Source organism: Caretta caretta, chromosome 13 (genome assembly GCF_965140235.1).
Source record: "Caretta caretta isolate rCarCar2 chromosome 13, rCarCar1.hap1, whole genome shotgun sequence".
Lineage (NCBI taxonomy): Eukaryota > Metazoa > Chordata > Testudines > Cheloniidae > Caretta > Caretta caretta.
In genome coordinates this window covers 1,886,963-2,029,169 of record NC_134218.1, presented here as the reverse complement: position 1 = coordinate 2,029,169, position 142,207 = coordinate 1,886,963, and the positions used below count along the sequence as shown (strand labels likewise).

At 47.3% G+C, this 142,207-nt stretch overlaps 3 protein-coding genes and 1 long non-coding RNA gene across 5 annotated transcripts; 3 read left to right on the top strand and 1 right to left on the bottom strand.

Annotated features, from left to right (window-relative positions):
* The first annotated feature begins 41,509 nt into the window (after positions 1 to 41,509).
* On the top strand, positions 41,510 to 54,864 carry LOC125622189 (BPI fold-containing family B member 4-like). The gene is made up of 13 exons (XM_075118996.1): positions 41,510 to 41,643; positions 43,165 to 43,272; positions 44,083 to 44,226; positions 44,707 to 44,770; positions 45,246 to 45,309; positions 46,610 to 46,701; positions 48,207 to 48,386; positions 48,822 to 48,875; positions 49,949 to 50,116; positions 50,743 to 50,785; positions 51,311 to 51,374; positions 52,279 to 52,352; positions 54,371 to 54,864. The coding sequence occupies exons 1-10, from the start codon at positions 41,510 to 41,512 to the stop codon at positions 50,782 to 50,784; spliced, it is 1,050 nt and encodes a 349-aa protein (XP_074975097.1). The 3' UTR covers position 50,785; positions 51,311 to 51,374; positions 52,279 to 52,352; positions 54,371 to 54,864.
* Positions 54,865 to 74,801: 19,937 nt separating this feature from the next.
* LOC142068784 (uncharacterized) lies at positions 74,802 to 77,356 on the bottom strand. The gene is made up of 2 exons (XR_012664662.1): positions 77,280 to 77,356; positions 74,802 to 76,026 (listed from the first exon to the last, which is right to left on the bottom strand). It is a non-coding gene; the product is annotated as an uncharacterized LOC142068784 (long non-coding RNA).
* A 119-nt stretch (positions 77,357 to 77,475) lies between these two features.
* LOC125622187 (BPI fold-containing family B member 3-like) lies at positions 77,476 to 99,809 on the top strand. Of its 2 annotated transcripts, XM_048819956.2 has the most exons (18): positions 77,476 to 77,580; positions 77,900 to 77,963; positions 78,659 to 78,735; positions 90,372 to 90,497; positions 90,848 to 90,950; positions 91,814 to 91,918; positions 92,275 to 92,415; positions 92,847 to 92,907; positions 93,295 to 93,355; positions 94,142 to 94,233; positions 94,934 to 95,116; positions 95,816 to 95,869; positions 95,968 to 96,132; positions 96,606 to 96,673; positions 97,237 to 97,279; positions 98,333 to 98,396; positions 98,528 to 98,604; positions 99,424 to 99,809. In XM_048819956.2, the coding sequence occupies exons 4-18, from the start codon at positions 90,386 to 90,388 to the stop codon at positions 99,451 to 99,453; spliced, it is 1,359 nt and encodes a 452-aa protein (XP_048675913.1). In that variant the 5' UTR covers positions 77,476 to 77,580; positions 77,900 to 77,963; positions 78,659 to 78,735; positions 90,372 to 90,385; the 3' UTR covers positions 99,454 to 99,809. The 2 variants fall into 2 exon arrangements, with proteins under 2 accessions (XP_048675913.1, XP_048675914.1); XM_048819957.2 differs by lacking the exons at positions 77,476 to 77,580; positions 77,900 to 77,963; positions 78,659 to 78,735 and adding an exon at positions 89,011 to 89,112.
* Positions 99,810 to 106,604: 6,795 nt separating this feature from the next.
* LOC125622456 (BPI fold-containing family B member 4-like) lies at positions 106,605 to 117,152 on the top strand. The gene is made up of 16 exons (XM_048820555.2): positions 106,605 to 106,734; positions 107,863 to 107,910; positions 107,989 to 108,082; positions 108,821 to 108,925; positions 109,569 to 109,712; positions 110,410 to 110,470; positions 111,675 to 111,735; positions 112,460 to 112,551; positions 113,026 to 113,220; positions 113,517 to 113,570; positions 114,206 to 114,376; positions 114,624 to 114,691; positions 114,869 to 114,911; positions 115,821 to 115,884; positions 116,357 to 116,433; positions 116,872 to 117,152. Exons 1-16 carry the CDS (start codon positions 106,605 to 106,607, stop codon positions 116,893 to 116,895), a joined length of 1,431 nt encoding a protein of 476 aa, XP_048676512.1. The 3' UTR covers positions 116,896 to 117,152.
* Positions 117,153 to 142,207: the final 25,055 nt, after the last annotated feature.

Sequence of the window (142,207 nt, the reverse complement as noted above, 5' to 3'; positions counted from 1 at the left end):
TGGGCTGCTGCTGGCCCCTTCCCCATGTCCTCTAGACCTGCTGAATTGGTCTCAGGCTGTTGGGATGCGCTAAACAAACAGCGATAAACAGACTAAAAAAGATTCAATATGGGTATAAAGTAGAGCTGTTCGACCATTTCCATTGATATACAGGCAGTGTTGTAGCTGCATCGGTCCCAGGAGGTTAGAGACAAGATGGGTGTGGGAATATCTTCCATAGGATCAACTTCTGTTGGTGAGAAAGACCAAGCTCCTGAAGAGACGAGCTCTGTGTAGCTCAAACCCGTGACTCTCTCGTGGACAGAAGTTGGCCCAGTAAAAGATATTGCCTCCCCCACCTTGTTGCTCTAATTTTCCATTGAAACACTTTTCCAGCAGTAAATGGTTTCCTGATGAAATGGAAACTTTCATTAAAAAAATCCACTTTCTTCAATAAAATTCAGGTTTTAGCTGAAAACTCCCAAACTGATTTTTGGAAAATGTCTCAGAAAAAGAAATGTTCATGGAGTGTGTGTGTGTGTGTATAATTCCTGAGCCGCTCTGGTATAAAACACAAGTCTGCAACCTTCCGGGGCACTAGTTCTTGTAATGTACATACTTCACTTCATGGGATCGAAGGCATATAATTGCATGGATCAGAACCTCTTCAGATGGTGATAAAGGGCTAAGGTAAAACCCAGCCTCCATGAGGGAAAATCCCGGCTTGTGTGCGCATGCTGTTGGTCACATATGGCAGCTACACTGCTGCCTTCCAAGGAGCCAGCGGTCGCCCTTCACCTCTGATGACGTGTCTGAGATATTGACAGTTCAACGTGCACACAGTTTAAATTGCACCGGTGGTGAAAATGCATCCTAACCCTAATCTCACCAGAGCTCTGTCAAGCGGGGCTGTGTGCGTCCCTACACCTGAGCTGGAAAATACTCTGGTTCTGTAGGGCTGGGGCAGTCTGCTGTTTGGGGTGGCTTGGAGGATCTAATAGGGCAGGAGCTGTGAACTATCCTGGACAGCAGCAATGTCATCAAATTTGGCAAAGAAAGAGCCAAGATTCCCACTTCTTCCACTATTCTGTGCGCCGGGTACGCTGTACGAACTCATAGCAGTTGTTTTATTTTCCAGTGCAGCCTGCTACAGAGGAAACCTGCGCCCCTGTGCTCGCTCAGGGAGAACCGTACCTTTGTTCGTTCTTGTTTTGGTCTCTTCTGTGTCGTTCAGATGGAAGCGTGGGGCTGCTTTTTGTGTATGACGTGAGATAGTGGTTGTGAGATGCAGCACGCCCAGGGTGCAGAGAGCACAGTAACAGGAGCGAATGGGAGTGTTCAGACGATGGGTAGCAGGTGTATCCGACAGCTGGGAGTGTGAGCATAAGGGAGACAAGCCCCACGTGGTCTCGAGCCCACCTGAAGGTGTAATACGGGAGGTGCTGGGGCTAAGCCAGGCGGTATTTGCAATGGAAGCTCTAGTAACGCAGTTAGGTCAGCTTGGGCCAGATGAGCCACTGCGTGACAGTAAATTGGCTGAACAGAATCCTATTGTGTGCTAAGGAACTTGGGTGTTGGACTCTAGAAAGCCGTGATACTCAGAGTCCCAGCCATCTGCATGTTAGGGAGCTGATTTGGACCTGGGTGTCTATCGCCTGAAGGCCTGGGTGTCTATCACCTGCATCTTGTAAAAGTGGCCACTGCATGCTTAGGGACAAGCAGGAGTCTTCATTAGGCTGCCATGGCACGTGTAGGTATCAGACTAGGAAGAGCCTGGGGCTTCTTTCCCTTTCCCTGTGCAGACTTTGTTGAGCTTCCCTGGGTTTCTCTTGCCATCTGAACTGGGCAAGATCTGGTGACAGGAACCTAGCTCAAACTGGCGTAGAACAGACCTATGTGGCAACTGAGTTTGCTGTTTCACAGGAGATTCTGCAATGTAAAAATCCTTCTTTAATTCCGAACCACACAGAAAGAAAAACCAGAAATTTGCAATGAAATGAAACCCCTCCTCCAACGTTTTGGGATTTAAATGTTACCTTTACATGAAAACACTTTTTGTTCTGATTTCACCCTTTTAAAACAGATCTTACTGTTTTTATACATAAAACAATGACTTTCATTTTGAAAGTTATTTTTAAATGAAAATGTTTGAAAAATGTTGACATGGGACATTTTGATATTATCAAAACACTCCATTTTGTTTTTTCTAAATGAAATTTTGGTCCAATTGACACTTTTAAAATACTTTTTGTGTCTTAAATTTGGCATTTTTGGCATCTTAAATGGGAAGAGCTGTAAGAGTCGCTGAGTTTCCCTGCCTCTCTGTGGAAAGCACGGTCGTTTTGGAAAGGCAGGGAGAAGATTTTCAGCAGTTGAAGTTACAGGGGGATTTGGGGCCAGGCAGAAGACACTAATTTACCCCAGTTAGAGAATTTGGACAGTGATTTACGATGCTGAGTTTAATAGCCTTGCTCCTAACTTGGTAACTGGAAAATATCCAGTGTGGATGCGCTGGCCGTCTATAGTGTAAAAGAGGTGCTTGGAGTATTGTAAAATGAAGCATCCGAGCGTATGTCATAAGAACCTTCTCCTCTTCCTCCAGGAGCAGAGTGGAGAATGTGGAGGTGAAGCTGAGCCTGCACAACGTGTGTTGGGCAACGATCTCGCTCTGGATCTATTCTGCCTTTAGATATGTGCGTGCAGCTTCCATTGACTTCTAGGACTTGCAGATGTCTGAGGTGAGACGTTGCTCTGGGGCTCTGCATTCCCTGATACCTGCTCATTAAGAGCCTGCTTTTCTTTGGCCAACAGAGGCTTGTGTAAGGTCCTTAGGAGGCATCCTACAGCCAGAAGGCAACTGCTCCTGTCCTCAGTCTGCTGAGCTGCAGAGCCTTGCACTGGAGACCCAAGCCTGTTGCATAACAGTCCCAACCCTATCCTCGTATGTAAACTTAAAACCTATTCTAGAAGTTCTTTAAGGTTTTAAGGGCTCCAATAATTATCCAGGGAGTGTGTAACCCCTTCCTCCCCCCGACTCATGGGATTTGTCCTTCTCAGGGGATATTTGGGTTTGTAGCACATGTTGTATTTTTCTCATTCTTAGGCAAGTTTCAGGTATAGAAGACCTGCCCGTTCCACGCTGGGGGAGACAGAGGGGAAGGAGAACACGGAAACAGTGGCCAGATACAGAGAACTCTCCCACTGAGCAAAAAAAACCCGACCCCGGTAAAACAAGGGGCCACATCCTTAGCTAGTGTGAATCAGGGAAGCTTCACAGAAGTCGGTGGAGCTATGGGCATTTCCATTGCGGTTCTGTCTCAATAGTCACTAAATCTTCCCGCAGAGCTCGCGGCTGATACCTTTCTACTGCCAGGGCAGGAAATGTAGCTTTGATGAGAGATGCACAGAGGTGCGGCAAGCCCTCCTCTGGCATAAGTTGTCATTGCTCAGTGGAGGACCTGTGGAGGCTCTGCCCTATGAGTGCGGGGGGAGGGAAGGCGTGTGAGCGTACACGTACGTAGTCTAGTTTTATAACATGATTTAAAAAACAATTCCGATACAAAGCTCTAATATGCACCCACCGCTTCTCCCTTGCTGTTGAGGTTCATTGCTGTAGCTTCGCTTTGCCGGGTCTGTTGCCCCTAGTTGATGCTCAGGTGGAGCTACACCGCATTCCCCCCACCCCACCGCTCTGGACAGTGTGGATTTCTCCACTTTCCATCTCTGCATTTCCTCAGACTTGCCGGTTGCGCTATGGGGGGGGGAGGTCTGGCTCCCCAGCTCCACACAGATGTTGACTGATTTCTTTCAGCAGCTATCAGACGGGAAGATGTTCAAGGTTCTGGGAATTGTCCTCTTCTGTGGCCTGCTAATCCCATCTCAGGGAATGGATGCAGGGGCCTTCTCTGCTGTCAGTCCTGGGGCATGTCCGAACGGTAAGTAGACTCCTTGGACTGCCTGCATGCTGCCGACTGAGTGTGAACGCAGGTCTCTTCCTTTGAACCTTGAAAGCCCTTTTGTGCTTTGTAGCATTCTTACAAGGTTCATGCACTTGGCAACATTCAGGGCACACCCGGAGTGTTGTGTAGGAGCAGTGCACACCCAGCTCCTCTCAAGGGCATGAACCTTGGAATCTCGCCCAGATGACATGAACCGTGGGAAGCCTCCCAGGACTGGGCTCAAGGCCCGAGAGCAAGGAATGTAGTAGATAGAAATTGGTAAATAAGAATGTTAAACAAAGCCAGTGTATTCCTTTTATCTGTTGGAGAATGTAATGCGCGGGGGGAGAGAAAGAATAAAGGAGAGGGTGGAAAGCTGACAGGAGCAGCCTGTCGGCAGACCAGCCTGCTTGCTTGCTTAAAGCTTTGTGCTGTCTTGTATTTGGACCGCAACAGTGCTTTAATTGTAACTACTTTTCATCACTCTGGCCTCTGCCCTGCAGTGATCCGTCTCAACGGAGACTCGCTTGGCTTGTTGGGTTCTGACAGACGGGTTTGCGGAAGTTTTCTTTCCCAGTTATCGCAAGGATGCTGGGCACAGGCTTTTCCAAAATCATGGGCCGACTATTCAACTCCCAAGCCTAGTGAAGAGAGAAGGTCCCTGTTTTAGCTCAGCAAGCGCTAGAGGGTTGTCCGTGTTCTCAGATTGCAGGAGTATCATGAAAAGACTGGTGTGTAGACTCTGGTGTGAACTGCAATAAGAGATGGGTCTAAATCCAGGCCAGAATGACCTGAAACACACCGCCCAGTTTGGGTGCCTGTATGGAAGGGTTCAATAGCAGTATGTGTAATTAACCCGGTGTGTAGTTTTAACACGTTTGTTTCTCCAGCTCATCCAACTTTGTATTGGGAGTGATTGACATCTCCGTGGAGATGAACACCCATGTCAGGGTCAGACTGGTTAGTTATTCAGTGGGTTCATCAAACGCTGTGTTGAAGAATGCTGGTGTTTGGTTGGTGCCATACACATCGAGTTCCAGTCAGGGTGTGTATCAGTGATTTCCCCCGGCAACCTGCCTTAATTAGTATGGCTCAGTGCACTGTTTAATCTTTACTGTAAATACCAAACTTTCTAACTCCTATCATTTTGTACCTAGAATTTCCATACGTGGCACTGCTGTGCCAACATAGTTTAGATGACTTATTTACTACTTGTACGTGGCCTTGGAGGCATACAGGATTTTCATCATGAAAGTTCTTAAAACCCAAATCATCTCTCACCTACACCAGTATAAATCCAAAATAACTGATTGCAGTAACTGGAGTTATTTTGGATTTACACCAGTGTGTAACTCAAAGCAGAGTTTGACCCAGTAACTATGGTAACTTAGTTTATTCCACAGATTCCATGAAATGGCCACAGTAGCAGATTTCCTCATGAACCAAAAAGACCTTGACAAATTAGAGAAATGGCTTGAAATCAGCAAGAAGAAAGTCAATAAAACCAAGTGTGAAGTACTTCACTTAGCAGGGAAAAATTGAATGCACAACTCCCAAATGGGGAGGAACTGGCTAGGTGATCGCGCTGCTGAAAACGATCTGGGGGTTACAGTGGTTCACAAACTGAATATGGGTCAACACTGTCATGTAGTTGTGGGAAAAGCTAGTGTCATTCTGGGATGTGTTAATGGGGGTCGTATGTAAGACGTAGGAGGTAATTGTCCCCCCCTACTTGGCACTGGGGAGGCCTCAGCTGGAGAACTGTGTCCGGTTCTGGGCACCGCACTTCAGGTAAGATGTGGATAAACTGGAGAGTGTCCAGGGGAGAGCAACAGAAATGATGAAATGGTTTAGAAAGCCTGACCTAAGAGGAAAAGTTTAAAAAACTGCACTTATTTAGCCTTGAGAAAAGATAACAGAAGGGGGATCTGATAAGTCTTCCAATCCGTTATGGGCCGTTCTAAAGAGGACAGCGACAAATTGTTCTCCACGTCCACTGAAGGCAGGACAAGAAGTAATGGGCTTAATCTGCAGCAAGGGAGATTTAGGTTAGATATTGGGAAAAATTTTCTAACTTGAAAGGTCGCGAAGCTCTGGAACAGGTTTCTGAGGGAGGGTGTGGAATCCCCACAGCTGGAGGCTAGGGTCTGATTAGTCAGGCCAGATCACTCCCTTCGCTGCCGGATCTCCGAACTCGATGAGTTTCAAGTTGCAGGGTTTATGATCTGTGGTCCCCTCAGCGAGGAGGGAGAGGTAGCAGCCATGGAGAAGAGGCAGGGTGTGAGGCTTTTTAGGCTCTGCATGGCTGGGGCTCTGAGGAAAATCTCAGGCCCCGTCTATGTGTCTGCTGACAGCTCGGGGCTGTGGGAAGCAAGCAGTTGCTGGCTCCACTCCCTCCATTGTCAGCATTGACCCCACTCTGCCAGTACTGCTGTTTGCCTTTGCTTCGTGCTGAGTAAGGGATGGGAGCGTGCAGCCCAGATTTCTGCTCTCTCTGATAAGCGGCAGGCGACAAGCCCAGGAGCCAACAACTAATTGTTGCTGCTGAAAGGTTAAATCAAACATTGGCACTAATGCGGCCTCTGGATTTTCCAGGCAATCAGCATCTCTGCAGCCTGCAGACTTCTCAGCGGATCAGCACTGCGTGCTGGGCCAGGGCATTTTTCCATATTCTGCACCATGGAAGGTTTCCTCCCTTGATCTACAAGCTATTCTAGAAAATCTGATCCTTTCACGATAACTCTCGTTTTAGCACGAGGAGGCCAAAGGCTGGATGCTGTATTGGAGGAGCTGTAAACAGACACAGAAGGTGAATCCTTCCTGGGTCAGAGTTGGATACCAGTACAACTTAGCTAGTCTGTTCTTTGGGCCCTGCCTGTAATTTTGTAACCTTTAGTCCACAAAAGGAATCTGAGCAGGAGCAAATGAGCACCATCACTGGTGTGTCTGAGCTGCTGCTTGTGCGCCCTGAAGTGGCCAGTGCTCCTCGGGCTGGGAATACCGAGGAACGTTTCAGAACCACAAGCAGGAGCGCGGGCTGTCAGGTGCAGTTGCGCTGCCTGCTGCTCAGCAATAGCTTTAGCTGCCTTGTTTTGGTCATCTTGCAGCACCCTCCTGGGAGCAATGCTGTCCTTGGTGGCCAGTGCGCTCACAACGATGCTGCTGAGTCTGCAGACAGCTCTGATCAGTTGCTTGCTTAGCAGGAGACAGATCCTGGGAAATGAGCTCCTCTTCCCTTGCATGCAGCCTGTCTGCCTCCAGAGATGTGACCGAGGAAAACCCTGGAACCAGTTGGTTTGTTGTGAAGTTGCAGCCCCACCTCCCAGCTCAGTCAGAAAAATCCAATTGTTTCATTGCATGATCTGGATTCCAAACCTGACGCACACGTTCTCTGATGTGATTATTCCCCGCTGCCAGGCAGCAATCGGTTATTTGGCTGAGGTTTTTATCTTGTGTGTATTGATTTGCAGATGTGTTCAGTGGTTAATAATGTCCTTAACCTTGCCGTTGTGCAGCTGATGGGAACTGCGAACGGTGAGTGCGGTGGATGGGGCTAGCTTTGATGTAGGAATCGCAACAGTGGGCTTGCTGGTTATTTTTATGGCACATTTTGTCACCTTAACATTGCGTGGACTTTGATTTTCTCTGCATTTGTGCTTTTAGATTATAGTAGATGGAGACCTGGTCCCTGGACGTAGTGCCTGGGAGTCTCTCCAAATACTCTGATTGGAGGAGCTACTACCCCATCTGAACGTGCTGTGCTGCTTTTAAAGCCTAGCTTTTTCTCTTACATAAACTGATCTGAATCTAGGCAACACCTTCCCTGTAGAAACCCCGCAAGGCCGCATTCAGCATTCATGCTCTCACCGGGATCCCTGCCTTGTGGGATGCTTTAGCTCCTGTAGGTTTCTCTGCTCTGCCCAGCTAGGATGTGTCCCCTTTCCAGACCCAGCTCTGGAAGTCCCATAACCACCAGCAGGAAGATCTCTCAGCGCTCCTACAGCTTTGTGAAGTAGATTTCAGTGTGGTGAGAAGGGGAAGGCAGAATTGCAGCATGAGGCTGTGTCTGTTTCAGCTGCTATCGCCTTACTGTACCCATTTGATCAATCCCCCATCTCACTCTACACCCACATCTACATCCATTTGGTCAATGCCGTAATGATCTCTTTCTATTCCTGCGCAGCACTGGTCCCTTGGAACGATCCAATACCGGCTGGGAAGCCTTCCCATCATTTCTCCCTAGTCCACTGGGCTGAATTTAAAAGTAAGTCTTGTCTTGGGTGACAGGTTTCAGAAGCTGTGATACTTAATAAGCCTGATTAGAGCTAGGCACACTATTCATCAGAAACAAGTGAATTCATCAGAATCTCGGTGAATCTGGGTATTTTTTCCCCTGTTCACAAAACTATCCATGAACTCATGAGGATTTTCCCCAACTTGTTCACTAATTTCAACTGTCTGTCAAGCCATTTGTCTGAACAAAATTGCCCATGTGGATTATCTGCGGTCTGAAGGCTGTGGTTATTTGGTATGAGTGATTGGACATCTACATTGTGTGGGTTTACGTCCGGTTCTCGGTTGGGTAATTGAAACTTTGTAAATAGGAAAATAAGGAACGACAGGTAGGGTGGGATTTTCCAAAGCACCCAAGTGACTTAGAAACATAGTTGCTTAGGTGTTTTTGAGCATACCACAGACGGTGAATAATGAGTGATTGCTCTTGCTCGGGAATACAGGTTATTTGTGCAAATAAAATCTTCCACAAATACGAATAGAAACTGAGAGTCTAAGTGTCTTCAGAGCAATCTAACAGAAAGGTACATGAATACAGCTGAGCCAAATTGTGAGCTGGAATTTGCTAACATCTTCATGAACACATTTTCCCAATATTAGACTGGCTCTGGCTTGTTTCTTCGTGTAGTCTCTCTGCTGTCAGTGACATAGCTCAGAAATAGCCGGAAGAGCAATGTACTTGTAATACGTTTAATTTTACATGGATGTTGTTATGCAATGAAATCAACAGGGCAGGACAGAGCTGTGGGGCGACATTCAGAAGTTGGCTGGGGAAACCTTGATTAGTTAATCATTGTTTTATGTAGTGGGGCACCTGCAGGGGTTAAAAGCAGCCAAGCCGGGCTGATTGGGGAAGCAGCCACAGCTGTGGCCAGCTCAATCAGGGCCCAGCTGGCCCTTATAAGAGGGCTGGGGGCCAGGAGCTGAAGGAGTCTCACTCTAGCCCTGGAGTGGGAAGGGCTAGGTACCTCTGAGCAAGGTACCTCAAGCAGAGCAGTGCTGGGGAAAAGGGCGAAGGGAGCTCCAGCCTGGCAGCTCCCCAGACTGCAGGCCTTGTTGAAGGCCTATGGAGGTCCTGGGGCTGCAGAGTTACAGGCTGGGATTGGCAAAGGCAGCATGTCCTACCCCATTGCCAATGATGAGTGGCCATTACACTGCAGTCTGCCCCAGTGAGCGGGGGCTAGATGATGACTGGCAGTAGCCACTGAGGCAAGGTGGGTTAGAGGGTTGGGGGGAGGGGAGACCCAGAGTAAGTGGGTTACTGCTGGGGGCCGAACCCTGAGCTAAAGGGGCACCAGCGTCCGGGAGGGACATGGAGGCCTGAGGCAGGCAAGCCACCGGCAGAAGGAGGCGCTCCATACACTGGAGAGCTAATTCCCAGGATGACCAGCAGGAGGCGCTGTGCCGGTGAGTCTCGACCTCACTACATTTTATTAGAAATCAAACACAAAATTCCGGCGCCTTCCACAACATTAAAGATCATCTTTCCTATGAGCATCGCTCCTTCTCCTTTCAGGCTGTGGTCCGGAAGGCAGGCGGAAGCCCAGCCTGCATCCACTTGTATCTGGCCACGTTGCCCTGCCTCCCTTGCAGAACAGTATTTTCCACCTGGGGCTGAGCCAGGCTTTCCTGAAGGCCGTGCTGTCTGTCTTAGTCCAGAGCCAACCACAGACATGTATTTGCACACCTGCGCTGGTGAGTACTGCAGGGTCTGTAAGCTCAATGCCAGGGCGTTGCCGTACACGTTAGAGCACTGGGCTGGGACTCAGGGGAACTGTGTTCTATTCCCAGCTCTGCCACTGGCCTGGTGGGTGACCTGGGGCAAGTCATTTCCCTTCTCTCTGCCTCAGTTTGCCCATCTGTCAAAGGGGGATATTGACATTAACCTCCTTGAGAAAATACTGAGAGGCTTACTGAGGAAAAGAGCTAGATAAGAGCCAGGCAGTATTATTATCATCTTAATTTATTAATTAAACGAGAGAGCAAAAGTGATTGCTTACCTGGAGATGCCACGGTTGTGTCTATTGATGATGCACTAGTCCATTCTTAGCTCACCTAGAATAAATGTACAGCTCCAAAGTCTGGAGAGTGCCTAGAAATGTAGCCAGCTGGGGTGGGGATACCATGGTGATCAGTGCATTGAAACTTAAGATGGCTGGTGAGAGGGGAGTAGTGCTAAACCAGGGGAGCACGGGACCCCTTTGGCTGGAAAAGGGAAAGTGTGAAATGAGGCTGACGTAAGAGGGGGACGGAAATGCTGCATCTGTCACTTACTAGCTCACAAACCTTGGCTCTTGCGCTGGGCCGCCTCTTGGTTTGACAGTTTTCTGGCCCTGGTTCCGGCTGGAGCAAGTGACCTTTGTGTTGCAGATCACCACCTTCCTCTTGTCTGACTCTCAGCATTTCTCTTTCACTCTCAGGCATGTTGGTTCAGGGTCTCTGTGTGGGAGGAGCAGGCTGGGCCTGGGCTCTGTCAGGCCAGCGATAGCTGTGCCATGTGCTTATGTAAAGACAACAGGCTTCGTGTTAAGGAGCCGCAGCCTCCCGTTGCAATCGGAGCTCTCTCGCTGCAGGCCTGGGAGCTGGAGAGTTAAAGGAAAATATCTCTTCCCCCTGCTTTCTTCCCCACGAAGTTAGTGTAAGGTTTCCGGATGAAACCCCTCGCCCTGCTTCTCTTTCCAGTGGAAGGGAGGACTGGATGGGCCCACTCCTGCCTTGAGATGTAAGCCTGGGACTGCCACTGAATTAGCTCTGATGTCTTCAAGGCCACCCCAGGGTGAAGGAGGAAGATGGAAGGGTCGACCAGTGACTGGCCTCCTGCGTGGCACTGGGATGGGGGTTGGCAAAAATAGCCTGCCCTCCTCGTGCAACTCCTGGTCCCTGTAGAGACCCGATGCTTTGCACAGTCATATGGTTGCAGGTTCAGCCCCATCTTAGTGTGTTGGCTAGGGCTAGCTTTCAAAGGGAGCACAGGGGAGAACTTGGGGCCCTGAGCATGTGAGAGCATGGTGCACCCTCCTGGGGAGGGGGCAGCTGGCATCTCCCCTTACACACTGGAGCCACCTGGGAGGGATGGGGCATTCGCTCCTGCCCAGAACTCCCCTGCATCAAGGCAGCCTGGTGGCTAAAAGCTAAGCCCTGACTCTCAACAGAATAATTATCAAGTGGTTTGCGGAAATCTTGCTCCCTGGTCTGTGGGTGCCTGGGGCCCATAGGGCGGCTGAACAGGTGTGTAGGGGAAGGCTGCACAGGGCTTGTGCAAAGGGGGCCAGCAGTCGCTGCTCTTTTCATTCTGAATAAGACAAATCCTCAGGCAAAGCTCCCATTTGCCTCCATGAGAACGCACTAAAAAAGGGTTTTAAGGACTTAAGGGCTTGGCCTAATCTGCTCCATGTGCTGTGGGTGATTCTCTGCACTCTCCCAAAGAACTTGCCTGTAGCGGCTGGCGATCCTAATCCTTACTTACTTTCTCCACACCAGTCATGATTTTATAGACCTCTATCATATCCCACCCTGGTCGTCTCTTTTCCAAGCTGAAAAGTCTCAGTCTTATTAATCTCTCCTCATACGGAAGCCGTTCCATACCCCTAATAATTTTTGTTGCCCTTTTCTGAACCTTTTCCAATTCCAATATCTCTTTTTTGAGACGGGGTGACCACATCTGCACGCAGTATTCATGGTGTGGGCGTACCATGGATTTCTAGAGAGGCAATATGATATTTCTGTCCTATTATCTTTCTCTTTCTTAATGATTCCCAACATTCTGTTCGCTTTTTTGATTGGCGCTGCACTTTGAGTGGATGTTTTCAGAGAATTATCCACAATGACACCAAGATCTTTCTTGAGTGGTAACAGCTAATTTAGACCCCATCATTTTATATGTATAGTTGGGATTATTATTTTCCAGTGTGTATTACTTTGCATTTATCAACATTGAATTTCACCTGCCATTCTGTTGCCCAGTCACTCAGTTTTGAGAGATCCTTTTGTAGCTCTTTGCAGTCTGTCTGGGACTTAACTGTCTTGAGTAGTTTTGAATAGAATTTTGCCACCTCACTGTTTACCCCTTTTTCCAGATCATTTATGAATATGTTGAATAGGACTGGGCCCAGTGGAGACTCCTGGGGGACACCACTATTTACCTCTCTCCATTCTGAAAACTGACCATTTATTCCTACCCTTTGTTTCCTATCTTTTAACCAGTTACCAATCCATGAGAGGACCTTCCCTCTTATCCCATGACAGTTTACTTTGCTTAAGAGCCTTTGGTGAGGGACCTTGTCAAAGGCTTTCTGAAAATTTAAGTACACTATATCCACTGGATTCCCCTTGTTCACATGCTTGTTGACCCCCCTCAAAGAAATCTAGTAGATTGGTGAGGCATGATTTCCCTCTACTAAAACCATGTTGACCATTCCCCAACAAATTATGTTCATCTATGTGCCTGACAATTTTATTCTTTACTATAGTTTCAACCAGTTTGCCCGGTACTGAAGTCAGGTTTACCTGACTGTAATTGCCAGTGTCTCCTCTGGAGCCCTTTTAAAATTTTTTCGTCCCATTAGCTATCCTCTAGTAACTTGGTACAGAAGCTGATTTAAATGATAGGTTACAGACGACAGTAGTTCTGCAGTTTCACCTTTGAGTTCCTTCAGAACTCTTGTGTGAATACCATCTGGTCCTGGTGATTTATTACTGTTTAGTTTATCAGTTTGTTCCAAAACCTCTTCTAATGACACCTCAATCTGGGACAGTTCCTCAGATTTGTCACCTAAAAAGAATGGCTCAGGTTTGGGAATCTCCCTCACATCCTCAAGGGTGAAGACCGATGCAAAGAAGTCATTTTTGTTTCTCTGCAATGGCTTTGTCGTCTTTGAGGGCTCCTTTAGCACCTCGATTGTCCAGTGGCCCTGGTTGTTTAAACTGGTTGTTTAGCAGCTTCCTGCTTCTGATGTACTTAAAACATTTTTTGCTATTACTTTTTGAGTCTTTAGCTAGCTGTCCTTCAAATTCTCTTTTGGCCTTCTTAGTTATATTTTTACACTTCATTTGCCAGAGTTTATGCTCCTTTCTATTTTCCTCACTAGGATTTAACTTCCACTTTTTAAGGATGCCTTTTTGCCTCTTGTGCTGCTTTTTCTTCGTTGTTTAGCCATGGTGGCTCTTTTTTGGTTTTCGTACTATGTTTTTTAATTTGGGGTATACATTTAAGTTGAGCCTCTATTGTGGTGTCTTTAAAAAGTTTCCATGCAGCTTGCAGGAATTTTAATTTTGGCACTGTACCTTTTAATTTCTGTTTAACTAACTTCCTCATTTTTGTCTAGTTCCCCTTTCTGAAATTAAATGCTGCAGTGTGGGGCCACTGTGGTGTTTTCCCCGCCACGGGGATGTTAAATTGAATTATATTATGGTCACTATTACCAAGTGGTCCAGCTATAGTCACCTCTTGGATTTGATCCTGTGCTCCACTTAGGACTAAATCAAGAATTGCCTCTCCCCCTGTGGGTTCCAGGACTAGCTGCTCCAAGAAGCAGTCATTTAAGGTGTCAATAAACTTTATTGCTGCATCCCGTCCTGTGGTGACATGTACCCAGTCAGCATGGGGATAGTTGAAATCCCCCATTATTATTCTTGAGTTTTTTATTTTAATAGCCTCTCTGAGCTCCCTGAGCATTTCACAGTCACTATCACCATGCTGGTCAGGTGGTCGGTAATATAGGTGGAGTTAGGAACATCAGAATCCCTGGACTGGATCGGACCCCTGCTCCATCTTGCCCAGTATCCTGTCTGCGACAGTACTCAGTACGAGATGCTGCAGACAAAGGTGTGTAAAAACCCGTGGTACCAGATGTGGAATAATCTGCCCCCCAGTATAAGATCTCATCCTGGTCTCTAATAGTTGGAGATTGTCTTAAACGTTGGGGGGCTTCAAGGTTTAATATTCCTTCCAAAATGTATTTTAGTTAATTATGGATATTCTTGTTGTTCATATAAATGTCCACTAGTTGTTCTTGGTCTCAGTGACTCCCTGTGGCAGAGAGTTCCACAGGCTAATTACACTTTGTGTTGAAAAAATATTTCCTTTTATCAGTTTTGAATTTCCTGCCATCTTTTTATTTCATAGAACGTTCCCTTGTTCTCGTGTTACGAGGCGGGGAGAACAGTAGTTCCTGATCTGCCTTCTCTTTCTCATCCATTATTTTATAGACTTCTCCCCTCCCACCACTTTTACACTTCAGATGACTTCCTCTCGGACGAGTTGCATCCGAGAGTGCTGAAGGAATTGGCGGCTGTGATTGCAGAGCCATTGGCCATTACCTTTGAAAACTCGTGGCGAACCGGGGAAGTCCCGGATGACTGGAAAAAGGCTAATGTAATGCCAATCTTTAAAAAAGGGAAGAAGGAGGATCCTGGGAACTACAGGCCAGTCAGCCTCACCTCAGTCCCTGGAAAAATCATGGAGCAGGTCCTCAAAGAATCAATCCTGAAGCACTTGCATGAGAGGAAGGTGATCAGGAACAGCCAGCATGGATTCACCAAGGGAAGGTCATGCCTGACTAATCTAATCGCCTTTTATGATGAGATTACTGGTTCTGTGGATGAAGGGAAAGCAGTGGATGTATTGTTTCTTGACTTTAGCAAAGCTTTTGACACGGTCTCCCACAGTATTCTTGTCAGCAAGTTAAGGAAGTATGGGCTGGATGAATGCATTATAAGGTGGGTAGAAAGCTGGCTAGATTGTCGGGCTCAACGGGTAGTGATCAATGGCTCCATGTCTAGTTGGCAGCCGGTATCAAGTGGAGTGCCCCAAGGGTCGGTCCTGGGGGCGGTTTTGTTCAATATCTTCGTAAATGATCTGGAGGATGGTGTGGATTGCACTCTCAGCAAATTTGCAGATGATACTAAACTGGGAGGAGTGGTAGATACGCTGGAGGGGAGGGATAGGATACAGAAGGACCTAGACAAATTGGAGGATTGGGCCAAAAGAAATCTGATGAGGTTCAGTAAGGATAAGTGCAGGGTCCTGCACTTAGGACGGAAGAATCCAATGCACCGCTACAGACTAGGGACCGAATGGCTAGGCAGCAGTTCTGCGGAAAAGGACCTAGGGGTGACAGTGGACGAGAAGCTGGATATGAGTCAGCAGTGTGCCCTTGTTGCCAAGAAGGCCAATGGCATTTTGGGATGTATAAGTAGGGACATAGCGAGCAGATCGAGGGACGTGATCGTTCCCCTCTATTCGACATTGGTGAGGCCTCATCTGGAGTACTGTGTCCAGTTTTGGGCCCCACACTTCAAGAAGGATGTGGATAAATTGGAGAGAGTCCAGCGAAGGGCAACAAAAATGATTAGGGGTCTAGAACACATGACTTATGAGGAGAGGCTGAGGGAGCTGGGATTGTTTAGCCTGCAGAAGAGAAGAATGAGGGGGGATTTGATAGTTGCTTTCAACTACCTGAAAGGGGGTTCCAAAGAGGATGGCTCTAGACTGTTCTCAATGGTAGCAGATGACAGAACGAGGAGTAATGGTCTGAAGTTGCAGTGGGGAGGTTTAGATTGGATATTAGGAAAAACTTTTTCACTAAGAGGGTGGTGAAACACTGGAATGCGTTACCTAGGGAGGTGGTAGAATCTCCTTCCTTAGAGGTTTTTAAGGTCAGGCTTGACAAAGCCCTGGCTGGGATGATTTAACTGGGAATTGGTCTTGCTTCGAGCAGGGGGTTGGACTAGATGACCTTCAGGGGTCCCTTCCAAACCTGATATTCTATGATTCTATGATTCTCTCCCCAAAGCAGGAATCTGGCCATTAATTGCGTCTGACCATAGCGTGATTTCCGTCTCAGATATTCAGCTCCCTTCCCCCATTGCTAACATTCAATTAAACTTCATCCCAGGTGATGAGCCCACTTGAGCCTTAACTGCGCTGGGTATCCACTGCGGAAAGTGGGTACAGCTGAACCAGTGCAGAAATGGGTCTCAGGACAAACTCTGTTCTGCTTCATTTCACAAGGGACCTGCTGAATGCAAGGAAATGAACTGCACATTTTGATTTTCCCAGGGTTACCTTGTGGTATTTGTGTGAAGCCAGAAAAGCCCAAGCCAAAAGAGTTTTGTTCCATTTTACACTGGAAGGTGAGGAAGGCAGACTCGTGTGAATGAAGGATCCAAATCTAGGTTATTCCATTTTCTAACATTTTCCTTCAGGAATTTGACTCCACAAAAGCAAAATTATTCTGTACAATTCTCAACTTGTAAACAAATGCAATAGATTGGTTAGAATGAAAGCGTTGCTTTGCTGCTGAAAAACAAGTATTAATTGAATCCTTTGTAAGGCTCAGGTGAGTCGGGCACGTTGGGCACTGCTTTGTGGCTGGAGAATGGGATTTTCTCTCTTGTGCATTGATCTTCTAATAAGCATTTCTGTTTACTGAGTTCTTCCTTTGTGCCTTCCTTTTCTGTCTCTTGCCACTTCCATAAATCATTTCACTGTGTTCTGCTTCTCACTGTAGCGCTTGATAATTTGTGCACAATTATTTTATGTAATGAAAAGTCGCGATTCGCAATGCTGGGTGAGTTTAAGTACCTGACATGGTGGTATGATGCATGATGGATTATCCTCTCTGTATTGGGAGGGCTCCCTGTGATTCAAACTTCAGCATTAAAGCACCAAAGAACTGTTTCTTGCTCATAGTCTGAGATAACAAACAGTGCTGCGTGTTGCTTCGCGCTCTTGCAGCCATATACTTGGGTGCTATGTCATGGGCATCGTTCCCCGAGATCTATGCCAGACTTCTTAGACAAACGCAATTACCCAAATCGCTTGTTTGAGCTGCCAATTGCTGTACACAGTTCTGGAAGAAAAAGGTTAAATCTACACAAATTCATATGGGAATGCCCCAAATGGCAAACTTTGCAATCGTCTCCTGACCCAGGGGAAACCCCCTGTCGTGCTCTCTGTTGTTAAACTCTGATAATCTCTTGAAAGAAACAGTTAAGTAATGAACCCCATGTACACTAAGAAAAAGGCCCCAAAACATGCGCTTAGCTCTGAGCACCGGATCACGCTGTTCAACCTAAGGCCTTCACACAGGCCCAGAGCTTCAACTGGCATAAATTTGCATTGCTCCATTGACTTAGTGGGACAGAGATTTACACCATCTGAGAATCTGACTCCGGTCCTTGGCACTGGGCAGGGTTTTGTAGCTGGGGATCAGAGCAGGTGGGCAACTGGCCCTTCTTTACTGATAAAAGTAACTCCTAGAAGCTGCAGCTTTCCTGATCTGGGCCAGCAGGGATGGGTCGGGTCAGGGCAGTTTAGTTTGAATAAGTTAAATGCTGGTGCGTGCAGATATTGGGGGCTGGATTACACACACCCCCCCTCCCCCATGCTGGGTGCTTAGAGGCTGGACTCATCCCAAAGATCCCTTTCTCCCTGCCCGGAGGGGGGAAGTCTGGCTGAGCTGAAGCACGAATAAAGGAGCGGCCGGGGTACTCCAGGCAGAGCTAGCGGCCACCGTGTGTGGTAGCATGCGGGTGAGATGTGGCAGGGTCGTGACTTTGCACACCGGACAGCTGCACTGCTCGGAGCACTGGCTATCCCTGTGGTCGAGGTGTCGGAAGGACGTCTTGCTCTGTGTTCCACCCAGCGCTCAGGAGCGGTCAGATATGCCTTCCAAAGAGGGATGCTCCAGTGGTCTTTGGTGGCGAGTGGGCCTCCTCCACCTTTGCGTTACCAGGGGTGTGGTCATGCCCTGTATAATGCACGCCGCCTGTCACACATGCTTAGTTATAACCTCGCTGGGCTGCTTTTTTGCACAAACATTGTGTTTATGGGGCGGGGGGGAAAGGCTCATAAAATGGTCGATGCCAAAACTTGCAGCTATTCAGAATCTGACTCGATCTCCCACTTCTCTCTTCACTGGGTCATTGTGAAGATGAGGTTTTTCTGACTGGCTTCAGGCCCCGACTTCAGCTATTCAGAATGCGTCCATTCAGTAAATCCTGAGACCCTTGTGGGGACCAAGGTGCTTGAGCAGAAGTGAAATACTTTGGTGGAAAATGAAAAGGAGTACTTGTGGCACCTTAGAGACTAACCAATTTATTTGAGCATAAGCTTTCGTGAGCTACAGCTCCCTTCATTGGATGCATACCGTGGAAAGTGTAGAAGATCTTTTTATATACACACAAAGCATGAAAAAATACCTCCTCCCACCCCACTCTCCTGCTGGTAATAGCTTATCTAAAGTGACCACTCTCCTTACAGTGTGTATGACAATTAAGGTGGGCCATTTCCAGCACAAATCCAGGGTTTAACAAGAATGTCTGGGGGGGGGAGTAGGAAAAAACAAGGGGAAATAGGTTACCTTGCATAATGACTTAGCCATTCCCAGTCTCTATTCAAGCCTAAGTTAATTGTATCCAATTTGCAAATGAATTCCAATTCAACAGTTTCTCGCTGGAGTCTGAATTTGAAGTTTTTTTGTTGAAGAATTGCAACTTTCATGTCTGTAATCGCGTGAGCAGAGGCCAGTTTGAATCTCACCCCTGCGAATGCTGTTCCCACTGTGTCCTAGATATTTTACCCACTGATATGGGACCGAATGCTTTGGGATTGTGGCTTCCATTAGAAAAATAAACCTAACGAAGGGTGAGCAGCGCCCCAGAAGAGCTAGATAGTGTATAACTCTGCCTACATCGTATGCTCACGCATTCTGCCCTGGATCCTGCTGATCTCCTCAGGCCATTGTCCCAGCCTCCAAACCCCTTCCTCTTCCCCTTGACAAGATCTCTTAATTCAAACAAGTGAGACATGCCAGTGGATCTGGAGGCATTACTATGGGGCATGCAGCGACGTACCCGGTATGATTTGTTTTCTGTGTGATTCACCATTACGTCTTTGCTGGTCTGCTCGGAGGCAGCGGCCATTTGGTGTTCATTTGGGTTGCAGCATGCTCCAGAGGATGGAGACAGACACATGCCGCCACCCCGCCCCCTCATGGAGGCTTCACTTTTGTCCTTTGCTTCTTTTTGTTGTTCTCTTGACCTAAAAAAAAAAAAAAGGAAACTCTGGCTGACGCATCTGGCTGCTCTTTGTGCAAGACAAAACATACCAGTGATGTCAGCGCTGAAATGGAAGTGCCTGGATCACTTGGTGTTTGATCACTTGAGTGAATGGCGTTTTGAAAAACCTGTAGACTCTCCAAGAGGCAACAGAAGTTAGTGGAGGCAATGCATTGACTCTGAAGCTCTGGGTACATAATCACAAGCTTCTTAAATGCTGACTCTCAAGGGTACCGTGTTCGAGACGCACGGAAAAGTCAGTGCTAATGGACAAGATGTTCAAAGGTAAGGGGTAGCTGAAATGCAGCAAGAGGAGAGAATGATTTACAGTTGGTTGGTGTTTTGGAGTCCACACCTGGGTGGAATTAGTCTGTCTTCTGGCATCAGCCAAGTTCTTGTGTGGAGAACTCAGTAAACGTGGCCTCCGTACCCATCACACAGATCGTCCCTTCGTAGCCATGACTTCAGCAAGAAAATCACACAAGCTGTAACAGCAGCTCTAAACATGTACCTCAAAGATCTGAGAACATGGCTCTCTATTTCAGACTCTCAGGCTGGTAGAAATGCTCTTGATTTCCGTGTCTGAGAAGTCTTGAACCCTCTTGTTTTATAAGCATATTTATTCTGTGCTGTTGCACAGGCTTAGAGGAACCTCATGATCTTGTCCATGTCTAGGTAACTTTATATGGCTAGCAGAAAAGTGAGAACTTCTGAGAGAAATTCTGCTGGGATCCAAGTAATCTCCTGAGCAAATATCTCCCATGAATAAAAGTCTCAGAAAATACTAGTGATGGAACTGTTTAGTTCAGCTCTGTGTTCATGCAATAAGTAACTGCTAAACAGTAGCTCCCTGCAGACAGCTGTCTCTTTGATCCTAGGTAGTGACCCTAGGGACATTAAATATCTTGAACTCAGCTGCTAAAGTCTCACTAAAAACTCTACTGGGACTTTGATGTTGGGAAGATTCTACTCAAAGTACATAAACTCCCTGAAGCTCGGCTGGCTCTTATCATGGAGGCAGAGCAAATGGCTGCTGAAGGCAATCAAATATCGTGGCAGAAAAATGGGTAGTGATTCTTTATGGTCCAAGCGTCTGTCGCCGGGGGTGGTGGTGCTGAAAATAACACAAGCTTGGTGATGTCTTGAGGATTGAATTCTTTGTTTTGGAGACAGGATTAACTGTGGCATGGCATGATCCTGCAATTTCACCCAGCTGAAACCTCTCGTGCACACGATCACAGTTGTAAAACCTATGTGCACCCATGGGTGCTTATTTACATTTTCTTTATGCTTTCAAAAGGTACATTCTGTTAAACATCCTAGAAACAGGACAAAATATACTGAAACTCTGCTTATGTTCTGCTAAGGGCTTGTGCACAGGGGGAAATTGGCCCCTTGGGGCAATGTACCTATTATTAGCAGAATAATGTTGCTATAGCTTTGCTGGTATAACTCCCGTGTGTGGACACTCTATTCCAGAATAATTACTCCACTTCCAGTAACTATTCCACTATATCTATGCAAGTCAATTTCCCTGTATAGACAAGTCCTAAATGACTCTAATGGGACTTCTACAAGTTTTTATTAAACAATGACCCCAATCCTGCAAACACACGTGAGTAACACAGACGGTGTGAGCCATCTCATTGAGTTCAATGGGACCACTTGCTCCCATCTGTACACTTTTGTAGGATCAGGGTCTACACCTGTATTGTTTCTTTCTGTGGAAGGGACATTCTGTATGATACTGATTTAATCGCTGGTGGATTTAGTTCATGGGCCAATATTGCTCTGTCGTACCACTCACTGCCAATGCATTGTCTAAATCTGAGTGGCTGAGAACAGAATTTGTGCTTTGCCATTTCAGTTTGTTCTACATTTTAAATATTAGGACAGGTTGTGTAACTGTGTGTGGTTCTGGGTGTGCTGAATCATGGACATGTAGGGCTGGAAGGGAACTCAAGATGTCATCAAGTCCAACCCCTGAGCTGTGGCAGAACCAAGTAAACTAAGACCAGCCCTGACAGGGGTTTGTCCAACTGGTCTTAAAAACCTCCAGTGGGAAGGGGTTCCACACCCTCTGTAGGGAACCTGTTCAAGAGTTTAACTACCCCTAGAATTAGAAAGGCTTTCCTACTATCTAACCTCAATCTCCCTTGTTGCAGGTTAAGCCCATTGCTTCTTGTCCTGCCTTCAGTGAACCTGGAAAACAACTGATAGTCCTCTTTACAGCAGCTCTTTACATGTTTGAAGACCAGTCTCAGGTCCCCCCTTAGTCGTCTTGTCTCAAGACTAGACATGCCCCATTTTTTAACTTTTCCTCACAGGTCAGGATTTCTAAACCTTTTATCATTTTTGTTGCTCTCCTCTGAACTCTCTCCAATTTCCCCACATCTTAAAGTGCAGCGCCCAGACCTGGGCATAGGATTCCAGTTGGGGCCTCCCCAGTGCTGTGTAGAGCAGGACAATGACCTCCCATGTCCTACATACGACACGCCTGTTAATACATCCCAGAATTGGCCTTTTTTGCAACTCCATCATATTGACTTTCGTTCAATTTGTGATCCGCTATGACCCCAGATCAGCAGCACAGTACGACCACCTAGCCAGTGATTCCCCATTTTGTAGCTGTGTATTTGATTTTTCCTTCCTAAGTGTAGTACTTGGCATTTGTCTTTGTTGAATTTCATCTTGCTGGTTTCAGACCAATTCTCCAGTTTGTCAAGGTGATTTTGAATTCTAATGCTGCCCTCCAAAGTGCTCGCAATCCTCTCTGCTTGGTGTCCTCTGTAAATTTTAAAAGCATGCTCTCCACTCCATTAGTCAAGTCATTTAGTGAAAATATCTATTAGTACTGGACCCAGGACTGACCCCTGCAGGACCCCACTAGATGCACTCTCCAAGGTTGACAGCGAACCATTGATTAAAAGACCATATCAGTCCTACACTCACCTTGAAGCTATTCTGTATGGGTGAAATGCAGCCCTGTGCAGAATGTCAGCACAGAGCTTGTGCACCACTGAAGAGTTCCACTTAAGCCCCTCTGCACAGGGCTCAATTGGACCTTGAGTGCCAGGGTTTCAAAAAAGTGCTTTCCGATGTGGAGCTTTTGGAATGGATGCTCTGCATGCTCTCCCTCCCTGGTTTACATTCAGTTCTAATGCTAAAAATCTAACCCCTCCAACTCCTTCATCCAGGGATTAAACTGTACCAATGACTAGTAAAAATCTTTTGCCTTTCCCGCAGACTGATTCTGCACATCCCTGTCCGATACATAACTGGTGGTGTGTTCCTAGACTTTGCTCACTGCTGCATAACTACATTAAGGACTATATATACATTGATTTCAGTTATAACTGTCTGAATCCTCAGACTTCACAATACTCACTTCTCTGGATTTAATCGGTCCCATGCTGTACCAATGGTAATTCTCATCCAGCCACTCGATGCATCAGTTGTTCCAATTTTCACAAAGTAACACACCTGCAGCTATTTTGTTCTGTTTATTTAGCTGAAAGAATGAACAGGAGCCTCTATTAAGTCACTTGGTGTGCGACAGGCTGGGTTTGTTGTTTTACTTTCCATGTATCAGAAAGGTTAGACTTGAGTGTGACCCTCTGCAGAGTTGCGTGCCCGTCATACAAACCCCAAAGGGCCTGAGGAGGGCAGTGCTGCCAGACATGGGGTGATGGAATAAGTGCGGCAGTGAGCAGACTTATGATCAATAGGGCTGGCTTTGAGCAAGACAACTACTCTGTGTTCAGTGTGTGGGGTCCCTGCGCACAGTTCTGGTGCGGGGTGCAGGGCCTGGAGCATAAGGGGTGGCTTTCATCCTGTAGATTCTTAAAGCCCTGACAGGGAGTTGTTTGATGCATTAGATGAGATCCTGTGCTCTGGTCACAGTAGCATGAATAAATGGGAGCAGGAGGTTGCACTGGCTCTGGATGTCCTCGTTTTGTGGATGTAAATCAACCCCATGGCAGCAAAACATCTGTGTATGTCTTACTGGGGATCTCTGCTCAATGTCTAGCTGATCTTTGCTGCATTTTACCACCATCAGGGGGTGGTAGAGCCTAAGACAATATCTTGATTATTACTTCAAAAGGTTTTTCTCTCCCCCCCACACCACGCTCCTGCTGGTAATAGCTCATCTTAAGTGATCACTCTCCTTACAGTGTGTATGATAAACACCCATTTTTTCATGGTCTGTGTGTATATAAATCTCCCCACTGTATTTTCCACTTTGTGCATCCGATGAAGTGAGCTGTAGCTCATGAAAGCTTATGTTCAAATAAATCGGTTAGTCTCTAAGGTGCCACAAGTCCTCCTTTTCTTTTTGCGAATACAGACTAATGCGGCTGCTACTCTGAAATAAGACAATATCGTTTTCTTGCTGGGCTTTTGTTCATCAGGCTTGTTGCAGTGAGGTCGGCGTTCTGAGCCTGTGAGATCAGCTCTGGGGGCGGGGGACTTAGGGTGTAGCGTAGGAATGAGCAGCCTGGATGCAGGACTTGGATCTACTTCTCCCCCGCACCCCTTTTTGGGTGTGCTATACGCTATCGTGCTCCTCCGAGGTACCGTTGCTTATGCTGGTCTGACGTGGTTCAGTTTTCAGAGGTAGGTGGTCTGCTGGGGAGAATGACTAGGTTTAATTTGATTCAATCTTTAAATTAGCTTGTGAACTCTTTGGAGCAGGGACCGTGTCTCTGTCCGTTTGAGTTCAGCACCTGATCCCGGTTCAGGCACGAATGCGATAGAAATAAGTAACAACTGCCCCCACTGTTGGGTGATGGGTTCTCGTCGTTTGTGGATCAGGATATAGAGCGAATCCTGCAGCAGCGTCTACTCGTTTCTCTCTCCCGCACCATATGAACCCTTTCTCCCCCCTTTGAGCCTAAAAGTACCATGGCTCTGGGGAACAGCTGCAGTAGCGTGCCATGGGAACTGGGGCCCTGTGTAGAAGGAAAGAGACGGCCAGGTCCTGAGAAAAGGACTAAGTGTGTGTGGCTAGTCTGGGTCTCATCCCATCCTACCGGCTCTCCATTCCTTCCTGTAGGCTGCCAGTCACGACTGTTAAGCGCCCCACGGTCACCCTGATGCTCTTGCGTGGGATCTGGACTCGGCCAGCAATGAACACCAGCCCAGACACGGATGGTAAATGGTGAGCAGGGGCTTGGGCAGATGTTGCCTGTAGCTCTTTTCAGTGGCAAGGAGAATGGGGGAGACAAGTTTGGCTTCTCCTGCTCTGGCACTCACCCCTAATCTCTAGCCCCATGGAGCTGGGTGGTGGCTTTCCCTGGAGCAGAATGGGGTGCTGGCTCCATCCCCTGTTCTTGGGGCTTTCCAGGCTTCGTGTCTTTCGTTGGCTCCCTGCTGCGTGGTGCAGCGAAGAGGAAGGTAGGGCCATGGGCAGACTTGCTGGGGTTTGCATGAGCCAGTGTGCAGGGAGCTGTGACACGTGGTCGGTCCAGCACGAGTTTCTCTGCTCTCCTCATCAGCCTCTCTGGAGGGGTTGGTAGCTCCATAAATATCAGAGTGGCTGGTTAGACTGTGATTGCCTGGCTGGCTCACTAACCTCCAACTCCTTTCTGGGTGGGTGCCAGTGATTTCTACCTCCCATTAGCTAGCCAGCTGGTGCCTGTGTCCCATTGTGAGGGTGCGTGAATATTCATGATTTCCCCCCTCCCCCCTCCCGGTCCTCCCTACTCTGGAGTAAAGGACTTAGTACTGCTGGAATCAGTGTAAATGGTGAAGGATTAAATCACTCATCTGTTCATCCATCTGTCCATTCCTGGGGTGTTTAAGGACCTCAGCTACAGGATCTTTGTTTCTGGAAGGTTTAATACATTCTCCTTCTTATGTCAGTGGCTCCTTTAGGGCCTTAGCAGCTTTGAGAAACAGTGACCTAAAGTGAGGGTGCAGACAGCTCCTGCAGGCTGTTCGCTTAGCAGGAGAGCCTGCTGGAGGAAATGGCTGCAGCTGTTTCTGGTCTGGGATTAAAAGGATGCTGTCGAGGCAAATTTGGCTCAGTATTGAACATTTTTTTTTCGAAACAAGTTTTCACCCAGCCTGAGGCCAACAGAAACGTGCCCTTGACCTTGTTCTTGTTCATTCCGATGGACATTCCTCAAATTCCCCTGAAATACTCACAGCCCAACCACTGTGTCGGAATGTGAGGCTGGCCACCCTATTTCCCGAGGTGCACAAAGTCAACGGGGCACAGGAAGAGCGATGAGGAAATGGTTGAAAACTCATCTCATTTCACTGATCTGTGGTGGTGCTGGGAATGCAGGTCAGGGCTTTGGTGTGTTTAACACACAGGACCAGATTCATCACGTGGATGCAAATAGTATTCCCCAAGCCCAGAGAGCTAGCTGTGCTCCAGTGTGGTTCAAGGCAGCTTTCTAATCTGGGTGGCTCTCCCGTAGGAGCCCCACTCTCAGAGACAGCCTTTGGTAAAATTCATGGAAACCAAGGCACACCCAGAGCAGCTGGTGTTTTTACACCCTCTTCCCTAGATCTCGTTGTATCCACCTAGTGTCTCACCTTGTACTGTGATTGTAAACTCTTTGGGGAAGGGTCCCTCTTTTCAGGATGGCACGTTGGGGCCTGATCCCCAGCTGCGGCCTGTAGGCACCACTGCAAATCACATAATAATGCCATGTCTATCTGTCTGGGTTTTTACACTGGAGCCCATCCCTGTAGTGTTTGGCTAGTGTATTTCATCCCTCTTCCTCAGACTATTCCACTCACTGCACTTCATTTAACATCTCAGACACAGCTGTAAAATTCCCAAAGACATTTGCTCACTGTTAGCGCATTACCCTGGTTTTACTCTGAGTTTCATCTTTTGTATTCTGTGTGACAGAGGTGCCCCATCATTAATGTTCTCGCCCTTGACAGCGTTCAGCTGCTCAACCCCATGAGCTGTAATTTCACACACTCTGCTCTCCTGCCTTTTGCTTTCTTCCCTTCTCTCACCCATGACAAGTTGCTCTCTCGGTTCTTGTAGAGCTCAGCATAATGTTGCTGTCCCAAAAGTATGGCATGTTCAGGGGGTGACAGATATTGCAACCATATCCACTGTCTTTGGGGACTGTATTGTATTATGTGTATGAAAGGTTTATAGAATCATAGAATCTGAGGGTTGGAAGGGACCTCAAGAGGTCATCTAGTCCAACCCCCTGCTCAAAGCAGGACCAATCCCCAATTTTTGCCCCGTATCCCTAAATGGCTCCCTCAAGGATTGAACTCACAACCCTTGGTTTAGCAGGCCAATGCTCAAACCACTGAGCTATCCTTCCCCTCTCTGCATCACTCTGGGTCAGGGATTGTACGCAACTCCTCCAGGAACTCAGAACAATGTGGGGGATTAAGGGGAATCACCTCAGGTTGTAACACCCCTGGGGAGGTTTGCCTAACCTGGTTCAAACGGGGTTTCCAGAGACCAACAGACAAAGATGGGACTTTTGGATAAATAGCCTGAGTTTAAATGGACTCCAGCAGGCAGGGCCTTCTGTCCAAGGGGGCCTGCCACCACCCCTTGTGGGAGGGTTGGAAAGACTTTGGTCCATTAGACTGATGGGTGACCTCCGGTGAGCTTTTCTCATTCACCTAGGAACACTTATTGTTTTGATGTATTTTCTCTGTAATGCTTTTACCTTAACAATAAAGGTACTTGCTTAGCAAGAGCTGTGTGGTGACCTGTAACTGCTGGCAGTGCACTGTCTTTAGCCCTCGGAGACCGAAAGCAATGCATAGGGACTGGCCTTAGCCAGCCTGGCTTGCTAGGGATATCACAGTGCAAGGCAGCGGGCTGTGCCACCTTAAAGGAGAGACATGGGCCTCTGCCCAAGGGAGGTGATGGCTGGGAACCTGAAACCTTAAGTGGGTGCCCTTGAGAGACCACAGATGGGAAATACAGGTGCAGTTACCCTGAAACTGTGACTCGGGGATCTGTGTGTGTGTGTGTGTGATCAGATGCATGGTACCTACAAAGGGATGTGTTTTTGACTGCGTGCTCATGCACAATTTAAGATGCAGATCAGAGGCTGACACAACCAGGAGGTGTTGCTGGGTCCCCAGTCAATGTGAGCCTGGAATTAATGCACTAAGGCTCAGTAAGGATGTAAAGAGCTATAAGCTTTATTGAACTGGTCCACTCTTGTTGGATGTCTACAATGGAAGCTACCTTCCTTCCCCCCAGTAAGTGTATAGTGGGGTTTGTGGGATTACTCAGTGAAAATATAGAGAGCCACAAATCCAGTGGTAAAGTCCAATCCTGGGGCACGGGATTGTTGGTTCCTTAATGGTTCTCACTAAAATTCTCAAGCTCCTGTCCCAGCACGTGATCATTAGGATGGTGTTTTGAGGAAACTAAGTGCTGGAGGCTGGGGACTGGCTTGCCTGGCATTATGCAGGGTTCATTCATCTCAGTCCAAATGTGGATGCCGGAAACTTAACACATGCTGTGTTGTCATCTGCTCAGAGAGCAATCGGTTCCTGTAAGTCAGCTCTTTGCACTGGATCAGGGAATTTATGGAGGGGTTCACTCTTCTACTTCTCTGAACAACTTAATGGGCACAAGTGAGACAATGTCTCTGCTGTATTGGAGCAGTCGTGGGGCTGAGATAGCAAAGGAGATAAGACCAATTTCACATGCACTCACTCTGACTTTCCCATTACAGGACCTGTTTTCTGTTCCTGGAGGCAAATTGCAGATTACTGTATCCCTGACCAGGTATCAAGCCTTATTGCATTGTATCTTCTGTGCAAAAATACCACGTTCCCCAGCATAAGTAACAGGGAGAGGAGAAGATGCTGGCCTGAATTTGGGGGTTTGGACATTCTGGAGCCAGACTGAAATTCACAACCCTAATCTGGTCAGAGTGTTTAGATCACGTTTCATTTAGTTTTCTCTTCCCTTCCCTTCTCTGGGCTGGAGTTTGCATTGGCGGGATAACTTCATTTGGAATCTGCCAAGAAGCATTTTCTTACCTGGGTGGGTGGTGTTTTGTTTTTGTTTGTAGTGCTGCTCTCGACCTGGCTTCTTTATCTCTTGGCATCACTGAAATAAGTCCCTGAGCAATCTCACGATGTTTGTGATGCACTCTCAGAAGCAATCAGTTACTAGAAATTGTGTTACTGACAGAAGGGGTTGAACGTTTGTTTAAAACAACTCACTTCATCTCAAACTGGAGTCCTTGACACCAAATTTGTTCTCTTTCACCTCTAGTGATGGGATTTGGTTCATGGATATTCTTAATCAGTAGCTGCCATGCACTGTAGATTGGAAGTTATTTCTAGTCTCTCTCTCTCCTGTGTTCACCACATAACAGAAAACAACAAATTTGCCTCCCGTAGCTGCACTTCTTGTAAAACAAATATTGACATAAATTCAGACACGCTAAAATTGGAACCTTGAATATGGATGACTCAGCTCATTTGCCCATTTCTATAGCACCTTCTGTCTCAGGGCCTGAAGGGTCTTTACAGACATTACTCAATGACCCCTTCTGCAGTGGGCATTATCCCCAAATTACTGATGGGGAAACTCAAGGTACAAGAGTGTTCTTACAGTTAGGACATTTGTCCCAGAGCAGAGGGGCTGAACAAATCCTAATCACCACTTAAATCCAAATTAAAGATCTCAGAATAGGACTGAAATGGTGCACAGGCCAGGTGCTGACACATTGCACAGGGCGAACATCACTTGTGGTGAATGTTCTTGAGGGGTCAGCTAAAATCGAGTGTGTCTGCTCTGAAGCACAGAATTAACTACACACAAAACATCAGGGCTGGGAGATGATGCATAAGAATGTATCGGACCCAATGAGGGAATTTCAACAGGTGACAACAGTAAAATGTGTCTGTATCAGGAGCCAGTGGTGCGGGAGATGGAATCCTGGTGGCTGTGCATATGTTTTATACTGTGTATTTCACTGTGTGTCTTGTCATTGTTTTCCTGGAGTCACGCCTATGCACTTCAGGTCTTGCATCTTGGGACACTGATCTGTAATCTGGTGGAAAACTCTCTGCCACTCATCAATGGTGAGGCCAGTTGCATGCTTTTGTGTCATTAAATTCATATTAATTAAGAGCCAAGTACTTAGTGCAGATCTGTCTGCTTTATATTTGACCATAGTTTTATGATGTAGTTAGAATTTCTCTGCAGCATGAACATTCATCTTTCACTTTCAATCCTCAAATGTGACTGCGTGGTTAAAAATGAGTATCATCAAACCAAACTATGGTGTTTTTTCTCTAGGCGCTCAGCTGCAGCACATCTAGCATTTAGCACCAAAACCAAATGTTATAATGGAGACAGGTCTCTGCTGTAGGCTTGCATTAACAGAAAAGCCTGTATAAATTAATACACAGGCAAGAAAGAAACCTGGTAGAAGTTTTCATCTGCTGTGTGTGGATATGAGTTAAATATCCATGTAAAATTCCTGCAGGACTTTTATGTGGTGTATGTGTGAGAGAACAGGAATCAATGCAAGAAGAGATTATTGGTGCTACACCACAGAGAGCAGAAAGAGAGGAATAAAAACCAGCAAGAACAAACAAGGTTTGAGCTCTGCTTTTCTTCTAACTTGATCCAACAATTTGATTCTCTATAAAAACAAACACCAACCAGCCCTATGTGATTCTGAATTCTTGAGTGAGAATGTCAGCAGATTTAAACGTTTAATGGAACGGAAGGGGAAAACATTTCTTTCTTTAAAAATAAATATTACCCTCTTACTGGGTTTGCTGTTTTCTAAGTTAACACCTTCCTGGGTTGTAAATTCCAGGGGACTTTGCACCACTGCATTGTGAGGGGAAGTGGTATTTTCCATTCATGCATTAGTCTTTTAATAAACGTTAGTGCTTCTCAGCACTCAGATCATATTCTTTTCTAATATTTCTCATCATGCTTCATTTTTAAGTCTGTTCACTCCAGGGCTGGGTTCAGCGTTCTGATAATGAATACGCAAATTTTTATAAAAGGGGGAAATGAAATATTAGTGACTTAGAGTGGGGTGAGAAGCCGAAGAAATGACCAAACCAGAAAACCTGCCCAACAACAGAAGAGTCTGAAACCATGTATAAAACACACAGCTACATACAGGTTAGACTTGCAACTGTGACCATAATCTGTGTGTATAAGTCAGGTAAATACATACACAAATGCAACTAATTAGTCATTACCTGTGCAATTACTGGATGTTCAGTCATACTAGACAACCCATGTCTATGTTACATACACAATTGCCTGTCTGAGGGATCTGAAAATCGGCCCCTGAACATGCACCATGGCTGACTTTACCAGGCACGTAACAAAAAACCCTCTCTTGTACCATAGGTGAGGTCAGAGTTGAGCCCTACAGGTCCTGTGGTCCCCTGTGAAGAATTCTCCTTGGGCATTCATGGTAACCTCTTAGCCTTGTAAACTCAAAGCGGTTTCTTTACACTGAAAAAAAAAAAAAAGACAGAGTAAGTTTGTGTGAGAGAGCGAGCGTGCCAGGCAGGTTTTTCCAAGCGATCAAAGCAGATAGCGAACAGCAAAGTCAGCAATAAAGCCAGCTACTGTAAATCAATCCAAGAGACAGCCAGACCCAGTTTGAAGAAATCAGGAACACTGTGGCTGAGCTAATCATCAGATGTGAAAGTTATGGTGGATGAGGGAGTTTGGCTGCCTGGGTTCTTTGCTTTCGGAAGGGCCAGGCTCTCTGTACTATCTCTGTGTGAGGAAGCTCCCCGGCTTCGGGGCTGTGATACCTCACTTGTGGGGTGTTATCTTTGGTCCCTTGTTCCCGCTTCATCTTGGGGAGACCCTTGCTACTTCCTGACCCAGTTCTAAGCATGACTGCAGCCAGGTTCTTGGCAGCAATGTTTGGCTCCCCCTTAGACCTGAATAGGTTGACCAGACAGCAAATGTGAAAAATCGGGACAGAGGGTGGGGGGTAATAGGAGCCTATATAACAAAAAGACTCAAAAATTGGGACATCTGGTCACCCTAGACCTGAATGCTCTAAGTTAGGTACCTCCCTAACCCTTTTGTCTCTCCCCCAGGAACAAATGTTCCTTTTCTATGTCTCTGCGAACATGCCAGAATGAGAAGCCCAAGAACAGTCCAGGTCCAAACGTCCCTTAAATAAAGCAACTGCTTACACCAAGTGGAGCGAGAATCAAGTTAAACCACCCAGGCCTGTATCTGAGAGCGCACACAAACTCTGCTAAGCAGGCCATAGCCTTAGGTTCACCATGGAGTGAAGTAGGACTGCTTGGGATTAGCGCCTCAGCTGTGTGAATCAGCACATCCACATGGACCTTAGTGGAGTCATGCCAACGTACACTGCTGAGGCTTGACACTTACACCCAGCCCTGGGGTTCTCTCTCTTTCAGGGTGTTGGAGTTGTCGTCATCTTCACCTCTCCACCTGTGCTGTTAGGGTGAAATCCACCTACCCGGCAGATGGTCAGCTCCAGAGGCCTGCGTGCGACTTACAGCTAAAACCCCATGGAAAACATCTCAATAGGAAGAATGTTCTGAAGTCCTCACTCTGTACTCACTCTGTCTCTTAAATGGAGCCATTTTCCACAGCAATGCCCCATAACGGGTGCACATCCGTGCATAGATTGAACTACTTCTTAGCTATGCATGATGTGCATTGGGTGACCCATGTCCAGGATTCATCACTGAATTTGATCTGCTGGTTGGATCATTCACTTCCCTGGGCTGGGCCGGGTACTGACAGGGAGTGTGACGTAGCTGCTAATCCACGCTCCCCATAGATTGAACTGAAAACATTGATTCTTATGTTTGCTGTATGGCTGCGGAGGACGTGGTATTGGGTCCAATTCTTGAGGCTGTTGGAGCAAAGCTACCCTGTAGCTGACCTATCCCACCACACGTGGCTGCCTCCATGTAGGAGAATCTTCACGTGGGTAGAACTGTTCTAATGCTTCGACGCCAGCATTGCCCCCAGTCACAGGGGTGTGGCGAAAGGGGAGCAAAGGCTGTGATTCCCCTACACCCTGCTGTCAAAACACTGAGGATTGGACCATAAGAAAGCCATCTTGACATGTCCCCGTCCTGCACTGTGCTGAGCACTGGGCCATTGCCCAGATCGGACCCATGGTGACAAAATGGATAAACCCGTTGTGATCAGCATGGCCAGCAGGCAGCAGGAGAGTGACCCAGGAGAGAGATGTAAGTCCCCGGATGAGGAGAAGCCTCATTCCCTGTAGAGGGAAGAAAGGTTTCTATAGATTAATTAAAAGCACCTGAAGCCAATTAGAGCATCTGAAGCTAGTCACCTGATAAAACCCCCTTACTTCAATCAGCCAGGGGAAGGAGTGAGAGCAGAGAGCAGTTGGAAGGAGTGGGAGCAGAGTGCAGTTTGGAGAGTTTGGAGAAGTGCTGTGGCTGGCTAGAAGGCCAAGGGTATGTCTACACTACGAAATTAGGTCGAATTTATAGAAGTCGGTTTTGTAGAAATCCCCACACAAATGCTCTAAGTGTATGTAGTAGGCGGAGTGTGTCCACAGTACCAAGGCAACCGTCGACTTCCGGAGCGTTGCACTGTGGGTAGCTATCCCACAGTTCCTACAGTCTCCGTCACCCATTTGAATTCTGGGTAGAAATCCCAGGGCCTGATGGGGCTAAAACGTTGTCGCGGGTGGTTCTGGGTACATATCGTCAGGCCCCCGTTCCCTCCCTCCCTCCGTGAAAGCAAGGGCAGACAATTGTTTTGCGCCTTTTTTCTTGAGTTACCTGTGCAGACGCCATACCACAGCAAGCTTGGAGCCCGCTCAGCTAACCGTCACCGTACGTCTCCTGGGTGCTGGCAGACGTGGTACTGCATTGCTACACAGCAGCAGTTAATTACCTTTTGGCAGCAGACAGTGCAGTATGACTGGTAGCCGTCGTCGACGTAGTCCTAGGTGCTCTTTTAATCAGGCGCCTGGGCAAACATGGGAATGACTCAGCCAGGTCATTTCCCTGGTTTCGTCTCGTGGCGATTCAGTCCTACCGGGAGTGCACTGTCTTTTAACCTCCAGCCAGCAGAAGATGATGGCTAGTCGTCATACTGCACCGTCTTCTGCTGAGCACCCAAGAGATGATGACGGCTAGCAGTCGTACTGCACAGTCTGCTGCCAGCAAGATGTATAAAGATAGTTGAAGTGGCTCAAAACAAGAAATAGACCAGATTTGTTTTGTATTCATTTTCTCCTCTCTCCCTCCCTCTGTGAAATCAACGGCCTGCTAAACCCAGTTTAGAGTTCTATCCTTGAGGGGGCCATTCTGTTTCTCGCAAAGCCACCCCCTTTGTTGATTTTAATTCTCTGTAAGCCAACCCTGTAAGCCATGTCGTCAGTCGCCCCTTCCTCCGTCAGGGCAACGGCAGACAATCGTTCTGCGCCTTTTTTCTGTGCAGACGCCATACCACAGCAAGCATGGAGCCCGCTCAGATCACTTTGGCAATTAGGAGCACATTAAACACCACACGCCTTATCGAGCCGTATATGCAGCACCAGAACCTGGCAAAGCGATACCGGGCGAGTAGGCGACATCAGCACGGTGACGTGAGTGATGAGGACAAGGACACAGACTTCTCTGAAAGCATGGGCCCTGGCAATGTGGGCATCATGGTGCTAATGGGGCAGGTTCATGCGGTGGAATGCCAATTCTGGGCTTGGGAAACAAGCACAGATTGGTGGGACTGCATAGTGTTGCAGGTCTGGGACGATTCCCAGTGGTTGCAAAACTTTCGCCTGCGTAAGGGCACTTTCATGGAACTTTGTGACGTGCTTTCCCCTGCCCTGAGGCGCAAGAATACCAAGATGAGAGCAGCCCTCACAGTTGAGAAGCGAGTGGCAATAGCCCTCTGGAAGCTTGCAACGCCAGACAGCTACCAGTCAGTCGGGAATCAATTTGGAGTGGGCAAATCTACTGTGGGGGCTGCTGTGATGCAAGTGGCCAACACAATCAAAGATCTGCTGATATCAAGGGTAGTGACCCTGGGAAATGTGCAGGTCATAGTGGATGGCTTTGCTGTAATGGGATTCCCTAACTTTGGTGGGGCCATAAATGGAACCCATATCCCTATTTTGGCACCGGAGCACCAAGCCGGCGAGTACATAAACCGCAAGGGGTACTTTTCAATAGTGCTGCAAGCACTGGTGGATCACAAGGGACGTTTCACCAACATCAACGTGGGATGGCCGGGAAAGGTACATGACGCTCGCATCTTCAGGAACTCTGGTCTGTTTCAAAAGCTGCAAGAAGGGACTTTATTCCCAGACCAGAAAATAACCGTTGGGGACGTTGAAATGCCTATAGTAATCCTTGGGGACCCAGCCTACCCCTTAATACCATGGCTCATGAAGCCGTACACAGGCAGCCTGGACAGTAGTCAGGAGCTGTACAACTACAGGCTGAGCAATTGCAGAATGGTGGTAGAATGTGCATTTGGACATTTAAAAGCGCGCTGGTGCAGTTTACTGACTCGGTTAGACCTCAGCGAAACCAATATTCCCACTCTTATTACTGCTTGTTGTGCGCTCCACAATATCATAGAATCATAGAATATCAGGGTTGGAAGGGACCCCAGAAGGTCATCTAGTCCAACCCCCTGCTCGAAGCAGGACCAATTCCCAGTTAAATCATCCCAGCCAGGGTTTTGTCAAGCCTGACCTTAAAAACTTCGAAGGAAGGAGATTCTACCACCTCCCTAGGTAACGCATTCCAGTGTTTCACCACCCTCCTAGTGAAAAAGTTTTTCCTAATATCCAATCTAAACCTCCCCCACTGCAACTTGAGACCATTACTCCTCGTTCTGTCATCTGCTACCATTGAGAACAGTCTAGAGCCATCCTCTTTGGAACCCCCTTTCAGGTAGTTGAAAGCAGCTATCAAATCCCCCCTCATTCTTCTCTTCTGCAGACTAAACAATCCCAGCTCCCTCAGCCTCTCCTCATAAGTCATGTGTTCTAGACCCCTAATCATTTTTGTTGCCCTTCACTGGACTCTCTCCAATTTATCCACATCCTTCTTGTAGTGTGGGGCCCAAAACTGGACACAGTACTCCAGATGAGGCCTCACCAATGTCGAATAGAGGGGACGATCACGTCCCTCGATCTGCTCGCTATGCCCCTACTTATACATCCCAAAATGCCATTGGCCTTCTTGGCAACAAGGGCACACTGCTGACTTATATCCAGCTTCTCGTCCACTGTCACCCCTAGGTCCTTTTCCGCAGAACTGCTGCCTAGCCATTCGGCCCCTAGTCTGTAGCGGTGCATTAGATTCTTCCGTCCTAAGTGCAGGACCCTGCACTTATCCTTATTGAACCTCATCAGATTTCTTTTGGCCCAATCCTCCAATTTGTCTAGGTCCTTCTGTATCCTATCCCTCCCCTCCAGCGTATCTACCACTCCTCCCAGTTTAGTATCATCCACAAATTTGCTGAGAGTGCAATCTACACCATCCTCCAGATCATTTATGAAGATATTGAACAAAACCGCCCCCAGGACCGACCCCTGGGGCACTCCACTTGACACCGGCTGCCAACTAGACATGGAGCCATTGATCACTACCCGTTGAGCCCGACAATCTAGCCAACTTTCTACCCACCTTATAGTGCATTCATCCAGCCCATACTTCCTTAACTTGCTGACAAGAATACTGTGGGAGACCGTGTCAAAAGCTTTGCTAAAGTCAAGAAACAATACATCCACTGCTTTCCCTTCATCCACAGAACCAGTATATATATCTGTGAGAGTAAGGGGGAGATGTTTATGGTGAGGTGGGAGGTTGAGGCAAATCACACAGCCAGACACCAGGGTGGTTAGAAGAGCACAGGAGTGCGCGGTGCGCATCAGAGAAGCTTTGAAAAACAGTTTCATGACTGGACAGGCTACGGTGTGAAAGTTCTGTTTGTTTCTCCTTGATGAAACCCACCACCCCTTGGTTCACTCTACTTCCCTGTAAGCTAACCACCCTCCCCTCCTCCCTTCGATCACCACTTGCAGAGGCAATAAAGTCGTTGTTGCTTCACATTCATGCATTCTTTATTCATTCATCACACAAATAGGGGGATAACTACCAAGGTAGCCCAGGAGGGGTGGTGGAGGAGAGAAGCACCAGGAGGGGTGGTGGAGGAGGGAAGGACAAGGCCACACAGCACTTTAAAAGTTTAAAACTTATTGAATGCCAGCCTTCTGTTGCTTGGGCAATCCTCTGGGGTGGAGTGGCCAGGTGGCTGGAGGCCCCCCCACCGCGTTCTTGGGCATCTGGGTGAGGAGGCTATGGAACTTGGGGAGGAGGTGGTGGACGGAATAAGGCTGCTGTCCCCAGAAACCTTTTGCAAAGGCTTTGGGAGTATGTCCAGGAGAGCTGAGAATTCCAGGGCAAATTAATCATTAAACATGCTTGCTTTTAAACCATGTATAGTATTTTAAAAGGTACACTCACCAGAGGTCCCTTCTCCGCCTGGTGGGTCCAGGAGGCAGCCTTGGGTGGGTTCGGGGGGGACTGCCTCCAGGTCCAGGGTGAGAAACTGTTCCTGGCTGTTGGGAAAACTGGTTTCTCTGCTTGCTTGCTGAGAGCTAGCTACAACTTCATCATCATCATCTTCCTCGTCCCCAAAACCTGCTTCCGTGTTGCCTCCATCTCCATTGAAGGAGTCAAACAACACGGCTGGGGTAGTGGTGGCTGAACCCCCTAAAATGGCATGTAGCTCATCATAGAAGCGGCATGTTTTGGGCTCTGACCCGGAGCGGCTGTTTGCCTCTCTGGTTTTCTGGTAGGCTTGCCTCAGCTCCTTAAGTTTCACGCGGCACTGCTTCGGGTCCCTGTTATGGCCTCTGTCCTTCATGCCCTGGGAGATTTTGACAAATGTTTTGGAATTTCGAAAACTGGAACGGAGTTCTGATAGCACGGATTCCTCTCCCCATGCAGCGATCAGATCCTGTACCTCCAGTATGGTCCATGCTGGAGCTCTTTTGCAATTCTGGGACTCCATCATGGTCACCTCTGCTGATGAGCTCTGGCCAGCGTGGCAAGCTGCAGGTGACCATGCAAACAGGAAATTGAAATTCAAAAGTTTGCAGGCCTTTTCCTGTCTACCTGGCCAGTGCATCTGAGTTGAGAGTGCTGTCCAGAGCGGTCACAATGGAGCACTCTGGGATAGTTCCCGGAGGCCAATACCGTCTAATTGTGTCCACAGTACCCCAAATTCGACCCGGCAAGGTCGATTTAAGCGCTAATCCACTTTGTCAGAGGTGGATTAAGGAAATCGATTTTAAGAGCCCTTTAAGTAAAAAAAAAAGGGCTTCATCTTGTGGATTTAATGCTACTAAATTCGACGTAAACTCTTAGTGTAGACCAGGGCCAAGACCCTAGGTAAAGAGACACCCGGCTTTTGCAGAGAGAGAGGGCAGGAAGCCCCACAGGCTGAAGAGCAGGAGAGGGAAGTAGCCCAGAGGAAGGAAGCACTAGTTCAAGTGGTTTACCGCTATCCCTAGGCCCCTAGGCTGGGACCCGGAGTAGAGGACGGGCCCGGGTCCCTCCCTCTCCACTACTCTTCTCTGGTTACTAGTGGGACAGTAGATACCCTAGTTCAGGGGCAGGAAACTGCGCCCTGAAACCCCTCCCCCCAGAAGAGGAAGCGCAGGACCCATCATAATCGTACTGGCAATTTGCCACACTGTGTGTAGGTCTTAGGCTGTGCAAAAGTCCCCTGCATGTTGTTAGCTCCTTGTTAGCATTCCTCCTTGATCTGCCCTTGTTTTTATTAAATGCCTTTGAAATTTTGAACCAAAGGGATTGTTGACAGCTGCTGTAGATTCTCATTCCCACTTGCGCATTAGGGTCTTGATTGGGATCTCAGGGGGGCATGTGTGTGATGTTTATGTTGTAAAACTGGCATTCTGTTTGCATGTCTACACAATAACTTGTCTTACCGGATACGTGGCCGTGCGCATCCTTCTGCTGCAGCTGAGATCTGTGCAAATGGAGGCCACATATTTTCCTCTCTTGGAAAATTCTCCATTGACATTTATGGTGACTGCTTTGGCCTTATTAAATTGGAGAGGCTCCCTTCAAATGCAAACAAAGAGAGCTGCCCAGGCAGGGTTTCCAAACCATCAAGTCAAACAGAACCAGCAGCAATGTCAGCAATAAAACCATGCAGTATAAATCAACCCAAATGGCAGCTGGACACTGCAAGAGCAGGAATATAGTGGCAGAGCTAATTATTAGATATGAATGAAGGCATCTTATTGGCTGTAATTTAGGTGTAGCAAGGGCTATAGGGATTTATTCTGAGTTTCTATATTCTTATGGCCTTGTATAATAGTGTCCATGTTTGTACCTTTCATTTTAACATCTCTGGGCCAGACCCTCAGCTCACTTCAATGAAGCTCTGCCTGTTTACATCAAAGGGGGATCTGACCCATTGAGTTCACGAGAATTATGCCTGTTTATATCCGTTAAGGATCTGGCTCTTGGGTTCCAGGTCTTTCAGCATTGTGATGTATGGAGCTGGCCCCCACGACCAGACTTCCAGAGCAGAATGCGTCCAGCCCTCCATGACATTGTGCACGTTAATACTTGTTGCAGTGTTTGCACGTACAAGCACAATCGTTGGCTTTACAAGATAAGCAATAGGAGAATGCACCTCCCCATGCATCGGAAATCCCAACTGAGCCCCAGGAGATTAAAATGTTTCCTTGATGCAGTAGCTATGTTGTTTTCTCTTCTATGTGAAGAACCTGGTTCAAATATCTACTGTAAACTGATGCTCCGGGCAAATGCCTTAAAAATCGAGTTTACATCCATGCGTGTTCTCCAGGAACAGAGCTGGGACGATGAGTATGAAGACACTTGACAACTGACTCATGGGGACTCTACCTTCTTCAGTGCCTGCTTAGTAGTAATGTTCTTCTTTGACTTCCACAGCTTCATGTAAAGACCTTGCCACCTGTCCTACAGCCAGCAAGCAACCCTGGTGGACAGGAGTCCCTCCCAGTGCCATGTGGTTTGCAAGTCCTCAGCATTCCTGACTTCAGCCTAGCAAGACAGAGCACTATGTGTTGGAGCATGAGAATGCTGCTTGGTGGTGGTGGTGACCCTGAGCCTGCAGCTTCGTTTGAACAACCTGTTGTTCAAGAACAGGCTCAATTTTTAAATGTCTTCAGTTATGTTGGTAGACAGGAAAAAATTCCTCCCCCCATGGAATTCTTATACCCAAGAGGCTAGCTCATATTTCATCATTCATTTTATTTTCCTCATTCTTACAGAGGTTTTGATTATATATGGGGTCCCTGCTTTACTTCAGCTACCCAAGAACAGAGAAAGCAAGAAGGCTCTGGACAGCTACCAGGCATCAGCCGAGGAAGCCAGAACAGATTTAGGTAATTATAACAATGATAACACTACCTTACCAGCTCCTCTGCGCCTCGTGTGATGCGAATGAGTTTGAAGTGAGCGAGTGATCACGCGGTCATTACATTTCTAATCCTTGAACGACGTGGATACTCAGTTCAGTGTTGGGTTTCTTAAATCTGTGACTTTTTTCTATCATTACATTGTTTATTTATGTTGATTATTTTGTCACTTATGAAAATTGAAAAGAATAAAATAGCATGTCAAGCTCGAACTACTGCTATTTCTAGCTGGCTCTTGCGATGAATCCTTTGGTAGAGATCCTTGGAACAAATCTGCACTACTACTGGTATAAAGGCCATAGAAAGTTGTTAATAATTAGAACATTGATTAAGGACTCATCTCCATGAAAGGCAGCTTGGTTGCCTTTTCTGAGAGGTGTCTAAAATGCTTTGGTGGTGCAATGAATGATGATATGCTGTTCTTGGGCCAAATCCTGATGTCCTCACTCAGCTTTTACTCATTCTTTATGGAAGTAAAACTCCCATGGGCTCCAGTGAGAGTTTTGGCTGAGAAAGGACTGAGCTGAGTGCCAGGGTTTGGCCCACGGGCCCTGGATCTCTCAGCAGGGGCCTGTTTTTTCTTGGTTACACTGCAGTTGCACTGATTGAAGATTCTCTCTGCAGGGATCAGAACTGAAGATGTTAAAGGTTTTGGGAATCATCCTCTTCTGTAGCCTGCTGCCCCTATCTCAGGGCGTGGTCCCTGGAGTCTTTTCTTTAGTCAGTCCAGAGGGAATTCACAATGGTAAATAGAAAAATATGGGTTATGGTTATGCTGCAAACTGTGTGGGATGATGAGTGGGAACAAAGCCTCTCTGAACTGCCCCTTTGCTTTGTCACCTTCCCTGTTCCTACTTTATTCTGTATTTACTCGCTTACCGGGTGCAGCCCTGGCTCCCCAGAGCTCTCGGTTCCTGCAGGAGACTCAGAAGTGATCATGGGCTTTGTAGGGCCCTGTGGAATCCCAGTAGGATCAGGAGCAGGGGATGGTGTAACACAAAGCAGCCGCTTAGCATCCCAGGATCTGGGCCCAAGTCTGCAGCCCCTCTGTGCCTCAGTTTCCCATCTGTAAAAGGTGGGGAATTGACTTTCCTTCCTCAGGGTTTGTTGTGAGAATTAATGAATGAGTTAATGTTTCTAGTGTATATTGACATACTTGTTATACTAAAATTGAAATTGTGGTTATGCCCCAAATGGAACACAAACAGTACAAGCTGAGCTTTCAGCACTAATCTGGCAAGGGTGGTAGCAAGTTTGTAACACAGACACAACTACATAGTAATCTTGTTTAAATTAGTGTGTTAAGTTTGCAGCACACACACAGAAATGAGATAAAAACATAAAATTCTCTTTCTAGAAGGTTGCAATGTAACATGACTTCATTGCTTAGAATCCAGAATCCTAAGTCACAGAAACCAAAACCAGAGAGACACAAAACAATCTGCTCTCTAAGGCAGAGATGCACAAGTCACCCCAACTACTCTAGGCTGGCTCTTTGCAGTCTGACTGCACAAGACCCAGATCACACGCTTCCCTACAAAGCCCCGTAGCCTGCAAGCAGGACCAGGAAACCGCTCTCACTGAAGTGATAGCTTGTAATTATAACACAGTTTCCCCTACAGCACTCTGAGGATGCTCTTCATGGTTACCTTTCAGAGCTACTAAGCCAAAGACTGTTTCAATTCAGTCCATATTGTAAAATATTGCTCCCCCTTGTATGGTGTTATATGGATTACTGATGTAGCACTCGCACCGTGAGTTCCATTCAACTAGGGGTCACTCTCAAGGATCTCTGGTCTCATGGAAAGATGTGTTCCAGTTGTCTCAGGTGCATTGCTTCGGGATGGGCTTCTCCAAAAGCATCTCCAGGCGATACAGATCCCCAACATCGTGAGCAGAGGGGGCCTACTCGGTTCATTCATCAGCATCACAGGGTAAGCGGAGAACAATATGCTGAAGCTTCTGCATTGAGGGCCTGACCCAAAGCCCACAGGAGTCAATGGGGGTCTTTATGACTGACTTCAAAGGGGAGAAGCAGGGACAAGCTACCATCAGTAAGAATATGGTCAGTCTAGAGTCCCTGTCATGGATCCTTATGCTGATTTATACCATATATAAATGGTATAAATTTGGCACTGAGGGGAGGAGCTGGCCCTCAGTGCCAAATTCCCAGCTGGTGCTGTGCCGACGGATGCCAGTTGTGAACTCAGACTTCATCTCTTGTGGTCTATGATTGCATCTTGTATAGAAGAATCATTGATTGTTATCAAGGGACCCAACCAGCTGAAGTCACTGGAATGACTTAAGAAGGCAGTTTTAGCCTTTTCTCTGAACTTCCTTCATCTTTGGGTCCAAGTCTTCCCCATATCTGACCCTCAGGACGCTCTGTCATCATCTGTAGGTGCAACTCTCATTGGGACATCCCACACCTACTGCTCTTTCCAAACTGTAAAAGTTGTTATCCTTGTTCTTTGCGTCCAGGGTTTTGGCTTGTCAGAATAGAACAGATTTTGGGGACAAAGAACATTGACCCCAATAGGTTTTGCAGGTGCAAATTCAAACACACACCTATGTGCGGGTGTTGGGGTATGTGCGGGTATTGGGGTACCATATCAAAGGTAGACACACGTAAGTGCATGCCTAGTTTGATGTGTGCAGGGGCCAGGATCGGATTTGTTCACCTGTCAATGCACTAAAGAATTTCCATGGTTTGGATGGGCCACAGCACTGTGTGCGCGAGGTGCTTTACAGGCAAGGAAAAGGACCAGTCACTGCCCCACCGAACGCAGTCTAAATGTAGACCGTCGCTGTGGTGTTATGCCACAGGCTGTCATTCCAGCTCTCCCACGGGATGGTAAGATGGGGGTGTGGTGCATTGCGGGCAAGATGCCCACGCTGCAGCTCATAGTGGCAAGTTGGGCAACAGTGTGACAGTCCTGGGGGGTGCGGTTTATACTTTCAGTAGCAGAATGATAGCTGTGAAGCCATTACTAATGTGTGTGCGCGCGCACGCGTGTCTACGCGTGTGATGTGCAGCTCTCTCTCTGCGTGTGTGTGAGGGGGAAGGTCAATGATAGGTCAGAATGAAAAGCAGATACAACTTCCTGGATCAACCTCACTCCAGGACCCCACGCTGGCTTTTTGGTCTGGACTGGGTCTGTGTAGCACCTGCATGCAGGTTCCTAGCATTTCTCTCATACACAAGGCGTCTTGCCACAAGTGAGAGCTCTGCCAGGAAAGCTGCTTTTCCCTACCCCAATTTTTATTTCCACCATGTTAGACTGCCTTCGCCTCCCCACCCTGTGCACCGTTTTACACGTGTCCACTGCATTTGGCCCGTGACCTTTGTGGGTAAATTCTAAAGTGCAGATCACAGAGGGCTAATCTGGGATTTCAGTTCCTGAATGTGTGTAACTGCTCAGCCGTTTCTCACGGCCTCTGCTTTCATTCTGCAGACTAGAAGTTGTTAACATCCAGCTGCCCAGGGTGTCGGTGACGCTGCTGCCTGGAATTGGGGGCCAACTGACCATTGCTACTAAGCTGGAGATCAGTGGCAACTTGTTGTGAGTACAGGGTTTGACAACCTGCAGCTGTTTGTTCTCACTGGCACAAAGAACCGAACGATGAATGGATAAGTTGGTCAGATGCTCTTTGGAGGAGTCCTGACTAGTGCTGGGAAAAGCAGTGGGCTTTCTTCCGCCCTCAGATACCTGTTGGTGGCTCCCCCTGAAGGCAATGGTTGCCATGAACCTGCATCTGAGGGCATAATCTGGCTCACTGTAACTTTTGTTTCACAAAACACTGCAATTCGGAAACCTCCCTCCCATAGAAAATCTCTGTTACTCCCGAGGTCTGTAGAACTCAGGGGTCAAAACTCAAAGAACAGTAAAGAGGGGGGAAAAACAGTTATGGAAGGAGTGCAAATTACTTCCTTATGGTCACATTTGAACCCAAAGCTCAGAAATGAAAGGCCAGTGTATTAACCTACTGCAACCACTTTGACCAGTTTATTCTTGTTACTTCACCTCAGGAATACAGAGATGTGGATATTTTTGCACTGCACCATGTTGTTTATGCAATTTCCTCATTGCAAAGTAACCCTACGTCCGTGTGCATCGCAGCACCGAGGAAATGTTACACCTCGTATGGATTTTCACAGGGTCACCACATGCAGCAAAGTGCCGACGGTGCAGGCACAGAAGTCAGTTAATAGCGTTTGCAGTGAATTTCAATAGAGAAAGGTGTGAGATTTCACTCATTTTAATCTGAACATCATATCTTGCTTTTGGAGGTTATAAACAGCTCTCCTTCGATGTATCATATTGAAGCATGCTGTGAGATGAGCTCTATTTAACCTGAGTTTATTTCTCTAGGCTATCTGGGCTGATCCATATTTCAGTGGACGTGAACCTTATCGCAAAAGTCAGGGTGACAGACTATTCAGCAGGTGTCTTCCAGGTTGTAACTGAAGACTGCCAATCCCTGCTTGGTCCGTTTGACATCAGACTCCTCTTAGGGTAGGTGCCAGTGGTTTTCCCACCTTCTGTAGTGATCATCAGTAGGGCTGGGTGAATAATACATTTTCCATTTTGGGGCCCCCCATGGCAACAGATGTGGGGTTTAAAACCTGAAGCATGAGGTTTTGTGTCACTTCCAAAACCCTTTAACTAAACTAAAGGTGGCTAACACTACCTCAGACTATGGACCTTTTGGTGGTTCTAGTCTCTTGTTACCTCTCTTTGGGAGGGATAGCTTAGTGGTTTGAGCATTGGCCTGCTAATCCCAGGGTTGTGAGTTCAATCCTTGAGGGGGCCATTTAGGGATCTGGGGCAAAAATTGGGGATTGGTCCTGCTTTGAGCAGGGGGTTGGACTAGATGACCTTCAGAGGTCCCTTCCAACTCTGATATTCTATGATTCTATGATTCTCTTGAGACTTGTGTTTTTAGCCACCCTGGCCCTGTTTTGGATTTCATACTTGGTTGTCTTTCTCTTGCAGTTTGCTGCCAGTATCCGTGAATGGATTAGTGTCTAGCACCCTTACGACAACTCTGCCTAGCCTGGTGAGATCAAAGACTGACTGGTCCTGCCAGAGGGTCATTGAGAAGCAGATGAGGGATGGCCTGGACTGTTATTTTATTAGATTCATTGTGAAGTTTGCTAGCCCAGGCACTGAAGAATCAGAACTGATTGGTTACAGGGGCATGTGGAATTTCAGCTCTCTTCCTGTCTCGTTTTCCCTCTCTTTGTTGTTGTTCTTTGAGTGTCCCACCCTGTGCAAAGGTATGGAGGGCAGGTAGGCAGCCTAGTGGCTGCTGAGCCCCACCCCCCCGGGGGTGTGTGTGTGAGAACAATTACTAATCTCTGAGATGGAAATTAACAGCCAAAAGTGTTCTCCATAGTTCTGAGGGTTTCCCCACAGAAGCCCAGACCCTGCTGCCCTTACATTGGTTAGCATCTTTTCCCCAAGGGCTCCCAATGAAGTTGGTGGGTTTGCTAACAGATAGTCAGGTACTGAGTGTTTGCTGTTTTTTACAGTTGTGTCCTGTAGTCAGCAACATCACCAAGCTCGTGAACGTGCAGCTGCTGGGCACCCTGAATGGTACGTATCTTGCACAAGCTTCCTTCCCACTTTCTCCCCTTTCCCAGTAATCCCAGCACATGGAGCAGTCATCATTCTGTGGGTCAGCTTAAGCTCTCAGCCTACAAGTTCCACAGGGGGAGATCCACACCATTGTGGGCTCGGGCCCACCCTGAGAGTGAGAGGTTACATTCAGGGATGATGCCAAAGGTGGTTTGCTGGTCAGGAATTTTTCAACAAAATGTGTGTTCATGGAAAATGAAGATTATTTGAATTTGTTTATGGGAACAAGCCAGTTCTGATGAATTTCCTGACTTGAATTTTTTTTTGAAATTGCCAGAGCATCCAATTTTGCCATTTTTGAAATGAAACATTTTGGTTTTTGGTTCAAAATTACTGTGTTTTGAAATTTAATTTAATTCACCCCCCCCCCCACACACACACACACAAAGGTTAAAAAAAGAAAAGGCCAAAATCAAAAGGTTTTGACTGACTGGAACCGAAAATTTTTTGCCCTGTCAGTTTGTGAAAATTTTTGAGATTTCAACTTTTAGTCCCGATTCGAGATGGGAATGGTGTTTTTTAACCATTTCCTGCCCAGCCTTCAATCCAACTGTACATCAGTAAGTAGGGCTAGCGTTTCTAGGCGAGTGTAAAGGAATCAAAGCTAGAAAACGGGGTAAATTAGAGTTTGCTGTAACTTCCCCTTTTTCCAGCTTCATGTCAGCTGTTTTTCCTACTACACTCGTCTCTTCCACTCCCCTGGTATGCAAGTTAAACCATTTTAGGTGTCTTTATTCTCACCCCCACTCACGCTATTTACACATTACCACTGCATTTGGCTCGTTGCCTTTTTGGATATATTCTAAGATTCAGATCATAGAAGGCCTAATTTGGGAATCCTTAGCTTGCCCTGAATAGCACTTACTCAGCTTAATCTACAGCAAGGGAGATTTAGGTTTGATATTAGGAAAAACTTTGTAACTATAAGGATAGTTAAGCCCGGGAACAGGTTACTAAGGGAGGTTGTGGAATCCCCGTCACTGGATGCTTTTTAAGAACAAGTTGGACTAACAGACACCTGTCCGAGATGGTCTAGGTATATTTGGTCCTGCCTCAAGATGGGGGCATGGACTAGATGACCTCCTGAGGTCCCTTCCAGCCAGACATTTCTTCTGTGAAACAGTCCCACCAAAGCCAATTCCCTTTGCTACTCAGCATGAGTAACAGTCTCAGCATTGAGCCCAGAGCAATTTGGGAAGAAAAGGAGCTGGTTATCTTGTTGTTTTCTCTTGATGTGATGGACTCTGTTTCCGTGCAGTGCTGGTCCCACTTGGTGCCGTAGGAAACATCCAGTATCAGTTAGCCAGCCTTCCACTGATAACTGACCTTTATGTCGGACTGGATTTAAATGTAAGTGTTGACTTTGGATAACAAAACCCTAAGACTGCATTGTGCTGGTTTCTGGTGTTCTTTATTCTGATCACTGTGCTAAGGGGGAGTCTGTTTGCCTTCAGGGACATTGATACAATTAATATAAATGAGGAACGTCCTGCACCGCATAACCCTAGAGTACGGCTGACCTCATTAATATTAAAATACTAGTCGCACATTTAGGACAAAAAGAAAAGGAGTACTTGTGGCACCTTAGAGACTAACCAATTTATTTGAGCATAAGCGTGTAGCTCATGAAAGCTTATGCTCAAATAAATTGGTTAGTCTCTAAGGTGCCACAAGTACTCCTTTTCTTTTTGCGAATACAGACTAACATGGCTGTTACTCTGAAACCTGACATTTAGGACATGATCTGAAGCCCATTGAAGTCAATGGACTTTGGATCAAGCCCTTTGCTTTTCTCTTTGCAAATCATTGACAAACCTTTCCTGATTACTGCAAAGATAATTATTACTGGTAACTGTTCACCAATGGCTGGGACAAACCATTTTCATCCTCTCCGATTAGGCTGTCTGCAACCATCCAGTGTCACTGTTTGCCATTACTCAGGGAATGTGGCTTGTCGGCTAGGCTGTCATTTAGAATTTTTTCTGCTTCTTCACAGATGACTAACACTTGTTAAACAGGTTTCAGAGTAGCAGTCGTGTTAGTCTGTAGGCGCAAAAAGAAAAGGAGGACTTGTGGCACCTTAGAGACTAACAAATTTATTTGAGCATGAGCTTTCGTGAGCTACAGCTCAACTTCATATGCATCCGATGAAGTGAGCTGTAGCTCACGAAAGCTCATGCTCAAATAAATTTGTTAGTCTCTAAGGTGCCACAAGTCCTCCTTTTCTTTTTACTTGTTAAACAGGAGAGCACAGAATAAGGAGCAATGAATAGCAAAACACAAATGGCCAATAATGAATACAAATAACGAAGACCAGCAAGTAATAAAAAAGCAAACAACAAATGTTCCTATCCATGCCTGGGTTTCTTTATTTGCATGTCAATATGCAGGGATTTGAGTCAGGGTTAGGTATGTCCCAGGCACGTGTGAATGAAAACGTGCAGAGGGAATATCAAGGCAGCATGAATGACCGTGCTTCAGTCTTTGTGTGAATGCTCATGCACGCAGCGTGGCAGTAAACAGCCAGCTCCACCCATCAGCTCTCCGTACCCAAACTCTTTCATTTGCCAAGCAGTGAAATCCACGGGGTGGGACACAGCAGTGAGCTAAGGGGTTGGTTTCAGGCCTACTTAATAAAACAGAGAAACCTTCATTGTGCATCCTCGAGTTTGGCAAACTAACTTTTAGTTAAATGTAAAGAGAACGGTTGAGAGAACAAAATGTTCTTAAATAAGAACAAGAGCAGATGAGCAATGGGAAAGGTGTAAACCCAGCAGCAGCCTCGGATTCGCAGTTCCAGGTGAGTCTCCTGGTTTTAAGTTGATGGTTTCACTCGGTACCATCTCCATTTCCAGGCCGTGATCCAGCAGGTGGGAGGAGACAAAATCTCCCTCCCTGGCAGCGCTGTCCCCGTCCCCCTGCCTCCCCTGCAGGGCAATGTTCTGAACCTGGGGCTGAGCCAGGCTTTCCTCAATGCCGTGCTGTCCCTCCTCGGCCGGATCCAGCCACAGACCTTTATTTCTAAACCAGACGTGGTGAGTACTGAGTGTCGGCGTATTTCCATCCAGGCTGGAGGAAATACACGGTCGCCTGTTTGTAGCGTTGGTTCCATCTCCTGATGCTCTGGGCAGTTCCTAATTCCCCTGCCCTAGCTCACTGAGCTGTGCTTAACAGCTTGGAAAGCACTGAAACAGCAGAGACGTTCACTCAGGCCGGGGAATCTAGGAGCACGTAGGAGTGTGACCAGCATTTCTTGCGTGTCCCAAACTTCTGCACATTCAGTGGCAATTTTGCAGAGCTAGGACTTCAGGCCTGGGCAAGAGGCTGTGAGCAAACCGGCTGGAAAGTGCAAAGTGGCTCTGGGAAGCAAATGGGGTGAGCGGTCACTGCTGAGAGGGTGGAATCTGCCATTTAAATCACATAACACCTGAGCTTGGCCTTTTCAGCTGAAGGTTGTTCTGTTTTCCCAGTTCTCTGGTGCCACCCAGCTGACGGACGCCATCACAGCTCTGATTCCTGCTGGGGTGAGTGACGTATTTGTGTCACATTACATGGTGTGCCCGTGTAAACACCATCAGCTCTCTGTCCCTCTGCACTAGGCACCATGGTGAGCCCTAGCATGCCAGGTCAGCTCTACTCATCCTAGCGCCCTGGGGTCCTTCTGCCTCCTGCTCTCAGCCACGCAGTATGTCCATTGTGGCTAATTCAAGCTGAAATGGTCCCGGCTTCTCTCCCTAAAGCCCTGCTCCCGGGAGGTGTGAGGGGAGCAGCCGGCCACAAGCAGATTTTCTTCCCTTCTCTCCAGTCCTGCTGTCTCTGGGAGGAGGGCAGTGGCTCACCTGCAGCCTATACTCAAGGCACGGCCCTCCTGTGAGGGCTTGGCATTGCAGCCAGTCTTGTCTTACGTTGGGGTTGGCTGTCGGGTCTCTGCTGCCCTGAGCAAATCGGGAAACAACATCTCCTGTCCGCCTGCATTCGCCAGCCCAAACAGCTGCTCACTACTGTGCAGCTCCCGCCTCCTAGTCTGGCTCTGCACCCTCGCCCCTGGGTGGCTTGCCCCATTCTGATATCCCTCAGGGCGGGCTTTCTGCCACAGGGCCCTCACTACCCCCAGCCCCTTCTAGAAGGATCTGCAATCACTTCCGTGCATTGGTGCTTTCAAGAGTAGGGAGAGGTGACCTATGCTACCCAATCTAAGGCACCTCACAGGAATGGGGCGGGATAGCGGAGTCAGTGGGCAGGCAGTCACCCTGCAAGGAGGTCAACTCCCCCTTTGTCGGGCCACACTAAGCCTCTGGTATTGAGAGATTAAGCATGGCAGCTGCCCTGAATGGCATTCATTTGCATTTCCCAAAAGCTCTCTGCAGCCTGCCGAAGAACTTGTATTCCCTCTGCAAGGTGCAGGGAATTCAAACCCAGGATCCCTGCAAGGTTTGGAAATTGCACTGACCTGACACTGGGATTCTGAGCTGGGTGGGGGTCTAGTTATGAACTGCTAGGCCCTGGGCGTTAAACCATGACGTTCCAGCTGGCTTGTGCTAATAGAAGGCAATATCCAGTTCATTCACGCCTAGCCCTGTGTCTCTGATCCCTACAGTGTCCCAGCTGCTCTGTGGTATCTCCTCTGAACATTAAAATAACAGTGCTCGGGCCCCCACTCATCACTCTGGAAGCCAACAAAGCCACCGTCAAGCTCTCTGTCAAGATTCAGGTGTTCAAGAAATATTCGGATGGAACCATCCAGACTCTCCTTGCCCTGAAGGCTGTAAGTATGGCTGCCCAGAGTTCAAAGTGCTACACTCTGCACTCAGCTGACTGAAGCAATTGCAAGTGGAGTTGGCACCAGCTCTTCAGACGGACTCTCTCTCATTGCAGGACCTTGTTTTAAATGCCCAGGTCTCTGTGGCTGGAGGCAAGCTGCTGCTCAGTGTATCCCTGACCAGGTATCCGGTCTCGCTGTTTGTGAGTCTTGGCAGCACAGTCTCCAGGAGAGGGAACCAAGCACACAGCACAGTGCACTTCCTTGGGCTGGCCTGCTTTTCAGCAGTGCTCAGCACTCGTGGTGCCTAGGGACTCGACAAGGGGCTGCAGGTGCTCAGGAAATCCAGGCAGTTATTTGTTAGGGACTTGAATATGGATGTAGGGGTTTCAAGTCAGGAATCAGAGTATGAAAAATCTGGCTCAGGGTTTAAAAGCTGAAATATCTGTGTACTTGTGACTGTATTTTGAGTGTGTGTGTGTGTGTGTGAGTTTCTCTCTCTCTCTATCACTGTACTCTGGGTGTGTGACTGCTCCAAAGATATTCACCCAATCGTTTTGTCTCTGGAAGATAAAAGATCAAATCAGACAATTTGTTGGCTGACAAGGTACCACTTGTGTTCTTTTCCCCAGTGCGGATCTAATCTTGGAATCTTCAGACGTCGGCATCGTTAGCGTAAGTTCATTTTTCTAGAAATATCTAAAGAGCACAGTCCGAACAAACACTTGCTGTGCCCCATATCTGTGGGGAGAGGAGACAAGCAGAGATCTGTAGCACCGGAGGCTGCTGTTGGTACAAACATTGCTTTCTCCCGCCTGTGGTGATGGCCTCAGCTGGCTGACATTCCTAATCACTAGCTGCCACAGTTCGTAGATTGAAGTTGTTCTTCAGTTGTGTCATTCTCCTTCTGCCTCCATGAGGTGACACAGGGTCAAACCCTGAAGTCCTCACTCCGGACTCAGGCAAAGCTTCCACTGACTGAGCGGGAGCTTTGCCTGAGAAGGGAGGGCGTGAAATCTGAGTGAGGATGCCAAGGTTTGGCAAAGAAAACGGGCAATGTTTGCTCTCCATAAGCTGCATTGCTGGGAGATGAAGCATTAGGCTCTGCTCCCATGCTGCAGGGCCAGCTGAATCCCAGCCTGCGTGCCTGGCTGTCACGTGCCAGCCAGAAGCTCACTGCAGCACTATGCTTTGTTTCAGGTCTCTAGTCTCGGGACATTGATCAATAAACTTTTGGTGGAAACTTTTGTGCCGCTCATCAATGGTAAGGCCAGCTCAGGGCTATCTTCAGAGTTCACATTGGCCAGGGACGTCCCAAAGCAAACGTCTCTGCTGCTTTGATGGTAAATCTCTGCTGGCTTCTTAAAGTCACCGTGACATTTAGGTACTTTTGGAATTTGAATGGGAAGAGTTGAAGTGGGGCTGGAGCCAAACCTGCAGCTTGCCGGTAGCTGCTACGGAGCCCTGGTAGACAAATTGTCAGTTGTCTTGCTAAAGCCTTATTGGTGATGGTGATAATTTTGGGCTAGATAATTTTGGGTTTCCCTGCTTAGGCAGCTGCCTGGGGGGGGAGAGAGAATTCCCCTGAATCCCCCTTTTCCTTGAGCAGCCTGAATACAGGGGCCCAGAGCTGCAGCTCCTATGCTTGGGGAAGTGCATGCTCTACTCCAAAGGTGTGCCCCCTCCTATCTCCCAGGGCTCCCCCCAACTCCCAGATTTGCAGCTAACAGGACTGGCTGGCTGAGTGCATGAGGGGGAGTCTGCTGCACCTCTTGAAGGGGAGTCAAATGTTACTCCTTCCTCAGCATAGCTAGCGAATGGCCTTTTAGTGCTGCCCGGGGGGTGGTGAAATCCCCAGCGCTGTGTCTAGAAGCTGTTATCTAGCCCTCTATTCCTAAAGCACCTGGCCCCGGCTCAGATGCTTGTGTTCCTTGCAACAATTAACAACAAAGAACCTCAGAAATGAAAACAGCTGCATTGCAAAGTTTCAAGAGCTGTCTGTATTTGATGAGACTCAACTCCGGTCCCCCAGCCTTCCCTCCTTGAAAACTCTGTGCTAGTCTGATGGGTAAACTCATGTCTTCAGTGAGAATTCAGCAGGTGCATAGAACTGTGCAGCCAACTTCCTTCCAGCTGGGTGAAATAAACGTACTTGTTGTCTCTTCCAGAGGCTCTGACTGTCGGACTCCCACTGCCAAATGTGCTGGGCATTAAGCTGATTAATGCTGTTCAGATTGTGGAGGTAGGAATTCAGAAGGGCTATTTCCATCTGCCCTGCTGCTGCCTCTCCCATCTGTGTGCTTGGAGCAACTCACTCCTGAAGTTTGTCGCTGGGCAGGGAGTTTGCCTTTTGTAGAGCCAGATATGTTGTCTTGTATTGCACCAAGTTCCCTTCCTTTAGAGTCAGGGACACGTCTTCTCTGGGAGACTATTGTGCCTTTAAAGGCACTGGCTGCATTATGTACCTCAGGGGCCAGCTTTGCTTCCTGGAGCAGCTCAGTGTGCAGGAAGGGTGCACAGCCTGCAAAACCCGTTGGCCCTGCCTCTGCTGGAGGAAGCAGTCCTGGAGCACAGGGACTGGCTTGTGACACCTCCATACATGGGATGCACCAGGGTAGGGGGAGTCATTACCCTCCCTGTGCTGGTGCAATGGCCATGCACAATTGTGCCCTCAAACCACGACGATTCCACAGTTGCCCCTTGCCCCAGTGGCGTCACATCTTTGCGTGTCGCAGCCTCTCGCCCCTCCTTGCTGCAATCTTTGATTTCTTTAGCAAATCCTACCCCCCCCCCCCAAGTGTTCTGGTTTAACTTGGATTTAAACTTGGAGAGTGGTCAGTTTAGATGAGCTATTACCAGCAGGAGAGTGAGTTTGTGTGTGTATGGGGGTGGGGGGGATGTGAGAAAACCTTGATCTATGCAGGAAATAGCCCGACTTGATTATGTAAAGAGTTTCAGAGGAACAGCCGTGTTAGTCTGTATTCGCAAAAAGAAAAGGAGTACTTGTGGCACCTTAGAGACTAACCAATTTATTTGAGCATGAGCTTTCGTGAGCCACAGCTCACTTCATCAGATGTGTACCGTGGAAACTGCAGCAGACTTTATATACACACAGAGAATATGAAACAAGCCACAGCTCACTTCATCAGATGTGTACCGTGGAAACTGCAGCAGACTTTATATACACACAGAGAATATGAAACAATACCTATTGTTTCATATTCTCTGTGTGTATATAAAGTCTGCTGCAGTTTCCACGGTACACATCTGATGAAGTGAGCTGTGGCTCACGAAAGCTCATGCTCAAATAAATTGGTTAGTCTCTAAGGTGCCACAAGTACTCCTTTTCTTTTTATGTAAAGAGTTGTCACTTTGGATGGGCTAGCACCAGCAGGAGAGTGAATTTGTGTGGGGGGGTGGAGGGTGAGAAAACCTGGATTTGTGCTGGAAATGGCCCACCTGTTGATCACTTTAGATAAGCTATTACCAGCAGGACAGTGGGGTGGGAGGAGGTATTGTTTCATATTCTCTGTGTATATAAAGTCTGCTGCAGTTTCCACGGTAAACATCTGATGAAGTGAGCTGTAGCTCACGAAAGCTCATGCTCAAATAAATTGGTTAGTCTCTAAGGTGCCACAAGTACTCCTTTTCTTTTTGCGAATACAGACTAACACGGCTGTTCCTCTGAAACCGCTCAGGGGTGTGCTTCCAATGCCTTAGCAAGGGGCTGTCACAAAGACGGTCCCCTCTCCTGCTGGCCCGGCAGGGGTGGCTGCACCTGCAGAGAGGAACGGCCCCAGGGGTCTGCCATTTCTTGTCTGCTGAGGACAATGCGGCTGTCTCATCATTTTGAGGCCGGGGGAGGTGGCAATCACAGATGCACTCAGCTGCGCTTTGCTGGGGGCGTTTGTGCTTTTGACAGCGTCTGGAGAGCATGGCTCAGTGTTCTGCTGGTAATGGAGGAGGGGCGGGTGGGGAAGTTACACTCCGCATACATTTTTATGAGACCTTAAAATAACTGACCTCTGGCAGGGATTATTGATCAGGACCCAGAGAGGGGAGTTTCCAGTCTCTAGCAGAGGCAGGGAAATTGCTCCACAGCCTTCCTTTAAGTTTGGTGCCAGAATTTTTACCAGGCGCTTCCAGGGACACTCCAGACCCCTACAGCCCCTCAGCTGCTAATGGAACAGACTGAATGAAATGCCCCATCCTTTGGGGTAAGGAAGTAAGTTAAACTTGTCACTCTTTAAACTTCCTCAGGGCCTGGTTGTGGTGCGTGTGTGAGCCTGGAAAGCCCAAAGCATGCTGAGGTCTTTGTGGTGACACCGCTGACAGCAGAAAGAGAGCCCGAAAGACCTACAAGAATGAACCAGCTAGACTGATATTGTCCTATATTCCTTTCTCTAACTTGATTCAAGGCTGAGTCAGATTTTCAGGTAGTTTAGGCCTAATTTGCACATGTAAGTACTAGGATTGCACGGTCAAACACCAGCTGAGAACAGTGCGTGCCACTAACTAGATGAATTAGCACAGTTTGTGTACCGCATGTGAGGTTAGGTATGTAGCTGAATGGCTAAGCTCTGTGGGGGGGCCCCTGGGGGGACAGTGTACCAGGTGATTCTGAGTTTTACATGGGAAAATATGGTAGATTTAGTATAATGAACAAGTGAACTTGTTAGAGACTGTTAAGTAAACCTCACCATCTCAGGGTCAGGAGAGTTTCCTGTGCCAAGCAGGGGATTATGGGTAGGCAGGGGTGTGCTTCCCTTTTTGTTACTCTTTTAATAAACATTTCTACTTTTTCAGCACTCCAGATTGTGTTTCTCTTTTGTATATTTCCCAGAGAGCTCCCTGTGTTCAGTTTCCCACTGCAGATTGAGTTCACTTTTGGTGATTAACACACAGATCTTTGAGAAGTTGCTCACCAGAAAACTTCCATAGGACCGTTTGTTCCGATCTGTAACAATGTAGCAGCTTGCGTCTTTACCTGACCAAATGTTAATCCATGACCCGCTGCATTTCAAAGGCCACCAAGAGAGTGCTGGTTTCTGAAATCTGAAACAGAGCGAGCGACTACTAGAGGATTGCTAGGCCATTCTTCTCCACTGGAGGGTGACTCATGCACACCAAGTTCTATGCCTGCACAGACTAAAATGTCCTGGACTCCACCATTGTGAAAAGGGAATTGAACTCAGGACATTTTGCTTTAAAAACAAGAGATCTGACTGGTTAAAATGAACCTGGGGGCCCGATTCTCCTCTCACACGAGGGTACATTGGCACTAACCTCGCCAAAGCCAATGGAGTTACACCCGGGAAGTGAGAGGAGAATCAGACTTTGGCCGTGTTAGTGAGATAGGGTGACCAGATGTCCCGATTTTATAGGGACAATCCCGATATTCGGGGCTTTGTCTCATATAGGCACCAATTACCCCCCACCTCCTGTCCTGATTGTTCACACTTACTATCTGGTCACGTTATAGTGAGACCAAATTCTGTTCTTGGCTACACAAAAGGGAAAGGAAGTTACAGTAAATTGGAGAAATTCTGAGAACATTGACTCATGGGTACTTAAGGAACTAGCTGAAGCAATCTCAGAACCATTAGCAATTCTCTTGAGAACTCATGGGGGGAGGACAGGAGAAAGGTAAACGATAGCCCCCATCATTAAAAGGAAAAGGAAGAATCTGGGGAACTATAGATCAGTCAGTGTAACTTCAGTATGTGGAAAGATGCTGGAATAAATGATAAAATAACAATTTGTAGGGACCTAGAGGACAGCAGGGTTATAAGGAACAGCCAACATGGATTTGTCAAAGAACAAATCACGCCAAAGTAACCTAGTTTCCCTCTTTGACTGGGTAACCAGCCTAGCAGATGGATCACATCTACTGCTCCCTCCCCCAGTCTGGCCTTTAGTGAGGCTTTTGACACAGTCTCACAGGACATTCTCGTAAGCAAACTAAGAAAATGTGGCTTGTGTGAAATTACTCTACGGTGGGTGCGCGACTGATTGAAAAACCATACTCAGAATAATTCTCAATGCTTTGCTGTGAACCTGGGAGGACATAGCAAGTGGGGTCCCACAGGGGTCTGTCCTGGCTCCAGGACTAGTCAATATTTTCACTGACGACTTGGATGATGGAGTGGAGGCTACACTTCTAAAATTTGCAGATGACACCAAGCTGGGAGGGGTTGCAAGTTTTGGAGGACAGGATTAGAATTCAAAATGACCTTGATAAATTGGAGAATTGGTCTGAAATCAATAAGATGAAATTCAATAAAGACAAGCACAAAATATGACATTTAGAAAGGAAATATCACATGCACAGCTCTATATTAGGGACTGGCTGGGTGGTAATACAGCTGACAAGGATCTGGGGGTTAGAGGATCACAAATTGAATATGAGTCAACAACGTGATGCTGTTGCAAAAAAGGTAAATGTCACACTGGGATGTGTTAACATGAGTGTCACACGTAAGATACGTCAGGTAATTGTTCTGCTCTACTTGGCACTGGGGAGGCCTCAGCTAAAGAACCGTGTCCAGTTTGGGGCACCACCTTTTAAGAAAGATGTGGACAAGTTAGAGTGAGTCCAGAGGAGAGCAAGGAGAATATGAAGTTAGAAAACATGAGCTGTGAGGAAAGGTTGAAAGAACCGGGCATGTTTGGTCTAGAGAAGAAAAAACAGAGGGAGGACACAAGTCTTCAAATATAAATGTTTGTTACAAAGAGGATGGAGATCTTTGTTCTCCATGTCTGGGGGTAGGACACAAAGCAATCAGCTTATTTTGCAGCAAGGAAGAGGCATGGTAGGTATTGGGAAATCCTTTCTAACTCTAGGGCTAGTTAAGCTCTGGAGCAGGTGAGTGGAATCCCCGTCATTGGAGGCTTTTAAGAGCAGGTTAGACAAACATCTGTCGGGGCTGGTCTAGGTTTACTTAATCCTGCCTTAGAGTAGCGGGCTGGGCTAGACGACCTCTTGAGGTCCCTTCTAGCCCGAAGTGTAGAAAAGGGGGAGGGTAAGAATCTTTAGATATGTTCTTGGCCTGGTTCTCTCCTTTGCTACACTGGTTGGTAGCGATGGCGTTACACTGGAGAGTGACAGAGGAGACTCACCATTAGTAAAACATCAAACATATATTTCTAAATACCTATCGTCACAATGCAATAGGGCACTTTGGATTCTACAGCAGCGCTAATTAATGCACGGCCCATGAGGCTTTGCCTTTTGCCTTGCTATGTGTCTAAGCTAGGCATCAACTAGCATTATGGCAGAGACTATCAAGTCTTGCTGAATTACAAAATGGCCGTAGACTCCTGGAAACTTTGCCAGTGGTTGCAAGTAGCATCACATCAGCATGGCTGGAGGGTTGCGTTGGAGCTGAGATCCACCTGCATGTGTTGCTTGCACCTTGGGAGCTACATGATGAGCCAGCATCCGATTCAGAGGCCTTCATTTGCATGCAGGTTAGAGCTCTCCGGCCAAAGTGGGCAAGCCACCAGCGTGCACGTGCAAAGCTGCATTTCTGTGAGCAGGTCATGCCCATCTGTTTACTCAGATACACCGTTAGCTCCATGCACCAATAGGCGCAGGACCCCCTTTTACAGGAGCAGCCAGCTTAGTGTGTGTAAAAACACAAACCAACCCACAAGCATGCGGAGCTGGGCCCCTGGGATGAAAATCTGGTCTTGGCTAATTGGTGATTGTGTCAGCGGATTGGGATCACAATATCCAACTGAAAATGATTTAAAGCATTGAAAACATGCCTTGTAGTGAAGCTCAGTCTGTTTAGCTTGACGGAGAAGGTTACGGGGTGACTTGATGACAGTCGATATGTCTACATGAGGAACATAATTTGATACTTGAGGGCTCTTCCATCTTGCAGAGTGAGGCATAAAAAGATCAATGGCTGGAAGTGGATGCTGGACACATTCAGACTAGAAAGAAGGTGCCAGCTTTTAACAAGAAAGATGATTAACCATTGGAACGACTCACCATGGGTTGTGATGGCGTCTCCAGCACTGGACATTTAAAATCCAGATTGTGTGTTTTTCTACGCAACCTGCTCTAGTTAAAAGAGGAATAAACTCGGGGCCATTTGATGGCTGGAGCTAGGCAGGAGGTCAAAGTTAGCTGATCCCAGTCACCCCTTCTGACTTTGTAATCTATGAAACTGTAACATTTCTGCAACTGGACACCCCCAAGAACTCTATCTGAGGTCAGAACCAAGCCTGGTCCCTCCCCTGCCATATTTTCCTTTGACCTTTCATGTGATGGCCACAGCACTGGACGTGCACGGACATTGTAAAACCAAAAGGGAATGAGATCTGGCCAGGCAGGTTTCTTTTTTCCAAACTGTTGATACAGATAGAGGACAAATAGCAACCGAGCAGTAGAAACCACCTCGTTCAATGCACCCAACTGACAGCTGAGCAGAGATTGGGAGAGGGGTAAGGCGAGGAGTCACACCAAGTGTAGGATGAGTCCAATATCCAAGTTTACAAAAGCCTGTATGGCTTATTCTGGCCTTTAATGTTCTTATGTGCCAGTTGCTGGCCCCAGACCCTTTGCAGTTTGTTTCTCTGATGCTGATATAGACCATGCTTATCTTCTATACCTAAACAAACCGACTTTGGAATGAGGAAATGGACCAGAGTGACACAGCTTCAGATGGCTCTCTGACTATCGGCCCCACGCCATTTTGTTGGGGATTTTTCTGAATCTCTCTGCAATTTCTGAATAATTTTAGAAGTGAAATATGTTCTTGAACAACCGATTTCAAAGCAGCCTGCAGAATTAGGGCCAGAATTGGGCTGCACCATAATTGAGCTCTGATGTGGGCTACCGTATCTGATCGTCTTAAGGTCAGGAGCACAGTGGGCTCAATGACTCTTTCGTATGCAAGGGCAGCAGCACCAGAGAAATGGAAAGGATCTGCACAACTGAGAAATCTCCCACTGGACCGGATCTGGAAGAGGCAAGAGCAACTGAATTAACATGGGACGTTTGTTTCCAAAAGCAGGGAGCCAGATGAGGTTCAGGGGGCTTGCTGGAGAGGTGAGAGGGGTATGGGGAACCCCTTGTTCTATGGGGTCCTTTCTCTCTCTGTCTCTATAACCCTAGGGGTTGAAAGGAGCAGTGCCCATGTTGCTAAAGAGGGGGCAGCTCGTGCTTCAAGAGGGTCACAGGAGTAGAAACCCAGAGAAACAGAATTTTTTGTTTTAAAAGTACAAATACACCCCCCCACTCCTTCCGTTCTTCAGTGATGGCTGTGGCTACCCACCTGTCCCTATCTGTCTCAGGCCATTCTACCGGGTGCAACAGGGCCACAACATGATGTCCTAATCTCATTCCGTTTGCCTCCCTTCAGGTACGTTCTTACTCTCCTGGATCCTGCCTTTCCCAGGCTGCCAAGCCACCTGGTTCCTGCATCACTGTTGCACTGGGTGAGTTAAGTCCTGTCTATGGGAGGCAGTTGTACTAGGTTAAAGGCTTTTTGCCTGTATGAAAACTGGAACTGAAATAATGACATGAATATTTTCAAAATAATGCCCCCCCTCTATTTTGCTCTAACATTAGTAGACTGATATAATTTGTCAGTCAAATAGTTACTGAAATAAGCGATGAGACACAGACTTGCACTGAAATAATGAAAGGTGTGAATTACAGCCCATGTAGTTATTTTGGTGCCAGTTTCCAAGTAGCCAAACCCTAATTTAAATTGGTTTCGAAATCAGTTTAATCAAACTGATGCAAACCCCTGTGTGAACATTCTCAGTTGGGCTTAGAGTGGCATGTTTCAGTTTAGTTTAGCCAAACCAGAATAAGTGTGTCCATACAGGTTTTTGCTCTGGTTTAACTACATAGATTTAAAATCACACCGTTAGTTAAACCAGGGTAACGTTCTGGGGTAGAAAAGGCCTTATTTGGTTCTCTCTGCTGCTCTCCTGTCCCGCTTCGTGCTCCCCTTCTGACCTTGTGTGACGGCCATATTAACGATTCCAATTTTCTGCTTTTTATGGTCCATTTCAGCTCCTAGGTACAGAGCTCACTAGTAGCTGCAGTGCTCAGGTGGCAGAGTGGCGGCTGGATCTCCGCTGGTTTCTATCTGGCAACTGTTCCATGGGGACAGTACAGATTTTATAGGGCGACTGAGCTCTGCTATCTAAGGGTTACGAAATGGAGCAAAGTCTATAACTTTGCCAGCCGGGCTACTGGGTGCGTTATTGCTGCCCATGGGCTGGCAGCAAGGATTTCGTCAATGGGGAGGAGAGGGGAAAGTAAATACCTCCAGTAGAACATGAGAAGTTCAGGCTTTTCAATCTGCTTTTAGCAAGTATGTCTGTGTCCTCTGCGGTTTGTAAGGAGGAGTTAATCCTGTTTGCATTAACGTATCTTTGCCTTTGACATACCAAAGGAAATAGGTTGGTGCTCTGTCCTCACCCTGGTACTGTTTGATCTGATGAAGGTTATACAAGAAGATGTTTAGTTAAAGAACACAGCTCCCCACGGGGTCTGACATGAGGAATTCACTTGGTTTTGTGAAATCCTGAAGGGAAGCCGTGAACATCCTTTCCATGGGTTCCAAGGCCTGAAGGCAGCATTACTGTTTGAGATGAATCTACTCTTCCATATTTGGTAGCAGCTGCAACCTCAGTACAAAACAGCAGTTTGATCCAGCATCCAACCTGAGTACCGTACAGCTCATCTTCATCAGCATTGCCTGGACATGTGCAGGGTGGTTGTAGCCATGTTGGTCCCAGGACATTAGAGAGACAAGGTGTGGGAGGGAATCTCCTTTGTTGGACCAACTTCTGTTGGTGAGAGAGACATTTTGAGCCTCCATAGAGCTCTTCAGATCTGAAGAAGAGCTCTGTGTAGCTCGAAAGTTTGTCTCTCTCTCCAACAGAAGTAAGTCGCTTGTTACTGCTGTTCGGTGCGAAGCCACATGACTGTTACAAACATATAGAGGAGTCAATATCTAATTCTGAGTTTCAACACAAGGGTCTTCTTCAGTGACCAATATAGTGTATGTGCAATATCTGGAACTGGGGCTGTCCGAGGTACACCCAACATGAAGTTCTATGAAGTTGTTCCCCTCTATTCGACATTGGTGAGGCCTCATCTGGAGTACTGTGTCCAGTTTTGGGCCCCACACTACAAGAAGGATGTGGATAAATTGGAGAGAGTCCAGCGAAGGGCAACAAAAATGATTAGGGGTCTGGAACACATGAGTTATGAGGAGAGGCTGAGGGAGCTGGGATTGTTTAGCCTGCAGAAGAGAAGAATGAGGGGGGATTTGATAGCTGCTTTCAACTACCTGAAAGGGGGTTCCAAAGAGGATGGCTCTAGACTGTTCTCAATGGTAGCAGATGACAGAACGAGGAGTAATGGTCTCAAGTTGCAGTGGGGGAGGTTTAGATTGGATATTAGGAAAAACTTTTTCACTAGGAGGGTGGTGAAACACTGGAATGCGTTACCTAGGGAGGTGGTAGAATCTCCTTCCTTAGAGGTTTTTAAGGTCAGGCTTGACAAAGCCCTGGCTGGGATGATTTAACTGGGAATTGGTCCTGCTTCGAGCAGGGGGTTGGACTAGATGACCTTCAGGGGTCCCTTCCAACCCTGATATTCTATGATTCTATGATTCTCCCAACTAATTTGAGAGGGTTCAGTGGTGCGTAAGTTGGGGTTACATTGTTTCCGTAAGAACAAGTTGGTTCCTGAGGTCTGGATCAAAAATGGCAAATAATTAAATGAACTAACAATTGGGCTGTGCTCTCACTGTGGTAAGTCTGTGCTGTATTTGTGGTAAGAAAGGTACAATGGCCAAAATGGGAAATTATTCCAAAAACAAATAAAGTGTTTATTAAAGGAACAATTTATTTGTGAAATGGCAGAGTAAACGACCTTGTTGCTATCTGTACTGTTACAGCACCTTTCGTTCACAACTCTCCAAGTGCTTCACAAACATTCATGTGTTCGTTACAAAATAGGAAGCAGGCTGGCACTCTTCCAGCTTTGCAGAGAGCTGGGCAAATCAAGGCACAAAAAGCTTAAGTGACTTGAAAAAAGTGAGTGTGAATCATTGACAGAAGCAAGAATACAAGGTGGAGACCTTGATGCAAGTCCCTGCTCTAAGCAATTGGCAATTCCCTCTACCAGGGGACAGATGCTTTAAATTAAATGTCCATTAAAGCATGTCAGCACTGTGCTTGTCAGTTAGTTCCCTCGATGTGCTGGTTAAAGGTTTCGGAACATACAGCCATGCTGCCCTGGAGCTGATTTTCAGAGAAGGATGTCTGTTTTTGGGGAAAAAAAAAAGAGGAGGACTTGTGGCTCCTTAGAGACTAACCAATTTATTTGAGCATAAGCTTTCGTGAGCTACAGCTCACTTCATCGGATCTGATGAAGTGAGCTGTAGCTCACAAAAGCTTATGCTCAGATAAATTGGTTAGTCTCTAAGGAGCCACAAGTCCTCCTGTTCTTTTTGCGGATACAGACTGACACGGCTGCTGCTCTGAAACCTGTTTTTGGAAACACTCGCTTGCTGCCACATATAACCGGGCTTTGTTGCAGGTGCAAACATGAGTAGTTAGATGTCTCGCTATGATCGCGTTTCACAATCATAGCAATAGGAATGAGGGGAATTGCAAGAGGAGACCCGAGGGGACGAAGTCTCTCCTGTTACTCTCTAGCTCTCACTTGCCCAGGTTTCCTCGACTTAGTCTGGTGCTGCCTGTTGCAGTTCACAAAGGCTGTTCCTCCTGACATGCACTGTTGCTTTTATTTGACTGTCAGGCTCTTGAGCCTGTTGGCAACTGCAGGCGGAAGGGGAGAGGAGGGGCCCCCAGTTTCTCTGGCCCAGGGCCCCACAGAAGGGAAATCCGCCTCTGCCTGTGTGAGCCCTTTCAATAGCTGTAACCCTGTAAATTCCAGCCTGATTATTCCTGGGCAAAGTCCCTCATGCAGGTCTCATCATCTGTGACCCCAGCAGCACATTGGAATCAACTTTGCATCCCTCTTTCAAGTCGGGCATAACAATCAGAGGAACTTGCCTCTCTCCTGCCCACGTGTACAGACCGTTGTGGTGCTCGTGCAGTAACGTCTGTCGGCCTCTGGGTTATTTCTCAGCCTGTTTTAATGACAAGCTTTAATTTCATATAATTTCATCATAAGGTCCAGCTTTATCCAGGGGAGTAAACCTGAGAGAGCCTGGGCAGAGAATCCTTCTGGAGAGACCGTTACAGAACTCAGGTTTTCCCTTATTTAAATTTATACCAAATCTGATGTGTTGACTATTTCTTATAGGGCAAAAGTCCATCAACCCCATCGCCCAGCTCCCGTACTCCACGTTGGAACCACCAGGGATCACCAGCGACTATACTGACCGGGATTTAAATATAAGCTCTCAAGAAACTTGGGGAGGCTCTGCAGAGTTTGTCTGGCTGATGCTCCACTTAAGAGTCAGGTTCTTATGTTGGGCAGTGGGTGGACAAGGACCCCTTCATGTAGCTCAGGCAGGCAGGAATGCCAGAGCTAATGCCCTGGGGGTAGTGTGGTTCACGGGCAAAGTGAAATCAGATGCTTTTGCAGTGCTTGAGCTGCTCTTGCGCTGGTTGGTCTTTAGAGCATGGTTTGTTCAGTAGAACCACGTATTTCCTTCCCTTTTTCCTCTGGTCTCAAGCTGCGTTTGCACTGATGGAGAAGCCTCTTGAGTTTTCCAGCCTCTTGCCCCCCTTCTCCCTGCCACGGAACATTGGCTCCAGTAACTCCAGGGTCGCTATGGGGCTGTCAGAGGAGTTTCCCAGCAGGCCGTCTGCTCTGCACTGTGGGAGTGGAGGGAAAGAAGGGGGTGGGGGTGGGGAGAGAGGGAAATAGCTAAGAGGAAGAGGCTGGGGAGTGTTGATGGGGGTCCATGGGGAGGTATAGAAGGGGTGAAAAAGGGACACGAAGAAGAGAGAATAAGGATGGAAAAATGGAGAGGAAAATCACAACATTAGAACAGAGAAATGAAACCAAAGGAAATGGACTGAAAAAGGGAAGGGGAGAGAGACAGAAACAGGTGCAATGCAACAACCATGCCCAGGATATTGGGGCCCAGCTGCAGACCCATCACAGATGGGGCCTGTTGTAGCAATTAGTCTATTAGTCAAGTAATCAATTAGCCTAGCACCTTTCACCTGCTTTGGAAGGTAGGTCCAGTTATTTTCAATAAAGAACATTATATTCAGGTGCAAACCCCCCCCCCCAGCAGTGGTTCCACGACCCTCCTTGAAGAGAGACCTGGAGATTGCACAGGCTGTGGGGTATAGGAATAGAGAAAGGGGAAATGATAACGAGAGGATGAGAGAACCATCCCAAAGCCTTGGGGGTCTGCTCCTCAGCTCTTGGAAACTGGTGTCGCTCCTTTGAGTTCCATGGAGCTGTGCTGAGGGACAGCCACTGTGGAGCTAGTGCTGGATTGTCTCTCCATCCTTGATCTTGGAAGTAGATCTGAAATCGCAGACAAAGTGACAGGCTTTGTTCTGAGGATTCCAGTACTTCCTGCTTCATCTGGGCTGAAATACTGGGCCAAGCCATCCACTTGGTATTCAGTTACTGTCTTCTCTGCCTCCAGCCCAAACTGCTGGCAAGTGAAGGGATGCCCAGAAATTGTGGGGGGAAGGGACACGTGGAAGGACGGCCGGCCCCTGCTTAATGCGTCGGCCCATGTAGCTAATACCAGTGACACGTTCCAAAGCTGCACTTGTGACTTGTTCACATGCATATTATTATTTTAACCTGTGCAGAGAGTCTGACGGGGATAAGATGACACCCTGTTATTTAGATGTGGATTTTCTCCTATTGTTGAGCTGTACTGTGCCTGACTGTCCAAGTGAGGACTTACCCGATAAGATGACATCTAGTTAAGGACTGATCAAGTTACCAGCACAAAAGCATCTTTCTGACTTGATGGGCACTTAAGCTTAAATTCCTAAGAGATAAGAGAGAAATCTCCCAAGCTGGGCTTAGCAGCTGATTGAAAGCCATCAGGTGTGCCACTCGGAGGAAGACACTGAGAGGTAAGCATCAGGAAACACATTTTTACATAAAAATAATGCCGAGGACAGAAATAATTCAGCACCTACAATTTCAGGGGTGCACGTGGCCAAGTCAGTGACATATATGACAGGGACGATGGGCAAACCTCGAAACAGCCAGCTAAGCTAGCTCTCCGATTCCACAGGTCTGAGCTGATAAGAGCCGGCTAAGCAGGCTCTCCAATACCACAGGTCTGAGCAAGGTGTAACTACTTAGCCAGATACAGAGAGCTGGATAGAGAGAAATCAGTACTGAAGATGTAAAGATAAATTGGTTAGCCTCTAAGGTGCCACAAGTCCTCCTGTGTCTTTTTGCGAATACAGACTAACCCGGCTGCTGCTCTGACACCCTAAAATTGTATGTTCATTCAGACCTCGTGTCAGTCGTGACAAAATCGTGCTAGAACTAGAGTAAGGACAGCATTTCTTGCAAGCTTTTCAATTCTGGGTTTTGTCCAGGCTGGAAATATCACAGAAACACTGCTCCACTTCCAATCCTGCTGGGGATTGAGAAGGAAGGGGAATTAGAAATGACAGGGAAGAGAGAAAGAGGCAGGTAAGATTGTTTTAACAAATTAAATATTCAGCCCTTTAAAGAGATTCATGTTAGTTCCCTCCCTTGCACCTCCTGCAGTGAGTGTCTCTACTGTCTTCCCTTGAGAGCAGGTCATAAATATCAATCACAGACATTGGTGTGCCTGACCCAGAACACCCGCTATGAGAGCTGCTCTCCCAGCAAACTGCCAGTAGCAGAGCTCTCAGTCCATTGCTCTGTCCATGAGACCTCTAGTCATGATGGACCTCATCCAAAACCCAGTGAAATCAACAGAAAGATTTCCACCGGTCGGAGTAGAGGGTGAGGGCACTGAGTGTGGGCAGCTGGATCAGGCCCTGTTTCCCCCGGATGCTGGTGTAACCTCTGCCATCGCTCAGCGTTAGGAACATGTGCCATGCTAATCACATGGGAAAGGTTCACAGTTAAGCACGTGTGTCCTCCCCTCCCCCACCAGAATTTACCCTTTGAGTCTCCACTTTCTCCCTTCCCCACGTTCATTCATCTCACTTTTTTTGCCAATTCCAATATATCGTTTTTTAGCCTGCTCTTCTGGATTTGCATGCAAGTCTCCCAGGCAGCTCTGCATGGCTGTTGAGTAAGAGTGTTGGCTCTGTGCACACGAGGAACATTCACTTGATACCTCAGACTCAGCGACTTGCCCAGACTTTCACATTTGTTAGCAAAATTATTTACATTGGAAGATGTCAGAAACCACACGGGAGTTAGTTTTACATCCCCACAATCAGCTCCATTTTAACCACTCCTTTCGTTTTCCCTCATTTTCGTTCCGAATTCTAGTATATAAAGGCTGCCCCTTCTATATCGCCGGGGAAGGGGAAAGGCTCTAATAGCTCTTGAGACGCCTACCACTGGACAACAGCCTAGCCAGGTGAGAGCACGAAACACCCCGATGAAGTGTCTCTGGCGCTATTGCAATACTAGGAAAAATAATTTTTTTATACACTCTCAGGGGACCGATTCTCCGCTGCTTGTACCTCAGGTGGTCAGGAACACCTGCCTCACGGGGCTGTGAAATGCTGAAATCATTGACTGGATTTGGTAGCATTTCACACCCACGTCGCCCTGGTAGCAATGAGATGGACATGGAGCGTCTGGCTGCGGTCATAGCTTTGCTGCAGCACAGATCTCAGATCATTTTACTGAATTAAGAGCCGTCAGGTGGTTCTAGCAAAGGGCCTTGTGCAGCCGTTAACATTGAACGGGGCAGGCGGGGGGCACCTAAACGTAGAAAGCCACCTGCAAATGTAGACATTGCTCCATGCAACGTCCAAGGACCCCCCAGGGCTAACTCTCTCCACTAACTGCCTTTCTTCTGTTTACAAAGACCCCACGAGTGACGCTGATGCTTATAACATAGGGGGAGCGAACAGCTCATATCTCCTCCTATAAACCTGGGTCCGTATGGGGCAAGTTAAGCAGGTACCATAGGAGTCTCTCCTTTCCTCCCCCCCGTCCCCCAAGAGCAGATTCAAATGCACCTTAAACTGTGCTTTCAAATTGTATTTCTATAGGTAAAATCATTAGGGGCTGATTCTTAGCGCATGCTGGTTTTAGCCTTGGGTAACTCTTTTGACTTCAGTGTAGTTGCCCCCGATTACAATCCATGTGAGATGAGAATCTGGCCCTTGAGCTGCAGCGTTTGCTCTGCTGCAGTAATGAACTCAACCCAACAGTGTCTTTCTGGGCATTTTAGCGGCGGTTCTCATTTCAGCCCCTCCGTTTGCACGTTGCTTGGTGGAAGGTTGGGCACCACAGTGCTGGAGCCAAAGATGTTAAGGATTTGGTGTCTTCTCCTTTGGTTGGCTGGCCGCGTCTCAAAGAACGGATGCCCCTGGGGCCATCCTGAAGATGGATCTTGGAACAATAGATTGTGGTGAGTTAATGAGCCTGTCCTGCAATGAGTCAAAGTCAGCTGTGCATGGAGCGAACTCCTCACGTTTGTGCAGAGCATCAGGCCGGTGTGTCTGGAGCGTTTGGCTGTGCAATGAAAGGGGAGATTGCCATTCTGTTTTCTGTGCCCTGAAATGTCCCCTTGAGGGTGCAGCCACGGGTTTCACTTTCGCTGCACCGTGTGGCCATGAATTCCTGTGCTTTCTAATATGGGGACTTTAGGCCAGACCCATGGATTACGTATAGCAACCGGGTGCTGTTCTGTGGTGCAAAGGGTAGCAAAGCCTGTTTGTCTGGACGGCTGAGAATTCCCCGGGCCGGGCGCTGGGGAAATCCCCAGGTGGTGTCGAACCCGTACTGCCCCCTTGTGCAGCCCACACTATGTGGCACATGGCCAAAGCACCAATGAGCTTCCCCAATTCCCAGATGCCAGAACGGCCCCTTGGGCAAAACTTAGAGAAGCCCTGCAGCTACTTTAAAGCGTGCTCAAGGCCAAGCTAGCCCTAGGATCATGAAGGTGGAAGTGCTAAAGGGGTATAAAGCCACCTGATATCTCGTGCAGAGCACAGCGCAGCCAGGCCTGAGACTCAAACGCTTCATATTTGTTTTTCCTTTGTTTGCTGTTTTCCGTAATCTGCAATAAAAGTTGCTCGCATGGAGAAATGCATGTTCTGCTCTCCCGAGGTGGGACAATGTACCAGTGCCCACAGACAGAGAACTGCAGGTTCCAGCTATGTGATGGCCTTACGGGTCGTAGAAGGTGTAGAGGGTGAGGGCACTGAGTGTGGGCAGCTGAGTAAAAGCTATTTCGTGTCTAGAATTAAAATGCACACAGCAGATGATGGTTCAGGTTGAATCCCTGAACAGAAGTCCGCCACACTGTGTGGCTGAAAAGAGTGCTGTAATTTGCCATATGACTGTCATCACAGGCTTCTCAGCCACACCTGTGTTTACGGGGATAGGACTGCCATGCAGCTGAATGATTTACACAGCATGCTAGGAGATCCTGAATTCCCTGACAAAAGATTCCCCGTTCTGCCCCCCATCTCCATCCCTGCTGATGAGGCATCTGTGCTAACCACACCTTGTCTTGTGGAAATATTCCAGCCGTCTCCCATGCAATGACTGAGAGCGACATTCTTCAGAAACTGACAACAGCTGCAACTAAAAAGCAGCCAGGTGTCAAACCCATCAAGGGCATTTCAGGGTGAGTTGAACAAGACCGTCAAGCATTATGGCAATGCTCTGCAGGTGAAATATGTTAGCTGTTAGTATTAGGTGTGGAAGCATCAGCCCAGAGGCAGAAGCAAATGAATCAGGAGCCATTAATAAGTGTGATTATAATGGAAAGCAGCATGCTAGTGACAAAGGCATGACTGGCCTTACAAACAAAGGGAGGGCCATCACCTGAGGGCAACACAGCAATGTGAGCTGCTGCGTTAATATTGTAATTCTTGCTTACTTTGCTAGGAAGTTTGTTGTAGACACGGCAAATTTCTGTAACACAGGGTGGCCGTAGATCAGAAGTTCACTGCTAGATGTGGAAGGGACTCAAGGCGGATGGTAAATCAACGATACAGCATCACCCACATCTTCTTTGCACCTTGTTTGCATTTAGCCAGAGAACTGGAGAAGGGCAAACATAGTACTTTTGACTTTTAAAAAGGGGGACAAAGAGGACCCAGGGAATGACAGACCAGTCAGTCTGACTTCAACGCCTGGAAAGAGACTGGAACAAATTATTAAGCAATCAGTTTGTAAGCACCTGGAGGGTAATTAGGAAATAAGTAAAAGCCACCATGGAGTTGTCAAGAGCAAATCATGCCAAATCAACCTAATTTTCTCCTCTGAAGGGGTTACTGGCCTAGTGGATGGGGGCCCAGAAAACAGGGACACTTCGATTTTAGTAAGGCTGTTTGTGACAGTCCCAAATGATGATCTTATAAGCAAACTGGGGAAATGTGGTCTAGATGAAATTACTCAAAGGTGGGGTCATAATTGGATGAAAGACCGCACTCAGAGTAGTTACTGATGGTTTGCTGTCAAACTGGGAGGGTGTATTGAGCAGGGTCCCACAGGGGCTCTGCCCTGGGTCTGGTTCTGTTCAACATTTTCATTGATGGCTCGGATAATGGAGTGGCAAGTATGCTTATTAAATCTGTGGGGGACACAAATAAAACTGATCTGAAATCAACAAGATGAAATTCCATAAAGACAAGTGCCAAATAATCAAGAAGAAAAAATCAAGTACAAAATGGGGTATAACTGGTGAGGTGGTAACACTGAAAAGATTCTCGGGGTGTGTGTGTGTGTGTGTGTGCGGAATAGCAGATCACAAATTGAATCTGAGTCAGGTGCCAGAACGGGGGGGGCCAAGGGGCCATGGCCCTCCCACTTTTGAAAGTGGATGCGCCTGGCCCCTGCCCCTCCTCTTCCCCCAGAGGCTCTGCCCCCTGGCCAGGCCAGCTGGAGCTGAGCTCAGGGAAGAGCAGCCCGGGGAGTCTGGGCAGCTGTGAGGAGCCATGGGCCCTCCATTGAGGCCTGGGGACACGAGCCAGGGGCTGCTCTTGGGCCCCCACCCAGGGCAGGTAGAGGGGCCCGGGTTCCCTGGCCCAGCTCCGGCTTCTGGCTTGGCTGAGAGGTGGGACCTTGTGGGGAAAAGGAGGGATGGGGCCTCCTGGCCCCCCCACTTTTAGGAAGACTCACTAATATCAGTCAACAGTGGGATGCAGTTGCAAACAAGGCTAATAGAATTCTGGGCTGTGTTAACAAGACAAGACCTTGGAGGTAATCGTCCTGCTCTTGCTCAGCACTGGGGAGGCCTCAGCTGGAGTCCTGTGCCCAGTTCTGGGCACCCCACTTTGGGAGAGATGTGGATAAAGTGGAAAGAGAGTCCAGGGAAACGTAACAAAAAGGATTACAAGTTGGGAACCCCTGTCCTATGAGGAAAGGTTAAAACCCCCTGGGAGTATTTAATTTTGAGGGGAAAAAAGACTGAGGGAGACCTGATAAGTCTTCCAAACTGTTAAGGGCTGTTTTAAGGAGGACGGTGACGAATTGTTCTCCATGTGCACTGATGGCAGGACAAGCAGTAATCGGCTCAATCTGCAGCAAGGGACATTCAGGTTAGATGTTAGGAAAAACTTTCTCCCTCTGAGGGGAGTTGAGCTCTGGAACAGGCTTCCGCGGAGGTTGTGGAATCCCCGTCGCTGGAGTGTTTTAAGGACAGGAGGGACGAACGCCTGTGAGGGATGGTCCAGGTTTACTTGGTCCTGCCTCAGCACAGGGGGATACACGTGATGGCCTCTCGAGGTCCTTTTCAGGCCTACGCTTCTATGGTTATTGTAACGTGTCCCCTGTTTGTTTAGGAGTTTTTGACCTGCATACAAACCTCTGCACAGGCCATGGAGACGTGGTCTGCCAGTCACCAAGGGTTCTAGGTTTCTTATTTAGTCTGCACGCTTCACGACAGGGGAGCATCTCTTAGTTCTGTGTCTCTACAGCACGTAGAACAGTGGGGTTTTGATCCCAGACAGGAGCCCTTAGATTCTGCTGCAGTAACAAATGGAATAATCCTGACGGGATTTCTATCTCTGCAGACCCCAGTCTTACCTGTGCAGGTGCCGGCACTCTCCTAACTCACCTGTTTTTATCCCATAGGGTAAACGTTAAAGATTTTCACCCCCCTGAGATGACGCCAACCTTCTTACCAGGGACTGGGCTCTTCCTGGCTGTGGTAACTTGCATAACCATCGCTGGGAAGAGGTGAGTGCGATCCTGCCTGGGGTGTGAGACGATCTCATTCCTTTTAAACAATTTGTAGGGAACTGATAATATTTGAAAATGAATAAGGTCTCCTGAGGAACCTGGGAAAATGCACCTTGTGAGCAGATCTATTGGATAAACTGTTTCCCAAGTTCCTTGAGTTAATGATCCCAGGAAGCTGATAAGGAATTAAAAACAATTATATTCAGGACAGCAAGGAATGCAACGTGTTTCGTTCCCTTCTTCTGCAAAAATGTCTAACACCTGAAGTGCAGTGGCCGGCATGTGGCGTGCTCTGCAGATGGATTAGCCAGAGCTGAAAGCATTTGGCAAACAAGGGCTTAGTTTGGGCTTGAGAGCTGCAAAGTTAAGGAAGAGAAGGGGTGGTAACATGCTGAGGGGCCCCCCACCAGCACCTACCAAACAGACTCCAAGTGTTAGTCACACCTGGCATGGCAAAGACCACCCGGCTGGACTTGTCTCTGGTGCATCCAGAGTCTGTTCTGGCTCCTCTGCCTGCCTTTCCAGAGGCACAGTGCATTTATCTGATGGAGATGATCTCTCACCACTCCGGCACTCAGCATTGCCTGCCTCGCCCAGCATGCGTGGGCTAGTGTGGCTCCAGTGTTCACTCTACGTCCCTCGCCGAAGGGTGTGTTCGAGGGTTCCCTAAAACCAGGTCACCAGAAGATGAGCAAGAAGCAGGCGAGTTTTAAGGAGTTTTGTTGCCATGAGATAAACTGTCCAGAGCAGCGTTAGACATGTAGTCTTAGACTCAATGCACGTGGACTCGAGAGCAGTGATTTCTTAACTGTTTCCCTAAGGCAACTCCCTGGGACCACCCCTTTAGCAAGCTGGAAAGGTTGGGATGAGCAGCCCTACATTAAGGCATCCGAAGGAGGAGACCCACTGGCGTGGACCCTGAACCAAGCAGCTCCCTTCTGGGTGCTTGTGGTCCCTCTGCAGGACAATGTCAGTAAAGAATTCACCAGGAGGTCACTGAAGTTTGCTCTGTGTAGCTTTATAGGTGGAAATATGGAAATCGCAGTGGTTGCAAACATGACCGCTAAGAACAAACGGTTGCAGGATACTCGGGTTGCCCCAAATTTGGAGTTGGCAACTGCCAGATTTCTCTTGTTAGTATTAAAAACCAACCTCCCCAACAGGTGAGTGCCTGAGATTTAGCCTCTGCTATGGAGGACAACGCTCACTAGATTTGCCCCTATTCATCATACTTAACATTTATAAGCATAAGGCATGTCCCCAGCTCAGTGAAAATCGGCGCACCAAGTGCTCGCCCAAAAGAGCAACGACCTTGTGCTGGCCCCTCGGTGCCGGCATGAATTTCACCCACAGATGACTGACTTTATTTCCATGCGGTATCCATATGTGTGCACTGACATGACCTCCAGGGTGATGGAGCTTCTTCTTGGAATGGGAACCTTTTAGCACTGTTTAAAGCCAGCACAAAACACTTCTGACTCGTTTGCCAACTGGATTCCTCTGGTGCTGGTCCTCTGACCTTTGGCTTTGCAGCAGCTGTTGTCATTTTGAATCTCTTTATTTACTCTGTTGATTTATTTCTTCGCCACCTTTGCCCAGCACGCTGCCCAAACTTGTGAATAAGTTCCTGGATACCACCCTTCAAAAAGTCTTGCCAGACATGGTCAGTCTGTTCATGTAGGTCATCAACTAACCATTGTTCCTCCAGAGAATAACTGCCCAGGGGTGCTGTTCAGTAAAACATTCTCTTAATTTTTGTATTTGAAGTTGTACACTTTTTGGTAAAAGTAAATGTGCTCTAGAATTTGTCTGTTTCTGGTAACACCTGCAATGTGCTGGGGTCTGTACAAAGAGAAATGAAGACACAGTCCTTGTCCCAAAGTGCTTGTAATCTCAGACAAAGAGACACAGACACAACATTTGCCCACCATGGTCTCGATTGCCCTTTTTTTCTTCTTCTTCTTCAAAATTTAGGCACGTGTTTACACACACGTTTGCAGCTGTTTAACGGGAGGTGTTAAACTCTCATACAATCATCCTTCGACCCTGATGTTACAGATACCATAGTGAGCAATTCAAAGTTGGTGCTTTTCCTTTGGGGCTAATGAGGAAACCTAAACACCTATTAAGGCAAGTTCCATGCCTGTTTATCATTCCCCTGCAGTGACCCTGCAGCTGGAGTCGTGGGCGTAAAGTCCCAACTCCTGTAATATCTTGGAGCAGGAAAGAAATTTACTCCATGAGATAAATTCAGAACTCATTATCTACCATACACCTGGATGCTACCGCAAAGACGCTGGAAATCTGCCAAATGGAGCAGCTCCAGATTTCCCTTGTATAAGGGAATCTCCATGTGGCATTAGGCACAAACCTGGCTTACTAGTTTTATGCCACTTACCCTGAGTTTCCCCCAGCACAGTGTGTGTGTTGGGGCCAGGATCCTAGGGGTGGAGGAAAAGAGCTTGTTGCATTGTGACAATGCTGGGCCACAGAATGGCTCATGGGGGCAGTTCCAGATGCTGCTGCTCTAACTTGTATCAGAGGCCAAAGCAGCCCCTGGCTGTGCCCAGGGGTGAGGAAGAAGAAAGATGGTAGAAACCTACCTATGCCCTCTTTCCAATGCACCTGAGCCTGTGGCCCATTGAGTTCAGTTTTTCTATATAACGGTCGCCTATTTCTCTTTGTGCTCTCACCCTTTTTAACACAAGCCTATTGTCTCACTGCCTCTTAACACTTTATTGGCAGATTCTTGGGCTTCCTCCATTAACGACGACAACACTTGGCACCTTGATCCCCACGGCTGGTGAACTTTATTTATGTATCCCATTGGCCCCTGAGGCATCCTGGGGAAGTGGACAGTGTTATGCCTCCTCCACCAGGATCCTCCCCCAAACTCCGCATTGCTTTCTCCTAGGTTTATCAACAAGCCAGACCATGGGCATGAAGTAAAATGATGAATTGTCTCACTAGGTTTAACTTAGATCCTGGTATCTTTGAGAGTCCAGTTTTTCAGAATTTTGGATACATTTGGCTGCAGAATTACCGGGACTGCATGTGCCAGGATGATGACAGTGGCTTCATATAGACAGCTAAGCCTAGCTGGTTACTGGTGCATGCAGTCACCACTGTGCTAATTGCATATGCAAATGAAGCATACACATTTCTGCAAATCTGGGCAAAAACAAATGAGTCTGGTGCTCACAGAAGTTGAGGGACTGGTACTAGTTGTTCTTACAGGCTTTATCCCAAGAGTGGCCGAGCACCTGCAGTTCCACTGACTTTGGAGGGAGTCACAAGTGCTGAATCCCTCGCAGGATGTGCCTCAAAATTGTGGGGGGAAAGAATAAAGAAAACCAGCTGTTGCACCTGCTAATTGGTCAAGGAGGCTGTGTGTTTATTATGTAAGAAAAAGAGGTTTTGCTTGCCCAAGGAACACGGAAGCATCAGGGAATGCCAGTGACAGGGACATGTACCATTCTCAAATCAACACACAATTCAATGCCAGTGTGATGCTTTTCTCAGCAGATCATTTTCCTGGTAACCTGTAAGTTTTACGGGCTTGCAGGTGCTGTTCTCCAGAGCCTTTGTTGGGGCTGATCAGAGAGGTGCCTGGGTAGGCCTATCGCTTTATCATCTCTGTATTTTGAATCTTTCCAGCTCTCTGAGTCGTTGCCTCCCTCTCAGCCGACAGTTATTGAAATATGAATAACTAAACCGCCTGTGCTCACCATGCAACAGGACAAAGGCCCTGTGCATCTCTTCGGCACCGCGGCATTCCTCACTTCGCAGCCAGATGCTGCTCAGGAATCCCTCTTTGTCCTGAACATTGTAAGTTGAAATGATCAGTTAGGGGACTGCCCTAGGGATAGCTAGATCGTCCCCAGGGAGGCAGTGTGCTCTGTCCAGGTTCCTTCCATTCCAGCCTGCCCCCGACACACACTCCTAGATTTGGGAAGGCAGAAAGCTGGGCCCTGCTTAACATCTCCTGGGGATTCCTCTGTGTTCCTGCAGGGCAGCTTGAAGCCCCTTTGCATCATTAAAATGGCTCAGTGGAGACTGGCCAAAGATCTGGCTCCATCCCCACGCAGCCATGCAGGACTGAACCGACTTCTGATGCTGACTCAGGTTTCTCACTGCAGCATATAAATTTGGATACCCAATTTTCTATTCAAGAAGAGAAGCTGTGGTGCTCCTTAGCTCTGGACAGGTCAGACATTCGCTGTTATCTTTCCGTTGTTTCTTACCATTGAGAGTGTGATCATTCTTGACCGTGGGAAGGGCCAGGTACAGAGAAACCATGCCTGGGTATTGCTAGGGTGCGAGGAGGGGTTGCTGGGTAGAGTCCCAGTAGGATGAATTAGGTAGAGGGAACGGTGCTGAGCCCACGAGGGGCAGCAGGATGGGCTGGGGCCATGCAGTGTTTGTTTGCAAACCCCAGTTCTGAGGTGTATGAACTGTGAATAAGATGAACCATGCAGAATTTTGATCTTGATTAGGGCCAGTCGCATCCATAGTTACAATAAAGAAAAGAATTATGTGCACACAAGGAGAATGGACAGAGCGAGGTAGGTCAGTCAGCTGTTGTGAGCCCTGGAGCCTAGGAGTTAAAAGACCAAAAAGGAAATCAGAATGACAAGTGGACAAAAGGCAACCAGCTTCTCTTCCTTCCCCACCTCCTCCAGGAGATTTCTTATTTTCTAATTTATAATTTTCTACCCTTATAGCTGGGACCCATCCAGAGACAAGGAAGCCAATCCCAGCACCTGTTGGGAGAGTTGGGGGGGGAGGGGTGGGGGTGTCTGGGAATTTTCAACCTTTTTTTGGTTGGAAAACTCCAGTTGGTTGAAATGGGAACGTTTCGAAAAGTTCTGACAAATTTTTCAACTAAAGAATTTTGAAAAAAGGTTCAAAATTGTCAAAAAAAATTTGGTCAGGCATTATCAAAACGAAAAATTCTCATTTCCTGATTCAAAATGATTTTTTGCTTAGAAATTTAAGCCAATTATAGTTAAAAACAAAAACACCCCAAAGGAAACTCTCTCCCCCCCCGCCCCCCCACCATACACAGACACACCCTGGTCAAAATTGAAACAAAATATTTCATTTGAATTTTTTCCCAGCATCTTTGGTTTATGAAAAATTTTAAGATTTTGATTTTTCCTCATAATTTAGGACAGGAAAATTGTTCAAAATCTTGAGAATTTTTGTGGGACAGGAAAACATCATCCTGCCCAGCTCTAGGTCGGGGGAAGGGAGAACAGTGGTTCTGTGAGTTAATGGGGAGGTTTGTTCGTTTATATACTTAGGTCAGCTTTTCCTTTTGCTTACACCAGTGTAAATCAGGAGTAATCCCCACTGGAGTCAGTGCAGAGGTAAAGCCCAAGCTCTGACCCCTGTAGGGAGCGGAGACGTTGACCCAGGGCAGCAAGTCAAACGAAGAGGCTGGAGGTAGGAAAGGGGGCCTGGGTTTTGGGTAATGCTGCCAGCGGCAGGGAAAAGGAGCCACATATAGACAAGGTCTGGAGAGGAAATGCCAACGCCTGTTTCCCTTCTCTCCAGCTTGCATAAAATGGCCATGGCTGCTTCCTCCATCGGCACGTTCGCCGTGAGCTCAGTGGAGTGTGTGACGCTCGGCAAAAGCAAATGCTGAAGACTAATTGTATCTATGAATCTGAGTGTTGACGTGTTGGTCTAAAATGTCTAGCCCTGGAGTTCGTTCTTGGGAACCCAGCTGGATTTCTTTTATCCCTAGTAATAGTTTTATTTCAAAAATCGATGCGCTATAATCCACTAAATCAAAATGTTATTACAAGCAAGAAGTTATAGTGACAAATTAATTGGAGAACTCACCACCTCTTTTGCCAGGAAGTATTAGCAATCTGGAAGATCGCTGTGAGTTAATACACTCACTTTAATTTCTGGAAGACTTTTGGTCAATAAATAACCGTCCCCAATGCTTGCAATGAAAATCTGTTCTGCATTAACAATGTGTGCATTGAAGGTTCAAGGTTCCTCACTCACTCCAATCTCGCTTTCATTATCGAGAAGGAGGGGCTGTTGATGTCCAGGGTTTGTACTTAGATAACGTAAAAGCCTGTGAAGGACAGGAGACAATTACGGCAAGGCTCTTCGGGCTCTCAGTTTGTCTCAGGTGATCTATTTGTCCTCGTGGGGAGATAATTTGCACCACACTCTGATTCTTGGTTACTAGCTGACCTGTGGAAGAGCCATGAGTCATGGTCAAAGGAAATACTAGAACTGGGGGTAAAATTGGAAAATAAATGGTCATTTTCCTTTGAAATTTTGAATTTTTCAATTTTTTCCATCTAGCTCTCGAAACAACTGGCAATTTGCCTAAATTTTGGGCCATTGCCACTGGACGTCTACACCAGTGAAATCAGAGTCAATCTAAAATGACTGGGGTGGATGCTGCTTGTGGCAGGCTTAGTAGATCACTTCTCTCTTTTCAGGAGTTGCTGGTGAAGGGATTTTTGGTGAATATTATTGAAGCTGCGTATGTGCCAGCAATCAATGGTAAGACCGTGAGATGGTTTCATGTTGTAAACTGTTTATCCTTCTCCGAGGCCATGACTACCGGCACTTTCTTTAGACTGAAATCATCTTTTCTGGCAGCGGAATGGACTAACTGACCTAGCAAAGCCTTTCCAACTTTAACTTTCACGAGTCGGTGAATAACTGCGCCCAATAAAATTGCAGATACAGCCATTTTGCACATGCAGAAGTTGCATGTGGGCATTTAGAACAGGTAATGTGTGTGTGTCCTCATGCTTCTCTGCAAGCACAGTTGCTCATGGAAGCCTGAGGTCGACACACGCAGAACAGATGCACTGCAGGTGCGTTTTTGGAAGTTCTTTGAATATGGTACCTGCTGACAAAATAAAAACTAGATCCCCCTGGGAAACTGGAGATCGTTTTCATAAATTCAGCACGTTTTGGAAATCTCCAAACACCAGTGGGCTTATCTGACCTTCGCATTCCTTAGGTTTGCTGAGCACAAAATACACAGAAGGCCCAATCTAGCTATTGGGCATTAGATCGATATTTGGATTGGAAAATGTGCCATCGGAATAATAGAATAATCCATCTTGAGGAATTTTCCTTCTTGGCAAAGAAGCTGCAGGAGAATAGGGGAGAAGTGGCTAGAGCACTGCCAGTATCTTCAACTGCCCAAGGCAGCTTTAACCCTGGTTTCTGTTTGCTCATTTCAGGGGCACTGCACGAAGGGATCCCTCTGCCTAACCTGCTAGGCATTAAATACGAACATGCGGATATTCGCGTGTCTGAGGTAAGTGTGCGGACACTTACCTGCCACGTGTTTTTCTGTACATTGCATGGTCCGTGCTGGTTGTCAGCACGTAGGTATCTAAGCGCTGAACTAGCTGATGACTAATATTTCTGATATTTTTTACTTTGGTCAGAATGCTCTCATGCTGAATGTAAAAGCCACCTAAAGCTGACCCAGGAGGAGTCGCTAGACTATTCACCCCAACTGGAAAGAGTCCGAGAGCTGGAGAACAGCAAGTCTGGCATTCCCGGAAGCATGTCTTCCTCTTTTTATTTTTAACATTTTGATTCAATATTTTGGCTCTACAGAGCTAAAATAAAAAGGCAACACCACTCCCGGGAACTGGCGTACGCTGGGCTCTGCCTGTAGCGGAATCAAAGGGCTGTTCATTTGCTTGAATATAATTAATCTCTGTAATTTTCTCAGTGAAGTTTTGTTCCAGCCTGTGGCCTCCACAGGAGTTTAGAACAGCAGTGCACTGTGGGCAGTGGAGTTTCACATGCGATAAAAGATTCTAGTTTCTTTCTCTGCATTCTTGGTGTTTCCTCTTTTCAGAAGGTTTTACCGGCTGTGTCTAGCTGCAGAGTCCAGGTCTGTGAGGAGCTAAAGAGTGTTAGGCAGGCGGACACTGAGCAGATGTCTCCACACAACTTTGCCAATGCTCTCCAACCCCTTCTAGTCCTGAGCCTGCCTTGAGCAGACTCCCATTTGTGCTGAAGTATGCTCTGGAGTTACAAACGAACTGGTTCCGATACCTCGCAAACCCTCCATGACTGGATCTGGCATCGTTAGAGCCCATCCAGATCCGGATCTGACCCGGGCCGATCTGTAAAAATGCACAGAAGGGGAAAAGTGAATCTGACCATCCCCAAACGTCAGGGAAGTTTGGATTTGGGTCTAATTACAGTTTTCAGCTCCACAGCCTGGACCCCTCTCTAACATGACCCAGGTCTCTCAATGGAAACTCTAACAAAGGAAAGGAAACAAGTATTTTTGTTTAAAATCTGTAAAAACAGTTTTGCAAGTTCATTGGGTTGTAACACACTGCACACTGCAGCTGGTCAGACACACACTGTCCAGAGCAACTACTGTCTACGCAGGGGTATCTCAAGAGAGCGATGGAACATTGATTCCCTTCATTTGAGCTAGCGAGGTGCCTGGGATCAGCAGCTGCACTGCATGCAGATGTGGTTGCCCTGCTCCCCGGGGTTCTTTTAACCCAAAGCTCTTGGTAGCTTTTACGCTGTGCGAGGTGGTGTCGGGAAATAACTAAGGGGAGACACGGCCATTCGACTGATAGATGGCTGGGAAAAACTGGACGACACAAGAGTGCTTTCACTTAAAGCTAAACTTTACTTAGTCTCAAGCACTTATACACATCTCCGCAACAGGTTAGTAAAACACCCCCAACCCTCGATAATTACCAAAGCTGAGTGTGGCTCTCGAGCGGCACAGCGGTAACCCGTCTGCCGGTGGGGAAAACAAGATGCATCCAGAGGGAGAGTCCAGTCCTGAAGAGTCCCACCGCCTGAAACTTCCCCCCTTTATTTATATATTTGTAATAGAATGGCATGTCCCCTAAAGAAAACTTGTCAAGCAAGCAGTTTCAATGGTCAAGCAAGAGGCTTTCTTCTGATTATTGATTAACCAGGTGTGGATGTTTCCAGAGTTTGCAGCCTTGAGACCCCAATAGACATTCCTGGGGCACATCCTGCTCCTCTAAAATGCATGTATCAGCAACTTCAATACACCTCTTATCAGGAAGGACGCGGGGTCAAGCTGCCTTTTCTGTGGCACCCAAAAAAAACCCTCCCCTCCTGCCTTGGTTAAACTGAGACTGCTGAATGGCCAATTTACAGCCTGCTGACTTGGCTGCTTTTAGCAATAAGCCATAGTGGTTTCAGGCACTTTACTGGTTTGCCAAAGTCTCCTGTACAGCCCCATCTAAAAAAAAAAGATATATTGGAACTGGAAAAGGTTCAGAAAAGGGCAACAAAAATGATTAGGGGTATGAACGGCTTCTGTATAAGGAGAGATTAATAAGACTGGGACTTTTCAGCTTAGAAAAGAGGCGACTAAGGGGGGATATGATAGCGGTCTATAGTCATGAATGGTGTGGAGAAAGTAAATAAGGAAGTGTTATTTACGCCTTCTCATAACACAAGTACTAGGGGGTCACCAAATGAAATTAATAGACAGCAGGCTTAAAATAAACAAAAGGAAGTATGTCTTCACACAGCGCACAGTCAACCTGTGGACCTTGTTGCCAGAGGATGTTGTGAAGGCCAAGACTATAACAGGGTTCAAAAAAGAACTAGATTAATTCATGGAGGATAGGTCCATCAATGTCTATTAGCCAGGATTGGCAGGGATGGTGTCCCTAGTCTCTGTTTGCCAGAGGCTGGGAGTGGGTGACAGGGGATGGATCATGTGATGATTCCCTGTTCTGGCCATTCCTTCTGGGGCACCTGGCATTGGCCGCTGTTGGAAGACGGGATACTGGGCTAGATGGACCTTTGGTTTGACCCAGTATGGCCATTCTTATGAATGTAGTTAAATCTCATTCCTACGGTTGCCTTCTAGGACCCTATGGGTCCTGATATCCTGCCAGGCTGAGCTATGATTGTGCCATGTGTGACAGCTGGGAGTGCTGAATCTATAGGCTGCCCAGAATGCTAGAGGCTTGTGATGCTTATGTTACTAAAAGTGAGAGAAGACATCGTGGGAATGGGACAATATGGCAGCAAACTCCAGGGACTCTTGACTGCTGGTAAACACGGGGCACCATGCACTTAGATAAAAGGAAAAGGTTTGGTGGCTGTTTAATGAAAGTGGTCAATGGGATTGCTTCCTTCACTGCCGCTGGGTCAGAAAGCAGGGCACGAAAGCTCCATGAGAGGAAACTCTGATTCTTGGCCGAAAACGTGTTAAGTTAACTCTTGTCCTGGCAAATAGGGGCAGCTCTCTCTCTTTCTCCATCACCATGGGCTGAGCAGAGTTTGAGGCATAGGCTGGAGATCACCTTAGCCACTCCTCATGGCTGTATTGTACAGACCACTCTCACCCCGTAACTGCCTTGCCCCACTAAGGCATGTTGCCTTTTTTCCATGGGATATGAAGGTACGTCTGAACTTCAAGTGGTGTCATCGTTTTCTCCTGCACAGTGGCGATGATGTGTCTAGGTGCAAGTGATGAAATGTGATAGAAACTGACAGTCACTGCTGGGGGGCCCTGGTTAGATGTGACTGGCTCAGGATCAATCAGTATGGGAATTACTGAGCACTATTTGGTCAGTCCCAGCTTGCGGGGCGTGTGGTTTGTCACGTTTGTCGGTACCAGATCTGGGCTGGTCTCAGACCTTGTTTATACACACCACAGAGTCCTCTAATGCTCTGCCAGGTCAGCCGAGATTCCTGTAAATACCATGTTGTGTACACACTGCCCCTAGTGGCTGAACAGTAGAATGCAGTTTAATGTTCCAAAAGTTGCCAAGCACAAGTGGGACTCTCACAATAGAAGGGTTCTTCCCAACTCACGCACTCCCCAGCTGAATTTTCAGCTTGCCTGATACCTTCTCCTTTTGCACTGAGTGTCTATGAGGTCTGCTTCCAGGGTCAGCACAAACGTGTTACTTCTCAAAGGTCATATTTATTTATTATTTTGTCACATGTTCAGTACATTTCCCACTATCCCATAAAACTCTTCCCTTGTCACACTGGCAGTCAGTATTTTTTTTTTTAACCCAGCCAGTTTGCACGAGAAATCGTTTTGGAAAAGTTGGTCCCTGTATTGTCTGTCTTTGCAAAAACAGCAATAAAGAAGCCATTTAATGAATGTGGACAGGACTGTACTGCTGCTCACGGCTCCCTTCATCACTCATTTGTAGTCATTAATTCGGATTTTGGGTGCATAATGCTATGGTCCAATCTCTTAAATGCATTCTACACCTTGGCATATAGTGATACAGTAAACAGTATGGCTCTCTTCCTGGGGCTTTTTAGTATCAAACATATGGTATCAAACATTATTTTATTAGGCTTTTGTTTTCACAATTCTATAATGAGAGGGCATTCCAAGAGTTCAAATATCTTTGCATTTAGCAAACATAACCTCTGGGCTTCTGCTTTCACAGTAAAAAGGCATTCAAAAATTGCAGACCCTTTTGCATTTGCAGACATCATGCATCCGGGATCGGCTATAGAATTACAAGATTAATTTTGAAAAGATCTCTGCACATGTTTACACACAAGTGTCCACCAAAATATCCAGGGTGAAATTTGATAAGCAAAAATTACTTTTTGTTTGTGGCTTTCACAGTTCAAAGATTGTAAACACTTTGGCAGACGTCTTTCATCAGGTAGCTAGCGCAGATTTAAGGCTAACTTTAAAAAGGTCTTTGCACTTGTTTTCAAGATGTTGTCCCTAGAAAAGTCTATAAAAGCCAGCCATGAAAACCAATGATCTTTCCATGCCCATAATGCCAAACACAGAAAGCATTCACCTTGTAATGCTAACGAGAAATTGTCCTCAGCAAAAAATCCTAATCAATGAAAAGAGTAGCCATAAGCTGCAGAGATGTTTCCCTGTGAGAGATGTTTTTTGTACCTTCATTCCCCATTGCTTAGCAAACATTCTTTTTGATTCCAAGAAAAAATGAAGATCTTCATTCTCGCTCCTTTGGCAGCTGATGGAGAACCAAGCTTGAATTCTGATGGAAGAAAAATAAATCAAAATATCTTTCCATGATCTCACAGGGAAAACCCAAATCAAACGGCAAATCCCAGATGGCGCCTATTTGATTTCCCACCAAACACTCTTTGCAGGCCCCAACCTTAGTTTTTGGCAATTATGATAATGCCACTAGGTGTGTGGTAAAAGGGCTATTGGAAGCTGACTTGGGGGAGTATGCATGACCCTGGTCCTGCATCACCCACCTGCATTGCAGGTAGACCAAGAATAGGTCTCTGTTTCCAGACACAAATTAGAGTAGCCTATGGGCAGCTCTAACTGACATTGGCTGCTAATGGCTCCTAGGGGCTGAAAGCACATCTGGAGATCAGCACAGTATAGGGGCATCCCAGCCCACATCTCCGGCCCTCTGGCAGCAGAGATGGGGTGTATACGGGTAGAGAGGCTACCGCTTGTGTCAGAGTGATCCCAGTGGTGCAGCATAGAGCAGCCAAGGTGTCTGATTCTTTTAAGTCAGGGTAAAAGGTTTTTTCTGCGCTGTGTCGAGCTCAGTGATACAGGAATATCCAAAAATCCCGCAGGTCAGAGTCTGCTCTAAATCACATTGATGTGAACCCAGATTGCTCAGCTGACACCAGTGGCCTTAGCATAATCGCTGCGTTTGGAATCTGGCCCTGGGAGTCTATTTTCCCATCACTCTGCACGTTAATGGAGTCACTTCATTCAGTACTAACGGGAGTCACACACCTGGGGCCCCTTAGGCTGAAGGAGGCAAATAGCTGGACTCCATAACGTCTTAATTCTCCCAACACCTGGTTTCAATTGTTTATCTCTCACACGTATTTGCAAGACCTGTTTTCTTCTCTCTAGTCCCCAGATCTCTCTAAGGCCGGGTCTACACTGGATAACTGTCATTCAGGGGTGTGAAAAACCTACCCCTCTGAGCAACGTAGTTAAGATGGCCTAAGTAGACAGCGCTAGGTTGCCAGAAGAATTCTTCCATCAGCCTAGCTACTGCCTCTCAGGGAGTGGATTCCCGATGCTGATGGGAGAACCTGTCCGGTTGGCATAGGGACTGTATACTCTGCAGTTGTTCAGCTGTGCCACTCTAGCATTTCAAGGGTCGAGAAGCCCTAGTCTCCTCTTAGGTATGTTATCTGCTTTCTGGTTAAGATTGCACAGTAATTACTAGCACCAAAATCATATTATATTCATCCCGTTCTTCTCCTTTTGAACTTGAGTCTCATCTCCTCCAATTTCATCTCTATTCCTTTCCTCCTACAATAATTTAATTTCTTAATCGTTGTGTCTTGCGAGTTACTTTTATGAAAGACCTTAGAACATGTCTCAATGTGATTCTTTTTAGGAAAATCCCCTTCAATTTGCACTACATATGTAATGCCATTATGGTGCCCTTAAATCATGCACAGGACGTCCATGGACATCTCTATTTGACTACAGCTGACAGGTAGCCAACTTATGAACATGAATGAAAGGTCACTAATGAGCAGCAGCTCTTTGTAATGAAAAGGTATTCCATTATTACACAGTCCGGTCTTCTTGATTAAGCCCAGTGACATTTACTGGAGCTGTATTTATGCTGATTTCATGCTTCTTATTTTCATCCACTCAAAGTCTGAAGTGGCTCAGATGAGCTGATAGCACAATACTCCTTTATCAACGCACACGTATATCTCATTACATGTCATGGTCTAGCCAGCAATGAAACCCGTTGTTCTTTTGAGGTTAGTGAGTGATTAAGTTGCTGGGACAATGGCAGCATTCTAAGTACCTTGGCACCTCTCCTATGCTGACTTTGGCTGTTAGATAAGATCTTTAAAGCTGGAAGTAGGTGTGAGACAAAAGCCACCTCAGCTAATCCTCTGGGAACACGTCTTTCTGTCAGAAGTTTAAGCAAAGTGTTAAATATGAACAGGTGCTTTGCTGGTGGGGCCTGCATTGTGCCTCACAAGTGCAGAGCATCCCATTTTGAAGTCTCTCTAACGATAAGACTTGATAATGAAGTTCTGCAATTTCACATTTGAGTTCCTTCAGAACTCTTGGGTGAATACCCTCTGGTCCTGGTGACTTATGAGTGAATGAATGACTTATGAGTGGTTCATTCACAACTAATCACGTATCCCACCAATCCCCCTTTGCCTGCAGGGACTGCTCTTTCGGTGCATCCCTGGGGCCCTCTCTCCCAGGTGGATGGTTCATAGACCTGGCTGGCCACAGAGCACTGTCCCAAATGGAAATGGCACCTCCACACGAGCCAGTGACTTTATGCCACAAGCTGGCCCTAAGTGCGTTGTGTATGGTCACACAGTGAGACAAACACTCAACAGAGACAAGACCTCATGGGTACTGCTTAATGTGCCAGCTAGGGCAGGAAACATGCACACTGTGCAGTGGGTGGGTTATAATTTATTGTAGTTCCAGGACCAGGCCAGTGGCTACAGTCTAGGGTCCTCCCAACTTCTGGACCTTGAGCCCTACATTAACTCACATGGCTTCCTCTTTCCCTTGGCTGCTCCATGCTGTGTCCGTTGTACAGATCTTTCTTGCGTGACAACAGCTAATTTAGACCCCCATCATTTGTGTAGGTGGGATGATGTTTTCCCATGTGCAATACTTTGCACTTATCAGTATTGAATTTCATCTGCCACTTTGTTGCCCAGTCACCCAGTTTTGTGAGATCCCTTTGTAACTCTTCAGTCAGCTTTTGATTTAACTACATTGAATAATTTTGTATGGTCTGTAGATTTTTGCCACGTCACTGAACATTCCATTTTCCAGATTATTTATGACCATGTTCAACAGCACTGGTCCCAGTACAGATCCTTGGGGGACCTGTTCTATTCCTCTCTTTACTGTGAAAACTGACCATTTATTCTTACCCTTTATTTCCTATCTTTTAACCAGTTACTGATCCATGAGAGGACTTTCCTCTTATCCTATGACAGCTTACTTTGCTTTAGGACCTTTGGTGGGAGACATTGTCAAAGGCTTTCTGAAAGCCTAAGTACATTATATCCACTGTATCACCCTTGTCCAAATGCTTGTTGACACCTTCAAAGAATTCTAATAGATTGGTGAGGCATGATTTCCCTTTACAAAAGCCGTGTTGACTCTTCCCCAACATTATTTATGTGTCTGATAATTCTGTTCTTTATTATCATTTCAACCAGTTTGCCTGGTACTGAAGTTAGGCTTACTTGGCTGTAATTGCCAGGATCACCTCTGGAGCCTTTTTTAAAAATGGGAGTTACATTAGCTACCCTCCAGCCATATGGTGCAGAGGCTGGTTTAAGGGATAGGTTACATACCACAGTGAGTAGTTCTGCAATTTCACATTTGAGTTCCTTCAGAACTCTTGGGTGGTCCTGGTGACTTATTACTGTTTCATTTATCAATTTCCTATCAAATTTGTTCCAAAACCTGCTCTAATGACACCTCCATCTGGGACAGTTCCTCAGATTTGTCACCTAAAAAATATGGCTCAGATGTGGGGATCTTCTGCAAATCCTCAACCATGAAGACCGATGCAAAGAATTCATTTAGCTTCTCCACAATGGCCTTAGCATCCTTGAGGGCTCCTTTAGCCTCTCGATCATCCCGTGGCCCCACTGCCTGTTTGGCAGACTTCCTGCTTCCGATGTATTTTTAAAAAAAGTTTTGCTGTTAGTTTTTGTGTCTTTAGAAGTTGAAGAGCAACTAGCTTTCTTGGCCTGCCACCTTATACTTTTGTACTTGACTTGTCTGAGTTTATGCTCCTTTCTGTTTTCCTCAGTCAGAGTTCATGCCCAAGGGTCAAATGCTATTTTGCTTCTAATTACTTCTTTTACTCTCCTGTTGAGCCATGGTGGCATTTTTTTTGGTCCTCTTACGGGTTGTTTTTCACCTGGGGTATACATTTAGTCCGAGCCTCTATTATGGTGTTTTTAATAGTCTCCATGCAGTCTGCAGGCATTTCACTCTTGTGACTGTTTCTTTTAATTTCGGTTTAACGAGCTGCTCGTTTTTGTGTCGTTCCCCTTCTTGAAGTTAAATGCTACAGTGGTGGGTTTCTTTGGTGTTTCTCCTCCCCCACCCCCCAAAGATCTTAAATTTAATGGCATTATGGTTGCTGTTACTGAATGGTTCAGCTATATTTGCCTCTTGGGCCAGATCCTGTGCCCCATTCAGGACTAACTCAAGAATTGCCTCTCCCCTTGTGGGTTCCAGGACTAGCTGCTCCAGGAGTCAGTCAGTAGAAATGTTATCTTTGTATCCCTTCCTGAGGTGACATGAAGCCATTCAATATGAAGACAGTGGAAATTCCCCATTATTGTTATTTCCTGCCTTTTAAGCCTCTCTGCTCTCCCTCAGCATTTTATAATCACCGTCACCATCCTGGTCAGGTTGTCAGTAGTATGTTCCTACTGCTATACTCCTACTGTTCAAGCATGGAATTTCTAGCCATAGAGACTCTATGGTACAATTGGATGCATTTAAGATTGTTACTTTATGCTTTCTTTAACACCTGGTGCCACTCCCTAACCAGTGCAGCCTATTCTCTCATTCCTGTATATTTTGTAGCTGGGTGTTACCCTGTCCCACTGATTACCCTCATTCCACCAACTTTCCATGACGCATGTCACATTATATCCTCATTTAAAGCCAGGCACCCATCTTAATATTTACACTGCTCGCGTTTGTATATAAGCCCTTGTATGTTTTGTCCATATTCGGGTTGCTTACCTTCATGTGTTTTATTTAAATGGACTCTTGACTGTTCCTCGCTAGCTCCTACCTATACTTCACCAACTTCAACCAAACTGAACAGGGGTTAGGCCACGCGAATTGTTTTTGTTGACATTTTCCACAGAACATGTTGACTTTTTGGTGAAAAACTGAAAACCAAAAACTGAAAATTTCAAATTGGAAATGATGCTGCAGTGCTTCACAGGAGTTATAGTTCAAGTGCCTCATACCTTCATTCTTCTGTGATTGCTGGGCTTCATTGCCAATGACACACCGCAGGCTCCCCCTTTCTCGGCCACCACAGTGCATGCTGGGAGCCTCTGGTTGTGGTGTATCATGGGAGATGTAGTCTAGCTGGAGAACCCAGCCTGTAGAGGTGGATGGGGGCATGAGGTACCCAAACTACAAATCTCATGAGGCCCCTGTGGTGGCATTTCTGAATTGCAGTGTTTTGAGTTTAGCTGAATTTTTTTGGTATTTGGCTGAAACCCCCCACCTCATTTAATGAAAGACCCACATATCCATCAAAAACCGCAGCCCTACATGCGAATCCCAGTTTTACTACTCAGCTGAGCAGCAAGGAAGAAAACTCACTGCACTAGACTAGCAAAGAAGCAAGAATCGTTAGATCAACCTTTGTGGATTAGCACCCTGGAATGCTGAATTAAAATGCTGGCCAGAAACCAGGCTGTGCATCTGATACATGTTGCTCAATAATTTACCTAACTTTTCACTTCTATAAGGAAATATTTGCACTGGATGACCTCAGAGATCACACTTTATTGTTAACCCAAACAATTAGCCTGACTCTTTCTCAGTCATGTCATTTTCCTCATTCCAGTCACAAGTTTTTATGTATATAAGGGCTGCCAGTTGCAGGTCAGCTGCAGAGAAGGAGGACAACTCTTGAGACCTTTCTTTAGTGACCAAGAGCTTGCGAAGGTAAGACCAAAACGACTCTCTGAAGAGCATTCTCTTAGATCAAGCCTGGATGAAAGAAAATCCACCATCACAGACAGAGGCGGGTGGGGAGATTGCTGTTCTTCATGGCCTTTGAAGAATAGATGTATGCTCACTGCATGTTGTTGAAAATTCTTGAAGTATTATTTCAAGGCTTTCATAAATAATAATTATTAAAATCATCCCTTGAGTAGCTCCATAAACCAGGTGCGCTTAGGCCCAAGGTGAATTTGACCCTTAATTTTTATCTTGATGCTTTTTGCTCCGTTTTATTATATTTCCATTTAAATGTGTTGATGGTACAATGGGAGCAATGAAGAAGTTCCTTCGGGTTCTCAAGACAATACTAATTCTAGTTGTGTCCCCGTTTTCAGTACAGGGACTATATTGCTGGAGCTGGTAATATCTCTAAAATCAAAAGAGCGCTGGAAGTGGTCCTGTTGCACTTTTCTTTAACATAGTCTTTGAAAAATGACTCTAACCCCTTTAAACACTTCCTGCTTTTATCAGAGATGCTCATGTTTGATAAGGGTTTGCCCTCCTTCCTAGCCAACTCTTTAGTGAAGCCCGTGCTTATGCCATTCCATTAATGTTCATGACATGTCGTGTTACAAACAAGGTTCCGACTGCCCTACATGTGGGATACAGATTCTGGTTTGTGGGAGAAAATTCTCAGTCAAACTCCAATTCAAAAATACCAGAAACCATTCCCGATGGAATGAGGAAAATGACTTAACTATCCTAAGTCAAGGCAGTAAGGAAAGTGGCATAACTGTTCTCTCCTTTCACATGGCTCCATTATGGAAGTCATCTGCTGAAAGTTCAAGTTTTGGTCTCTTCTAAATCCATGGTTTCAGAGGAACAGCCGTGTTAGTCTGTATTCGCAAAAAGAAAAGGAGTACTTGTGGCACCTTAGAGACTAACCAATTTATTTGAGCATATTAAGAGCATAAATTGGTTAGTCTCTAAGGTGCCACAAGTACTCTTTTTCTTTTTTCTAAATCCATGGTAATTTTACTTCATTAACTCATTGGGATCAGGAGTCGGCCGCAAGTACCTATTGCCACTCATCTGCTTGTTGCCTGAATGGATCCCCTCTGCCATGCCTTTCTCCCTTCCCCTTCATTCTGTGCAACTGGCTTCTTTCCCTGTCTATTCTATCCCCCTCTGGCACCATGTCCAGTCTCCGGTTCCTGATCGTCATCCTCGGATGTTTAATGGACTGGGAATTCTTTTCACAGGTACCACAACCAAGATGTTAAAGATTTGGGCCATTCTCCTCTTCAGCGGCCTGCTGACCATGTCCCAAGGACTAGATGGAACTGTTCAGGTTCTTTCCAGTGTGGATGTAAATGGATTAGAAAAAGGTAAGTTTTATTAGAATACTATTTAATCCAGTGTTGTGGAAGGGGTCAGATTTATTACGATTTTCTGAACTATTTTGTCCTTCCTTTCATTTGCCCCTACACAGAAAAGCTGCGGGCAGTACCAAAGTCACTGAGTATCGGTGACAATGATAATCAGAGTCATTCTTGCAGTTATAAAGCACTTTGTACCCAAAGATTGCAAAGGGCTTTACCCAGGTGCATAACTATCACCAAACCCTCTTCACAAATGGGGACACCGCGGCATGGGCAGGGGAGGAGACGTGCCCCAGGCTACACAGTTGGGGATGGAACCCATCTTACCTATTCTAACCAGTAGCTCATCTCTTCAGTTATAGCCGATGTGCTCCACAGAGGAGACATTCTCAACAGTGTGCAAGGAACCATGTCAGCTGCCGATGGGGGGCTCCTGAACCTGGGAATTGGCCTCACAGGGTAAGTCGGGGGCAGCCCAGGTGTCAGTGAACAAACCACGGGCTGATTTCTGGCCAATGGAGGAGGGGGGACTGGCGTAACCAGCTTCCAACAAGGAGCACAAAGATGTTGCAAAAGGCAGTGCTGATGTCCGGCCCCATTCCGGATACGAGCAGTCCCCTCCCCTCCCTTCTCCAATATGTGTCTAATAAGAGAGAATAATCTAGTAGGGAGTGCTGTATGCATTCGTCACTGTCAGCCCTGGTCATCCACTTGCGCACCCCACATCCCTGACCCACTGCCCACCCCCAATGACATCCCTCTGCTGGTCCGAGTCAGAGAGAAGCAGTGGGGCAGCTTCCCCATGATCTTTTGGGGAGCTAAGATTGGAGCAAGCCTTTGTCCCCCATGGTGCTGAGACAATGTTTCTGAGTATGTGCCTATGCACTCGCCTGTCCAGACCATGACCCGTTACCATCAATATGAGCAACTCAATGAGTGATGAACCTACATGTGCCTCACAACCACCTGATGGTGACACCGGGGGCAGCGTCACTCACTCCTTGCTCTGTCAAGCATGACTCTGAAATCACAGTTGCTGGGTTTCCCCCCGTCCGCTTTGGGATTTTAAAGTGTTAACAGCCCTTGAAGGAAAAAATCCTGTACCCAGTTCTATTCATGCAGGAGGGAGAGTTCCCAGCACACAGTGGAATTAAAGCACTGTGAAAACGTAGCTTAAACACCCATGCTGAAAACCCCTCTAGCTCATGAAGCCCCTTCCAGGGGGATTGGCTGGCTGAGGGGATGAACACTGGGCTATGGAAAGTCCGTGTCCTCAGCGCTATTGTTCTGTTGCCAACTTCTTGTTCTCGTTCGTTCTCCAGGCTGGAAATTAAAAAACTTACTCTCCCCAAAGTATCGCTGAAGCTCCTGCCAGGAGTGGGGGTCCAGATGAACGTCTACACCCAAGTGTTAATTGAAGGCAAAGGGTGAGTAGTCTTTCCTGGAGGGGGCCATAAAGCAGAAGGGTGCAACACGAGAAAACTCAGACCAGGACGCATTCCCCATTCCTCCCCGCTCTCTGTGGACAGAGCAGTTTCTTTCCCAGGCTTGTGGATATCAGAAGGTGTCATTTATTAACCATAGTTCCACCTTTAAAAGTTCACACGGTGCAGAAATAACCTAGAGAGGATCATGTGAAACGGTGGTGAGTTAGTCAGAGAGCCCCCAGTTTAGCATGAAGACACATCCTGTGAAGAGGCTATTAGCCTGCCCTCTTTTGTAGAGTCAGCCAGCAGGGACGGTTGTTAAGCTGGATGTAATTAATTCCTACATCTGCTTTCAGCCTTCTAGGTAAGGTGCTCAATCTCCAGGTGGACGTGAACATTACCGCAAGAGCCAGACTGGCACAGGATGACATGGGCGCCCCCAAGTTAATCATTGAAGACTGCAAGACGCAGCTTGTTAACGTTCGGATCCTCCACAAGTGGGTACCACAGATATCTGCGGTGACGCAATGACAATGTGCCATGGATGGGCCGGCATCAACCATTTTTACTATTCTCTTCAAAGAATAAATTTGTTAATTCTTGTGTTTGATACTTAGGATACTTAAGTGCCGTATTCATTTGCTGTGACTAGAACAAATGTTTCTTTCAAAGGCTTGGCTCAAATGGCCAAACTAGAGAGTTTCTGCATTGTGCTGTGCTATACATGGATGCATATTAATCCTAATATTGGGCCAGATCCTGGATTTCTTTCTTAGCTATTAATTTCAGAACAACCCCCCAGCCCTGCGCTGTACAGAGGACAGCGTGAAGCTACGAGCGAGCAGTTCGATTTCTCTTGTGCTGATTACATTCATTTTCCAGTTACGACCTGGCATCCCTTCTAATTTTATATTCTTCTGTTGTTTAGTGTGCTCCCATTACATCCAACTGTCCTAAAGGATGCCCTTGGGAACCTCTTTCCTGGAGTGGTAAGTCTGCAAAGCAATGGTGGTGGCAAGGATCAAAGTGATTCCTGAACAGCCCAAATGTGCAAACAAGTAGTCAGCTGAGTGGTCCCTATTGCACTAAGACATTGCAGAGGGGTGAGCTTCTGCACCCCCTGGTGCACCACAGTTGTACCCCTTCTGAGAGGCCAGCATTGGTCCTTCATTTGTCAGCAAAGAGGGTGTGGAGGAGGCTTTCTAAGAGGCTTCCCCATGCGGGCAATGAACTTCCTGGGCTGCACTGTGGCAGCTTCTTGCCAAGTTCATGAACCAGCAGTATTCCTATGGCTGTACCAGTATGATCCAGCCTGGGACAGAATCCAGTTACTCTGAGAGTCTCATGCAGTCGGATCTTTCCCCTGTGTGTTACAGCTGTGCCCTTTCATTGATACCGTGCTCAACGCTGTGAACCCTCTGCTGAGCACCGTGAACTGTAAGTTTCTGGTCATGTTTCTGGTCTTCTTCCTTCCTGTTCCAAAATATTCCTTGGTACAGTTCAGCACTTTGTAGCTGCCCAATATGAAAAATTATCTGATTTTACATGAGTATTTCACCTAAAGGAGCTACCGGGTTTTCTAAATCTTTAAGCCGTTGTTAAGCTGACCTGCAGCAAAAGGGCAGCCGTGGAGTGTAGGCAGCAGAAGCAATCCGTGCTCTGGTGCTGGAGGTGAGATTCTTTCAGAACCGAGTGATCCAAAGAGCAGGGGATGGGAAACAAACCTTCCCAATGTGGGGTGAAAACTCTGTAAAGTTCCTGATCAAGAAGATGCTGGGAAAGTTCAGTGGCTGCTTTTGGACTTCCCACAGGGAGTCTGCAACCTCCTCCATTCCAAGAGCCGCTTCGTCCTAAGAGAGCTTCTCACAGCTCGGTTCAGAGCCAATTCCTACAGCTTTGCTCAGAGTGACCCAGAGGTGCAGCTGGGTGTTTCTCTGCACGTTCTCTTCCCAATGCGGGTCATTTCAAGGACTGCTGCCCTCAGAAGTGTCCTGCTGGGAATAGGGTGATTGGGGATAGCCAGGAATACTTTGTGTGGAAGCTCTTTGGGGCAGGGACTGTCTGTTCTGTGTTTGTACAGCACCCAGCATCGTGGGGTCCTAGTCCCTGACTGGGCTCCTAGGTGTGATGATAATACAAAAAATAATAAATAATAACAGGAACAGAGAGCGGGGGCACTTCCCCCTCATCCCATTGTAAGAGAATCTCTTTGTCTTCCTGTAGCTGTGGTCCCGCTGGGTGTGGTAGGAAATCTCCAGTACACTTTAGCGAGCCTCCCCGTGGTCAGTGATGCAGCAATCAAACTGGATTTAAATGTAAGTGCTGTTGCTTTCCTTAGTGTGAGCATCCCTGAGTCCACAATGCCGGATGGTTCTTGTGATCCCCTTTGGTGTGGTGACGATTTCTCAAAGGAACCCCCGGTTTCTCAGTTGCCTTCAGCAAAGGACTCATCCAAAGAGGCTGTAGACTGCAGCCCAGTGACTGGTCACATTTGCTGTCACTTGCTCACTCTCTGTAGACTTCATTACGCACTAAAGCTTGCTGGCCGGGTGTGAGAGATGAACAGCAGCTTAGATATTTGTCAGTTTAATACAACAATGTTCAGTTAATCTTCAATCAGAAGCACCCAATGCTAGCATTTGATAAAGCAACAATGGTCACGCTTTATATTAAGATTCCATTTATAGAGAGTTGATAGATGGCTAGTAGATGTTACAAACGTATTACGGACATCGGTAGTATGTGTTGTTGATGGTTATAGGGGCATCAGTAGAAGACATCAAAGATGTTTGTAAGCCATGGCTATAAGCAACCTATTGATCTGTTGGATGGTTTCACAATTGATTAACTATTTCTTAAAACATCTATTAATTGTGCATAGACCATTTATAAACTATTTATGAATGGAATCTTACTATACAGTGTGGCTGCAATGATATTGGCTTAATGAATAGTGTATTTCATTGTGGGGAGCTTTATGGATGTCCCTCCAGCCCCTTCTGAACTTTCTTTCAGGCTGTCGTTAAGGATTTGCTTGGCAATACAGTCGACGATCCCACATGCTCAGCAGCAACCGTATCTCTGCCGTCGGAGGTGGACAGCTCTTCCCAGCTGGGCCTCTCACTCTGTCTCCTCAGCTCAGCGTTCAAGCTGCTGCTGGCACCTGGGAAACTCAGGACAGACATTGCAGGTCAAACGGTGAGTGTGGCAAACCGGAAGGGATTATTTCCTTTTGAGCCTTCTGCTCAGGCATGCCACCTTTAGGCCACTCACCTATTTTCGCTCTCGAATGACCTAGGAACGGTTTGACTCGTTAGGGTAAGAGTCCTGCCTTTTGCATTTTGATAACGCACAGGGCTTGATCTTGCACAGCGCAGGGCTAGGCTGCTGCACATGTGAACACAAGGTAAAAACGTTGATGAGCAGGGAAACCTGGTCTTGCCTTATTGAGAGGGCTTCTGCATGGCCACTGACTTCTCTTATCTAGTAATACCAGTAAGGTCATAGAGGGGAGAGTCCAGGTGCATCCCTCATTGGCAATTAAGCCCTTGTCTCTTGAGACAAGACCATTTTCGGCCCATACCCTGCAAGTTTTTTACTCTGTGCTCTTAAGAGTAAGGGCACAAGAGGATTGAGACTTCTGCTCAGTGCAAATGGTTCAGCCCTGGAGCAGTCAGAGAAGTGGCAGCAGAGATGAATCTGGGCCAAACAATTCTCCTTCCATCATCCACTGTATCTGCATAATCTCAGCAAACTGCTACTTGCATGATCTGCTGCCAGTAGAAGAACCTGAGAATTTGGCTGAGCAAAGAAACGTTAACAGGGATAATGGTTTATGCACGATCCATTTCTTGGAAGCAATTCAGCTAGCTGACTCACTTTGTATTTCTCCTTCAGCTTCCCACTGACATCCCACTGACAGCCTCTGCCCTTCACACTCTCGTTCCCGAGGTCAGCAATTTTATTTTTTTCAGCTTTTTTGCCATATCCCTCTTACCTTCAAAATCTTCTGCTTCTTGCTGTAACTGAGTCCTGGTGACTTTGCACAGGTCTCTGAACTGCTGCCAGAGTCACAGCAACCGTTGCTGAAGATCAGAGCTCTGGAAAGGCCTGCAGTTTCGGAGCAAAATGGGAACGTCACTGTGCGCCTCCCTGCTTCCATTGAGGTTTCCCCCTCAGACTCGCCCCAGCAGCCTCTCTTTGTTCTGAATGCTGTAAGTATAAAGATAACAAGTTCAGATTCATCCCCGTTGAGTCGCAGGGAGCGGCAAAGAGGGGACAGTGCACTGAGGCTTGTTGGGTCTTTATCCAGAAGCTTCATGATGCCTTTCAGTTTTGGATAAAGCCATAGAAAATGGGCCCTGTGATGTGTTCTCTGTTGTTCTCTTAAACACTGCAGCACGTCTACATGAAAAAGTCCTTTTATTTCCAGTGCACTTAAAAAGAAGCTAGGGCTGGGCATTTTATAAAATGCACATAATAAAACCCAACTGGGAGAAAGGGAAGTCAGAACATTTGGTGCAGAAATTACACTGATGCCACCTACCAAAAGGTTCTAGCTTTGCGCACAAGGAGGAGCGCCCTGCCTTGATTTGGGCTATTCCCAGATGTCTTGGGGTTTTGTTTTCAATCTTGGAAATGGGAGAAGAAGGAATCAATTTGCTTTATTTTGTTGCTCTAATTGCAGGATATTGTGCTGAGTGTCCAGCCAACGATTTCAGACAACAAACTCCGCTTCTCTGTAACTCTGGAAAGGTAAATGGGGCTTCATCCCTTGTGCCTCATTCACATTGTAAGGAATATTCCTCAGGAGAACAACAGGCAGTGAACCAGACAAGACTAAATGGAAACGCACTATTTAAATTCAATACAAAGAGTAGATTCCTTGGCCTCACTTTGGTAATGACAGAGATTTGAAATGTGGACTCTGAAAAGAATAAAAAATAATTAGGGAGTTTTGGTTCCTGAAAAATGACCCTCTATTTTCAGTTTGGTTTTCACAAAGATTGTTTCTGTATGTGTGTAAGACAAATTCAGGGCCAAATGGGTGTCTCATTAACTTGATTAGAGTTGGACTTCATAGTATTGTTACAATACGTTGTAGTCTACGGAAATCAGGAACTGGTAGGTCAAACCCTAGATTTTCCATGTTCTGTTGATTTAATGATAAACTGTGTGAGTAACTGTGTTGCCATCCCAGTGAAATATTAATTTTCTCTGATCTACTAATGTCTTTCCACAGCTATGCAGATACTGGCAAAGTTGGTATCGCACAGGATAGTCTCTGACTCTGTCTTGACTTTTTCCATTTTTTGTAGAGTCGGCTTCAGACTGGCTTCTTCGCTAATTAGCGATTTCAATGTAAGTTCACGACACACACACTGAACAAAGTACAATAATGATGGAGTCTGTATCCAGGGAATAAGGAATAAAAGTTTTAATAAGTGTTGGTCTCCAAACTTTTCTTGTGGGAGAAAACTTAAGTATTCTCACGCTCCAATTATTTTAATTGACTCCTCTATCATCTTTCACACTAAGCCATTCTGATTTCAAAGAATTGCGTTTGAATCTATGAATTAATTTCACACGTTGGGAGCATCTTGTGAGTGTTTGAAGGTTGCGGGGGAGGGTGGGAGGAAATAGAGCATAATTACCTGTCAGTCATTTCTGTGATTAACACACCGGCTTTCAGTCCTGAGAAAGTTGGGAAACCCTTGCCTAAGATTTGCATTTTAAGAGCTCCGAGTGTCCTGCACTGATAGAATTTGCTTAATAAATTTGACACCACTCAGTTTTATACCCTTATAGGCGTCATCCTAGAGCAAAGGAAGCTTTGTTCTCCATAAGCTAACACCTAGCCTGTGGCATCCCTAGTGGGTAGAGAACAGCAGTTTGGGGCATTAGGTGTAAAGCAAGTGGGAGATTCTGAAGCAACCTCTGGACTCTTGATGCTCACCTAAAATGAAAAAGGGGCATCACAGATTGGACTAACTGGGGTCCTGATGGGGAGCTTACTGAAGGCAGCTCTCGTTCAGCATCTTCATCTATGTAGGAGAGTTAGACGTCCTCTATGACTGTAGTATCTGAGCACCTGATAATCTTTAAGGTATTTACCCTCACAGCCCTCCCCATTTTATAGGAAAATAGTCCCAGAGAAATGAAGTGACTTGACAGTCTGGGGCCCAGCAGGAAACTGAGTCACAAGCTGTCCTCCTCTTGTGATCTGTGAAATGGGAATGTCTGCAATCCGAGAAATTATTGTCTTGCTTACTAAAACAGTCCCATGATAAGAGCCGGCAGGTGGGGGGACATTCTGATCCGGAGACTGAATGGATCAAATTCAATGTCTCCATAATGAAAGGGCAGATGCTGTCTTTTTCAGTGGTCGCTAAGACGCTTCTTTCTCCATTGCAGGTTGCACTTCTTGAACCATTAATCAGTGACATACTCAGTGCTGCGTATGTGCCACTCATCAATGGTACGGTCTTTATATTTGAGTCTTCTGTCTCTTAGAGTCCTGTTTGTGTTTCAGAGCTCTCTTGCCTTTCCTCACGGGCTACAACCACGTCATTCCGCACAGTGCTGATAGTTTCTGCTTGTTTATTTCAGATGCCCTGGAGGTGGGAATTCCTCTGCCTAATCTTCTCAACCTGAACTGGGAGGATGGTCTTGTCAAAGTCATGAATGTAAGGCTTTACTCATTTCTTCATGTTGCTTTCCTGTAGAGTTTCATGGTGGTCTCTTTTTCTGGATTCTCACTGGCTCAGACTTTGCAGTAACATACCCTTAGATCCTGTCAGTCATTGTCCTGAATTTTCAAGAAGAGGCTAAACTCTGCCTCTGAATATGTGTCTACATTTTTCTTCTGTTCATTTTACAGTACTTTGTTGACTAAGCTGCTGCAATCAAGTATTCTGACAATTAAGTGAAAATTGTACACACAATTAGTGCAGGTGCGAAATACAGCAGAAAATTAGAGGCCACTTCTGAAAGTAAGGACTTAAATTGAAATGTCCCACCTTGTTGGCATGGTAAAACCTTACAAACCCTGCTGCTTTATTTGAGAAACAAATGTCTTCTCACCATAGACTGAATGGGACACAGAGCTAAATCTTCACAGTGCAACCAGGAGCCACATACTGTCCCAATTTCATACATGTATGTCTTGTCAAATCTTCTAACCCTGCTCTAGGTGATGGTTTGGAACTGCTCATCCTGTTCCAGTCAAGTTGTCTCCTGAGATGAGACGATGAGTTATACTAACCCATGTAGTAGCTTTGTGAGGTGGATACATTAAATGTTTGCTACAGATTGGATTTAATCCACCATCTGATTTCCACTTGTGATCAAAACTAGGGCCATTAACCCCAATGTCCTGGTACCGAAGCACCCACTAACCATTGCTAATTCTTTAAATGGTCCCTCTAGCATAGGTGAGAAAAGTTGATGAAAATCTCAGTGAGAAAATTGAATTCTCTTGAACGAGTGCCTTCTCTTCCCCACAGAATGTTTTATTGGTTAACGCGCTGGCCTGAGCCTTCTACAAGGGGCAAGTGTTGGGGGCAGACCACCACTGGCACCAGGATGAAGGAGAGAATTCACGACTGAAGAACCCTGCACTTCCTTACTTTTGTTCCCCATGACACTTTGAGTCAAGGCTATGATGATAGAAACGAAATGTTCTGCTTCTGATCATTGAATCAAGCTGTAGAAAAGACTTTGTAGGAATGAAATTGTTGCTTACTTGGTTGAAAATATTTCGGATTTTCTAAGCAAACTTCTGCAGTCAGCTTAAGCTTCAGGAGAGTTTGGAGCCGAGAGCCCTGCTTTGTGCATGGGGTGCTTTGCATTTCTTGTTACCCTTTGAATAAAAGCTTTCATTACCTCAGCATTCCTGATGTGGTTTTGTTCCCCTTTGCTGTAAGACTCGGGTTGTCGGAATGCTTCCCTGCTCCCCACTGCCACACAACGAATACAGAAATTTGCGTCTGACAATACACGAAGAGATTCTGATGGGAAAGGGGAGCCGTCATTAATAGTTAGGTGGCTACATTAAGGGTCACATGTCTGAAGTTCAGCACAATGCCTGAGCCACCCCAATGCATGCCTGCCATGGGCCACTCCCCCCTTCCACGAACTCAGACTGCTCTGAGCCTTCTGTTTGTAAACACCACTGCAGTATCTCCACACCTTCATCTGAACTTTCTAACCTTTCTCCAAAAGGGGGGTGGGGAAGGTTAGGGTTAGGGTCCTGCTCGGACGACTGCCTTTGCTAGGCTCTCCTAGCCTTCTGTTGTCTTGTCTTGTCTTCCCCCCTTAGCAAGCCTTCCTGTGCCCTTTTGTACAGCTTCTCTGCTAATGGGCTAATTAGCCCCAGTCTGGTAGGGTTGCCAATTTTGGTTGGACATATTCCTGGAGGTTTTCTCTCATGACATAGTCTTCACTTAAAGATCAATCTTTACTCCCTGGAGACTCCAGGACAATCCTGGAGGCTTGGCAACCCTACAATCTGGTCTGGCAATCTGTACAGGTAGGCCTCCTCAGGGAGGCTGGGCCTAATTAGTATTGATAATGACCAGAGTGCCAGCCCTGTCACAATGCCCTTCCCCGCCAATCAGGCAGCACCCCACATGACCATGCACCAGTCAGTCACATGCGACAGTGTCCTTCAGAAGGTTTCAGGTCCCCCGGAGAGCTGTAGGTAATGTTACCTCTGTCTTTGCACTAGCCTCCCTGCCCCCTTTCAGCGGCTATGCTCCCCTGGTGGGAGCAATTCCTTTGCCCTGGAGTCCAGCCTTTCTGTTCACATGGCCCTCTACAGTGCAGTCTCTAAGCACCTCTCAGTCCTAATACAGTCAGTGTTATCCCCATTTTACAGGTGGGGAGCTTAGGCACAGGGTAGACCAAGCGAGTTGCTCAAAGACACACAGGGAGTCTGGGGGTGAGTCAGGAATTGAACACAGGTCTCTTGAGTTCCAATCTAGTGCTGCTACCAACTAGACCATCCTTCCTAGCCGGGGGGATCTCTGGTATGTGCTGCCTTGGAACCGCTCAGCAAGGGAAAGGGAGGTTTCTGGCTTGCCCCTCTGCCTGGCTGAGGAGCACTGAGTCTGCCTGGCATTTCAAAGAGACTGTCTGAAGGAAGCTCCTTATCTGCGAGGCCGGGAGATGTGCTCCCCACACAGGGCCAGATGAGGTCACTGTACCTAATACCTGAGCAGGACGCTCATGCTGCATGCTCCCCAGCAGCAGATCTTGGCAGAGCTTTGAGAACTGTCTGAGGAGGTTAACCCCCAATGGCCTGATTTTCAAGGGTCTTATTGACGTCTGTGGGAACTGCACACGCTCCGCACCTCTGAAAATGAGGCCATAAGCCGTTTATTAATTATTCCTCTTTCACTCTCTGTAGAAGTAGAAGCTTCGTTCCTTGAGCTTCTGTTGGCTGCGTTTATCTGGTATGTGTCTATTATGGACACGGCCATGTATACGGGGGGGGGGGGGGGGCATGTTCAGAGCTAGTGGTAGCAGCTGGGTTTGTGGAAGTGCTCCACTTATACGGGGGGTTACTATGGCCCTAGATGACGTCCTTCCCCTGGTACATTGAGCCAGGTACTATTCAAAACGCCCTCTTCACGAGCCGGATGTCACAGGTCCAGTTGAATACACGTGTTGTGCAAACTGAACACGGGCAACTTCTCGTTTGTCTCCCAGCTATTACGGGGAGCAGCTGGGGAGAGAACAGGCCGGTAACATCGGCACAGAGCCACTGAACTCAATGGAGCTACTCAGATTTACACCAGGTAAGGCACCGGCTCAACAACTGGGGGATCATTGGAGATGTACAGAAGTAGTGCCCATGGGCCAGAGCCTCTGCTGATGTACGTTGCATAGTGCCATTGATGTCTCTCAAGCTTATGCCAGTTTACACCAGCAGAGGATCTGGCCCTGAACTGTTAACGTCTGTGTTGCCGCAGAGACCTATGGAGTGGTGGGCCGGGGGGAAATGAGAGGTCGTCAGGCTGCCGCTCAGTAGGGCTTTGGAGAAAACCCTGTACAGGGAAGTGGCCCATTTGCTAAATCATCTGGCTGGAAATTCCTCCCTCTGTGGCTGGCAAACTCCTTGGCTTTCACCAGAAATCTGTTTCCAGAAGGACGCTAGATCTCTGGGCTGCGAGCCAGAGAGCTGAGAGACCGTCTGTCCTGGGCAGGAACAGAGGAGCTGCACTTTTCCACTGGTAGTAAAAACCATTCCCGAAATGAGCATCTGAACGCCGCCGTGGCCTATTCCCCAGCCCTCTTGGAGCTCAATATCCCAGCCTGCCCTCTCCAGCTCCCGGGGGGCCTACCCTCTGATTACGGCGTCTTTGAGAGAGCAATTCACCCTCCCAGCCCAAACCTGAGCGACTGGACTTTGTGCAGGACACTAAATGCACCTTGAGGGACAGAATAAAGCGTCTGTGAAAGCAACAGGGCCGCCGCATCCTCCCTGCATGGGTGGGGCTCTGGCCCACGTGTTGGACTCCAGTGGCCCCCTTGTATCCCTTCCGCAGGGAGTCAGGGCATCTGCACAAACATGGCCTCCTCCTCTGTCCGCCCCAAACCAAACTTCCCTTCCACATGGATCGGTTAGAGTCCACTGTGGAATTGCACTCCAGCGGGCCAACAGGGTGTAGCACCTTCCCTGTATGGCTCATCCCTTCCCTCCTGCACCACCTTGATGGGGCTTCAGTGACACGGAGGGCCAAAACCCAGTCACACAAATGTTTATGGGGAAGCAACACCAGCAAAAAAAGCACGATCAACTCTGAATTGAATTATGATTCAGATTTCACAACCACTCTGGCCAGTAATTTGCTCACTGCTTGCCCATTACTGGTTGGCAATTTGCATGCACAATTGCCTACTTTGCACAAGCAATGATGGCAGCTGTTGACAAAAGTTCAGAGCACCGCGTGCCCTTAAACGTAGAAAATCTGCCAGCGATTTCCAGAGGTGGCCTATAAGCAGAACTGAGAGTATCAGTGAAGAGAAGTTCCTTTTTCTGTGGGTGAGATATGGGAAGATGGCCCATTACTTAAAATGTTTGCTCTTGTAACAACATCCACTGGCATTTCCCAGAGCTGCACTTAATGGGAGACCATGAAGGTGGTAAATATATACAGAGAGTCTGATATGGATAAGCTGAGTTGATGACCTGTTTACTTGGTTTGAAAACATAGTTTCCCTTCTTGTGCGACATACTTGACCACTCAAGCTGGGATCTAACAAAAGATTTTATCTCGAAGGTATTAACCGTTCAGGCGACTAGGACAAAAGCATCGTTATGAGCTGATGGCAATTTAAGCCTGTAGCTGACGTTAAATCTCAATTTCTCACTGGGTAGGGACTTGTCAGTGTCTGTTGCAGGCATCAGTTCTATCAGTAACATGATGAAGGCTGTAGAAACTGTGCTGATAATCTTCAGGAAACACTTCTCAGGCTGAAACTTTAAGGACATAAACCTCCCACAGCTCTTTCCCAGAGACTGTTCCCCGTGCAGGTGCCAAAAGCCATTGTTCTGTGATTCAGAGCTGGCTTTCAGCACCACGTGGTGTTCTGCTGGGCTCATCATGGGCAGGTTATCAGGGGACTTAGTGTCTTGTTTGTGAGTGATTTCATTTGTTTCTCTGACATGAATTGTGCATGACAGATAACCAAGACACGAAAAGCAGGCAGTGAGTGGTCAGTGACATTGGCCTGAGAGGAAGCTGTGCCCTGGTGGGCTGAACCTGCTTTGGGCACTCAGGGAATGTCTACACTGCAATTTGACACCCGTGGCTGGCCCATGCCTGCTGACTCAGGCTCGTGGGGCTTGGACTAAGGAGTTCTTTAATTGCAGTGTAGCTGTTCTGGGACCCTCCAGCCAAGCCCAAATGTCTACAGCACACTTAAACAGCCCCTTAGCTTGAGTCAGCTGGCACAGGTCAGCTGCAGGATTTTAATTGCAGGGTAGACACATGCTTAGAGCTCATTCATCTAATCCTGGCGTTGACATTATCTCTGAGCCATTGAGATCCAATTTTGCAGAATTGAATGTGCAATTGCATCTCTAATTTGCACGTGCAATTCAGCGGTGGTCATTAGAGTAGGATGTTCGGTGGAGGATGGTATTGTACGTTTAAAATGATGGAATAGCATCCAGTGAACGGACTGGGCACTGATCATCTGAGATGCTTATAAATCTAAACAAATAAATAATGGCCACAGTTGCATCCCAGACTCTGGGATATGCACACACATATGTACATAGAGATGACTAGTGGGCAATTTTGTGTGGTGCAGTCACAAAAGTGGGTGCTAAAGCTGGGCACCAAAATCTACATTTTGGCACCTAAATCAGTGGCCTGGTTTTCAGTAGGGTCTGATTGTCGCAGGTCAACAGGAGCATTTGTGAGGACCAGGCCACGTATCTATGTATGCAGACATGGGTGCAGGTGCCTTACTCCCCGCAGTCTCAGCTGAAAGTTCTGGCCTCCAGTGAGATCTCAGCTGAGCTAGGTGAGTCCCGTGCTGCAAAGATCACGCTGTGTTTGAATTCGGAATGGCTGTTGGATCCAACCCCGTCTGTCGCCCTTTTGTGTGCTAGTAACATGAGCAAGAGTTTGCAGAATCAGGCTTGTGGGAGCCGGAAACCCGTCGTATTAGCAAATGACCGGTGTGCGCTTGGAGACGTGTGCCTTAGCCCTTGGAATGCTGAGTGCCCGCACTGGCTGATTAACCTGGGCTGTATCTCATACCTGTTGCTTAATAGCTTTTCCAGATTTCCAAACAGTTATTTATATTGGAATCCATCAAAACCACAAACATCTTTTTGACACTCAAGCCATTATCCCACCATTTACCATTTAGGCTGCTTTCCTCTTTGCCACAGCAGAGCCCTGCTATATAAGACCTGCCTGTCCTAGATGTTCAAACGCGGAGCACAGCGAGAACAAGGCTGCTATGGACAGCTACCGAACCGCTGGCTGATCACGAGCTAAGCAAAGCAAGAATAACAACGCCTTTAAAACTCAGGATAAAGTCAGGTAAAGAAAGGAATGAGGCCGCTATAGGGTGCTCTTAGTCTTTGGAGAGCACAGCTGTAATGATGTCACTGCAGTGGGGAGCTGGAGCCGGTTCGCACCAGTTCGCATGACCTGGCGGTTACATTTGGAAGCCGTTTTAGAGCCGGTTGTTAACTCGCTTCCCTGCAGGGGGCGCTGAGGTTTCGCTGGGCTCCGGCCGGGAAGTGATGTGATTCCTCCTCCGGCCACCGGGGGCGCTGCGCTGCGGGAGCCACGTGGGCTGCCCCCTGGCCCTGGCCACGAGCCCTGGAGCTGGGGCTGCTCCCCTGGCCCTGGGGCTCCCGTTGCTGCCGGGTGGGTCCCCGGCTGCTCTGCTGGGCCTGGGCTGCTCCGAGCCGCTCTGCCCGTGAGCGCCCCCCACCCTGCCCGCAGCCAGCCCCGCACCCCCTGCCCTGCCCGCAGCCAGCCCCCACCCTGCCCGCAGCCAGCCCCGCACCCCCTGCCCTGCCCGCAGCCAGCCCCACACCCTCTGCCTCCAGCCACCCCCTGCCCTGCCCGCAGCCAGCCCCGCACCCCCTGCCTGCAGCCAGCCCCCGCACCCCCTGCCCTGCCCGCAGCCAGCCCCTGCCTCCAGCCAGCCCCCCAGTCCCTGCCACACCCCCTGTCTGCAGCCAGCCCCGCACTCCCTGCCTCCAGCTAGCCCTGCCCCACGCCCCTGTCTGCAGCTGGCCCCACGTCCCCTGGTGCCCTGCAGTTCCCAGGGCAGTAACCCTGCACACCTGCTTCAATGAGGGGGTCATGCAGCAGTTGGGACCCACACATGTGCACACCTGAGGGTGACCAGACAGCAAGTGTGAAAAATCAGGACAGGGGTGGGCGGTAATAGGAGCCAATATAAGAAAAAGACCCCAAAACCGGGACTGTCCCTATAAAATTGGGACATCAGGTCACCCTAGCACACCCCCAGGGCGTGACGGGGCCCCATACATGGGAAATGGAGCTCATTTCTAGCTCAGGCCCATCTTTTTAACAAAGAACTTTAGGCAGGGTTAACACACACCCGTATTTTCCCGGACAGGTCAGGCTTTTTGGTTCTTAAATCGCCGTCCGGGAGGAATTTTTAAATTTTAAAAATTTTTTAAAGTTTAAAAATTCCTCCCGGGAAAATACGGCCGTATGGTAACCCTGTGGGTACAAAAAATACATACTGGGGCACATCCCTTACATCAGAACTTTTTATAGGGAACCGATTGTTAAGATTTTGTCAGCTCATCACTGTTTCACTGTACTCATGGTCCCTACAATACTGCTGTGAAGAACTTTTGCTATTTATATTTAAATTTCTTTTGTAATCCTGGTACAAGTATGCCATATTTTGGTAAAAAACATCAGACAATTATGGTTAATGCAATCTTCCCATTGACTTTAGTGGGATTTAGATCAGGCCCCATGGGGAGCAGAATTCAGCCCCTTACTCCTTTCTCTCTCTTTTCTAGCTCATGTGTATGATCTATTACTCCACTTTCCTGTCCTGAATTTCCCTGGGACTCTTGTTCTCTTCATGGTGCAGCTTTGTTTCTTCCCCTTTTACTATGTGGCATATTGCTAACCAGACATGTTCTCACCAGGGCGCAGACGGCAAGATGCTAAAGGGCTGGGGCATTGCCATCTTCTGTGGTCTGCTGACACCTGCTTTAAACCAGCCTGCACCAGCTCTCAGCCAGCCTGCGTCAGACGCTGTCCTCAGGGTTGGTAACGGCGTGATAGGTGATGGTAAGTCAACGGAACGTCACCTTTGGGGTACAGATGGAAATAGGAATAAATAGCAGTCGTCGGAGGTGCTGAAGCTATTGTGCAAACAAAAAGCAGTAAGGCCTGTTGGAGCAGGAAAATGTCTGGCAAGGGAAAAACCACCAGGCTTGTTTGGCAGCCAATACCTACGAAAATTAGACATGAGTGAAGTAGGCAGATATGTCCAAAAGCCTGGTTACATGTATCCTGGCTCACGTGCTCCTATGGGAAGGATAGTATCCAGCTGACCCACCCCAGCCATGGAGAGCAATACGCAGACGGGCTTGCTGACATCGGCGCACTCAAGGGCTGCCCATGCGAGACCCGGCTGCCTCAGCCACTCGCCGCGCCCCAAGAGTTATCCAGTGGCAGCAATAGCTACCTGCTAAGCCTTTTCCTGTACCTGCTTTGAAGCTGGCCCCTACCAGGTGCAGGCCACGGGGATGCACACAGTGAGGCCACGCAGTTGGGACGCGTGCCAGGTGCATGATTATTGTTACTGTGCAAGAAATTATATTCTGATTATCCAGGCCGTAGGCCAATTCACCTTCTCTGTCTTTCTCAGAGAGGTCTTTCTGCTGCTGCCCATCCCCGTAGTGCCGACATGGTCCAGACTTCCCTTCGCTGACATGATGATGACAGCAATGAGGAATTCTAATGTGTTGTCAAAGCAATGGTTATAACCATGCTTACGGAGAATATTCAGAAGTCAGAACTAAAATTCATTAGTTGGCTTCATCCAGGGTTTGAGCTCAGGGGGATATAGGTGGCCTGACATCTCCCTTGTTAAAATAAAGCAGCCAGAGGGTACAAAAGAAGCCAGATTCCCATTTGTCGAATACTTACCTTGTGCAATGTTTCCAGCTGTCACAGGCTCGCTGATACAAGGCAACGCCCTCCAAGGCGCAGTCAGAGACGTGCCACTCGGCAGTGGAGGTCCAGATGCAGGTGGAGGCCTGCTAGGAGGTCTCCTTGGTGGTGGTGGCGGTGGCGGCCCACTTGGGGGCTTGCTTGGTGGAGGTGGCGGTGGAGGAGGGCTACTTAGCGGGGTTACTGGTGGTTTGCTTGGTGGAGGGGGTGGTGGTGGTGGGCTGCTTGGCGGGATTACAGGTGGCTTGCTTGGCGGAGGGGGTGGTGGAGGTCTCCTTGGAGGTGGTGGCAATGCTTATGGCGGAGGCCTACCTGTGGCTGGCGGTTACGTTCCTGGAGGGAGTCTCCCCAATGGTGCTGCTGGAGGATTGCTAGGAAAAGGAGGTCTGCTGGGTGATGGAGGTCTACTTGGTATCCTCGGGGAAGGAGGTTTGCTCAGCACCGTCCAGGGGCTCACAGGGTAAGGAACGCACTGAAAAGATCTCTGCACGGACCTGGCAATGAGCCCGCTGCACTGTCACGGGCAGTCACGTAATACGGCTCAGGAGCAGTAGGTAAACTCTCGGAGGTTCAGAGTTGAAACCTCTCTGGCTTAGAAATTGGGCTGGAAATCCCAAAAGATTTCCACTGCTTCTGGAAGGGTCAAAAATACAGCAGTAACATCACCTGTCCAATATTGTATATTGAAGAGCATCTCAGTACTTCTGTGACCCCTACCAGCTGAAGGCAGGAAGCAAATAGGCATGCACAAATGCAAGAGCTACATTGAACTACTGGGTATAATTTTTCTATCCAATTATCACCTGGTTTGCAAGGTTTGCATGGTCATTTGAGAGACGTGTACATTGGGAGCCAGTTTTTGAGAGAATTTGGTTCCTTAAGGCTCTGTCTCCATTGTCACTTACATTCCTTCAGTGGAGGCATTTTTAAATTATTCTGATTACATGATTTTGCTATGCACCGAGGCCATCATTTAAAACCTTGTTTAACCACTTGAGGTCCTTGTTTTAGAGAAAGTGCTAACGTAACCTAGAGCAATGTATCTTTAAACAGTTTGGAAACAGTTATGCCTTAGATCAAATGATCTTTAAAGGATGTCAGAAGACACCATTTGTATGCTACATTTCTAAGTAGTTTCTTGAGACTCAGCCCCCCCCAGTCAGTTCACTTGCTCACGATCACTCTTTGCATCCCGCAGGTTGAGAATTGTGGAACTAACACTCCCCAAAGTATCTGTGAGGCTCCTACCAGGGATTGGAGTCCGCTTGGACTTATATACTAGAGTAGCAATCAATGGTAAGAGGTGAGTAGGATACTCTTTTGGAAGTGTCTCATTCACTCTGGACAGCTGGTAAAATCATCACCCACGCTGGGCATTCTCTAGTCCCGACTTGGGGGTGGGGGAATCATTCCTGATGGAAGCGGCAGCTTTGAGGGCAGTCAAACACAAGTCACTGAATGACACAAGGGGCGCAGACTCTAACTCCTGTGAAGTGAAGTAGAAGCAGAGGGACGTGGGATGGGCGTTGATGCAGCAGGCAGGAGGAACCACAGACTCAGCCAGAGTTTGGCCTCAGAGTATGGGAGCAGCATACTCTGCCATGGCAACTTCATCACAATGTTAAGGACTGTGGGGGTGCACTCCCCGCTACCCTGGCCAGCTATCCTGGGGAGGAGGTGGGCCCATGGTGCTACCCTCACTCCCCATTTTAGTTAGCGAGCCCCTGTCTTTCCCATCGTATCCAAGCATTAACAGGTTTCAGTGTCTGTGCTCTGCACTGGGACTGCGTCCGTCCCTGTGCGAGGGTGAAAGGATGGAGGCTTCTGCACAGCTGGACACAACCAAACCCTGTCTCAGGAGGCAGCCGCTGGTGGGGGACAGAGTCCATCCTTCTCCACTTGGAGGAGACCCTTTGTCCTGACACTGCTCTCGTCCCCCTGTACAGCCTCCTAGGTTTGCTTGACATTGCCGTGGAAGTGAACATCACCTCAAAAGCCAGACTGACCATGGACGGCACAGGCTACCCCAAGCTGGTGGTTGAAAGCTGCGATACCCTTCTCAATGGTATTAAAATCAGACTCCTTAGAGGGTAGGTGTGAAAAGGATTTTAAACTGACCATAGTGCTGATGCTATTATGAACATGCACTGATGACCTTCAGGGCCATATCTTCTGAACTGCAAATGCAGCTGCATGTATTAAAATGTGTTTACATTTTTGTGCCTAATTTGCATGTGTGATAGTGGCCATTGTGGTAATCAAAACCAATATTATTTGGGGGTTACTCAATATGCATTTACAGTACAGTGGTCGTTACTGAAAAGTCGGCACTTACCAGAGTTACCGCAGGGAGGTGTGTGTGATGCTCCAGTTATTCCATAAGGAAATACGACTATATTTCCTATTCTGTTCTTGGATTCTTTTACCAGTGTGTGTGTTCTGAGATTCACAACATTTCACATACACAGCACAGTCCCCTCCTGGGACAAGGTGATTTCTTTTAAAGACGTGAATACTTTAAAAAGGTTAAACCATAGCCCATACAGCTCAGTGGCAAACCTCCTCATTCACTTCCATAGGATGAGAATTTGGTTCATCACAGCATTCAAAATCAAAACTTCCACGAAGCACTTAACTGCTTTATGCTGCTGTCTTATTGGCAGGGCTGTTACTTCCAGAGGTCCACACCGGTACTCAGTGGGTACTATTAATCCATAGTTCTGTTGTTCAACAAGATACTTTTATTCCTCAGCAACATTTTTCATCCTCTCATTTTATTTTTCTCAGCCTGCTCCCAATTGTGGATAATTTATTGGCACGGGTCCTTAACAGATTGCTTCCCGAATTGGTAAGTCCAAAAAGAGAGTATGTGAGTGCTTCACATAACTACAGCCATGCTCCAAAATGCCTTTTGAATGCTTTAAACAAGCAAATATTTTAATCTTTCTCAAAAAATTATCCTCTGTTAGACAATCTGTGAGAAAAGCAAAGAGTATCCCTTTCCCAAACAGCTCGATTTGCTCCTTGATTCTCCTTCTGATTCCCTAATATTCACAAGGAAGGGAGAAGAGACTAAATCCCCAGTAGAAAGGGGTTCAGATCCAGACCCAGATTCAGATTTCATATGCCCTAGAGGTTAGATCCAGGGTTTTGGTTCAGCCCGTTATAAAGGCAGAAGCCATTATTAAAGTTTCAATCCTGATCTAGGCTTATATTCAAAAACCACCCTTCCTTTAAAGTTCAGGGTCTTTGGGGCCAGAGTTTTGGTTTGGGTCCTGCTCCAATTCTACACTAATGATGTATCAGAGAATCTACAAGGTCTGTTGAAAATATCCCTTCTTTGGAAAACTCTGAGCTTAGAGTGAGCCTGAAACACAAAGGGGCAAAGTTTCTGAGGAAGCAATGAGTGAGCCTGTGAAAACACGCACCGCAGCCCCAGTCCTGCCCAAGTCAGTGACAGTTGTTCCATTGACTTCGGTGAAGCAGGATTAAGCCCACCATGCCTGGTGCCTACAAAGTCCCAGAAGTCTGTTAAGGGGATGTCTAGCTGCCTGTCTGCGCTTGCAGTGCTGGTTTGGGATGTCTGGCGATGCAGGATGGGCCATGCTCACATCCAGCGGGTGGATCAATTGTGCCTCCCTTTGAAATTCTGGGCCAGAATACCTGAGTCAGTTTTACTCGAGCTGTTCATAACTCTTAATAATCTTCCTGGCTAGTTTAATGTCTGGGGGTGTGAATCCCTGTCCCCTTCTTCTGAGAACTCCTGGGCTTGGGATTCGAGGTTCCAGCTTTGGCCCATCTGTAATTAACATGAACGGTGGCTTTCCTTGTACGGGGAAGCAAGCTCTAGGGGCCAGATCCTCAGCTGATGCAAATCAGGCGAGCTCATTCACGCAGATTTACACCAGCTAAGGGTCTGGCCGCAGGCACTGCACTAAAGGGTTTTGAGTCGTCCGTGATGCGTTCCTATGCTGTTAGTTGCGTTTGCCAGTCCGACTTTGAGCATGAGCCTGGTTCCTGGGAATGCCTCACCGAAGTGTTGACTCTTACAGCTGTGCCCAGTGGTCGATGTTGTCCTCGGCCTCGTCAATGATGAGCTGGGCCTTGTAAACTGTAAGTTTCTGGTGGTATCATTGCTTCTCTTTCCCCAAGCGCTGAGTCCATTCCCCGTGTTTCCCTCGGGGCAATTCGCACAATACACAGACCCGAGGAGAAAATGAATCCTCAAGGCAAAAGGTGCTCATTAAATCCATACCCTGCTCTGCACCTTGACATGAGACCTTCAAGGACCTCCGTTGCTCTGATTCTGCACACTATATATAGGGGGCAGGCCCATAGCTGAATGCCAGCGAAGTGCCTCCTGCATACACCCCCTTTCTGCTCCCCAAATCCCTCCCTTTCCCTAGCCTTTCTCCACTAGCCAGAGAACCTCTGCACTCACCAAAGTGGGGGCAGGACTTACTCTAAGATAATATCAGGAATTGTATCTGGATGTCCTCTTTCCAGAAGGTCCCGGTTTTTGTTCACTTTTGAGATGTGGATTTCTCTGGGTCTGGCTCCAGACTCTTCCAGTGCTGGTTGTGTGTTCAGGGCTGTTCTGGCTGGAGTCCTTCTCCACTTCCAGCAATGGAAAACACTGGTTGCCAGGAGCCCAGCCTCCATCCACAGTACTGCCTGGTACCAAGAACTATTCGGGGACTCTCAGCACAGTGTTTGAGTTGGCTGCTCAGAACACCTGGGAGTTCAGGGATGTTTGTGGGAGATAGTGGTGCAAGGAGGTAGGAGGCGCATCCAAACCCAAATGATGATCACTTGCTTTCTTTCTATTTCAATGCAGCCCTGGTGCCCCTGGGTGTACTGGGAAGCATCCAGTACACTGTATCAAGCCTTCCGCTAGTAACTGGCCAGTTTCTGGAAGTAGATTTAAATGTAAGTCCTGTTCTTGTCATTTGCACCCGAGGGCTGTGATGTTTCAGGTTGTTGCAGTGACGGATCCTCCTGCAGTTTGGGGGGCGTTTCCTAGGGGACCCCACCGGCCCCTGAGCAGTGAATTCACTGGAAGCTGTTCACTGTGTGAAAAGCTCCCGTTGACAACGGTTTTAGGTGGTGCTCTCTGTGCTCTGATCCTCTTCCTATTGAAGCCATTGGAGAAAATTCCCATTGACTTTCATGGCTCAGGATCAGACCCTATATCACACCAGCTGTTAACACTCTCCTGTTTTTAATTAATAAAATTCTGGAGAGAGGACAGAACAGCTGCCTAATATATTCTGCTCCAGAGTTCGTTAAATGTGAAATTATTTCATGTCAGTTCCTAACCAAATGAACCTAAAGTTAGCATCAAACAAAAATACCATGTGCAACATTTCTGAAAGTTTGTAACTCTTTCTCCTGGGCTTTCAGACTGTAGTTGGCCGCATAGCAGGAGGCCTCATTGACTACCCACTGGGCAAACCAGAAGCTGTCCCCATGCCACCAATGCCACCGATGGCAGACACCGCCACCTCCCAGCTTGGACTCTCTGTAAACTTCCTTGGCTCTGTAATATCTCTCCTGCAGAAGCAAGGGGCTCTGAACATAGACATCTCTGATGGAATGGTGAGTATCAAACCAGCCGCGTAGGGAGCCCACTAACCTTTTCTAGCTGTTGAGTTAAGAAGAGATGATAGCCTAATGTGGGAGGACAGTGGGTATATAAAATCAGACCCAAGTTGTAAGCTTTTAGCAGCAAATTATTGATCGCCAGGAATGCTGCTTACTCAGGCAGAGACATGGGAAATGCAGGGAGTCTGGTTAATGCTCCAGACGTGGTGTTAATGCAGCAAGGCCAGGGGTAGACACTGGTCGCGGGGTGGATACGGTTCACTGCATTATTTCTTTTTTATTTGTCACAGTTTCCTGAGCTCCCTCCACTAACAACATCGACCCTTGGAGCCCTGGTTCCCGCGGTGAGTGAGCTCTATTGTTATATTTTACAACAAATACTCCGGTGATGGGGGCCATAAATGCACTTGGGGGGATGGGGGGAGGGGATAGAGGGATCCACTTCCTTTTCCAGGCTTATTAAGGGCCTGATCCAAAGGCCACTGGAGTTAATGGTAGGAATCCCATTGACTTCAGTGGCCTTTAAATCAGACTCTGAAGTCTAAACACAGTGGGCTAGAGCTGGACTCATGAGATGGCCTCTTTGCACTGTTCTGGTGGGTTGTTAAGACAGGTGTTAAGACAGGTGGGTTCAATGGAGCTGCCCCATCTGTCTTAACACGATAGTCACAGGCCCTGATCTGCAGGTCAGGAGATGATGCCCTAAGTTCAGCCATGGACTTCAATGGTTGATGAATTCACTATGCCTGATTCATCTCAGCATTACTCTGGGTTGAATCCATTTAAATCAATGGAGTTACACCTGGAGTAAAGCAATAACGAATCTGGCCACCTTATTCACAGTTAACTGTATATATTGAAATTAATCTAGCTGCATTGCATGGAATTCCTGCAGACTCTGATTTCATAATACAGCCTGGCCTATGTGTTACAATCCTACTCACTGTAACTCCACACCTATGCTCTTGAATTTCCACAGGTTTACCAGAAGTTCCCCGAGCCACAGCCTCTGGTGCTGAAAGTTACAGTCCCTGAAACTCCCAGGGTGACCTTGAAAAAAAATCAAGGCTTGATACAACTCACTGCTACCACGGAAGTGTTGGTTTCCCAGCCCAATGGTACCCAACAGTCCCTCTGTGTTCTAAATATTGTACGTATTGAAAACTCGCCACAGCACAAACACTGAAACTCCCTCTGCAGTCACACGAGTTCTGTCAATGGACTGTTGCTTCAGGGTCAAATCCGCTGCTCTCATTCCTCTGCAATGGGATGCACAAATTGAGGGCACGCACATCTTTGCTCTACGCTTGAGATGAGTGGCTGCTTTCAACCACCCTGCGTGAAGGCAGGAAAAAGCCAGCTTCTGAGACTGACTGGCTTTTGTTTTCTAATTGCAGGATGCTGCTTTGTTGGCCCAGTTTTCTGTTGAAAACAACAAACTGAAGATCAATGTCAGCCTTGACAAGTACGAAGTCTTTTTATCATGTCTTAGCCTTAGTTCATTGTTCAGGAATGACACTGGGTGGGAGGGGGAGGAAAGAGGATCCTGTGTGTTAATTCACACAGCACCTTCTTAGAGCTGTGCACGTTTGGAAGTTGCTGGTAAAATTAAATTCACTTGACTCTCTTCCTTTCTCTGCAGGACTCATCTCTCCTTGGCTTCCTCCTCCGTTGGCAGATTTGATGTAAGCGCATAGGTTGCTTCAGCCCTGGGTGCAATCCACTGAAGGAAGCCAAGTGCCAACCAAGATTGGCTCTGGCAATACAAGGATTGATTAGAATGTCAGATCTGTGTCAGTTTTATACCCTCTATCCTATTGCCTCTGGAGATGGAGTTATTTCATGGGATGATCCAAGGGCAATCTTCACGCAAATACTGTAAATTACCGTTTGTAAGACGTGGCTAAGATAAATGTGTGATTAACATTGGGATATATTGGGACAGTGGTGAGTGGGTCAGTAATTACCTTTATTCAATTCATTCACTGCTATTTCTGAAGACTTTTGGTCACTAAAAGTGCTTACATTAATTCCACAATGAAAAGTGTTCTGTATTCACAGTGTTTGCTCTGTAGGCTTAAGGTCTTCACCTCGTTTTCCATCTCTCTTTCATTCTTTAGAGAAGAGGGGTGTTTTGAGCTCCATAAGTTGTGCTAAAAACATCTCATTAGCTTCCCCAGCCCTGGGGGAGACACATCACGCTCTAATGGAGAGGACAGAAGGAAAATTCAGGAGCAATCACAGGATTTTCATTTCTTAACTTAACGGAAGATAAAGTTTGTTTGGCTTCCAGAGAAGGTTAATTGCAAAGAATCACTTAGCGCTACCTGCCAATTGATCTAAGGAATGGCATTAATTTCGGACTAAACAATGGCTCCAGAAGCCATGGACAGGTGCAGCATTCTGATTCTGAATCTGCAGCACAAATAAGGGACTGAGCTACAGGACGTTGACTCTGGAGTAGGCATTGGGCCAGACTCTGTTGTAGTTAAATCTAGAAGAGACGCATTGACGCCATGTATCTGAAATCTGAATCCTGCTCCATCGTTTAATGACTAACCATCTCCATTAAATCACTTCTGTCCCTGATGCAGGTCTCACTTTGGGAGTTGCTGGTTGGCAAGATTTTTGACGTTGCCTTCCTGCCAGCAGTGAACAGTAAGGATGGCTTTATTTTTCATTCAGATGCTCATTTGCACCAGACTGTACACAATATAATGGTTTTTATATTTTCAATCTATGTTAGCTGCACACAGTAGAACCTCCTGGAGCTAATTTGTGCTAAAGATGGTGAGACCCATGGCAGATGACTGAATTTTGTCAGTGAAGGAATAAACACAATAATAAAACATTGCAGAATTGACTTTGTGCATCTATTTGGATGACTGCTATTTTGTAGTGTGCTAGAAAAAGAAGTGTAGTATATTTTGCAAAAGCAATGAAGTCTTGGTGACATGACTCACAACAGAACTCTGCTTGCAGTGATCTGAATGAATGGAGAGTTAATTAAAAAAAAACATAGTAAGGGTAATTGCAACTGAGTGAGCTGAGAACAGATAGGGAAATTAAACAATGACTCCAATTTCTGTTAGCCTGGAAAGCTAAGTCTGATTTCTGTTCTTCTCTGCAGGTGTGTTAGGAGGAGGCATTCCTCTCCCCAGACTGATGAACATCGACTTTAGTAATGCTGATATTGATGTCATTGAAGTAAGTGTTTTGACAAGGCAGTATTTTCCTGCCCCATCTCATTAGTCCTGCTTTCCCCTAGATTCTCAGAATAGTTCACTACAAGAAAGATTGTGTTTGTTATTTGAAAAGAAAAAGTTTCAATATGGCCCAACTTTGGAGCAGGGACAATGCAATTTTTCAAAAGTAACATCTCTCTTAACTGGCTGGATTCTTTGCTCAACATGAGCAGGACACCGAGTTTTTACAGGGACCCACATAACTGGCCTTAATGGGATCCACGGTGTCAGGTCTTCCCAGTCAGTCTTGCTGCAACGCCCTGAAAGTTCATTACAGTGGATTCCACTGACAGGAATATCAGGCAAAGGCATAGACTCTGATATTAAAAAAACCAACAAATGTTGTTTGCTTGTTTGTATAAGGAATTGAGCTAAACACTTTTGATTATTTGTTTGTTAGGATCTTCTTGTGTTATCAGCATGAGTCAGTGAAGCCAGATTGAGAGTCCCCTATGTTTTCTCTCTCCCACCTGAAAAACAAACTGGCTCTGGCTTGGCTGCAGAGGCCTGAATAATGTTTCTCTTCATACCTGGAATATTGAAACAAGACCTTGGCCCTTTCCAAAAACCAAGTACCGCCAGTTGCTACTTTGATTAAAGCCTAGACTTAGTGGAATCAACCATGTATCTGGTTCGCTTCAGATAATTAACATGTGGAATATTCTTTACTGTGGTTTGATAGTTTTAGGGGAGTTTGGAAAATGCTTATATATTTTGTAATTGTTGTGTGACTGTTTTAATAAAAGATTCCGATTTCTCTGCAAGCAGAGCAGTGCTTTTCGAGTCTCTAGAGCTGCTAAAGTATTCTTCTCTTTTATAACCTCTGTACCATGAATGATTTGATTACGTATACTCTGAGGGCAATTAGCAAAGTGATCAAAATGCTACATAACAGCGTTTTAGAATGTGTTCTGAGAACTCCAGTGTTTCGCCAAACACTGGGCATGTCTATCAAATAACCGGAACAAGGCAAAACAGTGGAATGATCTGCCGAGTGCTGCGGTTCATTGCACCTGCCCTTTTCAAGAGCCTTGTTCAAAGCTTTGGGCCCCAAGGCATTTTAACTGATCCAAAATCTACAGTAGGAGAAATTACCCCTGCAAAGGGCCTGTATTAGTGTTATCATTAGTTTGGTAACTTACTTTGGAACAAGAGAGAACACAAGACCAATGCCCCCTCCTAGTCAGACACGGAACGACAGAAACTCACCAAAATCATTATTGTTCGCTTAATGTAAAATCCACTCTTCAAAACTTTGTGAGGTACCCAAAGTTCTGCCAGGTTTCGGGCATGTGCTTGCCACAGAGAGGCAAGGTTGCAGCTGACTTGTTTCTGGAAGGACTTGCCAAGCCAGTGATTTGATGCTTGTTACTGCATGCATTACTTCACTTATTTATGCAATAAATCTTCCTTCAGGTAGGCTGCCTAATTCCAGCTACTGATCTTTTGCTAATTCCCCTAATGTTTTAAAATCACTAATTTGGCACTAATAGTGAGGAAGGAGGTTCTGGGAAGTTGTGGTTTTTGTGTTCCAGGAGCAGAAAAGAGGGCAGAAAGCAGGGAGAGTCAGAGGGAAGGAGTTCAAAGAAAACCTTGGCAGATTTCAAATGACTTTAAAATCCTCTCGCGATGGCTGGAGATGTGCCCATGAGTCCCCACAGAGATGGGCCCATTGGCCCTGTCTACCAGTAAATTGGAGAGGGATCCCTGAAGGGAGTTCCTGACCTAGGTGATGCACCCCTCCCCCACTGCAGGTTTTCACATCTTTCTCGTCCTCCAGATGTCGATGAAGCTGCAACGGCGCCAGGTTGGATCTCCATGGTGCCCTGCTTCGTGCCCTGCCAGCTCTCCCTTCTGCCCCCCATCATCCCACCTGGCCAGCTGACTCGGAGCTGAGTGCGTGGGAGCCCTGGCTCCTAAGCTCCTGGGCTTCGGCAGCTCCCGTGGCAGGGTGCAACAGGGCAGCGCTCCCAGGGTTTCCTGACTCACGGCTCTCTGGTGGGAGGATGGGCAGCTGGGAGTGCTGGCTCCCAGCCCTTGGTATAACGAAGCCAGGCTGGAACTGTGTCTGAAAACATTTCCAAGGAAGGTTACAAGCCCCCTGGCACACGGGGCGCAGCCGGAGCTGTTTCTCTGGGAGGAGCAGAGAGTGGCATGTTTTTCAAAGCTGTAACCTCCCTGAATGTCAGAGTGCAGGGCGTCTGGTAGCTACACTCTAGGCCTGATATGCAAGCCTAGAGCAGCCAGCTCCTTTGCATGACTGTGTCTGTACGGGACCCCCCAAAAAGGGGGATGCATTTAGTCCATCATCTTTATGTGACAAAAGCAGGTAGCATTCAATATTGCTAGAGATTCCCCTGTAGGATTCAGCCTTTTTACTTGCTAAATGCTAGTACCAAAAACCAGCTGCTGGTGCGTGTCAGGGGTGGGATTCTAGAGCACTTCCTCCCAAGCCTCAGCCAAAGGAAGTCAAAGCTAAATGTGCAGCGATTAATGACTATAAACTCTAAGGGGAAAGTGCTACGTTTGCTTATTCAGTGTAAATCCCGACAAAGCCTGGGCAGGTCAGCGGGACTCAGAATGGACTAAGGAGCCTTTGACTTTGACAAAGTCAAAGGATTTGACCCAGATCCGTTGTTAGCTGAAGCTGGTGTCGGTGTGCAAGGAGCTGGTGGGTCTCAGTGCAGTGTCTGGTGGACAGATCTCATTAGCCCAAAGCAGCACGGGCTAGCATGCTCTGTTTGCTCTGCCGCTGAGCACTGGAGAGCCTGTGGGTCGAAGGGTTCAGCTTCTCGCACTATCTATCCATGCAGCACCTGGCCCAGCGGGCCACGTAATTAATGAACAAACAATGCTAATAATGGCAAGCTATGAAAAAATCTTCAGTCCCTCAGGAACATTAGGGCGTCTGAGCAGTTCCAGGTGTGCGGGTCATTTCCAGCCTGACTCTAGTTAGTTGTCATGGCCTCCCTGAGTATTGATTTCCGCTAATGGCACATCATCCATTCCATGCATGTGTAAAACAATAGTGACACCTGCTAGCCATCCAGCAGCATTGCGAGTGGAGCTAAAAGCTATTTGATTCCCAATAGCTGCTGCGTAGTTGGCTCTATTCGTGCAAAGAAGCTTATGTATTGACAACTGCACTGTGCTTTATTTAAACAGCTGGGATTCTTCATAGGTCAGCAAGAAACGCCACACGACGAGTGGGCATGTTAGAGACCTGCTCAAAGTAAATGCAAAAACAGGGGGGTGCAGGCTCAGATGTTTTGGTCATGCAACACAGGTGCTGGACCTAGGGGTGCTGGGGGGCTGCTGCACCCCCGGCTTGATGTGGTTCCATCACATGCATGGTTTACAGTTTGGTTCAATGGCTCTCAGCCCCCCACCCCTGCCCCCGTACACACTGCTCCAGCAGCCCTGCGTGGCAACAGTGTGGATAAGTGAGTCTAGAAGATCTAGACTGAAGGAAGAAGACAGAGATGCCCACCCAAGAAGATGTGGTGGGATGTCATAAAAGAAGACCTGTTAGCCTGTGGTTGATAGAGGATATGACATTGAAAAGAGCCCCATGGAGGGATAGGATTCATTGAGCGGGATGCTATTTGATGGGATTAATGTGAAGAAGAAGAAGAAGAGATGTTCAATATCTGAGAATTAAGGGCTTAGCATCTTTGGGTGCTGAAGGTGTTTTGTTTCTACAAGCAGGTGTGCAGGCTACTTTAATTGGCACAGTTTGGATTTGCTTGTTCAAGATCTACAGCAGGAGGCTGGAAGTTATTGGTTAACTGCACCCAGGTACAATTGGCGTTATGGAGCCCTGGCACCCACTGCACACTTGCCCAAGTTCTGTACTTCTGGTTTGGGTTTTTCAGTGTTTGCTCATCACCAGGCGATTCGAACTCCCGTTTGTAGCGCTGGTTGATATTTTGGTCAAAGAAAAGTGGTGTTTGTTTCTTTGTTGTCAAAACCAATTTATTTTTACACTGTATTTTTGGGGAGAACCTTCAGGCCATCGCGGAGGATCCAAACCCCTCAACGTTTTGTTGGAATTTAGTTTTTGTTTTCATCAAAAATGTCTATGGAAAAAAACAAATAGTTTCTCAGCAAGCTCTGCTAATCTGCCCGCCTGGGGCATTGCATGGTTTCTGTATTTAATAATCTGGGCTCCCTATTTGCTATTTCATTCAAATGGAAACTGCTGTGTCTGCCTTCGTGGTCTGCCTATGGTGCCAGCCAGGACTGCTGTGGTCAGTGTTACTGCACCCGGAATGGCGTGCTGATATTAGCCCTGAGCACTAGTATCCCAGGGTGCCATACCAAGCCACGGCCCTCTGCCGTTAGCCTCCCTGCAAGTCTCCCCCCACCTCCATCTCCTGTAAGAGGGGCAGCCATCCCCTGTCTTCCCATACACACTCCTGCTGCTTGACAGTAGTCCAGCGTCTTCCACCAGCACTAAATCCACACCACGTTTTCAAAGCTGAGGTGTTCGGCCAATTAGCCACAAATACACAAAGTAGCTAATGAGATATTTTGCATCAAATTTCACATATGGAGCTGTAGAAAACTTGCCAGCTATGCATTGAGACCAGTTTTTGTTGTGGTGTAGCTCTGTTAATGCAATGGCCTTGCTCCTGATCTACACCAATGATCAGAGGGGAGTTGGGCCTAATGATCTTCAGAGCAGCTTCAGTCTGCAGTGTTTAAAACAAGAGCATCTGGGCATGCTAAGGAGTAAATACGATTTTGGGGAGCCCTCTGGCTACTATGGAAAGTTGTAGTCTTAAGTCCCATTGTTCGATAGCTCTGTCAGAGTAGAGGCTGTTCTGCCCAATGCTTCATTAGCTGTTTATCCAAATACCACTTGATTGATGTTGTACTAACAAACTTCAACAGGACTTTACTTTTAAAGTGGAAACCTCTTTACCAAGCTGCTGCTGCACCCTCGGTAGCTCTCACTCTGCCTCCTCAACTTCCCGCCCCCTTCCTGTTTCCTGTCCTTTCAGACTCTCAACAGCCAGTGCTCCCAGTTCTAATAATTACAAGCAGCATCTAAACACCACATTCCCTCCTCTCTTAAGAAACTCTCCCAATTAAAATAAACGTTGTTCTAACCACAGGAACAAATATGAAACAAGACACTATACTGTTGGCAGAATTATTACACTGAAAACACTGTAGACACTACACAACATAGTCTCCAGTCCAGACAGGTGGTCGTCTGGGTCTGACAGGCCGTCTCTCAAGCCCCAGTTCCAGTGCAATATCTTGTTGTGTTGATACTACGGTGAAGTCATCCAATGCAGTCTGGGTGTTTGCATAATCTCCTCTTGGTGCATAGGCAGGTGCAAGATAAGAAGCATTCCATACCCGCCCATCAGAAAGTCGATAGGTGTAAGGTCCCTTCTTCTCTATGATTTTAAGAGGAGCTGTGAATTTATGGTCCCCTTGGCTTAAAATTCCAGGTTTTCGTATTCTAATGAAGTATTTCCAAACACGATAATATCATCCAGATAGCACTGAACTCCATGTTGATTCTTCAGTATTAATGACATCATTTTTTGGAAGGCACTTGGGGCAGATGCAAGACCATATGGAACACGTTTAAAACTAAATAGTCCCTCGTGTAATAAATGCTGTGAGGACTCTGCTATCTTCATGCAACATAACCTGGTAGTATGCCATCTGCAAATCAAGAGTAGAAAACATCTTTGCTCCACGGAGTTCTGCAAATACTTCTTCTATGTGAGGAAGAGGATGGCTGTCAATCACAATAGCTTTATTTGGCTCCCTTAAGTCCACACAAAGGCGAATGCCTCCACCCTTCTTCTGCGTCACTACTATAGGTGAAACCCATTCCGAGGAGTCGATCTCTTCAATAATGTCCTTTTGAACAAGTTTTCTAAGTTCCTCTGAAACAGTTTCCCTGACTGAAAATGGTAAGCGCCGTAACTTCTGTCATACAGGCATCACATTATTCCGCATTTTAACTTTATGCAGAAACCCATAAGCACAGCCGCGTTTCTCCTCAACCTGGTGTTGGGTCCCAGCTGAAACTGGTGTGTGTTCTGCAAGAATGCTTTGCTGAGGAAGATCAATTTGTTCATTAACTACCCTGAGATTTAAAGCAGCCAATAAATCTCTGCCAAGGATAGGAGTGCCTTTGTGAACAATGTAGAACTCTGCAGTTACACAGCAATCACCAAAAGTAACTATTGCTGGCAGGCGGCCATGTACTGGAACATGGTTTTTCAAATAGCACACCAAGTGAAGTTTGGGTTCAGCAAGAGGCACATCTCTAAAGTAATGCAGAGAGATGGAATCAGGTAGTATAGATACTGCTCAGCCAGTGTCCAACATTAGCTGAATAGAGTGTGATTTGCCAGAGGGTATGGCGGAAACGTTTACCGTGAACTTTATTTGTTCTGGAATATGTGCAGTAGTGATTTTGTCCACGCCCAGCACAGTAACATCTGGTATTCTAACTGCATGCACCTGTTGGTTGAACTGGCTGCTGCGACATACGTTAGCAGAATGCCCAATCTTTTTGCAATGATTGCACTGAGCTACTTTTGCCGGACATCCTGTGTAGCTTGCAAGGTGTTGTGGGGATCCACAGTGAAAGCATGCTTTTACTGTAGTTTGAATTTGCTGAGTCAGTGGTTTTCCAATAGTTTTCCTCTTGTAATCGTTTGTCTGCAGCGATAGTAACTTTTCTGCAAAGGAGTCACAGCCTGGACTGTGCCTCCTGTATCCATGCTCATTATTTTGGCTTCAGCTGTAGCTAACTCAATCTGAGTAGCAATGGTTATTGCTTTTTCTAGTGTAAGTTGTGGTTCTAGAAGTAAGTGTCTCTTACACGAAGCATGGTTGTTTTCTCAATGAGCTGGTCTCTAATCATCTCATCTGCCATATTCCCAAAGTCACAAATTACAATCAGACTCCTCAGGGAAGCAATATATTGCATTATAGTCTCCCCTGTTTTCTGCTCACGCTGGCAAAATCTGTAGCGATTAGCTACTACATTTACTTTTGGCGCAAAAAAGTTCTTTAGTGCAGTGAGTGCAGTCTCATATTTATCATCTGCAAGGGGAAAAGTGTAAAATATACGCTGCCCTTCTGCTCCAAGGCAGTGGATTAGCAGAGCACGCTTTCTTACTTCAGAAATCTCTGTAGCACTGATTGCAAGCAGATAAGTCTCAAACATATGGATCCAGGCAGTAAAAGCAATTGGAGGCTCACCTGGATTTTGCAGAAAGGGTGCAGGGGGGTTCAGAGGCAGAAGATCCATCCTTGTCGCCAAAATGTTGTAGCAACCAGGCAAGGTACTAACAAACTTCAACAGGACTTTAAAAATAAAGTGGAAACCTCTTTACCAAGCTGCTGCTGCACCCTCGGTAGCTCTCACTCCGCCTCCTCAACTTCCCGCCCCCTTCCTGTTTCCTGTCCTTTCAGACTCTCAACAGCCAGTGCTCCCAGTTCTAATAATTACAAGCAGCATCTAAACACCACAGCTGAATAAATGAAAAAAGCAAGAACAGCATTTCACTTCCTCCTCAAAACCCCTTCCAACATGTGTGTGACACCTGGCTCCTGTATTGAGCTTTTCTTCCACAGATGTCACAGCACTTTACAGGTGGAGTAGGTTGGAAAACAGAATTTCTGTTATGCAAGATATTCCCGTGTTACGAAATGTGTTTCTGTGCTGAATCAGGACAAAAAGCTGAAATCTCAAAGTATCTCACTGAGCGAAATATTCCAAAATATTTTTATTCAGAACCATGAAAATGAACTTATTGAACGAAAACATTTTGATGTCAGAATATTATAAATAAAAATAGATCATATTAAATGAAAAAGTTGAAATGAAACCAAGTGAGAAAGTGGAAACGAAATACTCCATTTCTATGTCAAATCAGTTAGACGTGCTTCTGTTGACAATTTTGTCAAAACTGGCACAATTCTGTAAAACATTTTGCTTTTGACAAACAGCCTTTCTCTGACAGAAAACTGTTCTGGCGAAAGTTTTCCCACTTACTCTGTTTACAATGGAGGAAAGTATCATTAGCCCTACTTTACAGATGGGGAAATTGAGGCACAGATATTGGAAATGACTTGCCCAAGGTCACCCAGCAGGACTGTAGCAGAGCCAGGTCGCCCCAGTCTCCTCTGATGTGCTAGCCACTGGACCACACTGTCTAACACACACTGACGTATGCACCCCTGTGTCATGTATTAACACACGTCTGGCTGAGTGTGTTTCATGCCATCGTTTGTTATTTCACCCCCTTCATAGAATTATAGAATATCAGGGTTGGAAGGGACCTCAGGAGGTTCTAGTCCAACCCCCTGCTCAAAGCAGGACCAATCCCCAACTAAATCATCCCAGCCAGGGCTTTGTCAAGCTGGGCCTTAAAAACCTCTAAGGAAGGAGATTCCACCAGCTCCCTAGGTAACCCATTCCAGTGTTTCACCACCCTCCTCGTGAAAATGTTTTTTCTAATAGCCAACCTAAACTTCCCCCACTGCAACTTGAGACCATTACTCCTTGTTCTGTCATCAGCTACCACTGAGAACAGCCTAGATCCATCCTCTTTGGAACCCCCTTTCAGGTAGTTGAAAGCAGCTATCAAATCCCCCCTCATTCTTCTCTTCTGCAGGCTAAACAATCCCAGCTCCCTCAGCCTCTCCTCATAAGTCATGTGTTCCAGACCCCTACTCATTTTTGTTGCCCTTCGCTGGAATCTTTCTAATTTTTCCACATCCTTCTTGTAGTGTGGGGCCCAAAACTGGACACAGTACTCCAGATGAGGCCTCACCAATGCCGAATAGAGGGGAACGATCATGTTCCTCGATCCTACTAATGCAGCCCAAAATGCCGTTAGCCTTCTTCAAAGGCAGGCCGTTTGGTTTGCCGACGATGACCGTACAGAGCAAAACCTACGGGGAACGTGTTGCACCAGGGCTTAGTGTTGGCACAAAGCCACGGGCCTGCGGCTTGGTGATGGGGTCTTGGAGGCACATGCTGGGTCAGTGTGAGCTGCTGGTGGCACAGGGCCGCCATGTGTCATTTTGGGTGCCTGCCCTGTCCCGCATTCCCCCATCGCCACGGGAGCCTCACGCGGTGCAGGACGGCAGCAGGCAGTCGCCGCTGTTCCTGCTGGCTCCGTCGGGCTGCGGGGGCGTGTGCGGAGCAGGAGCCAGCTACCCCTGGATCCTAGCCAGGAAGCTGCAGCCAGCCAGCAGGAGGCATAGCAGCAGTCGCTGGAGAAGGGTGCTACCAGGTGCCAGGCCCCGTTCTGTCCCCAGGCTCCCTCACCCCCACCCAGCCAGCAGCAGTAGGCTATCACCTCTCATAAATGCCCAGTACCTCCTGCAACCGCAGCTCCCAGCTCCTGCAGTACCTCCTACCCCCAGGTGTGCCAGTTACCGCCTGCTTCCCAGAGCTCACCCACCCCTGAGGAGCCCCCTGCCCCCCCAGACTGTTCCATCCCAGCACCCAGCAATTCCTCAGCCTCCCCCACCCATCTGCTTCAGACACCCCAGAGCCCACCCTTCTCTCCTGCACTCACCTCTCCTCCTTGGTCACAGCAGCCAGGGGCCGTGCAGTGCCAGAGCCTGCCCCCACCACTGCTTGGGGCTGGGTTTGTGGATCATAAGCAGAAGTTTATGGTCTCTATGAATATGCAAATTGGAACATTACATAATTTGTCTTAAGATGTCGCAAACCAGTGCTGGGCAGCTATGGTGCTATTGCCCCGCACACAAGCTGCAGGGACCAATGTGCCAGCCCTTGAAAGGGCAGAGGGTGCTCGCAAGACCCTCCAGGGGACAGCTCTGCCAGCTGACGTGGGGGGAGACAGGACCACGGCCCCACCCCCTTCCCATTTCTTCCCTTGCTGGCTGAGCAGCTGTGCTCGGAAAAGTGCAGGGATTGCCACCCTACCCAGAGCCCGCTCAGCGACACAAGGGGCAGCCGCCTTTCAGTGGCTCTCCAGCTGGGCACCCAGGCAGGGCCAGGAGCAATGGAGCCGTAAGTCTCTCTTATGTTGAGTTTATAGATCATGCTCTGCAGGGTGACAGCAGCAGCTCTGGCTTTTATCTGAAAGGTAAATTGTTCCAGGCGTTTGGTAGATCCAACAGTGTACCCAGGCTCCAAGGGTGCGCTCTTGCTCTGAGTTGGTCTACGCAGCCCCTGGCTTGCTAGGAGCCCCCTGCGAACGCCAGCGCCTTGGGGCATGCTGCACGGTAGAGCCGGCAGCCACTGGAAGACTCTGCTCATAAGCCCATGAACGGACGGCACGTGGCTAGACACGGGCATTTACATCTGTAATATCAGTTGATTCGCCCTGGGGTCAGAGATGGCAATCGGCGGCTTTGTGGATCCCTACGGGAGCTGGACCCCAGCGGGGAATCCAGCCACAGAAAGCAGGCGATTATTTTTATCCCTGTATCCTTCCCCCCAGGACAGCTGGGGTTCAAATAGCCTCTGATGGCTGGGCTCCCATGGAAATGAAAATGGCTCCCCCCCGCAGCACTTTCTTTGGCCTTCCAGTCCTTAGCATCATGCGTGCCAGGTTTGTATAATTTTGGGGGGTGCCCAGAACAAGACCAGCAGAGCCGTCCGGTCCATAGGACAGACCTGGGCAACCGCCCCGGCCCCGCGCTTTGGAGCAGGGGCAGTAAGAGGCAGGGCGGGAGCTTGGGGGAAGGGGTGGAGTGGGGATGGGAAGAGGCGGAGTGGAGCAGGCAGGCTGGGGCTGGGTCACTTGCTGGACCCCGTGTCCCCCTGATGTGTGGGGCCCGGGGTGGTTGCCTCGGTCCATCCTTGGACAGGACAGCTCTGAAAATATAAGCCCAAACATTGGTGGAGCCGGGCACACCTTCCTGAATATTGGTGGAGCACGGATACCATGGGCCCGTATAACTCGCTGCCTATGCTTAGTGTCTATCTGCCATGGAGCTCAGGGGCCCACGCTGGTGCAGGGGCTGTCCTTTCACCTCCTGGGATTTGGGAAAGGATTAGTCCTGCTTTCCTCACGCCATGTATTTTCCTGCAGTTAGCCTGGGGATAGGAAGGCGGCTGCTTCATATCAGCAACAGAGAAGAAAGCTCTAGCCAGCCACTCGGGAACATAAAAGCATCCAGGTAAGAGCTGTAAAGTCACTGTCTCCATAGGACTCTTGCTCCCACGACCACTGCGGCAAAGTGTAACCCAGCATTAGTCGAACACTGTTTTCCTTTCACGGCTGTGCCAGTGTTTAATCAGCTATGACAATTAAATATTAAAGCTGGTAGCGATGGTCTCGCTTGTCAAACTCACAACATTTACTTTCCTTGTTACATTTCTGCTGACGACTCGCCAAGGAGAAATAACCAGGATGATTTTTGAGGGGCTTTGTGTAGAGAATACAAAATTCAGAACCACTTTGGACCAATCACACCCGATCCTCAGCAGCGGTAAATCCATGTGGCTCCACTGAGGGGTGTAGCACTGTGCGGCCGAGGAGCCGGCCCGCTGTGTGAAGATGCTGGGTATAAAGCAGTGTCGCTCCTCTGCGGTCTATGGAACTACACTGATCTACAGCAAATAAGGATTTGGCCTCGTTTTTTAAAGTGACTAAAAATTTGCTGAAACTTTCTATAGTTAAGAGCTTCATTGTGCATTCGTTCCAAGAACTAGTTGAGAAGATCAGCAACCCATCCCTGCAGCCCGTGTCAATGCTGTTCACATCTTCCAGTGAGACTCCCACGCATTTTACTTGACACAATTTTCAGTCAAAACTGCGTGCACCTCCTTCTTTCTCTTCTGTGCAATAATCACCGCTACAGGAACTGAGCTTCATCACATGCTGGTCAAAGGGGAAACGGAAAAGGTATTCTAGGGAATTAAAATTTAATTTCATTGTGCCAGGGACTGGCATAAAGGGATTTTTAAAGGTATCTTGAACTGATGAAGTTGTTCAGTGTGACCCAAATAATGTTATTTCTCAGTGCTGAAGCTCTGCAATATACATATTGGACAGTGTCTTTCTTTAAAGAGACAATGTTCGGTCCAATCTGGACTGTGTCTTAGCTTTCTAAACGAATGGTTCCATAACACTTAAGACACCTCAGAATGTTTCCAGGCTTGCTTTTGTAGTTCCTAGGCAAACAGATTTACTCACATCAATAGACAGTCCATGAGAGTGCGTGCCAGCCAAAACTGCACCCTGGGGCCATAGGGTGAAGACATGACAGGGGACTCCTTTTGACTAGGAACAGATTAGCTGAAAAAGACCAAATGGTTGTTCTCGTTGTCTGAGTTGAGTGAAATGCAAATAGTAGCCTGAAGAGTGAAAAGCCAATTTGAGGCTGTTTGTAATGCAGAGACGGGCATTATTTTAACTGGTGTAATGTTTTATCTGGCTGGTGCCCCTTTAACTATTCTTATTTCAGGACATTTCGAGCAGTGTGATATGATCTGTCTTTCTGGCTTTTTTCCCGCCCCTGAACTTTCTGGCTTTTTTCCCGCCCCTGAACTCCGTGCTGTCAGGTTTGCACTCGTGCTGACTCTGGTCTCTCAGCAGGGCTCAGGAGGACTGAAGACATCAAAGGACCGGTGCTTTGTCCTGGTCTGTGGTTTGCTGATCCCGACTCCTGAACCTCCCTGGACCAAAGTCAGCAAAGTCCGGAGACAGTGAGTGAAGAGGTGTCCCTGTGTTTATATGATGTTCCAGGAGTATGCAGCAAGGACGCAAAGCCATCTGCTAGCTAGGCAAGTCTCTCTTTGTTTTGAAGGCTCAGAGTGTCTCTGTGTTCTGCAGTTCTTCACAGATTCTGACTCCATTTGAGAACCCAGCCAGATAAGGATACCACAGATAAGTGCTCTGCAGAAGGGACATTCACCCAGAACTGATTCTCTCTTTCTCTACTGAACTCTAAATACTCAGGCCACAGACTTGCTCCAACTGACGTCTGTGGCAAAATTCCCATTGACCCCAGTGGCTGCAGGGCCACGTGGTGGTATATAAATACACAGTGCAGTGCCTGCGGTTCTCAGCTTGCCCTGGAGACATTCCAGAGAGAAGATTTACTCCATTTATAAAGTTATTTAAGTGAAAATTTGCAAAATACCAGTGTGTGAATTTGACCAGACTGGGCTGAAGGTAAAGTGATAGTGAAGAAAATCACCCAGATGGTCCTAGTGATGTGACCCGTGGCTAGAACTGGACACAGATTGTGTGACGATCTCTCTTGTAGCTGTTACAGATTCGCTGCACGTGGGTGAGTGTGGGGAAAATATGCTGCAGGCCGTATTCCCAGGAGACAGGAAAGGTGATTTTCTTGGCCAAGAAGGTCTTCTGGGTGCAGGTCTGCTCAGAAATGGAGCTGTGCTTCGCACTGCTCCTTTGGGCAATGCACTAGGGCCTGGCCAGGCAGCTATGCCTCTCAAGGGCTTCCTGACCATCAGGATGTGCCAGGCACAGGTGTACTGCAGAATGAAAGACTACTCAGTAATGACAGTCTCCTTGGTGGAGGAGATCAACTTGCCTGGCCATTAAGGTAGCCCTGGCTCATATCTAGGCCATGAAGGTGTTCCCAGCACAGGTCTTCCTGGCCAGAAAGATGCACCTGGCACTGGTCTTCCTGGTAATGAAAGCATGCCTAATACAGGCCTTCTTGGCAATGAAATTGTTCCCAGGATTGAAAGTCTAGTCAGTAATGAAGGTTTCTTGGTGCAGGAGGTCTGCTTGGCAGGTGGTCTTGTTAAAGAAGGTCTCCGTGGCGATGGAAGTCAAACCAGTAATGAAAATCTACTTGGTGAAGGAGGCAAACCTATTGAAGGTGGTCTGCTTGGCCCAGGTCTCCTCGCTGAGACAGTTTGGGTCTACCCAGTGCTTGGTTCAGGTCTACTCAGTGATAAAGGTCTTCTCCGTGAGGAAGGCCTGCTTGGCACAGGGCTTCTTGGAAATGGAGGTCTCCGCAGTGGACTTCTACTTGGCCTTGAATGTCTCCTGGGCGAAGAGGACTGCTGGGTAGTGGAGCTTCTCAAGAGCCCGTGCAAGGCTCCCCGGGGTGAGTCAGTGTCCAAGGGCAGATGTGATAGTGACGGCAGCCCTTACAGATGCTGGGCCAGATCCTCAGCTGAGATGAATTGTCACAGCCCCATGATGCCATGCCAGTTCACGGCAGCTGGGGATCCGGCTTGTTTTGAAATTAAATGGAGTAAATATTAACATATATTTAATGAATACATAGTTAATGATAAGGACGAGTGATAACTCCTTCTCCCAGGAGGGCCAATGGAAGTTTGCCATGAACCTCCCTCAGTGCAGGATCAGACTTTTCCCCCGCCTTACACTGGTCAGCGTGGAGGTACCATGTTACTGCTCTGGGCTGGTGCCGTCTGCTGTTATACACCCGCTTTGCATAGCTCTAAATGACGCCACAGGGAGCAGAGTTAGGCCCATTATAAGTCAAGCGTTTCCACCTCCTTAAAAAATTACGGTGGGCCTGAGTCACCGCCACTTTGCTCCGGTATCACACCGATGTGACTCTTCAGACCCCAGTAGAGTGACACGTGTGTTCGAAGCGAAGCCGTGGGGAACGAGGCCCAGTGTGTTCAGTGGGGACGCTCCTGAAGTTAATTGCATCACAGTATTTCCAGTCTTTTTAATGGTGAAATTTTCAGCTTTTATCAAATTAAAGGGACACACTCACGGTTTATAAGCTTAAAATGGGATCTACTGTGCCTCCTTTATTTCGGATGACAGGCATGAGGTCTCCTATTCCCTGATCCATCTGCTCGTTTTTGTGAGTGACAGGCTATTGAGACACAAGAATCCTGTTCTCGGAGAAGAAGGACCATAATGTGCCTGCCTGTTACCATAGACTTACAGCCCAGAGTCCTATTACTTTATTCATTTCTGCCTGAAAAACATCATTTGAACAGCACTTTGGGCAGCTGATGGATCGGCAGACAGAAACAAACGCTGATTTTTAGCGTAGACTGTGAGCTGTGTGTAGCTGTTATGACCATGCTTTTTGAGTGCTGCACCTTCAGCTTCTAGGGTGAAATCTTCGCTCTGTTGAAGTCAATAGCAAAACTCCCTTTGACTTCAACACAGCCAGGATTTTAGCCCTTAACTGTCTGCAGGGGCAGCTGCTGCTCTTGGAGTCAGCCAGGGGAGTATTTTCAACAAGGTGCAGAGGAGGCTCAGAGAGACACAGACTGGGCTCTCTTATGGGGTATTCCTTTGTTCATTCTTCTTTTGATGTTTCCTTTCCTCCAAAGTCAAAGTTATTCAAGCGGAAAGTTGATGCTTGCTTTTGGGATACTGAAAAACACACTCCTCACATGTGCCCTCGACAGTGACCTTTCCATTGAAAGAGCAGCAATAAACAAGAAGCCCGGGGGTCAGACTCTGAGGCCATGTAAAACACAAGGGCTGGGGCCAGAATTATGGACGTTTTTTCATTAATATGCTGCTTCGACACTCCCTTGGCCTTCTCTGTAACTGCTCAGCGTGCACAATGTTTGCTTGTTTTTCAGTCTGCTTGAGTTCTGAATGGATCCTCATTAGAAGTGAACATCGCATCACATGTCACAGTAATGCAGGATCCCCCTGGTGAGCTCAAATTGGTATTAAGAATTGCAAGGGCCTTTTGGGTGGCTTCAAAATCAACCAGTGGAAGGGGTGGGTACTGGGAATATTTGACCTATTGGTAAATTATGAATAGCGAAACACTGTGCTAATATGAATCCTTCCCACTGCTCTGTGGGATTTAGCATTTATTGGTGCTTTTCACCCAGAGATCAGATGTGCTTTGCAAAGGAGGATCAGTAGCACCCAGGAGCCCGAGTCCTGAATTTTGGTGGTTTAAGTGGGACTTACAAGGTGAAATGTATGTTGGCCATTTGCATAGCGGGTGAATTTTACTCTGGATGCAAAATTCTCAGCTCCCTGCTCCCTTGTGGAGAATCCTAGCACACAGACCAGATTGACTCTGTGCTACTTTCAAGAATTCAGCCTATGCAGCAGGAGAGCCTGTGCTGAGGAGGTGAATCCAGAGTAAATCTCAGTGCCCCGATACAGCATTCATGCAACTTTCGTTACCCAGAGATGAGAACCCTACCAGAAAAGCAGCCTTCTTGGTAAACTTGCTAGGGATTCACATATCTATATTTGCATATGGAAATATTTAAACTAAAATGCAGAAACCATCTGTGGGTCTAATTATGAATTTTTCCATATTAAAAATGGAAGAAAACTTCAGTCTCAAATCCAAGCACAGCTTTCCTCTTTAATAAGCAGATTTTTCAAAGGTGCTGCCTGGATAGCGCTAACAGTGGGAACTGTTAACATCAGAGAACACCTGGCATGCAGTATGTGTGAGGCTTCTGAGCCAGCATAACATTTCAGGTTCCTCCTGATCATGGGACTCTTGTTCTCAGAAACTCTTTGGTATTATTTTGAATGTCTTCCTTGTCTTCTTCCTAGCTTGATCACCAGTTTGGGGAGTGGTTTGCTGGATACCAGTCTTCGTACCCTCTTGCCTACACTGGCAAGTCTGCAGACAGGTTCTTTGGGATGAGCAGCTGTAATTTAATCAAAGTGACTGTAGCTTCCAAAATTGTCTAGTAGATATATATGCACAGTGTATAATATGTATGCACAATTCAATTATGCTTTATTTTATATACCATCATTGAAGTGCGCATACTTTCTTGAGCTTTCTTGCAGCTGGATTTATTTTTTAAAAGTAATTCAAATTCCATCATGCAATGTTTCAGGCTAATTTGCGATCAATTGCTTTCCGAAATACCTTTTTGTACTGAGGAAGTATGGTAAACAGAAGTGACAGTACCACTTAGAAACATGCTACTTGTTAGAAAATCTTTTATTCTGTTAAATAGAATCAGTACTATTTTGAGAAGGAGGCAGAGTAATTTGTATTTCTCTTTGCCATGGAGAAAACTATGTCCAGGGAGCTGATTGTTCCATCTTGATTCAAGGTCTGAACTGAGATGACTGATGAAGTTAGCACAGTGTTGTCCACATGACTACAGCCACCTCACCTGGGCTGTCCCACTTGCTGTCTTTTCAGTTCTGTCCCATTGTGACTCTTTGATTCGTGAAATAAACCATCTCTCGTTCTAAGGAGCTTTCTCTGTATGTGTAGGCATGATCTACTTCCGGCTGTTTGGGAAAATCCAAGCTGCTCTCTCCACCTTTGCAGTGTCAACAGGGAAGTTTGTGGAACTGGATTTACAGGTACTGGGCGTGTTGGTATCAATGTCAGATAAAATCTCTGGGTCTGTGACATCTTGTGTGTGACTTGTCTTTGGCTTCATGATCATTTGTTAGAGGAGCTTCTCCCAGATCATCCCCTGCTGCAGAAAAACCTACGCGAGGGGGCATTCTGAGAAAATCTCCATGAGAATTCCCTGGCAAAGATGGTCCCAGTGGTCCATTATGAAGTTTACCCCTCTTCCTTACAGTACAGGCCTCGGCACCCACTCCTAGACTGCACTGGCTTTGACCCACTGGTCCTCACTCACTCCTGTGATGCTACCTGAGCCTGGAAAAGAAGGAGGTTTGAATCCTGCCTTGTTTAACCTGTTTAAGTAAAAGCTGCTTGTCAGCTATCTCGGGGGTTGCTGCACTTGACAGGTGTGTGATCATGTGGCTAGGCCAGCGGCTTGCAAGTGTGGACTCCTGGGTCTATTCCAGGCTCTCTTGCTGATTCTGTATGTGACCTTGGGAAAGTCACTTCCCCTTTCTGTGACTCTCATTACTTATCTGGACAAGAAGTGTTACTAAAACTTACCTAGTTCCAAGGATGCTGTGGCCCCATTAATGCTTGTAAAACTGATTGGGGTCCTTTGAATACAGCCCCATAGGAATGTAGAGTATTATGCATTTGGAAGTCTCGGCTTCCCCAGGCCAGTTGGAGGCATGGTTCAGTGCACCGGAAGGCACCAAGTTATATTTGCATGTAGGGTCAAGGAATCTCATCCAGCTAGCCCATGAAATGGCCTAAAGCAAAGCCCCAGCAAAGGGTCACAGAATCTGCAACAATGCTCCATTTAGCAGTGAACACAGGGCAAGCTCAGAACTGAAGGAATGTGCATCTTGCAAACGTGAGAGGGAAATTCCAGTGCAGTGGCCTAGAACTGGCAGAAATATTAATGCCTACGTGGAAATGGAGCAGGCGGTTCCCACTGCTCTTCAAGGGTGTGTGTGTGTGGGGGGGGGGGGGGGGGGGAGACACCATAAAAAAAAAAAAGGGGGAAAGGGCTGAATCAGCTAGGAAAAGATGGAAATAATAACTTTTATTTTAAATTTCAGCACCCCAAAAATCAGGTGGCCCCCTCAGGCTACCCTGGTAAACCTCGATGTTGCTCGTGCTCACACTTCTGTACAGGAGCTAAGATGCTAACCTCTTGTTCAGCAAGCAAGTGCTTATGATAGTTCTCTCTTGTTCCCATTGCATCCATATGATGGCCTGGCTGTGATGTTCTTTACGCCAGTAATCCTGGAGGGAGGATGTGGGTCTGATCCTGAAGCCTGTCCTCATCGATAACAGCCGAAGTCTATGAACGGAATGATCTGGCGGGGTTGCCTGCAGCAGCTGGGGGCTGGACTCAATGGCTCAGGAGGTCCTTTCCAGTCCTATGTCCTCCATTCTTCATGAAAAACTCCCATTGAGTTGGGGGCTGCAGGATCAGGCCTAAGGACTAGGATGAGTTAAGCATTTTGAAGTGTTCCATTTGGACGGGACCTCCTCCTGCTGCAGAAAATCCAGCTCTTAGACGAGACCTTTGCCAACGCCCCCACCCCCCTAAAGAAAGAGAGTGAGAAGCAAGACTGAAGAAACCTGAACTTCTTCCATTTTCTTCGGCATTTAGAGCTGTTGACCGTCTGCAAAGCAAATGGTATTGTTTCTGGTGATTTGACATTTAAAAAAAAGGAAAAAAAGCAAGCATCCAAAACAATCCAAATATACAGCTAGTTCCTTCACTAACATTTATGCTTTGAAATGATCAGAGTCCATGTTATCCTGGTTTGTTAATTTCAACAGGCTTTGGAAGAGCATTGCATTGTGGATAGGGTTGTTTCACATTTCCTCTGTTCCTCTTCACGCTAAAGGATTCATCTTCATCTGCATTCAGCGTGTGGCGTCACTGTCTTTTCCAAATGGCCAAAGGATTTTAGCGCTTGCAAGGGTTTCATTATTAACCTCGCCTAGAAGCTACCGAAATAACCCTGCAGCACCAAGAATGTTTAATAGATGAGTCTGTCTGAGAGGTGGGAGAACACGGACCGGAGACCAAGTCCCAACTCGCCCTGAAGGAATCGGGGTTTTTCTCAATTTAAAGTAGCTGGGAAAAGGTAGCAGATGAGGAGGAATAACTATTGCCCTGATTTGCATGTATGCAGATTTATTCTGTCCCTGTTTTCCATTCTGGGCAAATCTTCCCCCTGTGTTAGGCCTCAGTAGCCAAATCTCCGTGCATGATGGGGGGTGGGGGGATGTAGCAGGGCTGCTGTGTGACCATAATGACAGTCTGCAGTAGCCTCTGTGTCACTTGAACCCCCCATTTGCTTACTCAGTGGTCACAGATTCACCAGCCCTGCTCCCATTCCTCCCCAGGGCCATCCCACACTGGGGGGCTGCAGGGCTCCATGGCATGCAGGGGGTGCTGCTCAGGGTCCCCAGTGCCTCTTGCCCCTCATCCTGATGCTGCAGAAGTGCACTAGTCACCCCTGTGAATGATACCTGCTCCCTGGCTCAAAAGCCTTAGTGCTATCCCAGCCACGAAACGTTTGTCCCAGTGCAGCTTGTGAGCTGCATGGGGAAAAGCAGGCAGGGCCAGAACGGCCGGGGAGCCCTGCTCCGTGATGGACTTCCTCTGAGCAGGCATGCCACGGGAAAGCCATGGAGAATAGTGCCTCTTCCATAGGCACTGAGCACAGGCAGGGGCCATCAGTCAATGGCTACAAGGCTACTGGTCGTGTGCAGGGAGGGGAAATGCAGAGGCATGTGGAGGGGAATTCTAACAACCATCTGGGCAGGATCTATGGGGAATAACAGCCTGGATTCCTGTGGATCCCTTGCTCACCTCTTCCCCTGCCCACCCCCTACCAGTCCTGCCATATGGGGGCAGAATACTCAGAGCCAGTGACACCATAGGAGCTGTAGAGGTTTTGCATTCACTCCCCTCCCAAGCACATTTGTCCATATGGTTCAGTGGCTTCTTCCCTCTAGGAATTCCACCCTTAAATCACTGGGCTCCATTCCTGCTGTTCCGTGAGATAATGCAGCAGGCCAAGTTGGCTCTGGGCTTTATGATGGGCACAGACAATGAGACACATTTGATGGAACAAATTGTGCAGTCCTTGCTCAGGCAAAAATCCCACTGTACCCAGTGAGTGTTACTGCAAGGTTTGTCTGAAAAGACCTGTAAAAAATCATAGTGGCTTGCTGGGCAGACGACACTTGTCACATCGCTAACACCCTTGGCCTCTCAAACCTAACGATACATTTAATTTCCCTCACATTTATGAATTCCACAGGCACCTGGGACACACTGATAACCATGAAACATCCATCACATTTTGATGTTCTTCAGTTGAAAGGGGCATGCTCCCAGGGCTCCATACTTTCCACCACCCATGTCTTTCCCTGTGTCCTGGCAGACGGACCTGCCGGATACATGCCAGAGCAACGCTGGGGGCCAGTTGATGCCCTAGCTTTTCCCTGTTTGGCATAGTACTCAATCCTGTCTCAAACAATAGTTTGTAAGTGTACCCAGGAGAACTTGTAATGCATGCCAGCAGGGTCCACACAGCCAGGTACTGTATGACATCCTGGTGCGTGCTAGAATTTACAGCCCCAGCCTGGTATGCACTAACACACTGTGTAGACAAGCCCATATGATATTCTTCTATACTTGCATGGTGACTGTCAAGATTTTAATGGCTTCCAGCCAACCAGACTAATTACTGTCACAAAGGGAACACACTTCAATTCCCTGTCATAGAATCATAGAATATCAGGGTTGGAAGGGACCCCAGAAGGTCATCTAGTCCAACCCCCTGCTCGAAGCAGGACCAATTCCCAGTTAAATCATCCCAGCCAGGGCTTTGTCAAGCCTGACCTTAAAAACCTCTAAGGAAGGAGATTCTACCACCTCCCTAGGTAACGCATTCCAGTGTTTCACCACCCTCTTAGTGAAAAAGTTTTTCCTAATATCCAATCTAAACCTCCCCCACTGCAACTTGAGACCATTACTCCTCGTTCTGTCATCTGCTACCATTGAGAACAGTCTAGAGCCATCCTCTTTGGAACCCCCTTTCAGGTAGTTGAAAGCAGCTATCAAATCCCCCCTCATTCTTCTCTTCTGCAGGCTAAACAATCCCAGCTCCCTCAGCCTCTCCTCATAAGTCATGTGTTCCAGACCCCTAATCATTTTTGTTGCCCTTCGCTGGACCCTCTCCAATTTATCCACATCCTTCTTGTAGTGTGGGGCCCAAAACTGGACACAGTACTCCAGATGAGGCCTCACCAATGTCGAATAGAGGGGGACGATCACGTCCCTCGATCTGCTCGCTATGCCCCTACTTATACATCCCAAAATGCCATTGGCCTTCTTGGCAACAAGGGCACACTGCTGACTCATATCCAGCTTCTCGTCCACTGTCACCCCTAGGTCCTTTTCCGCAGAACTGCTGCCTAGCCATTCGGTCCCTAGTCTGTAGCTGTGCATTGGGTTCTTCCGTCCTAAGTGCAGGACCCTGCACTTATCCTTATTGAACCTCATCAGATTTCTTTTGGCCCAATCCTCCAATTTGTCTAGGTCCTTCTGTATCCTATCCCTCCCCTCCAGCGTATCTACCACTCCTCCCAGTTTAGTATCATCCGCAAATTTGCTGAGAGTGCAATCCACACCATCCTCCAGATCATTTATGAAGATATTGAACAAAACCGGACCCAGGACCGACCCTTGGGGCACTCCACTTGATACCGTCTGCCAACTAGACATGGAGCCATTGATCACTACCCGTTGAGCCCGACAATCTAGCCAGCTTTCTACCCACCTTATAGTGCATTCATCCAGCCCATACTTCCTTAACTTGCTGACAAGAATACTGTGGGAGACCGTGTCAAAAGCTTTGCTAAAGTCAAGAAACAATACATCCACTGCTTTCCCTTCATCCACAGAACCAGTAATCTCATCATAAAAGGCGATTAGATTAGTCAGGCATGACCTTCCCTTGGTGAATCCATGCTGGCTGTTCCTGATCACCTTCCTCTCATGCAAGTGCTTCAGGATTGATTCTTTGAGGACCTGCTCCATGATTTTTCCAGGGACTGAGGTGAGGCTGACTGGCCTGTAGTTCCCAGGATCCTCCTTCTTCCCTTTTTTAAAGATTGGCACTACATTAGCCTTTTTCCAGTCATCCGGGACTTCCCCCGTTTGCCACGAGTTTTCAAAGATAATGGCCAATGGCTCTGCAATCACAGCCGCCAATTCCTTCAGCACTCTCGGATGCAACTCGTCCGGCCCCATGGACTTGTGCACGTCCAGCTTTTCTAAATAGTCCCTAACCACCTCTATCTCCACAGAGGGCTGGCCATCTCTTCCCCATTTTGTGATGCCCAGCGCAGCAGTCTGGGAGCTGACCTTGTCAGTGAAAACAGAGGCAAAAAAAGCATTGAGTACATTAGCTTTTTCCACATCCTCTGTCACTAGGTTGCCTCCCTCATTCAGTAAGGGGCCCACACTTTCCTTGGCTTTCTTCTTGTTGCCAACATACCTGAAAAAACCCTTCTTGTTACTCTTGACATCTCTCGCTAGCTGCAGCTCCAGGTGCGATTTGGCCCTCCTGATTTCATTCCTACATGCCCGAGCAATATTTTTATACTCTTCCCTGGTCATATGTCCAACCTTCCACTTCTTGTAAGCTTCTTTTTTATGTTTAAGATCCGCTAGGATTTCACCATTAAGCCAAGCTGGTCGCCTGCCATATTTACTATTCTTTCGACTCATTGGGATGGTTTGTCCCTGTAACCTCAACAGGGATTCCTTGAAATACAGCCAGCTCTCCTGGACTCCTTTCCCCTTCAAGTTAGTCCCCCAGGGGATCCTGGCCATCCGTTCCCTGAGGGAGTCGAAGTCTGCTTTCCTGAAGTCCAGGGTCCGTATCCTGCTGCTTACCTTTCTTCCCTGCGTCAGGATCCTGAACTCAACCAACTCATGGTCACTGCCTCCCAGATTCCCATCCACTTTTGCTTCCCCTACTAATTCTACCCGGTTTGTGAGCAGCAGGTCAAGAAAAGCGCCCCCCTAGTTGGCTCCTCTAGCACTTGCGCCAGGAAATTGTCCCCTACGCTTTCCAAAGACTTCCTGGATTGTCTATGCACCGCTGTATTGCTCTCCCAGCAGATATCAGGAAAATTAAAGTCACCCATGAGAATCAGGGCATGCAATCTAGTAGCTTCCGTGAGCTGCCGGAAGAAAGCCTCATCTACCTCATCCCCCTGGTCCGGTGGTCTATAGCAGACTCCCACCACTACATCACTCTTGTTGCACACACTTCTAAACTTAATCCAGAGACACTCAGGTTTTACTACAGTTTCGTACCGGAGCTCTGAGCAGTCATACTGCTCCTTTACATACAGTGCTACTCCCCCACCTTTTCTGCCCTGCCTGTCCTTCCTGAACAGTTTATAACCATCCATGACAGTACTCCAGTCATGTGAGTTATCCCACCAAGTCTCTGTTATTCCAATCACGTCATAGTTCCTTGACATCACCAGGACCTCCAGTTCTCCCTGCTTGTTTCCAAGGCTTTGTGCATTTGTATATAAGCACTTGAGATAACCTGCTGATCGCCCCTCATTCCCCGTATGAGGCAGGAGCCCTCCCCTCACAGACATTCCTGCCTGTGCTTCCTCCCGGTATCCCGCTTTCCCACTTACCTCAGGGCTTTGGTCTCCTTCCCCCAGTGAACCTAGTTTAAAGCCCTCCTCACTAGGTTAGCCAGCCTGCTGGCAAAGATAATCTTCCCTCTCTTCGTAAGATGGAGCCCGTCTCTGCCCAGCACTCCTCCTTCATGGAACACCATCCCATGGTCAAAGAATCCAAAGCCTTCTCTCCGACACCACCTGCGTAGCCATTCGTTGACTTCCACGATTCGACGGTCTCTACCCAGGCCTTTTCCTTCCACGGGGAGAATGGACGAGAACACCACTTACGCCTCCAACTCCTTTATCCTTCTTCCCAGAGCCACATAGTCCGCAGTGATCCACTCAAGGTCATTCTTGGCAGTATCATTGGTGCCCACGTGGAGAAGCAGGAAGGGGTAGCGATCCGAGGGCTTGATGAGTCTCGGCAGTCTCTCCGTCACATCGCGAATCTTAGCCCCCGGCAAGCAGCAGACTTCTCGGTTTTCCTGGTCAGGGCGGCAGATAGATGACTCAGTCCCCCGGAGGAGAGAGTCCCCGACCACCACCACCCGCCTTCTCCTCTTGGGAGTGGTGGTCGTGGAACCCCTAACCTCAGGACATCGCATCTCATGCCTTCCAACCAGCGGAGTCTCCTTCTGCTTTCTTGCCCCAGACATATCATCTGGTCCACTCTCCGCAATGGTACCTGTGGAGAGAACATGAAAGCGGTTAGTTACCTGTGTCTGTGTTACTGGAACCCGGACATTCCGCTTACCTCTTCTGGAGGTCACATGTTGCCAAGCTTCTTCACTGGCCTCTTGGCTCCTCTGTGCAACCTGCTCTATATCTGTAGAGCTTTGTGCCCCTAGAAGCCTATCCTGAGTTTTGTCCAGAAAATCCTCAGTTTCTCGTATGCAACGCAGGGTCGTTATCTGTTGCTCCAGACCTTCAATCTTCTCTTCCAATATGGAGACCAGCTTGCACTTTGTACAGACAAAGTCGCTTCTGTCCTGTGGAAGAAAGACAAACATGGCACATCCAGTGCAGGTCACAACAGGTGAACTCCCCCCCCCCCCCCTTCCATATCACCTTCCTACTACGAGCTTCCTCAGAGCAGTTTGCAAGACGTAAGCCTCACTGGGCTCACTCCAGGCGAACTCCCAGGCAAACTCCTGGGATAAGTAAGTAAGTGTCAATTAAGTCTTCCCCCGAGTAGGGATATTTTATTTCTGTCTTACAAGAGCAGCCACAAATTACTTAGATTCTGGGGAAATGCTAACTCCAAGCCAACCCTCAACTTGCTACCCCCACTCCCACCACCGCTACTAATCAAGGGAGGAACAGGGAAACTAGTGACATTTGCACCAGTACTGAGAAAAGTTTGTGGTATCAGCGATTAATCTTATTAAGTCTGTGATGACGAAAGATTATGCATTAGTTGGGCTACTCGAAGACAGACAGACAGACAGACACGGTGTTATAAACTTCACGGTGCTTAGCAAATCCATTTATCTTTTTGTTGACAAAAAGTGAATTGTTTAGCAAAGAAACTTTATCCTGCTGCTGTGCTGAGAGGCCAAGAAATACCAGGCTAATTACGCTCTTTGAGGAAGTGCTGGTGACGGGACTGACAGGACGGAAGGAGCAGGTAGGCGCCGAGGGTTCCGAGAAGATTTTTGACAAGATCCCAAAGGCAATTATATAAGCCTCGTATTAAGGACAGTTACATAAGTAAGGTGCTGAGTGCAAATTTTCCCCAGTTTGCTCCTCGGAGTTCAAGTGGGCAGGTTAAGGAC

Coding starts and splice junctions, on each gene's coding strand:
- LOC125622187 (XM_048819956.2), top strand. CDS start 90,386: ATGTTAAAGATTTGGGCCATTCTCCTCTTCAGCGGCCTGCTGACCATG. Junction 95,117..95,815: donor CAGACATTGCAGGTCAAACG/GTGAGTGTGGCA, acceptor TTTCTCCTTCAG/CTTCCCACTGACATCCCACT. Junction 97,280..98,332: donor CGCTAATTAGCGATTTCAAT/GTAAGTTCACGA, acceptor TCTCCATTGCAG/GTTGCACTTCTTGAACCATT.
- LOC125622189 (XM_075118996.1), top strand. CDS start 41,510: ATGGAAAGATGTGTTCCAGTTGTCTCAGGTGCATTGCTTCGGGATGGG. Junction 41,644..43,164: donor TCATTCATCAGCATCACAGG/GTAAGCGGAGAA, acceptor TTCATTCTGCAG/ACTAGAAGTTGTTAACATCC. Junction 44,227..44,706: donor GACATCAGACTCCTCTTAGG/GTAGGTGCCAGT, acceptor TTTCTCTTGCAG/TTTGCTGCCAGTATCCGTGA.
- LOC125622456 (XM_048820555.2), top strand. CDS start 106,605: ATGCTAAAGGGCTGGGGCATTGCCATCTTCTGTGGTCTGCTGACACCT. Junction 106,735..107,862: donor TAACGGCGTGATAGGTGATG/GTAAGTCAACGG, acceptor GCGGGATTACAG/GTGGCTTGCTTGGCGGAGGG. Junction 115,885..116,356: donor CTTCCTGCCAGCAGTGAACA/GTAAGGATGGCT, acceptor TCTTCTCTGCAG/GTGTGTTAGGAGGAGGCATT.